Below are 144,179 nucleotides of genomic sequence, written 5' to 3'. Positions count from 1 at the left end.
GCATCTTGACTCACCCAGTGGTCCCTCTGTCCATATGGTCCCTCACCATTCAGGAGTGTGGTGTGATTTTCTCTTCCTAGAATGGAAGTAGAAACTCAAAGTCTTTCTAAGACCGGAACCCAGATAGCACAGTATTACATTGACCTCCTTCTCCTATGTAAAGGAAATGGCCCATCCAAACTTGAGAGGAGAGGAGCAAGCCGATTCTTCTTGAAAGAGGGCATGGAAAAATCACCCTGGAGTGAGAATGGGAAGTGGACTCTGGTGGCTGCTTTTGAAAACAAACAAACAAAAACAAATAAGAAAGCTGAGACCTGGACAGGTTAACCAACTCACTCAGCTGCTAAGTAGAAGAGTTAATATCTGGCCCTGATCAATTCAGATCAGCCATGTATGTGTTTTACCGTTAGTCTGCTACTTTACCACTCACATTTATTTATCTCCACTGCTCTTCTGGTTACATATCTGTGCACATGGTTCTCAAATGACTTTGAAGGCCCAGAAAAAATGTACCCTTCCTTAGTAGTTTAACCAAGTCTTTTCATGGCATTTCTCTTAGGGTCCACAACATTAGGAAAATAAAACAAACAGAAAAAACAATAACAATAACATCAACCCCAGCTAAAATAGAATCTACTGTAGGAATCTAATAATTGGGTTTTGGTGTTCTTTATGTCTTTATCTTGGGCCACACATCATTAAGATCTAGCACATTGTGGTTAATCAGCCAATATGAAAGGAATGGCCTTAGGAATGAACCCACTTTATTTCTGACCAGATCATTGTCAGCTGTGTGGTCATTCTAAGGAAGCTCCCAGGGTCTCAATCATTAGTCATCAAATTTCCTCCAGGCTTCTCTTCCGACCTTGTTCTTTCACCATTACATAGCCAACTAACTTTCATTGCCTAGCTTAGTATCGTAGCTCAATTTACATTTAAAATATGAATTATGACAGTCTTAATTTTCACCCTTGTTGTCTTCTGAAAAATACCTAGCCGTAGGTTTCTTTCTCTGCTATGCTAATGATAGCTTTGACTGTTCCACTGTAATCTGCATTCAAAGAGGAGCCTTTTCCATTTTGCTCAACATTGACTAGCTAACCCAAAGTTCAATGACTGTTATATAACTGGAACTGAATTGACATCTAAACCGGGATCACCTTGGTCCCTAGTGAGGCCATGGCTCCCAGATTAACTGGCAGAAGAATTTAATGAAGTTCTGTGGGGCTGCCTTTGTACCAGGGAGGAGTCTGAGGGCAGACTTTCTCAGAAGGGCTTTCCATAAGCCAACAAACTGAGTAATCCCAAAGGAGACATGCCTAACACAGCCATAATGAACCCTGTGTCAGAGGGGCCAACTGTTTGCCAATTCCCAATACATATGGTGTTCTTTTCTTTGGCTAAACTTCCCTGGAGCTCCTTTGCTTATTTAGCTTTCCTTAATAACCAGCAGATGGCTTCTGTCTGGGCAGTCATCAGCTGGTGCCTAACAGTGGCAGATTCGAGAGGAGGCATGGGACTTGTTAGGGGTACAGAATCCAGATGCTGGCGTGCAGAATGCCAGGTGAAGTTATCAGGCATCACCTAATTGCTGTTGGGGGCAGTGCAGACAGCTGAGTGGGGTATTGTAGGGACTTCTTCCTGGAATGGGGAGACTGTTCAGCTGGGCAGGGAGAAGTAGGGAAGGCAATGGCAGTGGTATTCAGGAGCAATGTTAGAGTAGACACGAATCATCCCCTGAGTCCTCTGTACCTCACCTGATGCATTAGGCATATGTGTTTTCAATCAATGTATAGGAAATAGAAGCTGGGTTGGATCACCAGTTGTTTATATAGTCGTCCATTCAACAACTTGGATGGTGCACCAGACTGGATCTAAGGCACACAGGTCCTTGGGATACAGCAGTAAAAAGACAAGGGTACCTACTGATTTTTTTTAAAGTTCTTGTTTTGTTTTATTTAAGGTTTTATATTAATGTTTTTATCAGATCATAATTATATTCATCTATAAGGCACAATGTGATATCTTGATATATATTTATTTGATTGCATAAAAATGATCAAATGCATAATAAAGTAGAATATCCAAATGACTAGCTCACTTATTTTCAGAGAAAGAGGTTTATGTAGATAGTCAACAAAGCATGGAAGGGAGTTTTCAGCCCCTGGAAGGGGCCCTTCAAGGAGTAGGAGGAATAGGGAAAGAAGATTTGAGAAGATCCAGAATGCTCTCCTCTGGCCTTACTGGCTATTCTTCCTAGAGTAAGAATGCTGGGGATGTAACAGGTCACAGGTTAAAAAAAAATCAACCCATTACAATGGTGTCAGAGTCCAGGCAAATTAGTGTAGGGAGCAACAGACATGTATTCTACAGAAATTTCAAGAGTCTCTTCTCTCTGGGCTAGACAGCATGGTAGACCTGTAGCTCCAGTAATCAATAATACAGATTGCCTTCATTCTGGAAGAACACAAGGACAAAAAGTCAGAAAGGAATCTGTGATGTCTTTAAAGTGGTGGTAATTACTACAAAAGACCATTGACACAGCAGTGTGTGTGTGTGTCTCTCAAGCCTGAATGCATGCTGGGGGCGTGGAGGAGATAGGACGTTAGATAGGTAAATCTGGCTAAGACTAGTCTCTTTGAAGAAGTAACAGTGCAGTGAAAGTCTTGGAAAAAGCGCTACAGATGGAAGGGGGCCCTGCCATGTTTCTACAGAGGAAGGAAACATTTGGTAAGTTTGGAAAACAGCGAGGAGGGCAACCTGAGCAGACTATAGTTCTAAGGCAAAAGTGGGAGGAGTTGAGCCTGGAAGAGTAGTCAGGGTCTTCGGGCAGAGATCTTTAGCAAAGAGATGGAATTCATTTTAGAAGTGGTAGGAAGGTGTCAGAAGGCTTAGGAACAGGAAAATGACTGCAGTCAGTAGTTCTGCTAAGAAGGGACAGTTCTGCCTGTCTTCATGTGGACACATGGCAGGATTGCACATCCCAGCTTGCTTTTAAGTTACACGTGGCTAACAAATTTGAGGAGTGAAGTGTCTTTCTTGAGTGAAAACTTAGTAGTCAGGAAGTGTGCATCAGCCTGGGTAAGTACAATGACCACACTGATGCATGCAATGCTTGTTCCAAGAATAGCACACACACTGTAGTAAGTACTGATATTTGGGGGCTGTTATTGTAGAATAAGGAAGTCTATTCCGACAAATACAAATTTAACTTAATAAGTATATTTTAAATCACTAAGGTTATTATGACATGTAATTATCTATTATCTATCTATCATCATCTAACTATCTATTCACCTCCCTAAATGTCCTCCCACAATTCCATTATGTGAGAAAATGATAAAAAAAAACCCAACCACAAAATATATATGTGTATGCTCTTTGTATTTGCCTTTATTCCTACAGCTTTACTGTAAGTTTGAAAATACCTTCAAATGAAAGTTTAACATTTCAGAAAAAGAAAAAAGCAAACTTTTACAGAACTACCATGTTAGTCTATAATGCAGCCACCCATGAGAGAGTTTATGTTGAATGTCCTGTCTGAATGTGAAATTGCCACCTAAATATGAGACCTCCAGGCCCCTTCATCCACTGTGATGTCCAATCTTAGGTATATGGGTAGAGAATTTAGAGAGTGTAAAGTACTGATTTTCTAAATGATCAAGCTTTCTGGTTATGCTTTTGGCTTTCTATCCACACTAATTTAATAGATGAAGCAATTTTCCAGGCATTTCTTTGCATCGGTGTGACAGTGTACAGGTTTTCTAAAGTCTAATTGATTCTACTTTTAACTACTACACCTGCTGTTTCAAAGTTCAATAGCTTATAGTCATTATCTGAGTGAGAGTAGTTTTAAGCTCTTCTGGAAAAGAAACAAGAAATTATATATGCATCTCTCTGTGTGTGTGTTTGTGTGTGTGTGTGTGTGTGTGTGACAGAGAGAGAGAGAGACAGACAGAGACAGAGACAGAGACAGAGAGAGCATGCATGCTTGCACATGTTAATCCTCAGGCTTGAACTCAGGGCCTTGGTGCTATCCCTGTGCTTTTATTCCCCACAATACTAGCACTCTCCAACTTGAAGCACAGCTCCACTTCTGGCTTAAAAAAAAAGTCTTATGTGAATGTAGCAGTTTAAAGCATGCTGTGAGTTAGCTACGTTTCTCTCAAGGAAGAGCTGGAGTGTCTGGCCCTTCCTCTGAAATCTGAACAAGTGAAGAGTGTGCTACTGAAGTGACCTTTGCCGACATCTGAAACTGGCTTGTAAGAACCATACAGCTTTTTTTGTCTCCTAGAACATGGATCCTTATCCCTGACCTATCATGAATAAATGAATGAATGAACACATGAATGAGTGAATGAATGAATGCGGGCCTACCTTCTTCAGGCCACCAAAAGGAAACATGGAGAAGCCTTAAGAGTCATGGAGAGATCCCTAGCCTTTCCTCATATGCCATTTTGCTTTAAACTATGACTAAAGGTACATGAGAGATCTCATCTTAGAGCCTCCTATACCTGATTGCTTCCAGCAGTTTCGATCCACAAAACCATGAGAGAACATCAAATAGTTGCCTTAAGTTTTTTTTGTTGGTCATGGGGCTTGAACTCTGGGCCTGAGCACTGTCCCTCAGCTCTTCAGCTCAAGGCTAGAGCTCTACACTTTAAATCACTCTTTTTGGTTGATTTGACCCATAGGATTCAGATAACTGATTCCTGAAGCCATTAACAGGGAGGGATGAGGGGGAAGAACAGGATTTTCAGAGAAGACTAGCAGCAAAAAGAACTTTGATTCCCACTACAGAACCTAGAAACAGATGGAAATGGACAATAGGGATTTGAGGAAGGTTAGGATGAGACATGAAGCTGACAAGATTGTATTCTTTTTATTTCCACACTGTAGCCAATCCTTTGCATTCAGGCAGTTAACCCTTTCTTTATTCTGGCAAGAAATTGGATAGGTTTTCTGTGGAGAGTTTATTCAGCCTCAAAGGCTGAGAACCTAACCATTCCAGGCCATAAAGGAGCAGCTCCACACTGAAACCAGGAAGATTTGAGAAGTGAACTGGGATTGTGGGGTACCTACACACAAATATTCCAATCATTTTACAATATTTGAGTCATTTCACAGCCATGATGGAGGAGTAAGGAAAATCTCATGAGACTGGCTATTCATCTGACTTTCTGGGTCTCTCTCTCTTTCTCTCTCTTTTTCTCATACCCCTTCCCCGTAGCATTTGCTTCCAGTCTAAAAAGGCAAACTGAATGAATAAAGACCTACACTGTGGTACATTATCTTAAAATTTTAGAGCTCCAGAGTAGGCAAGTAACCTTAATATGCTCCACAGGGAATGTGCAAAATTTCAAATATAACAATGGCATCGGGCTCTGGAAGCCAGAAAAGCATGAAGCAGTGCCAAGAATACTGTCTTACACATTGCAAGCAGGACATGAAGGAATGGAAAGGAATACAGATATTCGTGCTTCTCATAAGACAACAAGGTCTCTCTACTCTGAATATTTCTCTATTCACCACTCTGATTGCTAAAATAACAACTGATTGTGTGGAGGATGCACAAATTAGAATCCATCATCCAGGGTTTCCTAACCACCAGGGCCTCTTCCATTGTGCCCTACTTAAATGCAGCCACTAGAGGTCAGTGTACTCCATGATCTTCCTATGTCACCCTGAACCTGTACCCACCCCCCCCCCCCATCCTTTTCTAGTGTATCCCATCATCCCATAAACCTTCCACCCAATCAATGCCAGACTCTTTCACTGTGCATGGTGGACTTTATCACCAACAAAACTTTCCCTGCTTTTCATGCCTTTTTTTTAGTTGTGAGAATACCGTACAGAGGAGTTACGATTACATGGGCAAAATAACGAGTACATTTCTTATCAAGCATTGTTGCCTCCTCTTTGTTTCCCCTTCCCATCCCTTCCCATACTCCCCCCAACTCCCCACCCGATCCTCCCCCGCCCCCACCAAAGTTGTAAAGTTCATTTTCGACATAACGACTTGCACATCTCATTGTTGAAATGGGTCCGCCTGTATCCCTATTTAAACAATTTGTTTTTTCCCTTCTCTTCCCCAAATTATACCAACATCAAATACAGTGAAAGCAGGGGTTATACCGTGAGGGAGGGACATACAAAGCAACAAAGAAATCATTTTATAAATATCTTAGAAACAATTGCATGAAAGGAAAACAAAACAAAACACATTTGAATACTTATCTTGGGGTTCATTCCCCTAACATCAGTTTATCTGACCTTTTCTGCTTGTCTCAGACATATACTAGTTATTGCAAATAAGGGAAATCATGGGACCTATGTTTCTTTGGGCCTGGCTTACTTCACTTAATATAATTTTTTCCAAGTCTTTCCATTTCCTAACAAATGGGGCAATGTCATTCTTTCTGATGGAGGCATAGAATTCCATTGTGTACATATACCACATTTTCTTGATCCATTCATCTACTGAGGGGCATCTGGGTTGGTTCCATATCTTAGCTATGGTAAATAATGCTGCAATAAACATAGTTGTGCTGGTAGCTTTAGTGTGGTCTTGTTTGTGATCATTTGGGTAAATGCCCCAAAGTGGGATTGCTGGGTCATGAAAATGGCAATAGTTCTCAAGACTATCTACAAATTCAATGCAATACCTATTAATATTTCAACCTCATTCTTCAAGGAAATAGAAGAGGCAATCCAAAAATTCATATGGAACAATAAAAGACCCCGAATAGCAAAACGACCCTTAACAGAAAGAACAGTGCTGGAGGAATATCAATACCAAATTTCAAACTCTATAATAATCAAAACAGCTTGGTACTGGCACAAGAACAGCCCCAGCGCCTTTCATGTCTTATCTGAAGGATCCTTCCACATTCTCTGAGACCACATTCTCTCTGCCCTATGATAATACATCCCCTGTATTCTCTTGTCCATGGTCTTGAGAACTGTTTTATTTTTTCTCCTTTAATTATCTGTGTATCACTGGAATGTAAGATGCCCTCTGACTCCTCATCACCCCTTACTCTAAATTTTCTCTTATGTCAGAGTGCTTTTGAAACCCTTGGTTACCCTCCCACTAGTATGCCAGTAATTGCTTTCAAGAGGGTTGCCTGCCATTGTTACTCACACTGAGGAACTTGGTGTGTAGCTTACTTTCTTTCTCCCCCTGTCATCTTCCATAATAACTTCAGTGTTAGAAAGCTCACTCCATCTAAATGACTGCACAGACGGTTCCCGGCCGCCTTCCTGTCTCCTCCTCACTTTGGCCACATGCTCCCTCTGTAGCAATAACCCCCAAAGCGCTCTATTTCCCCATCACATTCGCTTATCCTTCCAGTGTTGCAGATGCTTCCTGCAAATTCCTCTTCTCTTCCCCAGATATATGCAGATATAAATATATGTATATAGGTATACATGTACATTTGTATGTATATATATATGTATACATACTGTATACATATACATACATCTATCCATTCTCCTACCCACTTACTGACTTTACAGGCTTACTTCTCACCCAGCTTAGATTCTATGACCTTTATTTCTAAGGATTCTCAGCACTTCTTCCTGCCCATTGAGCTCTGTGCTGAAGGATGCTCCTTTGAAATGTGCTCAGATCCCTCTTGCCTTCACAGGGACATACTTCCAGCAATTAGGCCCCTTCTCCTCTGTATAATTAACTTCTCCTCGATACTGAATATTTTCCCTAAGCGTGTAAACATGTCTTCATGTTATTAAACATGGAAAAGAACACCTTCCAACTGTCTAATTGCTATGCTCCTCATATAGTAAAAACTCTTCAAAGATCTTTCTTTTTTTTGCTTAGCCCTAATCCCAACTTCTCCATTGGAATATAAGTTCCTTAAACTTAAGAATGTCTTACTTTGGGGTATTCCAAAATCAAATCTTGAGATAATGAGTTGCATAGCCACATTTTATTTGGAAACTATAGAGAACCATACGAGGAAGTGAAAGTGCTAAAAATAGAGAAGACAGTCACTAGAGTATGCATTGCGAATTTAGCTAGTACAGTGCTGGCTGGAACTAATTCGGATGGAGAAACTCTGGGAAATGGCAGAAAACTGACACTGCACAATTCCTCCATCTGACAGTATAGAGAGTGCTTGGAGGATTTGCTGGATGATCTTCTCTTCATCACTGGCTGGGCAATGCTACAGGAAGTCTCAGTTCCATGACTCATGCAAATGTAGACCATCAGTGACAAGTGCATACAGAAAGGTCTGAGACGCAATGTCAGACACAGATTCTACTGAAAGACTAGAGCAAAGCTGGAAGTTAATAAGAACTTAAATACTTTTGGAATGTCCATTTCAGCCAAACTATTCGTCAGCAGTGAGTGGTGGTGAACTTAGTATTGCGGTGTTACTAGGATATATTACTAGGGTGAATTCTGATCATTTTGAAAACTTTTGAGTCTGTGTTAAGGAGAAAATTATGAATTCATGGGTGAATTTCCATGTGTTTGGTTTGTCACAGGCTCAATATATTTTGGCAAAGTTGTGATGGTCAAGGATGCTACTGTCTGAGAAAAGCATGGATCATTACTTGGCCTCTTGTTTGGCCCAGGGGCAAGATGGTGGTAGGAAGAACTAATACTGACTAGGTTTGATTCTCAGCCTGGTAATGATGTAAACCAAACCAAGTCTTCCTATGATGTTCACTCAATCTTCCATGACAGCACATTTCCCCATCTACAACTGGGCATTCTTCTATCCTTCATGCAGACATTCATGAAAAGTTTGCTCTATTCTGCCTACCTTTCGAACATTTATTATGTCATTTAATTGTACCTTTATAGCAACCCTATACTATGAATATTTCTCAGTCCCACCATTCCCCACTTAGAAATATAGAAACTGAAGAGCGGGGAGAGCCTGTTGCTGGGCCAGACTTGTTAGATTCTCACAATGGCGTTCTTTCTGCTCTAAACCCTGCTTTTGTCTAGTGTCATAGCCAATGCAATTGTAAAACCCACGAAGAGGTGCTAGGGAGATCTAAGTAGGGTTTACTAAGAAAAATGCCAGCAAGGATGATTAAAACAACAATTGGCTCAAGCCTGTAATTCAAGCTATGCAGGAGGCTGAGATCTGAGGATCCTGGTTTGAAGCCAGCCCAGGCAGGAAAGTCCTTGAGACTCTTATCTCCAATAAACCATCAGTAAATGAGAAGTGGGTGCTATGGCTCAAAAGTCTAGCTTTGAGGGAACAAGTTCACGGACAGCGCCCAGGACCTGAGGTCAAGCCCCATGACTGACAAACAAAACAAAAACAAAACAAAACAAAAAAATGCAACTGGAATTCTGTAGTAGGAGCATCTTTCCAAAGCTGAACAGCAATGGAGGAAGACTAAGATGGCCTTCACATACCAATTGATCTGTCCAAGTTTATGTGTTTGAGAGCAACAAGTAACCAACATACATTTCCATTCATATTACAGAATCAAACATCTCTGAATGATTTTTTTTATTACTTTCTGGGTTGCTATTTATTCACCACAAAGTCACAGCATTCATGCTGCACCTAGGGGTATGGGTTAAAAGGTTCAAGTCTGTAGATTAAAGACATCTTAGTTCTGGGCTTCCCAAGCCTCTCATTCTATAACAAATATCCAAGCTGCTGCTTCTCCTTTTTCTTCCTCCCCTCAAAGTATGACCTTGGCCCCCATCTCTGACGGAGCCCGCCCCTGAGCAAATGCAGTTTATAGTTCAGGTTGAGAACGCCAGATACAAAAGCTTACATGAGCTTTAAGCATGAGCTGAGATAACCAGGAAAGAAAGCTCTTGCTGAAAGATCCACAAAGCCCAGAACAAATCTCCAAGCCATGTAATCACAAGGGGTTTATGCAAACCTCTTAAAGAAAGTTTACACACACACATACATCCAATTTCCTCTTTGGAAAGGGGCCGTTTCTTTCCAATGAGTCAGTGTTTAACAGAGCTTGGCAAAGCAAGTGCTTGTCAGCTGGAAGAAGATGGGGTTTTAAAAGTCAACCCATTCTTGAAAGGAGAAAATAACCCTTAAGCTGCATTAACATGGCCTGCCACCAACAGCAGGGAGGGGGCGTCTGTTATCGCTGTGGTTGGATGGGCTTGCGTTTCCTTCCCAAGCTCAGGCAGCCTCTGCTTGCCTGCACCTGCCTTGTTATCTGCCTCCTGCAGACAGCTCTTGCTTTGTGTGTCCTGAGTGTGGGTCTGGGAGCAAAGCTGGACTTTCTGAGGGTCTAATTTTGAGTGGGAGGAAACGCACACTCAGCAAAGCCACTGTATCCTGTGTCTGAGTTATGGGACAAAGTCATCTGGTGGTCCTCACATGAGAACTGAAAGGCAGGTACTGGTGTGGATGGGGTGCGTTTATGCTATTTTAAACACGAAATGTTGGTATTTTAATTAAAAGTAAAAAAGATGACTTATGAGTTTGTTCTATGAATGTGAAATCTAACCATTCGTGTGTGGAGATCAAGACCAAGGATTGATTTTTTTTTTCAGTGTATATAAAAAGTCAAGGCTGGGAATGTGGCTTACTAGTAGAGTGTCCGGGTTTCTATTTCTTGGTATCATATAAACAAAAATAGAAAGTCAAACTCCTGGACAATCTGCCAGTCTGGTTAAGGGTGTGTGTGTGTGTGTGTTTGTGTGTGTGTGTGTATGCATGTATGCAAGGGAGAGAGAGAGGTTCTCTAGAAGACTCCATGGTTATAGAAACACAAAGCTCCTATTTCAATAATAATTTTCCTATTTTCTCCCGAATGACTAAAATATGAACTAAAAGCGAGGAAGATCACTCCATGCTGAGATCTCCATCTGTACATGAAAATATTAAAAAAAAATGGAGACGAGTCAGAAATAACTTATTTGAAGGCAATATTGTAGCTCTCAATAAAACATTTGTGCTGTCTGACCTCTTTGCTCCTCTTAAAAGCTAAGTTTGCTTTTTTATAAAAGGAAAGATCCCCGAAGCTATCATAGACAAGATGGAACTCTTCAACTGGAATCAGATGAAATGTCTGGAATTATTTTTATAACATAGGAGTTTCTACAATATTCTCTATCTTCTCTTCCTTTTTACTTGTATCCTATCTCCAGTCTCCATTTCTTGCCTCTTACCTGTTGGATGATTCCTACTTTACTCCCTGTCTCCCTTCTTGGCTCCATGGGCCCCACACATAAGTAACAGCAGAAGCCAGCTGTGAGAGTTCCTGGGAGGAGTGGAGGAGGAAGGATCTAGCCTGAACAGGGCAGCTGGTTGCTGGCTCTCCCTCCAGAGGATTTCTCCCAGGAGAGCTATGCACATCCGTCTTCCATTCAGCCCCCTTGGCTGGGGTTCCATGGGCAGTATTCATTCACAGGATGGAGCTTTAGAAGTGGAAGTCAAGTGAAAGGCCTTGCTGGACAATCAAGAGTGAGAATTCTGTTGTCTTAAGGAAGGCGATTCTGTGGTTCTCCAGTTAAGGCCGTTGAGAACATGCTCCTAAACATCTGAAGCCATTGAAAACATTTAATAAGGGAAAACGGTCGCTCTCTAGTGTTGTAAACGAAGGATAAAGCAATCACTATTCGTGTGTATGAGTCCGATGACTCTATTGGTTATAAGTGTAAACGAGAGAGGGCAAGCCCAACCATGCTCATTTTATTGTTACTTTTGGTTCATTTTTGGCTTGTTAAAGGGTGGCCTGTTACCATGGCCTGTTACCCCCTCCCCCCCCCCCCCCCCGCCCCGGTCACCATTGTCTGTGTTGAGTGCAGTAGGGGGTCGGTAACGATTAGATTGGTACTCATTCATATCCTGTTTCTCTAAGGATACAAGTTGAGCACAGGTGGAAGCTAATTTCTCTCCCTGGTCACTAGAGGGCGCGGGAACCCAGGCTAAGGCGCTCTCCCCGGGACAGGGGATGCGGGGCAGCGCGGGAAGGCGGTCCAAGGGGGCGTGTCCAGATGATGGCTGGAGCGCTGGCTCCAGTTGTACTTTGTGCCTGCGTTTCCTTGACCGCAGGGGCTCCTAGGGCTGCAGGAGAAGACCAGACCCCCACCCAGGCATCCCGCGGGCCCCTGCAGGGTGGAGGGAGTCCAGGGCGAGGGAAGGGTTAGGGAATGAGATAGAAACTGTGATGTGGCTCGGGCTGCAGACCTGGGACCTATACCTACTATTTACCAAATGGAGAGATTCCTGTCCAGCCTGCGAAGGATTCTGCAGGCAGGGAAGGCAGCCTGACTTACGCAGGACGAGGTGGGCTGAGGTGGAGGCGGCCTCAGGACTTGGGGGAGTGGGGAACCCCTTCACCCCTCCTAGCCTCAGTCCTGCCCTCTGTAAAATGGGTGTCACTGATACCTACTTCTCAGGATTGTGGGATTGAAGGAAGTACCTGAGAGCTAGCTCGCCTTGGAAGACCAGGCATCTTTCACCCACCAGGTTTCAGGGCTCCAAGTAACTGGAGGAGATGAGCTTCTGTACCCCCGGTTTGACGAGCAAGCCGAGTAGGGCAGCGGCCTAAGAGATTCACCCAAGGTCTCAAGGCCAGGCTGCCATCCTTAGCCGGGGTCCGTGTCTTCAGACACGAAGCTGCCTGCCTGTGTCAACGCGGGGGTCCTCAGCCCCCCCAGCCTCCCCTGGGCCTGGTGAGCTGTTGGCGTGTGTATCAGTCACACACAATGGTGCAGGGGCACATATGCTGTTCTGGCAAGGCACGGCGCCTTTCCCCATGCCGGTGGCAAGGGTGGATGAATAATACAGGGAGAGGGATTCACAGAGGGGCGAGGGGAGGCCAGAGCCGCAATTCCCCTGTTCGCTGTCCCCTCCCCTTTCTCCCCCCCGCCCCCCCCAAATAAAAGCAGGGCAGCAGACGGTGCAGCTGGCTGGGCCGCAGAGTGGAGCTGCCAGCCCCATCATCTTGCCGCTGGATGTGGCTCAGCTTTCCTCCCCTATTCTTTCTCATTTTTTGACACTTGTGATTATTACCAATCCTGGTGGCGCTGACGCACGGAGTGCAATGGTTACCATGGCATGCTTAATAGCGAGAGCAGATGTTTGGCAGGCAACCTCCATGCATTCTAAATACACAAGGCGAAAGTCGGTGGAGGGCGTAATTGATTTGCTGCCTGCTATGGGAAGGCAGCCCGGGGCCCAGCGCGCAGGGCCGCAGCACCCTTGACCGCATCCTCTCCTGAACACAGCGCACGGGCTCCTCGGGAGCTGACCCCATGGAGGCTCGCTGGGCCTCCCCGGCCATCCCGGCCCACCTGCTCGCTCCTCTGCTGCCCCAGGGAACACCTGCACCTCCCAAACAAGCTGTGTATGGTCTGTCTCCCGTCTGGGCCTTGGCCCAAGCTGTTCCCACCGTCCAGAACACCCTGTTGTTCTTTGTCTCCTGGCCCCAGGTCTCAGCTCAGCCTCCGGCCCCAGCAGGGCCCTGTGATGCTGAGTTGGCAGAGGCCCCCTTTCCCTACTCTATTCATGGAACTTCTGGGGCTTATTGTCTTCCCAACAAAATGGGTGTTTCTAGGAGGTGGAACTCTCACATTTGTAAGGGAAAAAATGAACCAACCACCTTTATTTATGAGGAACATTATGATTTTGTGAAATCAGACTTCTTTACCATCAATATCTCCTCCCTCCCTCCCTCCCTCCCTCCCTCCCTCCCTCCCTTCCTTCCTTCCTTCCTTTCCTTCTTCCTTCCTTCCTTCCTTCCTTTCCTTCTTCCTTCCTTTCCTTCTTCCTTCCTTTCCTTCTTCCTTCCTTCCTTTTTTCCTTCCTTCCTTTTTTCCTTCCTTCCTTTTTTCCTTCCTTCCTTCCTTTCTTTCTTTCTTTCTTTCTTTCTTTCTTTCTTTCTTTCTTTCTTTCTTTCTTTCTTTCTTTCTTTCTTTCTTTCTTTCTTTCTTTCTTTCTTTCTTTCTTTCTGTCCCAGGGCTTTTGCTGTCCCTGAGCTTCTTTTGCTCAAGGCTAGCACTTTGCCACTTGAGCCACAGCATCACTTTTGTCCCGCTTTTTCTGAATAGTTTATTGGAGATAAGAGTCTCACGGACCTTCCAGCTCAAGGTGGCTTCACACCTCTATCCTCAGATCTCAGCCTCCTGAGTAGCTAGGATTACAGGTGTGAGCCACCAGCATCTGGCTTCAATAGCACATTTCTTTCAAAACATCTCCCAAATACTAACACCAAGAGGTCTTGTCTTTCCTCCAAATGGCACTATTACTATTTTCTTACTATCTGCATATCTCTCCTAGACTGAAGCTCTGTCTAGAAATGTGATATCCTTCCTTCATTGAGCTCCACCTATTCCAGTCCTGTCAGAGTCAAGCAAGCCTCCTCTCATGCAGTCTGGCTTACCCTCCCTAGCATAAAGGATCATTTCCTGTTCATAATGGCTTCCTTGTCATGGCCACTCACGATGCCCACTCACCTCTCAATATGCTGTCCTTAACTTCTCCGGCATTCTCATCTTTCTGAGATGAAGCCGGGTGCACTAGTTATGAGCCCAGGTTTTGGTCTCAAGACTAGATCTATGTCCGAAGTCTACCCCTGACTGGTGATCACTTTGTCCATTTAAATGACCTTTCTGATTCTCTTTGTAAAGCAGGATGGTCACACACAGCCCATTGTCGTGACTGGGTGGAGTGAATTAAGTGCAGGGACCTTAATTGTCAGCTTGATAGGTTTGAGAAGCACCTAGGAGACTAGTGAAGCACCCTCCTTCACGTCTGTGAAAGTGTTTCCACAGAGGATTAAGGAAAGGGAAAGACTTGTCCTAAATGTGGACTACGCTTTCCTATAGGCTGGGGTCCAGGATAGAATAAAACAGGAAGGAGGAAGCCCTCTTCTACACATTAGCCACATTAGATCAAAAACCCGGAAAGTGTGTCTGAAAGTATAAATTTCTGCGGGAACATTCTAGTCTCTTCCCAAGAATCTCTTGCTCATATGCTGTGGTATGGTTGGTCTACTACACTGCCCTCATGCGTGCAAGAACTTCTTTGTCTCCAGGCATGAGTGACACAGTCTCATAACTCTGTAATCCAGAGAGCTAGATTCTAGATCTCTATTTTTTTTCAGGAATTTGTGACATTAGGGATGCCTGGTCCTTGGCTTCATATCTGAGGAATATCAAACTAGTTTCCATTATTTTCTGTTGGTGCAGCTGTCTTCTCTTTGGTTCATTGGTAAAATGATTTGCATTGATTTTTGAACATTGAACCAGCCTTGCATTCCCAGGTCAGTCTCACTTGCCACTTGGTATTCTCTCTGTTAATGTTCTGCTGAACTTGAGAAGTTCTTTCTTTTTGTTTTTTTTTTTTTTTTTTGGTCGGTTGAGGGGCTTGAACTCTGGGCTTGGGTGCAATCCCTGCGCTCTTCAGCTCAAGGCAAGTGCTCTACTGCTTGAGCTACAGCGCCACTTCCAGTTTTCTGGTGGTTTATTGGAGATAAGAGTCTCATGGACTTTCCTGCCCACGCTGGGTTTGAACCATCATCCTCAGATCTCAGGCTCCTAAGTAGCTAGGATTACAGTTGTTCTTCTACTTAACTGCACCCCTGCATTCTGGCATAGTAGGTTTTCTGAGAGCATGTGTCTCTTTTCTGAAGGAATGGAGATTCTCCATTTTACTTGCCTCAAGGGTTCCATCTGGGTAGAAAGTCTATTTTCCCACCTCTGAGCTTGATACAGGGATTTTTTGAAGGGAATAAGAGATGCAGAATTCAGGGCTTCTCCCTCTTTAACTTCTTTTCATCTTTCCTATTTCTTTTTGCTCTTTCTCCTCTGTCTTTTCCTTTCTTTTTCTTTCTCTATCTCCTTCCTTTCTCCTTCCTTCCTCTGTTTAGCAAGATGAATATATTTAGTCACATAACAGTGTGACATGTAGATGGAAACAATCTGATACCATGCTTTGATTCCTGTTTCTGGACAGGTGGCATGAATACTCTCCTTGATTCAGGAGGTTCCAGAGCACTGCTTCCCAGTGGTAACTGGTAAAGGACAGCTATTCAAATTCTAACTAGAGTCTAGAAAGATGATGGTTCCTTTTGAATGGCAAAAAGTCATGAGTCAGCTGCATAGGAAAATGCCTTCCTGGTGATATTCACTGCACAGAAACAATTCCATCAGTGTAGGGAGTGCATTTAGGAGGCAAGACTGGCAGGGCAGGGAGGACAGAATATTAATGAAGCTGTCAGACTGGGGATAGCGCGGCTTCAGCTGTGGGCAGCAGAGGGAGCTGTTGTCTCCTCTTCTTGGCAGGAAGATAATGGTCAGAGCTTGGGAGAAAAAGTTGGCCTCTTCTTGTCTGTCATAGATTTCTGTGATATTCAAAGGAAAAGTGCATTTGTTCCTCTCTTTAACTTCATTAGGGACAATCAGGACAGTTGATGGTTAGTTTTAATATAGGAGCTCACTCTGCCCAAGATTTGCTATGAACCAGAACACTATTCTCCACACACTTCATGTAGATCAATCATTAAATCTCACAACAGTAGTAGGAGTAAAAGTAGTCATAGGAGGTAGGCGATAAAATTACTAGGCCCATTTTGGAGACAAAGAAACTGAGGACAGTAAGGCTCAAGTGACATCCTCAGAGTCATATAGCTAATTACTGGAAGAGCTGGGATTTGAACCTAAGCTGTATGTTTCTGACAGCTTATACTTGTAGTGTTGATCTCATTTAATCTCACAACCAGTTCTATAAGGTAGGTGCATTTTATTACCATTATTTTATGCATTCACAGAGAGAAAGAGAGAGAGGGAGGAAGGGAGAGATTGTTCTAAACACATTTTATTGTCATCATTTAATATTTGATGGTTCTTTTTTCATATGATAAGCAAATAACACAGAAAGTATGGGAGGGCAGGACTTAGTTCCAAGTCTTCTGCCTTGGACTGCAGTGATGCTTATGACCACATGATTTCCTGCACAAGTCCTTTCTCCCCCATGATAGACTGCGGGGTAGATAGTCAAGAGACATGGAGCCTAGTCTCAACAAGGACAGTTGCTCTGGGCTGCCTTGACCTCGCCTCTTCTTGAGCCTTAGACATGGAAAGGGATTTTAGCTCTCCTCACTTGGAAGCCTCGTGCCCTTGACGTTGAATTCCTCTAGCTGGGGAAGTGTGCTTTTAGAAGGCAAAACTGAAGGACAGAAGAAACATAGAGACGATTTTCACTTCTGAATAGAAGAAGAAGACAAATATCCTCTGGGGTTTTGATGAAGCTATCAGTTCAAATAAACCTGACATCCATTAATAAATCTTGACCGGTTGGTGGAGGACCTTGCTCAACGCAGAGGAAGGAGTCTAGAGCATGTTTTTTCCTCTTGTTTTGGGAGGTTGGCTATTGCCTGTCATAGGGAACTCTCCGCATATTGATCTTTGGTTACTTACCAGATGCCAGTGACACACTGCCCTTGAGTTATATCTACCATGTATACTATTCACTTATTACTGCCACCAGGACAGCCAAGGAGGCCAGTTACTTAGGTTTGATGATGATAAAAGTGATGGCAGTAATAAGTGATCTGGTGCTTACAAACAATCTATGAATTTGATACTGGTAATCACATTTGTATCAAAGAGAGAGCTGATGAACTCCCGGAAGAGCAGTGAGCTCAGGCTTCAATCCCAGGCATACTTCTCCCTATAATTACGTCATCTACTCTCTTCAAGCTGATATAGATAGCAAGACTTGGCAAGTGGGTCCCTACTGGCATGGATCCATTGTCTGTTTACTCCATCCCTGGTGAAGGAAATTAACTATATCACTAAGCACACCAATTAGTTCAGATAGCAATTTTTTTATGGCACGACTTTTTCGGTGAGGAGAGCGTGAGCTGACTTACATTCTGACACAAGCTCCTTATCATGTGGCAGGTGAGCATAGAAATTAAAATGTCAGGTAATATTTGCACAAAGCTTTATTGCTAACAAACGCTGTACCCTCGATGTTCTTTAATGATGCTTATAGCTGTGCCTTTCCAACCCTTGGGAGACTCTTCTATATGTGATCTCACAGAAATGATCACCTTGCAGTTGAGGGAACCAAGCCTCAGAGAGTTAAGTGCTTTGTTCTCACCATTATGATAATAAGTTGGGAATCCAGAATGTGGATCTAAGTTTCCTACTGCATAGTCCACTGCCTTTTCTAAATTAGGCCTCTGTCTGGGGGGCTCTACAGGGGGGTGATTTTCTTCTTCTGTCTTGCTCTATGTAAGTGTAAGGATGACAATAAATGACCCCTATTTCATGGGGAGCATCTTTATCATAGTATGACATGGTTTTAATGAAAGAAATTAAGTCACTGTCATTTGGCCAGTGTACTTCACCATTCAAAAAGCACAGTGTTCTTTTGAATGTCTGGGGTTGTGGAAAGAACCTGCGTTTAGAAGCAGTTGTAGCCCTATTTAGAAATGATGTGACCTGACACAGGTGTTTAAGCCTGTCTGGTTTTCATTTCCCTCACCTGTCAGGTGGACATCATCACACACACCTGTTGGGTTCTTGCAATTATATAATGAGGCTTTCGTGATATGGATATATATCCATATAGAATGTGTGCGTAGCCTACAAGCTGTCAGTTTCAGTGAGAGCTCAGCCACTGTGTCTCTTCCTGTTTCCTCCTATCTATCTAGTACATATTTTTCAGTCTCTACAACTGCTTTCTAACATGGTGACTAGTAACAGTGGAAACCAATCTTTATCCCTAATGCACAATCCATCTGGGAGAAAGCTAGCCCTCCTTAAATCAAGACTAATCAAGGGAGCCTCACGACCCAGCTCCGTCCTGCCATGAGCTCGTAGGAACAGATGGAAAATGGGTTGGGCAGATGGAAAAACTCCATTTTCCGACAGGAATTATTTATTTGTGAAGTTGGAACCACTTGGAATGAATATTTTGAATTAGGAGGATGAAATATTGTAAGATTCACAACAGGGCCATGAAATTAACTAATGCACTGTGGCTACCAGCATCATTGTGAGGCAGGGGGAAGGAATAATCATGGGGCTATTAGAAATGGCCCAAACATATAAATTATTTACTTCCATGTGTCAATGACTCCCTTGAAGCTCTTCCATTGATGATATCCTTTCATGTCCTAAGACATTTCTTTCCCTAAGAAAGATAGTTTTCAGGTGAGTTCCTTTGTCTTTGTGATCAGGTTATTACAGGTCATGGATATTATAAAATACGTAGCCATCATTATGATGCTTAGTATTAGACACTGCATGGTGCATCTATATTTTATGTTCAACCCTCACCATCATCCTCCAAAGTAGGTACTTGAAAGCCTTCTTTCCTGATGAAAAAAAGGAAGTTTAATGAAATGCTTTCACCCAATGGACATAACTAGTGTTTCATAGGGTTAGTTTTTCTTACCTGGGTTCTTGGGTATTCAGCCTATTCCCCCGGATGGCCCTTGACTGATCAGAACATTCAGCTGGCTGCATCAGGTTTCTGTGTCATCTGTGCAGAGTCTTAGCAATATACCCAGGGGCCTTCAGGGTCAATTCTGCCTCCTTTACTTTGCCTCCTTCCCTTTCATCTAGAACATCACGTGCATATGCAACTGTAGCTGACAATTCCCAAGGCATACAGTAGATCATGCTGCAGAAGCTTTGCTCATCTTGTGTGTCACACCTAAAAAATTCGTCCCTGCCCCTTAAATGCTCCACCCACTCTCTTCCAGAGTAGTTCATTTTCCTTTACCAAGATGTGACTGAGTCTTACTCTAGGAAGCCTTCTCTAACGACAGTTGTGAACCGCGTGGCTCTCAGTGATAGCTGAGCTTTCAGCTTCCCATCTCACACAGCACTGAGGTACCACTGTTCTCTACAGCTTCGTGTCAATGGTCTCTAACGTCCTGTAGCTCCACCTGCTACGGGGCAGGTACCCAGCACAGCATGAGCACAAAAAGGTGATTGAGTGAATGGGTAGATGGGTAAGGATGACAAATGCTCCCTTCTTTCTAAAGTATATCTGTATTTTGTCTTTATTATTTGAACAGACTCAGATTAGCAAGCAACCAACCTAGGTGGATAGGAATTATCCACCCCTTTGTCACCAGGATCTCAGAAAAGGGTGGAGGGGAAGCATGGCTGGGTCAGAGTGAGAAAGACTGAATCAGGAGCCTGTTAAGAACCAGGACAAAAATTTATCAACAGATTGCTTCCAGAAGTATCAGAAGAAAGTCCAAGTTAGTCAGTGGTACTTGGGTAAGAGCATTGCTAAGGAAGAATGGATACACATTTTAGAAATCCATCCAGACCATTTTCTGAGGACTGGTTCATAGAAATTACTTGGCAAATCCTAAATTGCACGAGCAGAATACACAGGCTGACCTCCTCTGTCTTGTCCCCTCAAAGAAGAGCCCAAGCAGATATCAGAAAGAAGCTGTCCTCAGGACATTGCACATTTCTCTGTGTTCTCACAGGGTGCGGGGTGATCAGAAGCTTCAGAAATGGGAATATATTCATGTAAGTTCTGATCACTTTGCTCCTTTCTCTAGCCTCACCTCTTCATAAAGTAGAAATAGTTCCTACCTCTAGGGGCTGAAATACACAATTGTTGAAATTACAGAATCTGACCTACAGCATGTGTACCCTATTGAGTCATCTTTCTCTTAGCTTAGATTCATAGAACTTCGGCATGAGGTCAGGGAACCAAATCTTCGAATGTAAGTGTCATGTGGGACCAAAGTTCCTGGAATCCTGCCTGTCTGGTTCATGGAAATGGGAAGATCTACTCCTGCAAGCTAGATCCAAGCTAGGATGCAGTTGGATTGCCAGATCTAGTAAGGAAGAACTATACGGAAGAAAGACAGGACCCATCTCTAACTCTCTGAGCCCTTGTTTACTCACTTGAAAAGGCCATCTCTCTTCTCATGTTACACCCTATTTCTGGACACTCTTAGTGTTGTTCTGAGCACGGAGGCACATTTGGAAATACACCCTAGATGAGACCTAGGCCACTGAAATTGACCTGGTCAGAAGCCACTTCCTCCAGGAGGCATGGCCAATGGTGGGTACCTTCTTATTTCTTCATTCTTTCTTCCACATGCTGAACCTAAGGGCAGGTAATGCAAGGCTGAGTAAGGAGTAAGTGTTGTTAACTAAGGTCAGCTATATTGGGAACAGTGAGATGGCTTGATTGGAAGGGATTTTTTTCCCCAGAGAATTACATAGTGAAAGCAAAAAATAGAGGATGAAAGTCAGGGTTTGGGTTATGGAGAATTTTGTACTGTAAAGAGACATATGATTTAGACTTGGCAGAATACATTAGAATTCAACAGTTAAGAATGAGGGGAAAAAGAAGCTGGGCCCCAGTGGCTCATGGGTATAATTTTAGCTACTCACAAGGCTGAGATCTGAGGATCACAGTCTGAAGCCAGCCTGGGCAGGAACATTTGTGAGATTCTTATCTCCAATTAACCACACTCAAAGAAAAGCCGGAAATGGGACTGTTGTTCAAGTGGTAGAGTGTTAGCCTTGAGCACAGAAACTCTGGGACAGTGCTCAGGCCTAGAGTTCAAGCTCCAGGACTAGCACCAAGAAAACCCCCCAACTCATTATGTCTTTAGAAAACAGTGGGCCATCCATGTGGCTGAAATAAAGATGGAGAAATGTTGGGCATATGAAGTAGGAAGGGCTGGGCAATGAGATGCTGATTTCCAGAACAGGTTAGCTAGGCTGCATTTGGTCATGTTTGGTGGCAATGACAGCACTTTAGTCAGAATGCAGTTTTGTGACACTTGTTTTCAATGATTCAACAATGGTTATTTGTTATCCCCTACAAATCACACCTACCTAGAGATGATTCTGACATACTAGCGGCTCACAATCTAAGACCAAGTATATGCCTTGGAAGTAGTTAATGAATCCATTGGTGTTTTAGGTGGTTTGGAAGATGAAGTGTTGGAACTTTACCTATAATGGTATTTCTCATCATACTTTGCATAGATCTAGTTCTCAGGGATACTAAAATATTACTTGAAAATAAAAAGTATATTGGTAAAAAATACACTGGAGACATTTCTCTCTCTCACTGTGTTCTCATTTTCCCAGGGCACGTATAAGTAAGTGCTTATCGCAGCCATACCATTATTTTTCCATTTGCCATCGTGGGTTGTGCCATGGGACAGCACAAAAGATCTGTTGGAATTCTATCCTTCCAGGGACTCAGGACACAAGTTTAGTTTGCACTAGAATCTTTACAGTGGTGCTCCAGGTCCCATGAAGTCCTTGTGGTGGGCCCTAATTCACTATGTGAGTATTGGGCATAGAGATATGAGAATATCATAGTGAAAATGAGATCAGACAGCCAACTCATGTATCATTAATCTATAGACCAAAGGACACTACAGATTGTCAGCAAAGCGAAGCTAGGGAAGTGGCTTGGAATGGATTTTCCTTCGCAGCCCTTTTGGAAGGAACTACATCTGAGGACACCTTGATTCTGGGCTTCTGCTTTTCAGATGGTGAGACTATATTTCAGTTGTTTACTCAGCTTGCGGCATTTTGTTACAGTATCCTTAGAAAATGACTACATAACACGTTGTCTAAATTTCCCTCTTCTGTACACACTCCCTTTTGCAAACAATCCCTTAAGCAAGGCCTGGCACCGGGGGTTACAGTGCCAATGTTTAAATTCTGTCTGACCTCAGGGAAGGTGGGTGCTTATTTTAGAAGGACAAGAATTAAGAGTCTGTCTGAGAGTACAAGATGCCAAGTAGTGAGATCCATGTCCTTGAAGATATTCAAGCACATGGAGGCTGAAAGAAACTCTACTTCAGGCGAGTTCTGTGAGAATGCTGACAGACAGCTTTGCCTGTTGTAATCTTCCAGGAGCTGGCCCATGGACCAGTACTTTGGAATTCTGGTGAGATAAAACCTGGGAACATGTCTCCCTTGTGTAAGCGTTGGAGACAGTGTGGGAGAGAGAGTGGCATGCGTGTTTTGAGCAAGGGCTTAGTACCAAGTGCCAGTTGCTCTTCACTGGATAAGTCTCACTCGGCCTTTGTCAGAGCTCAATCTGCTTGTGAATTTGTCTGGAATCCATTCCCAGCAGCGCCATCTGTTCCTGATTGTCCTACCATCTGACCATTTACCCTTTGTCAACCACCCCCCTCCTCTGGGCACCCTGACTGCCAGTTGGAGTCCACCCATTGTCCAACCTGGAAAAACTGAGTCTGAGTAGAAAACAGGACACGAGTGAGAGGCGGTCAGACACATGCCAACGGTGGTGGCATTTCAGGCCAAGATGTATCTGGGGAGATCCCAAGCCTTCACACAGAACCTGGAGAGAGAGCACGTAGCCAAGGCAGAGCCATATTGTGCCCCAGGCAGCCTGATGGCTCCACAAATAATATTGACTCCTTTTGTTTGGAAACTTTTGTGGAGGCTTCCCACTTCCCAACACACCACCCTTCAATGCTGGGCCTCCCCCCAATCTACTTTGCCTTTTGCAGGGTCGGTCCGTGGCCAACTGTGCCGGCAGATGAGGGCCCCTCCATGCTAATGAGGGGGGCCATGGCTGGCATTCCTGAGACACCCAGGCTCTCCCTGAACCGCCTTTGTTGCTAAGGAGCCTTGGAACTGCAGCTGAAAGGCTCTTACGAGGGAGGGAGTGAAGACAGGGAGAGAAGAAAGGCAGACATTTGTTTTCTGAGCTTCACAGTTCCCTGGCCAGCTCGAAAAGCAGTCCAATTTCTGATCCCAATTAGAATATCAAACCCCCTTGTTATTGTTTCTCCTAATGATCTTGGGAAATTCCTCTGAAGAGTCAGCAAGCACTTAGCAAATGCTTTGGACTGTGCCCCATTGTGCTTCTGGTTGTATAAACCACACCAAGGCAACCTGAAAATACCCTTTATTCCAGCCCTCAGGGTGGTGTGGAGCTGGGGGACTGGAAGAGGGCAGAGAGTAGCTGGGTTTTCAACATGGGGGCTCTGTCCAACAGCGTTCCCTAGGCACCTACTCTGTGAAGAATCTGGGCTCTGTGATGGAGAGACAAAAATGAAGATGGTGGTCCCCAATTTGGATTTACTGCCAAACTTCCTAGAGAGACAGCGAATTCTGTAGGTTATTTGCTGTAACTGTGTCTGTATGGTGTTGTCTGACAAAGAGTTCCTCACTGGTTCTAATCCTACCACAGTTACTATTAGACCACAAGTAAATAAATAATTACTGTGTGTCTCAGATTCTCATTTGTAGGATGGGCACAGTAACCTTCTAGTTTGTTTGCTAAGAACAAGTGCAAGCAGAAAATAAAGAACAGGAATGAGAACAAGTCTTTATTCTCTATTGGCTCATGACCATTTCCAGGTAAAAGAGAAAAAGATCTATTAAATAGCATAAAGTAAAATACTGTGTAAGAATAAAATACACTAATTTCACCTCATGGACCATGTCTGTGTGCCAGGTGGAGTGGGTTCTTATCTCATTGTGCTTCCTGGGAAGATAGTGAAGTACTGAGGATCACACACCTGAGAGACAGTCTGCCCATTGGTGAGATCCTGCCTTTGACATTCTGGATTCTCACCATCTTTAGAAGGCCAAAGCCCAAGGCTCTTAGAGAGATGTGGTTCCACAGTTGACTCTAAGCAAGCCTCATCACACAGAAACAAACCCAGAAGGTTCTACTGGAGAAGGTGTCTCAAGATAAACAGACACAAGGCTTTACTACTCAGCCTCTATTAGAAGCTCACACTGACACAGCCATAGGGAAAATGCAAAATGCTACTTATCAAAGAGAGAGGGAAAAAGGGGGGGAGACAGAGACAGAGAGACAGAGACAGAGAATAATGTTAATACATAGAAGTGGGGCTTGCAAACACCATGATTATTTAATCAGCAGTGTTGAAAAATATCAAACATACCATGTTAATAATATGCTTTATTATCATAGAAAAGCAAAGTGAGTGAGTTCGTATAATATTAACAAAGAAAAGTAGTATCTCTTCTGGTCATTCTTGAATTGCTGTTGGGCAAACATCATAGTCAGAAACCAAGGCCACGGATCTCAGTCTCGTGGATCTGAGCTCTGATAATGCTGGGGCCGCTACATTCAGGCTGGTTTAAACACATCTGGGTTCAAAGTGAGTTGAGAGTGATGTGTGCCCTCACAGCATGGCATGGCCTGGTATTACAGCTCCTTCAAGTACCGCAGAGCTGGCTCCAAGACCAAATCTTCCCCTTTGCGAAATTTCTGCAAAGCCTGGTTGATTTTCCAAGGGCTGAGGGACAGGTTGTAAATGACATTGTAGTTATGAATTAGGCGTCTGGCTCGTTCCTTCTCCAGAAGCCCTGTGAGTAGATTGGATGAGTGGCGGGTTTGTTAAAGAGAAAGGAGAGAATAAAAAATATGAGCTCAAGTGACTTTGAGGTGGACACTAGGTATTAAGCTTTGAAACTTTAAGCATCTTAAAAATCAAATGCCACCTTCCAAAGTATTTAGAGTCCCAGATGTGCGTCTGAGATTTTGGAAGGAATTTCTGTGTGACTTGGGGAGGGACAGGAGGAGATGAAGTCTAATAACCATCACAGATAAGTTCTAAAGCAATTTAAGTTTGGTCTTACAACCAACCACACTACTCCTTAAAAACTCTCATTTTTAGTAGTTGTACAAAGTGGTGACTCCTCAACAGTGCATCTTGATCCATATCACCCCTTCAATCATTCTCCATCATCTTTTCCAATCTCCCCTTCCTTCAGTTTTCCTGGTTTCATAGGACATGCATTGAACCTGATGGTGACATTCTTCCCCACTTCCCCTCATTTGGCTAATCCTTTCCTTTTCATTCCCTTTCCCCCCATTCTCAAGTACCAGCTTCCTGGGTATTCATTTTGTTGGACTGTGAATTCGTTTTTCTAAGGGGTTACACCCTTTGAATTTTCCCCTGCATACACCAGAATTTAGTTAATAGGCTTGTGTACACTTGCATACAACTCCATATGAGCCACACAACTTTTAAAGCCAAGTCTTGAAAATTTTGGGGTGCATGGTAAAAAAAGTATCTCCACATCTCTAGTTTTTTTTTTTTTAAATCTTATCAAAGTATACAAACATGTTCCTACACATTCAGGGTTGAAACAATGCCTTTGAAGTGCATTTCTGGACAGGCATTCCCTGTGCTGTTTTCTAGCTGGGAGCTCCTAGGGAAATTGCTTCGCTTCTCAAGGATCAAAGTTTGAACCTGTGACATAGAGCTAGGGCTACATACCAGCTCAGGATACAGTCTGATACTCACACACTACACAGGGCAATGCCAGCCAATGCCAATTTCCATTCCATAGGAAGGTTAGGAAGGCATGGCAGTTGTTGAGAGAAGTTTTAAATGTACATCTAAGTATCATCAAAGATCACTAACTCATTCATATGCCTGAATTGTGAGCTTAGATACATGACTTGGGGAGTATAAAGAATTTATAAAGCTGGGCGCTGGTGGCTCACACCTATAATCCTAGCTACTCAGGAGGCTGAGATCTGAGGATCTCAGTTCAAAGCCACCTGGGCAGGATGAGACTCTTATTTCCAATAAACCACTCAGAAAACTGGAAGTGGCGCTGTGGCTCAAGTGGTAGAGTGCTAGCCTTGAGCTGAAGAGCTAAGGGACAGCACCCAGACCCAGAGTTTAAGCCTCATGACTGACAAAAAAAAAAAAAAAAGAATTTATAGAACTGATCTGCTATCTCTGGAACTTGCTGACCCATTGGGAAACTGAGTTATGCCTAATATCAATTAGAAGACAACTACAAAATAATAATAATGACAACACATTATTGGATAAGATTTACTATACTTTACCAAGCATTTTGGCAGTATTAACTCATTTAATCCTCCCAACAATCCATTTCACAAAGGGAGGAACTCAGATCTAGCATCTCCACATTATTTGATTGAGTTTCCTCATACAGCGTTGCCTTGGGAACGAGGGGGAAAGACAGGGATTCAAATATGTTTCATATTGTTTCCTCATATGTTTCTTGAATTGTGAAGACATCTGTTACAATTGTCAATAAAGAGCTTTCAAATATCCTTTCTGGAAATGAAAAATAATCCCCTGTGCTCTTTTTACTCTCTGTTACCTATAGAGAATGCTATTTTAAAGTTATTTCTCCAAAAACCTAGAGGCAATTCTTCATTTTAGAGAAGACCTTTATTAGTCCTCCAGAGCTGGGCAGTGGTAGATAACTTGTCAATCTGGCTTGACACACCATGGAGAGGTGTGCTTTCCTGTGAAGAGAGCGTGAGGCCGATTCTCTTCTAGCACCTGTTCTCCTCTGGGAGTTCTTCTAGACTTAACAGTAAGCTATATGTTCGGGTGAACTTCTGTTTTATTCTGTTCCCATTTATTTATTGGTTGACTTGTCCAAGATACTTGTCCATTTTCCCTGAATCAACTTCATTCTTTACCTTAGACTATACACAGCTTAGAAAGTCTCTTCATTGAGTGTTTGCTCTTAGGTTTTTCTCCCTTTAAACATTTCCCTAGATCCTTCTTCTGGAATTGTAAGTCAATGGCAATGATGTAAGTTTCTGACTACAAGTTTTGGGATTTTTTTTTTTTTTGTGGGTCCAGTCATGGTGCCTGAACTCTGGGCCTGGGCGCTGTCCCTCAGCTCTTCAGCTCAAGGCTAGCACTCTACCACTTGAGCCACAGCGCCACTTCTGGCTTTTTTCTTTTTGCTTATGTGGTGCTGAGGAATTGAATCCAGGGCCTCATGCATGCAAGGCAAGCGCTCTAACACTGAGCCACCTTCCCAGCCCTAAGTTTTGGGATTTTTTTAAAAAGTTTTTTTTGAACCTCACTTTAAATGTTATAAAGAAAGAATGAAATTTTGTGAAAAATCAGTAACATAATTAGCGCTTAGTACAGTGGCCAGCACTTGTAAGTACTCATTAATGCCAAGAATTACAACAAGACAATTATAATAATTAAATTAAGAATACTTTTTAAATATATATGTATACATTGAAATGAAATAATTATTATGCTACATGACATTTAGTTCATATTCTAATTAGAAATACCAAGTAATGTCAAAATTTTCATCTAGAAATTCCAGTGGTATTATTACTTTTTCCTGTCATCTTTGCCATTGGTAGAGGTTCTTAGTGTGAAACGTTCAGTGAAATTTAGATCTGTCCGAATTACTCTGCCAATGGGGGATGGTCCAAAGTGGAAACCTAAAATATCCCTAACAATCTGTCTCGGTGTTAAAAAGTCTGTCCTTTTGCAGCCAGAACCAAAACACAAGAGTTAATAAGAACCACTTTCAAATCCACTTCATGGTTACAGTTTACAGAGAGCTGCCAAATATTTTATCTCATCTGATCCTTTCTCAACTCCAGGAGGCATGTTTTATTAATCCCAGTCCTAATTTATAGATGAAACTCAGAGAATTTAAATGACTAGCTTTCAGGACTCAACAACTAGTGGAGTCTGGGACTTGTCCCCAAATCTTCTATTAAAAAAAAAAAACAAAAAACAAAACCGCATGTTCTTGTATGTCTCTAGAACTGGCTCTAGTGAGTCATCAAATACAGCAAGGATTGAATTATGGCCGCACTTCCTACTTGCTATCCTCTGTAAACAAGGGTCCTAATACCTCCATCAAGTGTTGATGTGAGAACTTGGTGACGAAGTGCATGGAAAGTCCAGGACCATGTAGAGAATATCCTTCCAGGCCTCCTGCCACCTTGAACTTGAAAATACTTTGTATCTAGCCTTTGGTTCATTGGGCCACTTCCAAGTGCACTATTTGCTCAGACATTTATCCCAACCATGCTTCTTTCTTTAGCAAACATGACCAGTTATTCATAGTCATTCTTTATTTCTTCTCCTCAAGGCTATTTTCTTGACAAACCCATTAGAGGGTAAGTGCGGTAGGTTCCCAGAAACAGTGATTTGATGATGGATAGTCTGCCTTCATCTTTTTGGATGGAGAACACCCTGGCCCACATATTTTCTTGCACATAATAAAGCACAGTGATTCATCTGTGAGTAAAGGAAGTGTCATCTGCTCCGCGTCTAGAAGGAGGCCTTCATGGTCTGTGAAATGCTGTGGCTAATAAACCAACCCAATGACCTCAGTTAATCCTCTTTCCTCATTAAAGACAGTTGTAGACGTTCCCAAATCTGGCTGACACATTCCTTGGCTGTTGAGGAGCTAATGGATTTCATAGAAACAGAGAAAAAATAGGCATAAACAGTGAAGAGGCCATGAGAAAGGCATTTCAAATCTGCCGGAATCTGTCTCCAAAGTCAACAGAACTTCATTTTCCCTCAGAACTATTCTGTTCCTATGAGAAAGGTCCCACTCTTTGGGGAGTTTCTGATTTTATGATCCATCATCTATCAATCCCACTTGACATCTTTTTCCTCAGGCAACAATTTTTCTGTCTACGGAGACTGGTTTTTATTTGATCGTGTATTACTTGTAACTTCACCTCTCCACTCCTAACGCTGATAGGCACACCTAAACTCAGCTCTTCATACCTTTTACATCTTCTTTCTTTCAGAATCTTCTCTAAATACTCTAGCTCAGCTGGAACATCTTTTGGTGGATTCCAGGTAGAGGAGAACCCTCCATCTAAGCTCTCATGATTCGTAAGTAGGGTGAATTTGACCCTCCTATGAATCATGATCTAATGTACACTTCGAAGACTGTCAGATTCACCCTGTACCCCATTATGCTTCTGCTCAACCTCTAACCTTTGCAGAACATTGTCTCAGATGTCCTATCCAACTCCGAAGTCTTCCACACTTCATCTTGAAGTACCAGTCTCCATCTTCCCCAGAGCCCTCTCCAGTACCCCTGCTTCATGGAGAGCTTCCTCTTATTTCTTTTCGTCTTAAAATTTTTCAATTGAAATAAAATTATACATATTTACAAGGCATACCCTTGATATGTATACTTGATAGATACCAATATAAATAGCAGAGACGTATTTTTCTCCTTGAATATTTATCTTTTCTTTGTAGGGAAACAAAATTCTTTCTTCTTGCTTTCTTGAAATACATAGTTATATAGAGTCACCCCATTGGGTAACTACACACAAACTTTTCTGCCATGTCTATCTGTCTGTTGTCTTTCTTTCAGAGACACTCACTTGTGTTCATCTATAATAATTTATTCTATGCCATTATTTTCTTTCCATTTTTAACTGTTCTTTCAATCTCTGTATCTTGCATATGATAAGAAGTTTCAATTGGAGACCATGTCATATCCTTTCTCTTGGTCTGTCCTCTAATATAGTGATGGGATTATGAAAATGAATCTTTTACATTCAGTTTGGGGGTTATTTTCTCTTTCTTCAGAAAAATTATTAAAAATCCTGCATATAATATGGCAGTTACATTTTGAGTGGTCTAGAATTAAATTGCTTTGGAAATAATGTAATGAAAAGATCAAACCAAAAGAAAAGGCAAATTAAGATTAAAAAATAAACACATACAAAGTAAATGAAGGCATTGCTATTGCCATAAGGTTTCTTTTAGAGAGTACTAAGGTTTACCTCACCTCCTTCTGTGGCACACTGCAAAACAGTTTCCATCCATGTACTTTTTTTTTTTTTTTGTCGGTTGTGGGGCCTGAACTCTGGGCCTGGGCGCTGTCTCTCAGCTCTTCAGTTCAAGGCTAGTGCTCTACCACTTAAGCCACAGTGCCACTTCCTGATTTTTCTGCTTATGTGGTGCTGAGGAATCGAACCCAGGGCCTCATGCATGCAAGGCAAGCGCTCTACCACTGAGCCACCTTCCCAGTCCCCATCTATATACTTTTGCATTCATTCCCTCTTCTTTACTCCTAGATTTTGAACTAGTTCTAGACACTTTCTTTCTCATGGGCACTTCAACAGCCTCCTTTTCCCTTTCCTCTCTTATTTTCTTTTTCATCCTATGTTTCTTTCTGAATGACAACTTCATCAAACCATGCCTGGGTTTAGAAACTCTGAATTAAGTCATGTTTGCAATTTTCTGCTCTGGCATCGAATCATTTCACCCTGTGGCCCCTTTTATATTACTGTCTTGATCGTTTAGTATTCTTTGAATGGTCCCTATTCTGCCAGAGTAGAGCTCCCTAAAGGGGCTTCCTGCATAGCATTTTGCTTGGCCAGTCTTGCACCTTTGCCAAAAAAGTTTCTCTATATCACTCCTTTGTGCCTAACTGCACTTACTGTTTAATACTCAAGTTAGCATTTACAGAACCTTCTTTGACCCCAAGAAAGGATTCTCCTTCCTTTGAATCTTCACAAAGCATATTCTAATGGCACTTACCATCTTCTAGTGTTGGATTTGTTTAAACATGACCATTCATTTGCCTGTTCCTTACCCAGCTCCAAATATTTGTTGAACAGTAGGTACTGGGCATAAAAAGAGTGATATAGTCTGCTGGTGAAATGGTAGTAAGACTTCTGATTTTAAAATGCAATGTATCAAATATGTTAGTGGATGTTCAAGAATCCTGAGGGGCCAGTCTGATCCTGAAGGCTGTCTGATGACTCCCAGAGGAGTGCTTTGTTCAAACACAAAAGATATTTAGGTATTAATTAACAGGTAGACAAGTTGGGGGTGGGGTAGGAAGCTCAGATAGAAGGGTTAGGTTTAGGAAAGGCGCAGACATAAGGCAAAGCAAAGTATGTGTGAGGAATGGGAAGTGACTCATTCTGACGTGGTGGAGCCATCCGGAGAACAACAACAGTATGAGGAGAAATGCATCAGGTGGGCAGAATTTTGCCTGGCTAAGGACCTTACAGTCATTCTAGGACGAATAGGGGGCCAGGAGATATTTTAATTTGGACAATTATAAGATTGGATTCTGGATTCGATTTGGGCAGTAAATAGAATGAAGGAAGGGTCAGAGACAGGAAGTGACTATCAGGGGGGATGCTTGTCTGATTCATCTCTCTATTTCTTGATGGTGCTAAGCACAGTGCCAAGCACATGGTTTATATATAAATCATATTACCTGTAGGAAAGGAATAAAAGTATGGTGTCCCCATTTTGATTGAAACACAAATAGATAGGCATGCCAGCTTTTGAAATGTATATGTCACCTGTGTTTCTGGGATCACACAGGTAGAGGGCGTTTTCCAGCTTTCTGAACCTGTCTATCCACATCTCACATTCTTCAGGCTTGTTCTTCATGGTTGGGCTCATGGGCGGCTGGGAGGCCGGCCTGATCTTCAAAGAGCTCAGAGGATCTTGTGGGGCTGAAGTCTCAGCAAGAGGGCTTTCTGGCTGCTCTTTCTCTTCTGGAGTTTTCTACCAAAATAGAACAAGTATTTCACTGGCAACAATTCACCATCTAGAGTTTCTCCAGACTCTTGGCCAAAGATGAGGCCACACAACTAGGAAGATTTATTGTAAGGTCTGGCTTTGGAGAGTAAAGATGCATTTTAAATGCTCAGTACCATGGGACCATATCTGCCAAGTTTTTGCTGGATGCAGACTTGGTTAAGATTTTATTTTTAAGAGAAAGGTGACATCATTACTTTGCTTCAGTTTTTCATTTCTGACTCGCCACAAGCAAAGGAACTGAAAATGGCTAAGGCTTTTCCTGATGTTTTCTTCAAAGGATAATAGCAAGAACTACAGGGAGTAGGCTTTCCTGCAACCTTTGCATCCTCTCAGGGGGATAACTTCTCTAAGATCAGAACTAGAGTTGGAAACAATACTGACACCCTCTTAAGCTTGTGGGCCTATGTTAAAGGATGGATAGTGTGCTGGAATATTCATTTAAACAAAGGACATACAGAGGCCCAAAAAGTTACTGTGATGTACTAAGATTGCACAGATATAAGGGCAGATTCAAGACTACATGCAGGGCATAGAGATGATGGTTACTTTACATAGGTATCCTAATCCATGCCTAGTGCAAAATGAAAATAAAATAGAGAAGTTATCCCAGGAGTACCATGTAGAGAGAGTGGGGGTCTGTTGTCTGCTCTGCCTTTGTCTGTTTGTTTTCACCCCAGGAACATCATTGTTCCTCCACTCTGTCCACCTGACAGCAGAACGGCCATGTTCTACTTGCATAGTTTAAAACTGGGCATTTAATGCAACATGAGCAAATAAATACACCGTCCAAGAATTTCAGTTATTTTTATGAAAGAGACACAGAAAGGGAGACCAATAGAGATCATTCTTTGTAAGATGCTGAAACTCTGATGGGTTGTCTACCTGAACACTAGAAATGAGAAGTGAAGAGTGAGAGTCAACAGAAGATGGAATGGAATGTCCTGACAGTGCACAAGGTCCTGGTGTTAGTTCATTGCTGATTTCTGTCTGTATTTAATGTCATATGCTTCTTGATCCTTGGAGGAGATTAGGCTGCTAGGCTTGCCCATTGCAATCTAAATGTCCCTTAGAAAACGATTCCTCACCTGCACTCCCTTATGCTTGGAAATGTTTCAGTCTTTGCAATTCTGTACAATGGTCTCAAATTTCTCACATATAAAAAGATGCTATATTCTGATGAAATTGGGGTGCTGGGGCACAGTGGCTCATCAGGAGGTTTGCCATTCAAGACCAGCCATGGCAGAACATTAGTAAGACTCTCATCTTAACTAATAAGCTAGGCAGTGGTGGTACACTTCTGTGGTCCCACTATATAGGAAGCATAGGTAGGAGGTACAGGTTGGAGGATCACAGTCTGAGGCTGGCCTGAGCAAAGATGCAGGGTCCTATTGGAAAAAATAACTACAGCAATTATTGTTGGAGGAATGGTTTAAGTAGTAGATTGACTTTCTTAATGTGTATAATGCCTGTACTATCAAAGACAGAGAGAAAAAAGAGGAAAAAAAGAGGAGGAAGTGGAGAAGGAGGAGGAAGAGGAGGAAGAAAAAGAGGAGAAAGAGAAGGAGAAAGAAGAATTACAACAAGAAGCCAAAGTTCTGAGTTGGGTCACAAACATGAATAGAGCAGTTGAAGGGAAAGGTGAAGTCTTTTTTTTTCTGAAATAGAAGATTATACATAACTGTACCTATGAGGACAATAAGCAACTGGTAAATTGCTTTAAGACAAATCAATTTATGGAAAAGCCAAAAAATGTTTTCATTTAGAAGAGTATTGATCTTATGCATTTCTGGAGATTTGGGTCACTGTAGAAATCCGATGAGAACTTCAGAAAAGCTGCCCAGATGAACACACATATGTGAACATTTTGAAAGATGATTTTTAGTCAGATCTAAGATGACTTTGAGTCTCAGAAGCTGATTCTAAGCCATGTTATATTTCTTCAGATAGTCCAATGCTGCCTGAGATTTGTAAGGATGTGACTAAGGCTCAAGCAAGTACTTAAGTAATGAACATGGCTCCATGTATCTTACTCTTACCCTATCAGGAGCTGTGAGAATCTCTTGCTTGGCGCAAATGAACATTTATGTTCTTCTTGCTTATTTCTCTATCTTAACTTCTTTGAGTCCTACGTATACACCTTTTCCTTTAGCCATAAACGACCAGATAAAGAAAAAACCCTGATTTTTAAATGGCTTTATCTTCTTATAATGCTGTTCCATCTGTTATAAAAGCACTCCTTGTCATCTAGCCCTTCTCCAAGAAGTATCTCACATTTCTATAAAGTCTTCCCTGAACACCTCAGCTAGGAGAGAGGCAATTACATTGCAGTGTCTTTGCCCATTAGGGTCCTCATCGCTGCATTTGTTGGGGTCTTCTTCCAATAGATATTTGGAGACTGTAGGCATGTGAGTGCTACTGATGAATCTGCTCTCAAGGTGTAGCAGTGGCTTGCACACAGTAGGCTTTCAGTGAATGAAGGAATGAATGGTTTTCTCTGGAACAATAGGAACATTGCTTTTCTCAATCCTCTGCTTTGGTCTTCCCTTTTAAAAAGTGGGACAAGAATGTGAGGAGAATTAGTTATTGCTGAGATGCAATAAAATCCTCAAAGAAGAGGCAAAATAAAAGAGCAAAATATTTTTTTTGATAATCTTATTCACAACAGGCTTAGCATGCAAGGAGAAAAGCATGTGCTGTTGTTTCTTGCATAACAAGAGGCTTGCCAAAATGGATACTGTTTTCTAAAATATTTCAATGTGTGAAGTGCTTGAGAGGCCTCCTGTCATTTTAAGATGAATTATGTTCTAATCTGGGCATTTAAAAACACAACAACAATAGAAAAACTGGGGCTGTTTTTCAATTCTACAATGTTTCCTGGCTCAGTGTTGAGAATATTAAAATGGATTTGAAAACTGCTTGCCAAATATTTCCTCCTCTTCTTCCTCTTCTTCCTCCTCCTCCTCCTCCTCTTCCTCCTCATCTTCTTCCTTCTTCTTCTTCTTCCTTCTTTCTTCTTCTTCTTCTTCTTCTTCTTCTTCTTCTTCTTCTTCTTCTTCTTCTTCTTCTTCTTCTTCTTCTTCTTCTTCTTCTTCTTCTTCTTCTTCTTCTTCTTCTTCTTCTTCTTCTTCGTCTCCTCCTCCTCCTCCTCCTCCTCCTCCTCCTCCTCCTCCTCCTCCTCCTCCTCCTCCTCCTCCTCCTCCTTCTTCTTTCTTCTTCTTCTTTTAAATTAGAGAGACTGTTACATTTTAAAATGTGTTGTCTGGGGAAAAGTCACCCCCTTTTTCTGGAAGTCAGAGTTAAGATGTTAAATAGGTCTCATAGCCTCTCTTTATTTTAAGGTCAGATGATAGATCTGTCACCAGCTTGGGAAGGACACGTGTACACATCCTACAAGGGCAATTTCCTATGGCATGTGGCCATCCCAACACCATGTGATAGTAAGAGGGTTCTGCATGCCATCTAGCATAAGAGTTAATCCACACTTCTAGGAATTCTTCTCTGTCTAGGGAGAGTCTTAAAGAGAGTACTTAGAAAGAAAAAGCTCCCAGGGGAGAGCCCCACCAAAAAACAGAGGAGATCAGGTCAAGGACCTGCGGGACCTTCCTCTAACTCTTTATACCCAGGTACCTACCACATGTTCAGTTTTGCATTCCTCTATCTCGTGGACCCAAGCCTTCCCTGGAGTGGTAGGGGAATCCTTTGCAATCTTCCCTAAACAAGAAAGAAAAGACATGGAAGGGTTTAGTTCAGTCTCTTTGTTTAACACATGTATATAGAAAATAGCAATCATCGGGCCAGAGGCCAAGGTGATGGTGGATAACTGAGAATCAGACACAGCCTGTGCATTCCCCCTCTGCTACTTTCTGTTGAAGAGGTGCTGTATGACAGAGGTGCAACCAGTATCTCCCACTCCCCGCTAGCGTTCTGTCCAGATGCTACTAGCTGTAGCCTGTTGCCTTCAGTAATAAAACAGATTTCCTTGAATTCAGGCATACAACCCCACAAAAACCTACTGCAGTCCTTGAACAGTTGGGTTTGAATGTTAGCTACTTCCTTTATTAGAGACATGGCACTAGGTACATTACTCAACCTATTTGTGCCTCAGTGTCTTCTGTGAAGTGGGGTTAATGATGCCTTCAGGTTCTTCTCAGGATTAAATGGACTAGAAAGTCTAAAGCAAGACCCTGGGGTATGGGAAGTGTTCAATGAATATGCAATAATACTGTTATCTGGTTAAGGGTATTTTCATCAATAAATTCCCATCTCAGACATAAAACCTTTTTTTTTCTTAAGGCAGGCTTTTAGCATTGTAATTATGAGTCATTATGTACTGCTATAGTGTTCTCCACCATCCAGCATTAGAGTGTGTATGGAGGGCATACTTGTGAAATAAATGAATGGTCCTGTGCCCTCCCCTGTCTGACTCAGGTGCCATCCAGGGTAACCCTAATTAGATGTTTAATGAGGGTCATGATAACAACCAGTTAGGGCAATAAGTACCTCCCAGGCAGATCTGACTTGGCAGGTTGAAAATTTGTCAAGATAACCCCATCATTACCTAGTAGCCCTGGCCTCTGCTCATTATTTCACTCAAGATAGGTAGAAATAGCTTTTCTATTTATTGTAGGGGGGAAAGATTTCCAATGGTAGGGGGGGCACTTAGAATGAATCTACGAGTTGTATGTGAAATAGGGGCAGGAGTACTGAACTCTGGTGTCAGACCAGTCAGAACATTAAGCCATGAGTTTTCACTTTACCAGCTATAAAATTTCAGATCATTTCTTTCCATCAGTGAAATTACACCGGCATAAGTATTATATGAACTATTTACTCTAGGGAAGAGATACAAACACATCTGTGATGGTGTTATATGACCATAAGCAAATCTAGTTAACCCAAAGAAGAACTAATATTACCAGATGCCAAACTATCTTTTTCTCGACACTATCCTTTTTAAGTTTTTATTTTCAAAGCACTACCCTTTTAAGAACAGGTTCTAGAACCCAGACTTTGTCCCTATCCCAAGTTCCTTTCTACTATCGATCATTTTCAAAGTTCCATTAGAAGAAAATACATACTAGTCTACTTTGATTTCTTTTAAGCTTCTCTTTCTTCCTAATAGTTAATAGCATATAAAAAGGTAACGGTTTGCATGTGTAAACACTGTTTGGGAGACTTGAGGCAGAGCTTCTTTTTTTTTGTTTGTTTTTTTGAACACAGCAGGAAGGATAAATAATAACCATCTGTCTGGTCTGCCAGTTGAAGACATGTATAGGAGGAAATAAGCCAAGTGGGTTTCTAGAGGTTTCCAGGTGTGGAAAGGGCCAGGTTTTACAGGGCTTCCAGTGGACTCCGATAGTTACATAGCCAGCCCTCCTGTCTGCTCCTTCTAATGACCTGAAATCAGTGGTCTCTGGAGGTGGCTTCATTTGAGAGCCACTCAGGGAGCTTTAAAAATGACTACTGCTCAGCTTCATACCATTCCAATTAAGGAAAAAGAAAATCTCAGGCGAGGAGAACTCAGCTCAGTACTTTTCAAGGAAATCCCTCAGTGATTTTAAAGTGCAGCCAGAGTAGAGGACCATTGCCTGAAATAAAGGTTTTCTGGCACTTCAGCTCCTCTCAATGGAGCTTTTGTGGGAGGAAAATTAATCTCAGTTAAATAAAAACAGCAGACATTTTCCATATATTCTAAAGAAAAACTGACCCTGTGATATAAAAATTATGCCCATTTGACGATGAAGAAGTTCAAGCAGTGAAACTTTCAGTTATCAGTTGTCTTGAGACAACAGGAGTAAGTTTAGGTTTATATTTCAGAGCAAACTTTTCTTTTCTTTTTTTTTTTTGGTCAGTCATGGGACTTGAACTCAGGACCTAGGCACTGTCTCTGAGCTTTTTCACTCAAGACTAATGCTCTACTACTTAGATGCATAGTGCCACTTTTGGTTTTCTGGAGCTTAATTGGAGATGAGTCTTATGGACTTTTCCTGTTGGGCTGGCTTTGAACTGTGATCCTCAGATCTCAATATCCTAAGTAGCTAGGGTGATAGTTATGAGCCACCAGCACCCAGCCCAGGACACATTTCTTAATTGCTTAGTAGTTGCTAGGCTGTGCCACAACCATCAATAAATCAGAGTTTTCTTGTGAACTGGGTATTCTAGTGGCAAGGGCCAACAAAGAAATTCATATCATTAAGTATTATAGACCCAGCTAGAGCCAATTGTGGAGGTTGGAATGACTCCAGCTGCTGACAGAAATGCACTCAAGACCTCCACAGCAGTGATGGTTAGAAGAATGCTGAGCAGCATCAGAGGAACAAGAGAGCCGTGAAAATACTTGGGAACAGAGCACTTAAGAAAAAAAAGTTACAGCTAAGACCGAGGCCTTAGTGCAGGAAGTAGTGTTTAGTATACTCCAGCAATAACTGAGAGGAGAAGGTAGCTGAAGTGAAAGGAAATACCATGGACTGAAGACGAAGTTCCTTGTTTGATTTCCCCCGTGAGCATTCCCTCTTTGGTAATTTCCCTTATTGCTGTCCTCTCCGGTGATAGAATGTTTTCCTCTGTGAGGACCACGCCTTCCCTATCCCAGTGCCCTATGGTTTGAGAGGGTTTGATTTCTAAGTTCAGCTCCCTGCTGGGTCTGATTATTTTAGCCTTTTATTCAATCCCAATCCTCATGTCAAACTCAAGTTGAGCCTCCTAGTTAGAGAGGAGTGACTTGCTACTTATCCAGTGAATTTCCTTCCTCAGTGCGACGTATCAAGAATCTTGTGGGGCTGTGACAACCAAAACTAACCTATCTCTTTGGTTGTTGAAGAAGGAGTTCCTGCAGTTACCATGTTTGTGCTATGGAAAGCCTATAGTTGATGCCAAAACTTGGTAAAGCAGAACAGAGAGCCAGAAAGAATGTACATCCTTCATGGTGACATTTGGATGGCCAGATCAAGCCAGGCTGGTGGTATTTGTTGTGCCAGACTTTTCATCTAAATGATCCAAAAATTTCTCTATTGTCTAATGCCAACTGAGTTGGCTTTTCCATCCCTTCACTGTAAGTAGCTGTATGGTAATTAGCCTGAATTTTTAAAAATTAAATGGAGGCCAACCATTTCCCATTTCCCTTTGTTTTCTATAATGATATGTCTTCAAGAAATGTATGTTTAGGAAAAGAAATCCTTTGAGACCACTCTTCCTTCACTTCCAAATTTCCAAGCATCAGTAGCCATACTGTGCAGCTCAGCCCTTTGCTCCTCCTCTTCCTTGCCCTCACTAATATTCTTCAGATTGAGAAGAATGAAATCAGTAGCCATATTAGTTTAGATGCTAGACTAACATCATGTTTGGAGGGCCTATTTTTGATGTGGCCTTCATGGGATTTCATAGCACTTTTTGGACCTGTGACTTGAAGTGTTTCAACATTTTGGGGCATTCCTCTTAATTGCTTCAAATTGTTTCAGTTCTATTTATTTCCCCTTGCCCTCTGGCAATAGCATGTATGTTGATGTTGTCACCATTTCCTATATGTCTCGTGTGTACATTTTTGGAGCTAATGTATCCTTATTTCTCATCTATGTATTAACATAAATATTTCACACCGAACTATATTCCAGTCCACTAAACCTCTTATCAGTTATGTCCAATCCTCTGTTAAATCTATATTTTGGGCTTTTTAAATTTAACTTTTGTACTTTCTAGTTTGTATGTTCCATTTGATATCTTTTATAAATTTATACCTTTTGTTGAAAATTCTCCAGTTTGTAATTTATTTCTCAAACCTATTAATATTACTTTTATTATTAATTTGTTTCAAAATCCTGACACTGTTTACATCAATTCTGGTAATTTTTTAGTAAAGCTAGACTTCTCATACATACTGTAGAAATTTTGTATGATGTTGTCACATACAGAGAGCTTTTCCCCCCTCTACTGCTTAATAATTTAAGTTGAATTTTAAATAAGGACCTTCAAAAGATACTCTTGAATTTTGTCTGATGTTCTAGTTTTGGTCTTCCAGGAGATTTGATCAGACCCAAATGAATCTACTCTTATCATTAGTGCCAATCACAGATATGAAGTATTTATGTGAAAACAATATATAGTCATTAAAGAACAAGTCTACAGGATTTTTTTTTTTTTGGTTCGTCATGGGGCTTGAACTCTGGGCCTGAGCACTGTACCTGCGCTCTTTAGCTCAAGGCGAATGCTCTACCACTTGAGCCACAGTGCCACTTCTGGTTTTCTAGTGGTTTTTATTGGAGATAAGAGTCTCGCAGACTTTCCTGCCCAGGCTGGCTTTGAACCGTGATCCTCAGATCTCAGCCTCCTGAGTAGCTAGGATTACAGGCGTGAGCCACCGGTGCCCAGCTGTCTGCAGGATTTTTATGATTGCAAATAAGATAAAGTTTCAAACAAAAGAAGTACATATAAACTGAGTGACTTTAATCAAATAATCATAGCATATTTTAAACAAAAGAGACCATAGGAATGAAAAACTCAAAATTCTACACACCCATTTTTGAACATTTCCTGTGGGGATAAAGAATATACAATTAAATATGTTTAAGATCATCTAAGCAGTGATACAGAAATAGGAAGAGATCAAAACATTAACTTCCTCAATGAATAGTAGATTATCATACAACACCACCAGCACTCCAGCTTGTTACCCTGGACAGTGATACACTGGCTAAAACTTAACAATATATTGCTTGTTTTCCTTGTCAGACTTGTCATCCCAAAAGATCAATAAGACTTGTTTCTCTTCCTTCCTTCCTTCCTTCCTTCCTTCCTTCCTTCCTTCCTTCCTTTCTTCCTTCCTTCCTTCCTTCCTTTCTTCCTTCCTTCCTTTTTCTCTCCCTCCCTCCCTCCTTCATTCACTTTGCTTTTCCTCCATTTTAAAATTGAAAAAATAAATCAAATTAAAGTAAAATAAATGATTTAGGATAAAATGGTTATTTAGCTACAAAAGTGACACTTTGACTTACATTTTACAGATTCTTTTTATGCCCTATCATATCCTATATGCTAAATTGTTTTTCTTTAACATTTATATGTTGAAGTTCTAATATTCAGTACCTTGGATTGTGGCTTGGACATAGAGCCTTTAAAGCAATGATGGCTAAAATAAGCTGCCAGGATAGTTTTTTTTTAATCCATTCTGACTGATACCTTTGTTGAGAATGAGAAATCTGAAAACAGAGAATAGATGTGTGTGTGTGTGCGCGTGCGTGCATGTGTGTGTGTGTGTGTGTGTGTGTATGAGCGCACACACACACAGACAGAGGAAAAGTGATGTAAAGACAGCAAATATCTGTCCAGCACTGGGGAAAGATTGCTGTTACAATTGTTTCTGCATTCTTAACAAGAGCCATGTATGAATCGTCAGAGGATAACAGACACCCTCATTGGTCACAGCATTGACCAATGGAGATCTGTATGATACACCTTGCAAACTCAGCTGTGTGGTGCCTTTCTAAAGTAATTTCTTCATTTACTTGGCAGTTTCTTGGAGATCTTAGACCACCTGTATAGTGGCACTAACACCCAGCATGCCTCTGTGTAGTGTGATATCCTCAACCTTAAAGATGTACTGCATCCAACATATTTACTAAGGTCTGGATATTTCCAATAGCAATGGATTGAATTGTGTGCCCTTTCCCAAGTTGTATTCAAGACCCAATTACTGGTACCTGTGAACTGGCCCTTATTTGGAAATAGTATGTACAGATGTAATCAAGTTAAGATGAAGTCATTCTATGTTAGTGTGGACTTTAAATCCAATGACTGATACTTTTTATAAGAGAAAAAGAAGAGCTAGAATAGATGGAGGTACAATAGACAAAGGAAACACAAAAGAAGGCCACGAGATGGCACAGGCAAACCCTAGATTTATACAGTGACAAGCCAAGAGAGACCTGGGGCTACTAAAATATGGAAGAGGGAAGAAGAGTATTCCATGGGGCAAAAATAATGACACTTTGATTTCAAGTGAGAACTATCTTCTTTGTGAGAGAGGAAACTTTTCATTTAAGCTACCAACATCATGTTTATGTTACAGCCACCCTAGGAGATGAACACATTCAATATTCCCTTAATTTTTCAACATTATGATACTCATATATAAGTAATCTTTGTAGTGAATTTACTACTTGAAATACCCAGTTAGGTCCCTACTTTTCTACACAGATATAGACGGATGTATCTACTCTCCAAAACACACACACACACACACACACACACACACACACACACACACACACACACACACACACACTCCCTCAGTACCTTGTATTTTGATTCAAAGTAGTTGATGGATGTAGTAAATAGAAAAACTACAACAGCAGATTAAAATCAATGCATATTTTTTCACCTGTCATATTTAAAACTTGCTAATTGCTAAATATTTTGCCCAATTTACTTTATAATTTCACTTAATAATATGTCTTGGAAAATTTCCTGTTGCAGCTCAATTATGTTATTTTGCAAGTGCATTGTTTTATAAGTTGGTTGAACAGTGATTTAATTAAATGATTCTTGAAGGGTCTTTTAATTGTTTCCACCTTTACAAACAAAAAAATACCCTGATATATAAGTGGGGATCCCTTTATTTAGGATGCTTTGCATCTTTACATTGAGATAGTATCTGAAAAGTCATGAACATTCTGGAATTGATTTCAGTCTGTATCCACTAGAGTTGGCCTAATCAATTGTTATCTGGGCTTGATCAACCATTAGTCATAGTAAATGTGAGATTCAAAAAGTTAGGATAGTGGAAGATTTGCTCTGATGTAGTTGATTATTAAAAATTAAAGAAGAAATTAATTTCACTGATGTTGCTTATAAAAGATTCTTTATTGTACCTATCTACACAATCTAGGACTAGGGGATAAAAGAGAAACATACTTGTCTTTCTTAAATAAAATATGGCAAATATCCATGTAATATTGACATGGTCTATAACAATTATCCTGCCAATGGTTTCATGAAAGATAATCTGGTCATAAAAATAAGCCAACAGAAAATAACAGGATATATTTTATGATAATAATGTTATTAATTATGGATCTGTATAATTATGCAGAGCTTATATGAGTAACTCTCATCCTAAGAATTATCTTTATGAAGCTGTAATCTAGAACTGTAAAATATTTTCAATGTAATGTAGTCACCAAGTCCACATAAATTAAAAGTAATATATATATATATATATATATGATATATAAAGGACGCAATCAACATATACATTCATATATACACATATATGCATATGTTGGAGATGCTTTTGGTGATTATCAGGAGGATAAACTAAGATAGAAATAAAACCAGAGCAACTGAAATTCTGACAATACCAAGTTATTCAGTTACGTATGCTGACTTTATCTTAAAGGGCTACCACTGGGGAATGCCTCAAGATAAAATAAAACTTGGCAAGTTATGTCTTTTACGATCCAACTAGCCTAGAAATATCTTCATGAAGCAATGGTCACTCCAATTTTCTTTCACTGGTGAGCCACTTACACTTTGGGAAAGAATGAGAGGAAACTCAACAAGCAAGCCACTCATGCTAAGCAGCCAAGTAAAGAAAGCTGCTGGGAAATAGAAGGTCTCTCAAGAGGAATACTGGACCTCACCTGCAGGCAAATCAGGCAAATCTGAAGAAGCTTGTCTCAGCAATTCAACAAACTTCTGCCATCTGTGTAAGGAAAAGAGATACAATCTTAGTAATAAATATCATTATCCTGAAAGAAGACACAGAGAAACTTTATGTTAAACCTGCTTAGGAGAGGTACTGAAAGAGCTTTTTGATACCTGTGTCATTCAAGGTTTAATTCAGGAAGCAGAAACTACTTTAGGTACCTACCTTAGAAAATTAGGTACTCTGAAAATTATTGCAAGGAAAATAAGAAAAATATGACTGCAAGAATCAGTGTAGCTGTTCACATTTGTAATCCGAGCACTTGGGAGGCTGAGGCAGGAGGATAATATATTTGAAGAAAGCCTCAGCTACATGGTAAGATATTGTCTTAAAAAACAAATAGAAAAGACTAGAACTAGGATATAGCTCTGGGAGACTGTTTTGCCTAGCAAGTGCAAGGCCTTATGTTCTATCCACAGCAACACATGTACATGCACACACACACACACACACACACACACACACACACACACACACACACACACACACACACACACACACATCTTTGCAAGGCTTGTAGCCTGGAGATTGAGATCTGCTGTCAGTTTGGGGTCTGCCCTCAGTGGTTGTGGTTCAGAGATCAGGGAACTGCAGGGAAACCTGGCTGGTTCCCTATCACACTAAACATGAGGTTTGTAACTATTCAATGTCAGGTAAATTCTGGCCACTGGAAAAACGAGTGCTAGCCAGTTTCTGGAGTTATTACTGCTGAAGGGAAATAAGTACATACATAAACTCTGTGCCATCACCCCTCTGATTCCCTTTTCACCTCTCTCCTGCAATTGCATCTTGGTGTCACAGAGATTTTAGAAATGCTTTATTCAGCTCTCACAAGTATGGGAAGAATTGCAGCACAGAGCAGAGCAGAGAAGGGGACAGATAAAGTGCAAATAGATAATGTATGAAGAATTGTCCAAGAAAAACTATATTAATAATAATAATAATGCCTGCAAGTGACAATCAGGTAGCCACTGAAGTACTTCAGCAAAGCTGATGGTAAAAATCATTTATATTTTTTTAACTAGCATTTATCTTCTGCTTACATGTTTTCCACTGTGTTTTGGGATATCTTGTGTGCTAGTACTATAGTTGAAGTCCCATACTTTGCTCTAGCCAATTGTGTGACCCACTTGATCCAATCTCCATCTGTCATTTTTCCTATTCCTTCTTTTCTCCTTCTTTTCTGTTTCTGTCTCAAGAGATGCCATTAATTTTTGGTTCTGCTCCTTCCTGAAGTTTTAATTTTCCCCCAATAGTCTTAGTTATTTCATAGCCTTTAAAATATTTGCTTTTGTGTAGATTAGAAAAGACAGCTTCTGTTGTTAGCAAACAAACTGCAAGTGACAAGAACTTTGATTTCTGTCTTCCCCATCAGAAGCAAACCAAAACTAGAGAGTAGATTGAGGCTAGACTCTGGTGCTCAGGCTTATAATCCTAGCTACTCAGGAGGCTGAGATCTTAGGATCATGGTTCAAAGCCAGCCCAGGAAAGGAAGTCTGTGAGACTTTGATATCCAATTAACCACCAAAAAAGGCAAGAGTGGAACTGTAGCTCAAGTGGTAGAGCAGAAGCCTTGAGCACAAAAGCTGACCAAGAGTATCAGTCTCTGAGTTCAAGTTCCACTATTATTAGCACACACAAAAATGTTGTGTGTGCATGGTGGCATGCTCCCCTATAAATCACATACTGGCCTGTCTCAAAAGGAATGTTAGATCACCTCCCAAGCCTATTACCTTTCTCTACTTTCTGAATTGTGTGTTCTAGGCTAAGGGAGAGTGTGGGTAATTAGATCTGCTCAGCTTGTGCTTGCCTTTTTGTCTTAGCACATCTTGCTCCTTCTCCCAACAATTCTCCCTGATTTCTCACCATGTGGAAATCCTGCCATGCCAAGTAATGGAGACTAGTGCTGAAGAGCCAGCTCTATCCAGGTTGCTAGATCAGTGTGCTCCATGACTTAAAAGGGTGACTTCACAGCCGTCCCTTCAGAGTACTGAGGTTCTCAACTCCATCCTAAATGTACAAAACCAGCAAGATGGAAGAGGCAGCCAAGCAGCACAGTGCCTTCAGGAGCTGGATCACTCTGCTGGGATTGTGTAATGGCATACATATTTACATCTTTCTAAAATTCATATGTTGACATTCTCACAATGTATTTGGAGGTGGGGCCTCTGGGAAATGAATAGCTCATAGAGGCAGATCTCTTACAAATGGGATTAGTTTCCTTACATAAAACCTGAGAGAGACTCCTACCTCTTCTGCCACAGGAGTTCACAGTGGGGAAAGGCTGTCTGTAAGGACCCTTATCAGTCTCTAGACTGAGAAAAATATGTCTGTTGATTATAAGCTCCCCCAGTCTATGGTGCTTGGCTGAAGAAGGACAAATTGACCAAGACAGGTTGCCATGACTAAATACTTCAGACCTTTGGTTAAAATTTAAGATCAAGAGGTCAAGTCAGCAAAGGGAGGGAGATGCCCAGCTCCTCAAATCCAAATTCTAGTCAATACTAAGCCCAGGTGAAGCTAGCTCTGCATTAGGCAGTTTAAACAAAGTCTCTGTGCCTAGTTACAATTCTGGGAGCTACTGGTGCTTTAGAACTTATAACATCACTATAATATACAGACTAAGAGCTAATTCTCAAGCTCAAAACTCTATGCTTAGCCTTACTGATGAATTCATTTGTAGGTTACATATCGTTCTTAGGCTCTGTATATCACTATCTTCCTTTAAAACACATAATTTTGCCTACTTCATGGGGCAGATAGAAGGATTAAAAGTTAATATTTAGTAAGGCACTTGGAACACTGTTTGGCATATAGTAAGCCCTATACAAATGTTGACAATACGTAATGGCAACAATACCTTTGTATTATTATTATTACTATTATTAAATGGAAAAGCCAGGTTGGATATCTCAGACCCAACCAACATTGAAAAACTCTAATAGCTATTTTCTAATACTTTTCCTATTCCTTTAAAAAGGTAATTGCTGAATCAGACACCTCATGTTTCCTTTATCTCTAAAAGTCCTCTAGTTGTTCCTAGGCTTAGCAAAACCAGTTCTTTTCAACTTGATTGCACCCTCAATAATGGGCCAGATGTGTGTGGTAAGTCCTACTTGGGGCTGTCTCAATTGCTCCACTCTATTTACCAAGCTTGCATGGTGGCTTCATTAATTTTTCCCTCCCCCAACACAATTTGGCTTGGATGCATGTGTTTTAAACCATTTAATTTTGCCAATACAATTTTAGAGTATTAGTTTGCCTCCTGTTCTCTCTGTCTCTCTCTGCTCTCCTTAATTACCATTTATTACAAAGTCACACACAAAAAACATTAAATGTGCATTCTGACTTCATGTTCCTGGCCAAGAACAGGGATAATCATTTCTATCCAACACAACCTGAATTCATTTTACATAAGGGTGGATTCAGAGGAGAGATTTGAAAAAGTAATCAAGTCTTTCTCAAAATCTCCTTACCTTGGCAGTCATACACTAATGTTTCTGCTAATTGGTAGGCAAATGGCAAAAAAGTAAGGAAAGAAAAATTCAAACTTTTAGTTTTTTAAAAAAAAATTTTATTAAAAAAAACAACAATGCTGTGAGAAGGCTCACAATATTTTCTTCTCTAGTCAGCTCTTGCAATAAGAAGGAAATGCAACTCATTTTATTTAGTTAGATGGGGCTAATCCCACATCACCATAATCCCTCCTGATGTTTTATTGATTCTAAAGGACATTTAATCAGGAAGCAGCTCAACACTAGAATCCTGCTAATTAGCAATCAGCCACATTCCAAATGGGCTCCCAATTGAACGGCAGATTAATGGACAATATGTACTAAAATAATGATTTGCGCATTCAGCTTCTGAAACTTGTGTCTAAATTGCATCTTTAATCTCTTAAGGATATAGGTTTGCATACAAAGTCCTTAACTGAGTGAATTTAATTCAAAAGAATAAGCTTTAGCCTATGACTGTTTAAGGATGAAGCAAGTTTATCTCTTTTAAATGCAATTCTTTAGTTCTCATGATGTTGATGTCCTTAAATCTTCAAAGGTCAAGAATAGGTGAATAATATCCAAAGGTCAAAGACAGGTGAATGAAGATATCTGAGTTTCTGTAATTTGTACACAAAATAGTAGAAAATTAAGATTTCCTTGTTGCCTTCCTCCTCTATTGTCTCTGGCTATCATATTCCTGATTCCTGAAATATTAGATCTGGACTTGAATTTTTAATCAGCATCAGTCTCTACTATGAACCAGGTAGCATGTCACCTTTGATGCTTGCTTTTCTTTTTCTTTTTATCCTTTATTGTGAAAATACCATACAGAGGGGTTACAATTACATGAGCAAGATAGTGAGTACATTTCTTATCAAGCATTGATGCCTCCTCCTTTGTTTCCCCATACCATCTTTTCCCCTCATCACCCCCGACTCCAACAACTCCTTACCACCCCTCCCCACCACCACCACCCCACCAAAGTTGTAAAGTTCATTTTTTGAAATAATGTTTTGTACATCTCATTGTTGTAATGGGTCTACCTGTAGCCCTATTTAAACAGTTTGTTTTGTCCCTTCCCCTCCACAAATTATATCAACATCAAATAGAGTGAAAGCAGGGATTAAACCCTAGGGGAGGTACATACAAAGCAACAAAGAAATCATCTTGTAAATATGTTAGAAACAATCACAAGAAAGAAAAACATTTGAATACTCATCTTGGGGTTCATTTCACCTAATATCAGTTTGTCTGACAGTTTATGTTTGTCTCAGACATACACTAGTTATTGCAAATAAGGGAAACCATGGGACCTATGTTTCTTTGGGCCTGCCTTACTTCACTTGATATAATTTTTTCCAAGTCTTTCCATTTCCTAACAAATGGGGCAATGTCATTCTTTCTGATGGAGGCATAGAATTCCATTGTGTATATATACCACATTTTCTTGATCCATTCATCTACTGAGAGGCATCTGGGTTGGTTCCATATCTTAGCTATGAAAATAATCCTGCAATAAACATAGTTGTGCTGGTAGCTTTAGTATTGTCTTGTTTGAGATCATTTGGGTAAATTCCCAAAAGTGGGATTGCTGGGTCATAGGGGAGCTCTATGGGGAGTCTTTTGAGGAACCTCCATACTACTTTCCAAAGTGGTTGAACAAGTTTACACTCCCACCAACAATGCAGTAAGGTTCCCTTCTGTCCACATCCCCTGTAACTTCTGTTGTTATTAGAGTTCTTGATTATAGCCATTCTAACTGGGGTGAGGTGGTATCTCAATGTTGTTTTGATTTGCATTCCTTTTATGGCTAGGGAGGTTGAGCATTTATTCATGTGTCTATTGGCCATCCTTCTTTCCTCTTCAGAGAAGTTTCTCTTTAAGTCTTTAGCCCACTTATTTATTGGGCAGTTGTTTCTTTGAAGATTTGTTGTTGGGGGATTTAGTTTTTTGAGTTCCAGGTATATTTTAGATATGAGACCCTTGTCTGTTGTATGGCTAGTGAAGAAATTCTCCCAATCCGTGGACTTTCTATTAATCTTGCTAGCTATGTCCTTTGCCATGCAGAAGCTCTGCAATTTCATGCAATTTCATTTGTCCAACCTTTCTTTGATTTTTTGTGTTTCTGGGTCTCTATTAAGAAAATTTTGGCCTGTACAAAGGAGACCTAGGGTTTCTCCTATTCCATCTTGTAATGTTTGGAGAGTGTGTGCTTTGACTCTGAGGTCTTTGATCCATTTGGAGTTGATTCTGGTGCAGGGTGATATATAAGGATCTAGCTTTAGTTTTCTACAAGTGATTAACCAATTTTGCCAGCATCATTTACTGAAGAGGCTGTCTTTCTTCCATTCTATTTTTTTTAGCTCTCTTATCAAAGATTAGCTGTCTATAGGTCTGTGGGTTCATTTCTGGGTTTTCAATTCTATTCCATTGGTCCTGAGGTCTGTTCTTGTGCCAGTACCAAGCTGTTTTGATTACTATGGCTTTGTATAGAGTTTGAGCACAGTTATTTCTGTTAAGGATCGTTTTTACTATTCGGGGTCTTTTATCATTCCATATGAATTTTTGGATTGCCTCTTCTATTTCCTTGAAGAATGAAGTTGGAATATTGATAGGTATCACATTGAATTTGTAGATAGCCTTGGGAAGTATTGCCATTTTCACGATGTTGATCCTTCCAATCCAGGAGCATGAGAGGTCTTGCCACTTTCTAAGTTCTGTTTTGATTTCCTTTTTCAGGTTTTTAAAGTTTTCATCATAGAGGTCCTTCACTTCTTTGGTTAAGTTAATTCCTAGGTATTTTATTTTTTGTGGGGCTATTACAAGTGTAGTTGCTTTCCTGATTTCAGCCAGGCTTTTCTCATTGTTGGCATACATAAAGCCATTGATTTTTGAGGGTTAATTTTATTCCCTGCTACTTTGCCAAAGTTAGAATCAGCTTGAGTAATTTGGGAGTGGAGTCCATGGGATTCTTTAAATACAAGATCATGTCATCTGCAAAGAGGGAGAGTTTTACTTCATCTTTCCCTATTTGGGTCCCTTTTATGTTTGCATTTTGTCTTATTGCTGTAGGTAAGCATTCTAATACTAGATTGAAGAGAAGTGGAGAGAGTGGACATCCTTGTCTCATTCCTGAGTTAAGAGGAAATGGCTTTAGTTTTTCACCACTTACTTTAATGCTGGCTGTAGGTTTGTATTAACAGCCTTTATTGTATTGAGGAATGTTCGCTGGATTCCCATTTTTTCCAGAACCTTCATCATAAAGGGGTATTGGATGTTGTCAAATGCTTTTTCTGCATCTATTGAGATAACCATGTGGTTCTTATTCTTGCTCCTGTTGATGTGATGAATTGTATTAATTGATTTGCTTTTCATCCCTGAAATGAATCCTGTTTGATCGTGGTGTATGATTTTTTTGGATGATTTCTTGAAGTCCATTGGCCAAAATTCTGTTGAGAAGTTTTGCATCAATGTTCATCAAAGAAATGGGTCTATAATTCTCTTTCTTTGATGAGTCCCTGCCTGGTTTTGGGATGAGGGTTACGATGGCTTCATAGAATGAGTTTGGTAATGAACTTGCTCTTTCAATTTCATTGAAGAGTTGAAGGAGTATTGGTGTGAGCTCTGCTTTGAAGGCCTTGTAGAATTTAACTGTAAATCCATCTGGTCCTGGGCTTTTCTTAGATGGGAGGTCTCTTATTGCTGTTTCTATTTCAATGCTTGATATGGGCATGTTAAGATTGTTTAATTCATCTTGCTTTAGTTTTGGCAGGTCGAGATTTGCTAGGAAAAGGTCCATTTCTGCCAAGTTCTCAAACTTATTAAAATAAAGGTTTGAGAAGTATTCCCTTATAATGTTCTGAATCTTGATTGTTTCTGTGGTGATGCTTCTATTCTTATCTCTGAGTTTATTTATTTGGGTGTGATCTCTTCTTTTCCTGATAAGATTTGCTAAAAGTCTGTCAATTTTGTTCATTTTTTCATTTGTTGATTCTTTCTATGGTGTTTTTCGATTCTAATTCATTTAATTCTGATTTAATTTTAATTATTTCTTTCTGTCTACTGGTTTGGGGTTTATCTTGCTGCTCTTTTTCAAGGAGGTTCAGATGTCTCATTAAATTGTTGGTTTCAGATCTCTCCAATTTGTTGATGTAGGAACTCAGAGCTATAAACTTGTCTCTGAGTACTGCCTTTGCTGTGTCCCGGAGGAGCTGGTAATTTGTGTGTTCATTTTTGTTGAATATCATGAAAATTTGAATTTCCTTTCTAATCTCTTCCATGACCCACTCATGATTCAACAGTGTGTTGTTCAGCCTCCATGTATTACAGGACTTTCTTTGGTGGCTTTTGGTGTTGAGTTCTAATTTTATTCTCTTGTGGTCTGAGAGAAGGCAAGGTATAATTTCAATGTTTCTGAATTTGGACAAGCTTGCTTTGTGACCTAAAATGTGGTCTATTTTGGAAAATGTTCCATGGGCTGCTGAGAAAAACGTGCATTCTGATGCTGCTGAGTGAAATATTCAGTAGATGACTGTTAAATCTAGTTGATCTATAGAGTTGTTTAGATCTGTGGTTTCTCCGTTGAGTTTTTGCCAAGTGATCTGTCTAGTGGGGAAAGTGGTGTGTTAAAGTCCCCAACAATTAATGTCTTTGGATCTATGTGGGATTTGAGGGAAAGTAGTGTTTCTTGGATAAATATGGGTGCTCCGTTGTTTGGTGAATAGATATTTAGAATTGTAATATCCTCCTGAAGGAGAGATCCCTTAATTAGTATGTAGGGACCTTCTTTATCATGTCTCACTAATTTTAATTTGCAACTCCCGCCTGTATATGGGGGCCAATTGCTTGCTAGATTTTGTTCCAGCATTTCACATTGAAAATGTGTTTGGTTTTATGGGCAAGATGTGACTCCTCAAGGTGAAGGCAGCAGATAGAAGGATCTTGCTTTTTAATCCAACTAGACAGTCTATGTCACCTAATTGGAGAGTTAAGTCCGTTAATGTTGAGAGGACTGAGAGGTATTTGGGAGTTCTGCAATATTTCCATCTTCTTGGGGGCTGTGGCAACTGGGTTCTTTCTATGGTTCTTGGATTCTCAGTTTGGGTACTGTTTCTTGGCCTTTATTGTTGTCTTCTTGGTTTTCTATGTGTAGGACATCTTTGGACATCTTTAAGTATCTTTGTAGGGCTGGTTTGGTGGAGATATGTTTCAGTTTTTCTTTGCTATGGAAGGTTTTTATTTGACCTTTAGTTATGAAGGAGAGTTTAGCTGGGTAAAGTATTCTTGGTTGATAGTTGTTTGTCTTTAGGGCATGGCATACATCATTCCAGGCTCTTCTTGCTTTAATTGTCTCTACTGAGAAATCTGAGGTGATTCTAATTGGTTTCCCGTTATACGTGATTGATCTTTTCTCCTTGACAGCTTTAAGGATCTTTTCCTTGGTCTGAATTGATACTGTGTAGATTATAAAGTGACGGTGGGATGTCTTGTGCTGGTCTGGTCTATTTGGAATTCTAAAAGCTTCTTGTATCTGAATAGGACTATCTTTTTGCATGTTTGGGAAGTTCTCTGCTAGGATCCTGTTAAACAAATTTCCTAGACCATTAACTTCTGTCTCTAGGTGCTCCTCTACACCCATTATCCTCAGATTAGGCCTTCCATCAGAAGACACCATCAGTGTCTTCCAAATGTTGAATAGATCTATCATATTTCTTGGACTTGTCTTGGATAGTTGTATGTTCTTTCTCTATAATATCTAGGCTGTCTTCAATTCCTGAGATTCCATCTTCTGCATGGTCTAACCTTATGTCAAGACCTTCTACTTTATTTTTTATTTCTTTTCCTTCTAATTGGCCAGCTTTGATGGCTTCAAATTCTTTGTTGGAGCTTTGTTTTAGATCTTGTATGAACTTCATTACTTCCTTAATTTGGTGTTCAGTACGTATTCTCAAATCACTTAGTTGATTGGTTATGGTTTCCTTGGACTCCCCTTCCTTCTGTTGGGCTCCATTCAGCATTCCCTTTGTGGTCTCCCTGGATTCTTTCAGCTCTCCGTTTATGGATTCTATGAATGCCTGTATTGATCTTTGTCTATTCTCACCCTGCTCTCAAAATTCCTGTATTACTCTTTGATTAGCTTCCTTTCATTCATGCAATTCCTGTAGTTCTCTTTGACTGTTCTCAGCCTGCTCATGCAAGTCCTTGATTTCTCTTTGAGTGTTCTCAACCTGCTCATGCAATTCCTGTATCAATCTTTGAGTAGCTTCCTTACCCACACGAGATTCCTGTATTGATCTTTGTTTTGCCTCCTTTCTCTCCCTATCAGGCTTGCACTGAGTCCTTTGCAGGTTTTCAATCTTTTCATTCACCATGTTTACTAGAAGTGTTTGTAGAGCTTTCTGGGGACTCTCCTCTGGATTATTCATTAACAGTTCTGTCCCCTGATTATCATGAGTGGGAGTTGAGATACAGGAACTTGCCATTTTTCTTGTGTTTTTCCAGCTCGTTCTGCCTATTTGGTATGAAAGTAACACCAATTTTTTTCTAGAACACTATTTTAAGGCAAGCATCAACCAAAGTCCTGTATTTGCACAGTCAAAAGGCTGCAGATACAATCTAGTTCAACAGATACAATCTACTCAACATCAAACAACTGTGGATTAATGGGCTAAGAACAGCAAGGAAGAATTTGACAAACCAGAAATTATTAGGTTTAGGGAGAAATGTGGGGAAAAATAGTATTAGAGGGATGTGGAGAGGTAAACGGAGAGTGAATTTAATCAAGTCCTAATCTCAGTGAGGGAAATGAATTTGATGGAATGATAGGAGAGAGATTAAAAAAGAGAAGAAAAAAGAAAAAAAATGGAAAAACAAAAATTCTTTAAAAATTATATAGGTATAAAGAGATAATACTGGTATTAAAGAATTTAAGCCTATCATGCGATTGTTTTAACACATTTATAAGATTATTTCTTTGTTGCTTTGTATGTCCTTCCCCCACAGTATAACCCCTGCTTACACTGTATTTGATGTCAGTATAATTTGTAGAGGGGAAGGGGAAAAACAAATCGTTTAAATAGGGATACAGGTGGACACATTGCAACAATGAGATGTACAAGTTGTTATGTCGAAAACAAACTTTCCATCTTTGGTGCAGGGGGGGTAGGGGGAGCGGGGAGGATTGGGTGGGGGGACAGGGGGAGGATGGGAAGGGATGGGAAGGGGAAACAAAGGAGGAGGCTACAATGCTTGATAAGAAATGTACTCATTATCTTGCCTATGTAATTGTAACCCCTCTGTACATTATTTTCACAATAAAAAAAAAATAAAAAAAAGAATTTAAGCCTAAGAGGTTGTGAATTGAGTAATAAATTTCTGGATTAAATGTGTACACAATAGGGGATAAGGTCTAATAATCGACAATGGGTCTATATCCGAGGATGAACAGAACAGCAATTAAGTCACACAAAAAAGAAAGTGGAAAAAATGAAAAGAATGCAGAAAAGAAAAAAAAAAGCACCAAAAGGTCAATAGAGATAAAAAAGCACACACACACACATACACCTAAAATAAAAATTATAAGAGAAAAAAAGATTAATAGAAAACAATTTTTTAAATTAAAAATTATAAAAAGGTACAAAAAAGAGTTCTTTTGGGGAGGGGGAATGGAAAATCCTGTATCTTCCTTGTGTCCATAACCAGTCTCTTGATGGAGTCTCTGGTCTGCTTGTGGTGTTTGGTTTTCCTGTGGCTTGATTGGTTTCTTAAGTCAGTTTGTTTGAGCAGGCAGAAAAATGCTCTGTTTTAACCCGATCTTCCTCCCTGGCTAGTTCAGTGGGAGGGAGATCTGCATTGAGTATCACAAAAGAAGGAGATGGCTGTTTTCTCTAGTTTGGAGATGCTGTGATGAGGCTAGGTTCTGGGTAGGGTTGAGGCCTTTCAGCAAACATTAGCTTTTCCCTGAGGGGCTAGCTTCTGAGGCACTCAAAGAGCCCAGCCTGGAGCCATTCTCAGGGTTTATGTTTATTGAATTTCAATTGATTGTCTAGACTGCTGTAGTTAGGGGCAGCCTCTGGCTCTGCTTATCCAGTGAAGAAAGTCACTCCTCCAGGGGTAGAGTGTTCTCTACCTGGGCTGGGTAACTTTTCCCTGGGTGGAGCTGAGCCTGGAAGGTCAGGTTAGGTTCCTGAGAGCTGCTAAATGACTCTTTTGTTTTCTTCCAAGGCCTGAGTTGGAGCTAGCTTCTCAGCTGGGCCTTTGTTAGTATCAAAGATGGATATCTCTGGTGGGGATGGGCTGGGAGGGGTGGCCTTCCCTTTTCTGCTCCCTGAGAAGGAGTGAGGATGTTAGGGTTCTACTCATGCTGAAGTTTTGGTTCCTGGGTCGTCTCTGGTCTGTGATCTGCAGGATGAAGATCCTGCAGATGCTTGTCAGTTCTTGCTGGTGTTGAGTAGAATCCGCTTGCCCACCGCATCTGGCACCTTTGTCCCAGATTCTCTGTATTGTAGGTGTGGCAGCTATGACCACTTCCGCTGTTGCCGCCTCCCTGCAGCCACAGCTACCAGCAAGTGCTCAGATCTGTCTCTTTGCCTGGATTTTCCCTCTATGGCCAAACTCTATACTGTGATGGCACACTTTGTGGGGGTTGAACTTTGGGCCTGAGCACTGTCCCTCAGCTCTTCAGAGCTCAAGGTGAGCACTCTACCACTTAAGCCACAGCACCACTTCCAGTTTTCTGGTGGTTAATTGGAGATTAGAATCACACAGACTATCCTGCCTGGGCTGCTTTGAACCATGATCTTCAGATCTCAGGCTCCTGAGTAGCTAGGATTACAGCTGTGAGCCACAAGTGCCCAGCTTCATTTATTCCTTTATCCAATAGATGCACTCCATACTCCTTAATCCTGCTTATTGTTTCTATATTTGTCTTGTGACCATGTGATATGCCCTATGTTCTAACATGTATTGTTTCTCTTCCCAACTAGAATACAAACTTCATAGGCAAAGGGCTTTGTTTTATTCATATCTGTATTCACAGGGTCCAGAGTAGTGCTTAGTATATAGTAGGCTCTCAATAAAGGTTTGCAAAGTGAATGAATTAATGAATTCATGGAATATTTTCAGTACATTCATGTGTCAAACACTGGGCTGGATGATGGGTACGTAGAATGAGGAAAGAGTATGGTCTTTGCCAGTACTGTGGTGATCATCATTATGCAGATATCAAGTGAATAAATCACACAAATAAATACATAATTGCAAGCAGTGCTGTTAGGAAATCAAAAAACTAGGTGTTCTGAGCATGTTTGGCACAGGGAAAACCTGATTTTGAGAAGCTGGTTAGGGAATGCCTCCTTAGTCTGACCATGAGCTAGGGATTGAGAAGAACTCATATTTTGGCATCTCTGAGAGTATTTTGAGATTCCATTCTTGCCCTAATTTAGTTCTAGTATGTGCATATTCGTTATAGTAGTATTTATTATGGCAGGCACATTTCTAGACATTTAAAACATAGCAGTGAGGGGCTGGGAAGGTGGCTCAGTGGTAGAGCGCTTGCCTTGCATGCATGAGGCCCTGGGTTCGATTCCTCGGCATCACATAAGCAAAAAGAAAAAATCCGGAAGTGGTGCTATGGCTCAAGTGGTAGAGCGCTAGCCTTGAGCTGAAGAGCTGAGGGACAGCACCCAGGCCCAGAGTTCAGACCCCATGACCGGACCCCCCCAAAAAAACCCAAAAAGATATAGCAGTGAACAAAGCAAAGATCTGGCCTGCTCTGTGTTATTTATTGTCTATTAGGGAGAGACATAGGACAATAAATGTAAGAGAGTAGCAAATTATATAATTTATTTTACAAGTATAGATGTGTATGGAAGAAGACAAAAAGAAAGCATATTAAAAGAGAGAAGAGACTACACAGGAATATAGTAGGCTGCATTGACAGAGATATTTAACTAAACCTTGGGGAAAGTAAGGAAGTTAGCGTGTGGATGTCTGTGGAAAGATCATTCCTGGTAGAGGAAACATGCAAAGGACGAGTGTTGAGGAGGAGGCATGACTGGTGGACTTGATATGAAAAGGTTCATAATGAGACTGAAACAAAATGGGCAAAAGGAAGTCCTAAATAGAGCCAGAAAAATAAGTGGGTAGCAAATTGTATAGAACTCATCATAAGGACTTTTTGTTCTTTCACCCTCACAGTGAAATCAGGTGTTATATTGAAATATTATAAGCAGATGATAATGTAAATTGTTTTGGGTTTTAAATAAATTCCTGGAGTTGCTGACATGAGGATTGGCTAGAGAGAAGAGTAGAGTCAGGGTTAATGGGCTGCTGTAATACTCTGGTAGCTTGGCTAGAGTGTAGTTAATAAGTAAGACTAGAGGTAGTAAGACAAAATTCTGCTATGTCAGCATTTTATTTTACTTCATTTCAAAGTATTTTCCATTTTTTCCCCTGAGAATTCTTTGATCATTCATTATTTAGATGTATGTGTATGCCTAGATTATTTGGACACTTCCAAGATTAAAAAATCTTGATTTTGAATTTTCTGTGATCAGAGCAAATACAATCACCCTTTGGTTACCATTCCAAGAACTTCTAGCACACCAAAATCCATATATACTAAGTCCCTTATATACAATAGTATAGTATTTGCATATAACCTACATATGTCCTCTTTTGTATTACATTGCAAATAATTTCTAAACCATTTTTAATACCTAATGCAATGCAGATGCTATTTAATGGCTGTTCTACTGTAACTGCCCATTATTTAGAAACTAATAATAGGGAAAAACTCTATATGTGTTTAGTACAGATATAATTTTTACATTGAGCATTTTTGATTCATGACTGTTGAATTCTTGGAGCTGGAATCAGTTTATACAGAGAGCTGACTGTGCTTTTATGATTTCAAATCTTCCAAATATACTGAAGTCAATACTCAGAACTGATAGCATAGTTCAAATTACATACATTGTTATTGATTTCTGTCTGCACATTCTATCCATTTCTGACAAGAAATATTGAATTCTTAAATTGTAATTGTGAATATACTCATTTTTATTTCTTTTAAATCATGGGGTTTTGTTTCATTGAATCTATGCTATCATAGGCCTAAACACTCAGAATTGTTAGATTCTCTTTATGAATTGACCTGTCTGATGTGAATGTAACTCTTCTGGCTTTCTTTAGAGAAAGCTTATAAGGTATGGCATGTTTTTCCCCATGTTTTTCCTTTTAGTTTGCCTATGTCTTTATATTTAAAATGGGCTATTATAGATGGAATTCTGTTGTTCTTTTAAAAATAAAGTCTGAAAATCTCTGTCATTTAATTTCTGCCTTCAGTCCATTTATACTTAATGTAATTGTTGATATAGTTAGGGTTAAACCTACCATATTAATACTTATTTTTGCTTTGTTCCATCTATTTTTTTAAGTGAGGGTTTGTTTTGAGGATTGATTGTAGTTATGCTTCCATTTTATCTTCTTTGTTAGCATTTAACACATTATATTCCTAAAACACAATGACACTATTCTACCTATAGTATAAAAATTTCATCATAGTTCTGGGTGCTGGTGGCTCACACCTATAATCCCAGCTACTCAGAAGGCTGAGACCTAGAGGATCATGATTCAAAGCCAGCTGGAGCAGAAAGTAGAGAGACCCTACTTCCAACTAATTAGTAAAAATGGGCTGATGGCATGGCTCAACTGGTAGAGTGTCAGCTAAGCAAACAAACTGAGTGAGCTTGAGAATTTATACAAACCAAGATACAGTCAGAGAAAAAAAGTCAACTTACCTTATTTCCCCTTGATAACCCAAATCTTGGTAGTTAAGCAATGTTTCCAGAAGGTTCAACGTTATAAATAATCCATGCCTCCCACATATAGCTCTGACCTAAATATAAGGAAGGAGGAGAGCTTAATAGGATGAAGTTGATACTTTATTTTCCTTCCATAATTAGAGCTTTTATTACTTCAAAGAACTAATAATGTTCAGCTAGTTGGATATTTACCGAGAGCAAATTTTTATTTGGCTGACACAGAGGTGTAGTTTGTTATTCAGAAGCAATTGGGCTTTCAATTGTTGATCTTATATTTTTTGTCAGCCATGATACAAGTGGTAATGGCCTAGGAATTACCTATATTTTAATATAGGTAAACTACAAAACATTTTTTATAGCATCTACTTCTATTTACAAAACAAGTGTGTTATATTCTCAAGGTTAATGTTATTATCTATACTTTATATATAAGTAAACAAAGGCATAGATTAAATATTTCCTTAATACCCTATAGTTAATAAATAATAGGATTTAGCATAAAAAGCAAATGTTCAATAAATATTTGTTGATCAAATGAATTAGCTGTCATTGCAGTTTCCCAAATACTTAATATAAAAATTCTGGGTGACCCATTGTAACAATGAGATGTACAAGATACTATTTTGAAAACAAACTTTACAACTTGGGGGGTGAGGAGTTGGGGAGGTGGGGAGGGAAGGGATGGTAGGGGAAAAACAAAGGAGGAGGTAACAATGTTCGATAGGAAATGTACTTATTACCTTACTCATGTAACTGTAACCCCTCTGCACAGTATTTTTACAATTCAAAACATATTAAAAAAACTCTAGGTGTAGCTAACAAACCAGTTTAGTTCTCAGGGTGGTGGGTGGGTGATAACTTAGATTCAAATATGATACACTCTTAGGAATGTGATAGCATATGTTGTGTGTTTATAATAACAGAAAAAAGAATTTGGAATTGAACAGACTTTCTTTTGAACATCAGATCTACTGCTTTTGACATATGACGTTACTTAAACCTTCCTGTTTCTAATTACTTCATTTATTAAATGAGACAAACACTTTCTAATTCCCCAGACTTTATGAAGATCACATGGTAGAAATAAGTACTTAGAATAGTACCTGGATTTTACTATGCATTTCAGTATTTTTTTTTAATGAAGAAAAAGGACAATAAGCTGGGTGCTGGTGGCTCATGCCTGTAATCCTAGCTACTTAGGAGGCTGAGATCTGAAGATTGCTGTTCGAAGCCAGCCCAGTCGGGAAAGTCTGTAAGACTCTTGTTTTTATTTTTTGTCAGTCTTAGGGCTTGAACTCTGGGCCTGGGCGCTGTCCCTCAGCTCTTCAGCTCAAGGTAAGCGCTCTACCACTTGAGCTACAATGCCACTTCTGGTTTTCTGGTGGTTTATTGGAGGTAAGTGTTTCACGGAGTTTTCAGCCCAGGCTGGCTTTGAACCATGATCCTCAGATCTCAGCCTCCTGAGTAGCTAGGATTACAGGTGTGAGTCACGGGCTTGTGAGACTCTTATCTCCAATAAACTACCAGAAAACCAGAAGTGGCACTGTAGCTCAAGTGGTAGAGAGCTTGCCTTGAGCTGAAGAGCTGAGGGACAGCGCCCAGGCCCAGAGTTAAAGTGCTATGACCCAAAAAAAAAAAAAAAGAAAAAAAGAGGACAAAAGTAGAAGAAGAGGAAATGGGGAAGGGAGATGACAGAGCAATTAAGTATGACACAGTAAACAAGAAAGATAGGAAGGAGAAAAGGAGGAAGAAAGTACTTTAATTGAGGACCAATGATTGGATCAAAACTTGTCTACTAAATTATGGTTTGGGTATGAAGCATGCCACCAAAAGGTTCATGTGTTAAAGGTTTGGTTGCAACCCAGTCAGGAAGTGATTGGATCATTAAGAGTAATGGAGTAATCCATTTGTGAGTTTATAGTTGAATGAGATATAAGTACGTTAAGCCTAGTGGAAGGAATCATGTCACTGAGGTAGTCTTTGTCCCCGTGCTCTTCCTTGGGTGTTTCTCTGTGCACCCAGCCACCATGGTGTGAGCAGCTCATCAGTTTCCCATGAATCTCCCACCACCTTCATGTTTTTCCCCAGCGCGGGCCTACAGAGATGGAGCCAAACCACCATGGACAGAAACTTCTGAAACGGTGAGCCGAAATAAACCCTTTCTCTCTCGAATTGTTTTTCTCAGGTGTTTTGTCACCAAGACAAAGAGTTGCCTAACACATGAATAGGCCAAACTAAATTATGGCAGAAAGATTAGTATAGTGAGTAGAGGTCTTTTGGTCATGATGTTTTGTCATGGCGGCGGGTCGGGTGGGAGTGTTGTTGATGCTAGCGTGTGTCCCTTATTAAGTTGATTTCTTGGAGAAAATAAAGAGCTCAGTATAAAGTGAGCCACTGGTGCCAACCAAATTAATTTAAACACAAACACAAGTACTACTTTTGGGGTTATCACAGAGCCTGTTACTCTGTCCTAATTAGCCTAGGACCAGGTACCTGGTAAGCAGGAATAGCCTCTACACCCCTAGAGTCCATTGACATTAGTCAACATGGCCAACCCTAAGCTTGTTTCACTAGGAAACCACAAGAAAGGTTCTTGTCCACCCTTTCCTCTCATTCCCTCAGCCTCCTGGCTGACTCACATGCTTCTGCATGCTTCCTCTTAGGAACCATGAGAGTCAAGGTTTGTTGGTCTTAGTACCTACATTTTGAAGTGATGTCAAGGACTGGGGTGTAGCTCAGGGGCAGAGCATTTGCTTAACATGTACAATGCCCTGGGTTTAAGCTCCAGTAAAAAACAAAACATCAAAACAAAACTAAACAAAAAGACAAAAGATTCATCTTCACTTTTTATGGAAGGAGAGACATCAAATCTAGATATAAACCTCATATATGTTATTGATTAGGTGTAGTGGAATTAAATCAGAGTCATTTATAAAAAATCGAACATTGTTTTGGAAAACAAAAAAGATGGAGATAACCAGAAGCATAAGGAGGTGGGAAAATTTTAAGCAGAGGAAAGTCAAGTATGAAGAATGAGAAAAAAGACCAGGGTGCTATTTAGAATGGAATGCATTTTACTTTAAGTATTCTTCTTTTCTAGACCCTTTTATTACTGGGCAGAAATTTTCTGTGACTTGTTGAGCTTCTTTACAACACAGTTGTTTACCCAGGACTGAAATTGTTTCTTGTCTTATCACCATTGCTTACCAGAATCATGGAAATGAAGGACCCACAATTAAATACATGAAGGAATGAGGTAATACATAAACGAGTTGGCATCAATAGACAGTGAAGTATGTTTGGGTTCAGGTTGGCAAAAAAGAGAGGTAGAAAATGGCCACATTATGTCATTGCAATCTACGGACAAGAATTGAATTATCCACAGGCATACAACATATTGGTTTGTTTTATATAAAGAGGTTGTTCTAAAAATAGATCATTTATTTCTAGCAACACTGAGTTTGCTCTAGGCTAAAATAGATAACAAATTAGAAACAGTTATTGGGCTACCTAGAAGCAGACCGATTGATAGGTACTAATCATTGACTAGGAGCCACCAAAACATCTACCCAGAAATCCTAGCAGTTTTGTGTGATTCTATGTCCTGTCTCTGAGAATGGCAGTAGAACAACAATGGCAAAGGTAATACTTGGAAGCCAAAATCAGTCCATCTAATTCAGGGTCCACATTCCATTAGTTACCACAATCTACTTTTCTCTTTCCTTAATGTTATTGTCTTGACTCAAGCCCTCTGTATTTCCTATGGAATTACTGAAATGGCCTTCTAAAAAGTTTTCTCTGCCTTTAGTTTTGTCTACCTCTAACCTGTTCTTCAAATTCTATTAGAATGTTCCTTTTCAAAAACTCAAATAGGACTGTACAATTCACTTGGGTAATATGCTTCAATGATTGCTTTTGCCCTTCAAAATAAAATCTGTACTTTTTAGAAAGATCCTTCATATACTGGCTTGTACTATGCATTTTGAAGTGGACTTGAGCAGAGATCTGTCTGACTTCCTTGAACTGGCCATATTCATCCCCATGCTGGGCTGGTTCACAGGGTCACTTTACCTACAAGCAGCTTTCCCTGCATTCTTCCTGCCTCTATTTACCTGGCTTCTTTTTGTCACCAAACTCACCTGTTTTCTAAGATACTGTATTTGTACCAACTGAATTTGTTTCTATATTATTCACTGTTTTAGCAGGGGCTCACTATGTAGACCAGACTGGATTTGAACTAGAAATCTTCCTACCATTTTACCCTCCTAAGTGCTAGGATTAAAGATATGCACCATCATGTCCAGTTCTGTTGTTGGTTTTGTTCTTTAGTGAATGGCTAAAATTCCTTTGATCTAAATGACAAAACCTGTAAGGTTATCCTTGAAGACAGCGTTTATTTGGAAGCTACAGAGATCTGTGAACTCTTTGAAATTGTTGATGTGAGCACAATTATGTTTATTGCAGCATTATTTACCATAGCTAAGATATGGAACCAACCCAGATGCCCCTCAGTAGATAGATAAAGGATCAAGAAAATGTGGTATATACCCACAATGGAATTCTATGCCTCCATCAGAAAGAATGACATTGCCCCATTTGTTAGGAAATGGAAAGACTTGGAAAAAATTATATTAAGTGAAGTAAGCCAGGCCCAAAGAAACATAGGTCCCATGGTTTCCTTTACTTGCAATATCTAGTATATGTCTGAGACAAGCAGAAAAGGTCAGAAATGTTGATGTTAGGTGAAATGAACCCCAAGATCAGTATTCAAATGTTTTTTCTTTCATGCGATTGTTTCTAACATATTTATTTATTTATTTTTTATTGTGAAAATACTGTACAGAGGGGTTACAATTACATAGGCAAGATAATGAGTACATTTCTTATCAAGCATTGTAGCCTCCTCCTTTGTTTCTCCTTCCCATCCTCCCCGCCCCCCCCACCACTTAATCCTCCTCCTCCCTCCCACCAAAGTTGTAAAGTTCATTTTCGACAAAATGTCTTGTACATCTCATTGTTACAATGGGTCCACCTGAATCCCTAGTTAAACGATTTGTTTTTTCCCTTCCCCTCCACAAATTACACCAACATCAAATACAGTGAAAGCAGGGGTTATACCATGGGGGAGGGACATACAAAGCAACAAAGAAATCATCTTATAAATATGTTAGAAACACCTATGTATTAAAATGTTTTTTCTTTCATGCGATTGTTTCTATAAGATTTATTTATAAGATGATTTCTTTGTTGCTTTGTATGTCCCTCCCCCATGGTATAACCCCTGCTTTCACTGTATTTGATGTTGGTGTAATTTGTGGAGGGGAAGGGAAAAAACAAATTGTTTAACTAGGGATACAGGTGGACCCATTGCAACAATGAGATGTACAAGTCATTATGTCGAAAAACGAACTTTACAACTTTGGTGGGGGGGGGGGGTGGAGATGGTATGGGAAGGGGAAACAAAGGAGGAGGCAACAATGCTTGATAAGAAATGTACTCATTATCTTGCCCATGTCATTGTAACCCTTTTAACCCTTCTATATGGTATTTTCAAAATAAAAAAAAAGAAATTGTTGGTGTATAGATGTGTGTGTGTGTGTGTGTGTGTGTGTGTGTGTGTGTGTGTGTATTTCTGGGGAGAGAGTGCTCAGCTTTTAAGGAATAATCACAAAAATCCATGATTCTCTCTCCTGAGCTCCAAGCGGGGGAGATGTAGTAAGGACTATTGGTTCCCCTCCCCAAACAATGTAGCTTTCCTCATTCTTCTCTTAAGTCCTGTGTCTAGGAGTGAGGATGTTGAGGCATGACTGTTGCTGCTTCCTGTATCCAAAGTTCCTTAGGTCGCAATTTGCCTCACATTCTAGGGAAACAAAATTCTATTTCACATGCCTCTTAGAACTGTTTCATACTGCGAGTAAGTTCCAGATGTCTTAAGAGACACCAGATGCCCCAAGAAAGTCAGAGCAGCTTTAAGGAAAATGTGTCTCATTCCTTGGATCTCTAAACATAAAGGTTAAGTTTTCAAGGACAGCTGTGGAGGAAGAAGCCTGGAGGTCTGAAGGATAGCCAATGCTCAATGTGTCATCACTCAGTGGTGGGAAAAATCCTCCTTCCCTGGGCTATTTGTGAAGTGAGCCTCTCACTGAACTGATTTAAACATATATGTGCAGAAAAGGAAATTGTGTTCATGTAGGGCCTTGTACATGGAGAGGAATACTCTGTACTTTCCCATATTTGTCTTGTTTAACCTTCACAGTAGATATAAGTGGTAGCTATTTGGAATCTAGATTTTTCCTGGTGAAAAATCTGAGGTTCAATGAGATCACATAAATGTATTTTAATTTTCAAGTTGTTCATGTTCTACCCATTTGAAAACTTTCAGGCTTCACCTATGATATTTTATGGTTTCTAATCTAACAACAAATTGCTGCTTCTTGGTTTCTTTCTTTCTTTCTTTTTTTTTTTTATTGGATCGGTCATGGGACCTGAACTCTGGGCCTGGGCACTATCCCTCAGCTCTTCAGCTCAAGGCTAGCACTCTACCACTTGAGCCACAGCACCACTTCCGGCTTTTTTCTTTTTGCTTATGTGGTGCTGAGGAATTGAACCCAGGGCCTCGAACATGCAAGGCAAGTGCTCTACCACTGAGCCACCTTCCCAGCCCTTCTTGGTTTATTTCTGTCAGTCTTCTTATGAGCATAGCAAAGGCCACTTATGATGTGATCAATCTCCTGCAGTATTCTGTCTCAACTACAACATGCTTGGGTATGTAATACACAAACATACATACATACATGTTCATATATTCCAAAAGCCTGTCAGAATATATGAACACTAACATATAGGTGAAAGATGCTTTGTGTTAGAATAAGAACCTGTGTATAGTACATTGTAGCCTGGATTTCTAATAGATAATACCATTTGAAAAAATTCCTGACTCTTTCGATGCTAATCCCTGTACATCTAAAATGAAAGGTACGTTCCAATGTTTCTGGTGGAAGCTATTTTTTCCCCTTTTACTTTCCAACTCTGTCTAATTCTCTAGCATTCTAACTCTATAGATTAGACTCAGGGGAAATGTTCTGACTACTTCTTGCTAATGGAATTCGAATCCTGGCTCTTATTTTCCGGAAATATTCTGTACTTTGACACTGCCACTTGTTTCCTGTAGCCCTTAGGTGATTTAACTGACCTTACTAAGCTTAAGTTCTATTTCATTTATTAAGTCAGTATAACAATACTTACCAAGATTTCACTATGATTTGTAAGAAATTAACTTTGTTTACATGAGTATGTAAACAAAGCACTTAGCATATGGTAAGAACTCAATGGAGTCATAGTTAGAAAGTGTTATCAACCCAGTTCTAATAATAATGGTGATTGTAATTTCACCTGTATATAAAGCAGCCTCATGGTTGGGTTTTATTTGGCTGCAGAATCTATAAATTAATATGGCTGTGGATCTTTGTCTACAAACCATATCCACACTGTTAATTAATGCTTCAAAACAGCATGCTATCCTCTATCAGCAATAAATTACATCAGTCTCTAAAATATGGTATTCCTAAGGAAGGAGACACCACATGCTGATCTTGCTGGAAGCTGGGAAAGGATTGAGAAATGAGTTTGGCCTTAAAATACTTGTTATTCATTGTGAAATATTCTTTGGATACTATCAACATTTTCTTTTTCTTTTTCTTTTTTTGACCAGTCCTGGAGCTTGAACTCAGGACCTGGACGCTGTCCCTGAGCTTCTTTGCTCAAGGCTAGCACTCTACCACCTGAGCCACAGAGCCTCTTCCAGCTTTTTCTTTTTATGTGGTACTGAGGACTAGAACCCAGGGCTTCATGCATGCTAGGCGAGCACTCTACCACTGAGCCACCTTCCCAGCCCCAACATTTTCTAGTATTAACATCAGAAAGTAGCCCAATGTAAGTAATTCCTGGGCCAATTCTGCACATTTCATAATCCCTTATCTGTCTTATTTTTCTCTCTTAAGTACAGAAAATAAGCGATAATGGAATGGAATCCACCAGCAGAATACAGATGAGACGTGTATCTTACTATTATAGACTCTAAGTTCTGAAGTAGCCTTTGGAAGCTGAAAAAAAATCTGAACTCTAATGTTGTTACCTTGGGTAGAGGGAGGCAGCCAGAGAATGAGTGATCTTCTTTTCGAAAACTCAGGTTGAGGTTTGTGATGTTAGGTCTGCCATTGGCTACCTTTAATGCCATCTTCAAAATCCCCAGCAAACTCTTGTTTATTTCAGACTGCAAGCTGGAGCCTTGAGGTAAGGTGCTGATGGGAGGGACACAGGGAAAGACAGATGATTACAAGATGCTCCCCTCTGAACAAAGGTACTCTGAGCTCCCATGCTGTATCTCAACTCTGCTGTCTATTGGGGATTCCCAAGATTCTACCTCCTGACACCTTCTAAGTCTCAGTGACCTGCACATGTGACTGTATGTGGAGATTTCACATGTCTTCCACTAAAGTGAGCTCTTCAGTCTCTTCTCAGGAGGTGCCAGCACATAGACTAGACTTCTTATCCATCTCCCTAGCTCTTCTTTCCCAGTTGAGATAACAACAACAAAGCGGTGATTAGACCAGCTTACCTACTTAATATTACTATTCCCAAACACAAGTAATTAGCAGCAGCAAATCAGATGTTCAAAGTATTCATTGTCAAAAGCCAAGACAATCCTAACAAAGATCTGCCAGCTCCCCCAATCTAAGGAACTTACCCCAATCTAAGGAACTAGGGGACATCTTGTATTGTCTTTGACTCTACTCTTTATATCTGGAAAACCCAGAAATATTTTGAGACTAGGTACAGCCTGGTATGCAAATAATAATATAATATGCTCTGTTATTTACATAAAGCCATCATTCTGAGCACATCAGAGAAAGTGAAGTATTATACAGACCAGTGTATTTATAGAAATGAAGCCAGGCTCTTTGTTAATTAATGTGCCAGTCAGGAAAATGCACTCCCTCTGCTTTGTCAGAAGAGCCGTGAGTGAGGTTGCTCAGATGTGCTCTTGCAACAGGCTTTCCATGTAACTTGCCAGCTGCGGTAAATGGATTCCACATATGCATGTCCACTCAGCACTCAGTGTACCAAGCCAGGGACAAAGCTGATGACTTCCTATCCCCATGAACTCACAAGAAAAGAGAGAAGAAAAAAATTCTCATTCAAATCTAGAATACAGGTATCTGATTGACAGAGTTTGAGACATGTGTCCTTGCAACAAAGAGAGACTAGCAACATGCAACCTTCCCTTCTACAAGAGTGAGACAGTCTCACTAGCTGGGAAACTTCTTGAACAAGGAGAGGATATTGAAGCCTCTAGCCAAACATAATGTGTGAGCATAGTATCTATTCAGGTATCTCCAAAATCAAGTCATATAAACTCTTTAAACAAGGGAAGATGGCAATTATAGTTAACAAATATTTATTGAGCATCTCATATTAAAATGTAAGTATATAATATGTATATATATATCAGTATACATTATATATATATATGTATACTAATATTTCCAGGGCTTGTTGATCCTGCTAGAACAGTTTCTATACTTGGCTGGAATATCTATATGGAAATATCATTTCCTTTGTATTATGAGCCTTTGAAGAAGAGACTTGGCCTTGCCAACCTTGGAATTTATTGTGCCCAGAAGAGTGAGCCTTACAATCAGTTGCTGTTCAAATGAAGGATCGGTGTCAAAGAGGAAACCTGTAGAAAGGAATCAGCTCTAACACCTGGCTCAGAGCATCTGTCCAAGAAAGTCTAATCTTTGTCCTAGAATAAAGCAATTAATTCCAGTGCTATGGCTCTTAATCATTATATCATATCATTCATGATTAAGAAGTTTTCTGGAAGAATAGTTTAAAAATCATAAAGAGATGTGTATAGTATTTACTATGTACTGCTCTTTCTGGGTATTTATTAACTCAGTCATTCCTACAAATCAATGAAGTAAATCTTTCATATTTCCACTCCCCAGCTGGAGAATAGAATCAATGACAGGATAAGTATATGACAAGGACACACAGACATTGAGAGGCAGAGACAGAAGTCGAGTTCAGTTTTCTGGCAATGATACTATTGCTTCACACCACTGCATTTGTCACTGTTCTCAGAGAATGTGGAGAGTATCATAGTTTATTGTGATTCATCTCTAATGATATTTCTCACATCCTATTTTTATTTACATCCATTTAGTTCCCTTAAGATTATATAAAGGGATTTAAAAATTCCTGTACCTCAAACATTTTGCTCATAACTATAATCCAGGATCTGTACTTACTGACTGAATCTATTTCAGGAATCATACTTTATAGATGAGCCTTGCATCTACATACAATCATTTCTCATCTCATAATGAGGTTTTTCATTTTCACACAGTCACCTCATAAAGACACACATGTTTGGTGTTAAGAAACACATGCACATATGCAACTGCTACAAATAACTCTCTGTGTTGTCCTGCATATGAGAGAGATTCTGTAAGAGAGACAGAGAGAGAGAGAGTGAGACAGAGAGACAAGGAGAGAGGAAAAATGAGCCATGTGTACAAGCCAACTGTTGGTGAAGACAAAGTGATTCTCCATTGGCTAAGATGTTAGAATGGATGCCTACAAGATCCTGCTAGCCCTAGAAGTCTAGTGCAATAGAATAAATCTTGTGTCCCTCCAAATTTCAAATGTTGCAACTTCATTCTCCATACAATGGTTGATAGGAGGTAAGATCTTTGCAAGCTAATTAGGTCTTGAGGATAGGCCCTCATGAATGAAATTACTGAGTGCCCTTATAAGGAAAGGCCAGAGAGCACTCATCAATTTACACCATGTGAGGATACATAAAACACTCATTAGATCCTCACTAAGTACTCAAAAATAATTAAAACCTACTGGGACTTTGTCCTTGGACTTTCAGCCTTCAGAACTATGATAGATAAACATCTGTTCTTGATAAGCCAGCCAGTCTCAAGTAATTTATTACAGCAGCCTGAACTAAGTAATGTAGGAGTACTATGCCTATTCAAAGGGAGAATACCTTTGGGCATGATTACTATGACTCTGAGTCTTCTTCAGGTTGCTGTCCACAAATGTTTCATTTTTCTGTGTGTCATCTGAAATTACATCATTTAAAAACCATAGTAGTCTTTCATAATTTACCTGAAAATTAAATATAAAATAGAAACGTCATCATTTAATTTACTTTGAAGAGAAAGAAATCTAAGGAAATAAAATTTATTTGGAATTTTTTTACTACTAGAAATTTTAAAAGTCAATCAAAAATATAGGATTATAACTATTGGGACATTTTTTTTTACCATGACTTTTTATTTTTATCCCTTCTGGGCATAAAGCTGTACTTCCTGGTTGTCTGGGGCTTGGGTAAGGCCATGTGACCAGTTCTGGCCAATCAGTTGTGAGCAAAAGGGACAGGTGCCACTTTTGAGTTGAGGCTCAAACTGTTGGCTGGAGATTTTTATAGCACTCTTTTTCCTCTCTGCCACCAGGTCCAAAAGTATCCCCCAGTGGCTGTTTCATAAGCCAATATAATAACTTCACCAAAAAGGGTCTGTGGCTGATTTAATGGAAACCCTACTGAAAACTGAGTTATTTCTGATCACAACAGAATGTGTCCTCTTGTTAGTCTCCCTCTCCCTTCTCTCCTTCTTTCTCTGTGTCCCTTCCTTCTCCTACCTCTTACATGTTCATTATATATGCTTATATTTAGATACATTTTGCAGAAGTTCTGGTGGGTGGAAAAATTCAGGGTAATGAAGGTATGAAAGTGAAATAAGGGTGCTAACATCTCTGATATACACAAGGCCTCATGCCAGAGGGTCAAATGGAACTAAGCATTCACATAGGTTGCAATTTTACTGCTAAGAACTCCTCATAAGTAGGCAACACATTTCATTTATTCTATTATGGCAGGTTGGAAAAGAAAATTTATTTAAGTACCTACTAAATGCCAGACATAGGATCAATAGTTTGCATTTACCATGTCACTAAACCCTGAGCTGATATGAGATTGGTGTCAAGCTAGGGTTCTAGATAAGATCATTTAGATATTAGGAACATTAAAAGCAAAGTGAGCACCATGTCTATGAGCTAATGATTATGGAATTAGAGAGTCCAGGCCTTCCTTTGGGAGAATTTTTCTCTCTGTAGCCATGCTATTAATACACTCTGGCTAATGATTTGCTCACTGGTATTACTTTTACCTATGTTAGGGTATCTTCCTGTGGCTCTGAGAACTTAGATCATACTATATTCAGCTTGGTGCCAAAGATGTGCATTATGGCTTTGTTTTAAAGAAATTATGTCTCAAGCCCAAGTTTGCCATTAATTTGCTGGGTGACCTTGACAGCTACCAGGTCTCACTTTCTTAATCTGTAAAATGGTAGTGATAAATCATGTTTCAAAGATACTTCTCATGTCTAAGAAACTGGTACATCCTAGTGGAGATCTTAGTTAAGCCCTCTACTCTTCCCATGGACTCACACACTAATTCAGCTCCTGAGTGAATTTAAGTAGACACATCATGTTAAATCTGCTTTCATCTTTACAATGTTAAGGGAAGACAAAGTTGGGATAGGAAAGTCCTTTAAAAAGAAATTTACTAGAATGTCAGTGAGTGGCACATACTTGAAGGTAGAGATTGGGAGGGTGGTGGTTTGAAGCTATTGTGGTGGAAAAAAAAAAAACTTAGCAAGACCTTATCTCAACAAAAAAGCTGGACACAGTGTTGCATGCCTGACCATGTGGAAGGTATAAAAAAGAAGATCATGGTCCAGCTGGCCTAGGTTAAAATTGTGAAACTCCAGCTGAAAAATAACTAAAGCAAAAGAGGACAGAAGGTATGGTTCAAATGGTAGCAAGTATAAGGTCATGAGGTTAGGTCCAACAACCTGTAGTATCACCAGAAACAGAATGTATATAAAGGAAGTTAAACAGAGCTAAAAGCCTTAAGTGTATTTTCTGTTCCATTCTATTCTGACTAGAAATATCTATGTATGAGTAGGAGTCAAGGTCATGTTCAAGAAAGAAACTTTAATTCCAGTAACATGGTGCGTAAGAAAAGAAAAGACAAAAGGAGTCCAAACTTATAATAGCAAGATGGCCATACCATTTCAGGAGAACCTCTCTTCGAGAATCGCTGGAAAAGGAGCTTGACTGTAGGTAATGGCAGAGGAACTTGGTGCTTTATAAGGAGGTAGCTCAGCTGAGACTGGAGGAGAAATCCTGAGGAGATGGGGTCCAAGGTCTTCAGTTCTTTCCAAAGGCCATGTAACACGCTGGAGTTCAAGGAGTTTGACTTGAGCTCTCTTCTGATCAGGGAAAGGAGAAAAGCATCTTCTCTTTGCATTCCATTTGGCCTCTGGCCAATTTCCTAACAAAACCATGTGGAAAAAATGAACAGGGCTTTGAGACAAAATAATGAAAGGCCCAAGCAAGGAAACAGAAGCCACTGAGGCTGAAATTGGGGCAAGGTGGTAGCACTTGGAGGTGAACATCAACCTGGGTGATTGATTTCAAGTTCAATTTGCCTCAGATATGTTCCATAAAGAAAGGAAGGAAATCTTTTCAGAGTACACACACACACACACACACACACTCACACACACACACTCACACACACACTAACATCCCCTATCTATTGATCTTACAGAATAACATCTTTGATTATACAAGAATTCAGAGGATCAAATCTTAGAGACTCGTTAGATTGGGGAGTTTAGTACTTGACAATGTAGATAAAGGATGAAATCCAGATTCTGAATTTAGTGGGAGTGCTATGACCTTTCCGGAAAACTTTGGAAAGAAGACATGGAAGCCCACTGCCAGTGGCTCGTGTCTATAATGCTAGCTGAAGAAGAGGTTGAGGACTGACAATGGAAGGAGGAAGCTAGTGCAATCACAAAAATCTATGAGGCTCTTACTTCCAATTAACCAGCAGAATGTTAAGACTGAAGGCCTGAGTCTAGTTAGTCATGAGCAAATGAGCCAAGGAAGAACAAGAGGCCCAGTAGTGGCGCCAAATGCAAACAGAGGAGTAGAAAATTACGGTTGAGATCCAAAGAGATTTCCCAGGAAGCCTCCTGGAAATCTCTCTAAACATAACAATATGTTTCACCCTTAGACTATCTCATCCTCTGCTCTGTATCAAAATATAGCATTCAACAAAGGATGCTCATTCATTCACAAAGAGAATAAATAATTCAATATACACACCTCAGCTTGACCAGAACTGCTGCTCCTTGCCATCACTTCCAAAGATGAATCTGTACGCTTTCTCCTGGGGAGGCCATGAATATAGGACAAGGCCTGGTCTCCAGTTGGTACAGAGTAGCAATGGGCATTTGTATGCCTGGGACTCTTAAAGAAACAGACAAATGGAAGCAAGGAACAGAAGAAAGGATGGGACAAAAAAGAGTTAAGCGGGGGAGGGGTTATATGAGAGCCAGCCAATGTCTCTTGACAAATCCCAGTTCTAAAGGAACTTTATCTCATGCCCATGTAGTCTTTGAGACATTGGGTCCCCAAAGAAGAAAACTTGCCTCACAGTTTTCAGCATTATGCCGTTAACATGTGCTTGACAAGTATGTTAACAGGTACTTGTCTCATCTGCACAAGAAAGCTGTCTATAACAGACAAAAAAATAGGTAGAACATAAGGTGTTTGTTGGTAAATGTGGGATGAGTTTTTCATGCATTCTAGCACATTAAATAGCTTGATAATAGGCTCAGATAATAATGAAGACGACTATGAGAACACAAAGCCTGTGAAAAGTTTGATATGATTCCTCACGACTTACTGATACTTGCAAAGGTAGGACTATAAAGGTTTGTAACTCATCAAGAATACATCTATATATGATTTCTCCTATACCAAAAATGCTAAGTCCCAAAATATTGATTATGTCCCATAATAAGAACATAGACATCACAGTTTTCAAAAATATTGAAAATATTTTTTGGAAGAATATCATGAAAAAAATATGGGGGCATGCAGTGAATTCATGCTATTTCCAAGTCATTTACAGTAAATAATTACATTCTGTTTTATTTAAATGTCAATTAATCCTGAGTTTTATGGGCCCAGTGTCTCCCAGTCCCTTGTCTCCTGGTTTCATGTCTTCACCTAGTCTCCTTCAATCTTTATCCTATAATTAGGTTAGTCTATGTGAGCAGTAGCATGCTGCAGAAGTGATATCATGTGATAGAAAAGGTATCATGGCTTGGATTTAGGTGTGCATGTTGTCTCTCTCTCTCTCTCTCTCTCTCTCTCTCTCTCTCTCTCTCTCCCTTCTCTCTCTCTCTCTTTCTCTCTCTTTTTTTCTCTCTCTCTCTTTCTCTCTCTTTTTCTCTCTCTCTCTCAATCTTTTGAAGCATTTATGCTTTGGGAAGCCAGCTACCAGGTCATGAGCAGTTGTAGCAAGAGGGGTAAAATCTGAGACCTTAAGCCATTGTCAGCAAGAAACAGAAACCTCCCTCTGTCTTTGGAAACATATTTGAATTTGAAAATAACTTCTCTTAGCTCTGGTCAAGGCTTTCTCCCTTCCTGGGAGAATATCTGGAGTAAATTTCATGGAGATCTCAAGCTAGAATCCTGTGTCTCAGTGGTGCCTGGATTCTAATCCCTCAACAGAGCAACCTAGCATGTTTACTGATTTAAGCGGTAAGTTTGGGACAATTTCTTATGCAGTAGTAGATCATGAAACCAGATTTATTTATTTTATTTTGTTTTTTTTTATTTTCATGAATCAGTCCCTTAACATTTAAGTATTTTTTCCCCTTGAGAAGTTTTTATTGGAGATAAGAGTCTCAGAGCCTTTCCTTCCCAGGCTGAATTCAAATGGTGTTCCTCAGATCTCAGCCTCCTGAATAGCTAGGATTACAAATGTGAGCCACCGGTGCCTGCCAAAACTTTCTTTTTTATTTTTTTAAATTTTATTTCTTGTAAAGATACTGTACAGAGAGATTACAGTTATATCAGTAAGGTATGAATACATTTCTTGTGGAGCAGTGTTACCCCTTCCTTTGTTTTTCTCCTATTTTCCCTCCCCTCCCCCACCTCTTCTACTCCTCCCTGTCCCTCCAAAGTTGTAAAGTTCATTTCCAACATAGTGTCTTGTGAGTGTTATTGTTGCAATGGGTCATCCTGTGTCCTTGTTTTTAGCATTTTGTTATTCCCCTTTCCTTCCCCAAATTAGTATAGACGAGATGCAAGTTATCAAAATCAAATACAGTAACAACAGGGATATACCATAGGAGGAAGAACATGCAAAAGAAACAAAAAAATTCACATAGACATTAAACCAACAACAACAAAGAAAAACCTCTTGTGTCCATACCTTAGGGTTCATTTCACTCAGCATCATCTTATATGCTCATATGTACATCGCTTTTGAGCTTTTCTGCTCATCTGATAAAATTATCCTATACATATACTAATTATTGCAAATACGGGAAACCATGAGACCTACATTTCTTTGGGTCTGGCTTACTTAACTTAATATGATTTTTTCCAAGTCTTTCCATTTCCTAACAAATGGGGCAGTGTCATTATTTCTGAAGGAAGCATAGAATTCATATATATATATATATATCTCACATTTTCTTGATCCATTCATCTACTGGGGGACATCTAGATTGATTCCATATCTTAGTTATGGTAAATAATGCTGCGATAAACATAGTTGTGCTGGTAGCTTTAGTGTGGCCTTGTTTGTGATCATTGGGGTAAATGCCCAAAAGTGGGATTGCTGGGTCATAGGGAGCTCTATGTGGAGTCTTTGAGGAACCTCCATACTATTTTCCAAAGTGGTTGAACAAGTTTACACTCCCACCAACAATGCAGTAGGGTTTCCTTTTGGCCATCTCCCCTCCAGCATCTGTTATTAGATTTCTTAATTATAGCCAATCTAACTGGGATGAGGTGGATTCTCAATGTTGTTTTGATTTGCACTTCTTTCATGGCCAGAGAAGTTGAGCATTTCTTTGTGTGTCTATTGACCGTTGTTCTTACTTCCTCTTCAGAGAAGTCTCTCTTTAACTCATTAGCCCACTTATTAATTGGGTGGTTGTTTCTTTGAGAATTTGTTGTTGGGGGATTTAATTTTTTGAGTTAAGTATATTTTAGATATGGGACCCTTGTCCGTTGTATGGCTAGTGAAGATCTTCTCCTCCATGGGCTTTCTATTGATCTTGCTAGCTATGTCCTTTGCCATGCAGAAGCTCTGCAGTTTCATGCAATCCTATTTGTCCAACGATTCTTTGATTTGCTGTGTTTGTGGGTCTTTATTAAGAAAATTTTGGCCTGTGCCAATGATCCCTAGAGTTTCTCCTATTCCTTCCTGTAATATTTTCAGGGTGTCTGCTTTTACTTTGAGGTCTTTGATCCATTTGGAGTTGATTCTGGTACAGGATGATATCTAAGGATTTAGCTTTAGTTTTCTACAGGTGATTAACCAATTTTGCCAGCACCATTTACTGAAGAGGTTGTCTTTCTTCCATTCTATCTTTTTGGCACCCTTATTGAAGATTAGGTGGCTATAGGTCTGTGGATTCATTTCTGGGTCTTCAGTTCTATTGCATTGTTCCTCAGGTCTATTCTTGTGCCAGTACCAAGCAGTTTTGATTACTATGGCTTTGTAGTAGAGTTTGAAGTTTAGTATTAATATTCCTCTGGCATTGTTCTTTCTGTTAAGGATTGTTTTTGCTATTCTGTGTCTTTTATTGTTCCATATGACTTTTTGGATTGCTTCTTCTATTTCCTTGATGAATGATGTAGGGATATTGAGTATTGCATTGACTTTGTAGAAAGTGTTTTTTAATATGTAAAATATTTATGTACTTCTCAAGCTAAATCTACAAAACAAGATTTGTTCAGAAAAGTATGGTTTCTATTCTTGATCCATTCATTGTGTTCTATCTGGCCAAAATAGATAACCATTCCCTCCCTCAAATTCTTAATTCCTTTATTTTGTAAAATAAAGACATAGATGAATGAGGGGTAGATAGGCAGTAATAATAATCTATATGCTTTTGTCTACTTTCCTTATAGTATATATATCAATAATATAGTTTGCTATGTTACTCCTATATGGTGATACTCATATATATATATATATATATATATATATTCTTTATAGGGCTTGGAAGGTGGCTCAGTGGTAGAGCACTTGCCTTGCCTGCATGAGGCCCTGGGTTCGATTCCTCAGCACCACATAAGAAAAAAGAAAAAAGCCGGAAGTGGTGCTGTGGCTCAAGTGGTAGAGTGCTAGCCCTGAGCTGAAGAGCTGAGGGACAGTGCCCAGGCCCAGAGTTCAGGCCCCACAACCAGACCCCCCCCCAAAAAAATTCTTTATTTCTATTTACAGTTACATAGTACTCTAGATATATATACTTTTGTGTATTCCTTAATCCCCAGTTCCTTACTGATGAATATTTAGATTAATAGTTTTTATTGCAATGGGTACTTTTGCAGTGAGTCTTTTCTGCATGACTTCTTGAATACTTTTCCAGTGTGTCTTTAAGCTCCATTTCTAAAAGTGAGATTTTCATGTCAACAATCAAATATATATAAAGTGCTGCTAATTATTTTCAAATTTCCTTCCCAAGTGGTTATTTCATTCTAAATGAATTCCATAAGTAGAGAATCTGTTTTGCCTTAGCTTTCCTGAAAACTATGTTATAAATTTACTGGATTTTTTCCAGTGAGAAATTGTATCTTAAAATGAACTAATTAATATTACTCTTATTGCACGCAAGACTCTATCTTCTGATATGTTTAGGAAACATTTAACTTTATGTCTGTTCACATTTGCTCATTTTTCTAACAGTTTTAATATTTAGATGTTTCTCTACATTAAGGATCTATTTGTATATGATATCATATATGGTTTACCAGATGTTTTGTTGCTTATAGTGGTTCTGGCAATATATCAATAATACAATTACCTCTTTTTCTATGCATTTGAGTCATAGTTCAGAAAGTTTTCCTTTATCCTAATTAATAGAGGAAGTCATCCAGATGTACTGGTACTACTTGTACAGTTTCCTCTTTTCACACCCATGTGGGATATGTTTAAATATGTATTACATATATGTGTTGTATGTGGAACAGTCCTAATTTAAGGTTTCTATATGGCTATTGAACATTTCCAGTACCACCAGTTAAAAAGTCTACTTTTTTTACCAGGCACCAGTGGCTTACATCCATCTACAATTCCAGCTACTCAGGAGATTGAGATCGGTGGATTGCAATTCGAAGATAACATGAACAGGAAAGTCCATGAGAGACTCCTATTTCCAATAAACTACTTAAAAAGCTGGAAGTGGCACTGTGGCTCAAGTAGTAGAGCGCTAGCCTTAAGCCAAAGAAGCTCAGGGACAGTTCTCAGGGCCTGAGTTCAAGCCCCAGGACCAGTGTGTGTGTGCACATGCACACACACATACACACACACACACACACACACACACACACACACACACAAATACTTTTTTTATCATTTGTGATGTAACACTTATTTTATCATATACAAACTAAAATATATCATTAGATTTATTTCTGGATTTTTCTTTCAATTTCACTTGTATTGTATCTGTTTATATGACAAAACAATCCTATTTTAAATATAGAGATTTTATATGGTAACATCTGGTGAGGGTATCTTACTCATTATCCATACCATTGCTTTTCTTTTCAAGGTTTCCTGACTCTTTTGTTTTTCCAAATTAATTTGATAACCAATATGGCTATTGCCAAAGTCAAACAAAAATCTAAAAATTCTGTTGGAATCTCATCAAATTTATAAACTCCTTCAGGGAGGATTTATATCTTGATCATGTCAACTCTTGTTTGTTGAAGAACATAAAATGCTTTTCATTTTATCATAAATGAGTAGACTTTTTATTATTTGTATTGTTGGCACTTGATTTAGTTAGTCAATATATTTTCTTATTTTTTATTGTAAATGGTGTCTCCTTGTGCATTTTATCTTCTAACTAGTTTTTGTTCATGTATATGAAAGCCATTGATGTGTGTTATTGTTAGTATAATTTTATAGTTAGTCAAATTTTATTGTTTTATTAGTATTCCCTTGTTTTGAGATCATAGGATGTGTAATCTTATCTGAAGGTGATGAAACAGGTTTCTCTTCTCCTTCTTAAGGAGGATGTGTGTAATTTATTTCTTATGTTGGCTAATATCACCAGCCTAGTACTAAAAACCAGTGGAATTAGTGGATAATCTTGACTTCTAGATTGTAATGGGAAACTCACTGATGTTTCCTCATTCAATTATATGTTGGCTTCAGGGGTAGTACATGGCTAGAAGTATTTTGCAAACAAACTCATTTGTTCGTAGTCTAAGGAGGCTTACAGACTTGTCACAGAAGCCAAGAAAATAATCTATTTTAATAGACAACTCAACTACAGACATATGCCTGGACTGGGTTAGAAGTACAGTAGGAAAGACACCTCAGTCTGAAGAATCAGACAGTGGAGTTGATATCTAATTTGAGAGTTCAACAGGAATAATAGTTAATCAAATAAAGATGGAGGGAAAAGAATTCCACTCAAAGGAATTAGCATAAACAAAGGATGGGAGGAAAATAGGAGCAGAGCTTTATTCCTTGAAAAGGAAGATTGGACAGAAATATAACAGATAGAGTAGGACCAAGAGGCAATGAGGATTTATCAATTAATTGGGTTAAGAGTTTTAAGCAGAGAAGGCACCACCTGATAAGTGGTTTTGAAGTTCTTCCTTAAAGATGTGATATTTATATCCTAGGCCCATTAGTATTGAGCTTTCCCATGAGATTTGCTTTACCCCACAGGATAATAGTGGCATGACTCAAGCAGTAACTTAAAACCTGCGTATGCCCTTGAATTTGTTGGGTTGAAGTATTTGGAGAACCCATCTGCCTCAAGGTAAGGTAAACAAAGCAGACTTGAACAGTTTGGAGCCAAATGCAAATGAGATACGGATGTGTGCCTTAGTTCACATCCTTAAGACATTTGTGTGTGTGTGTATATGTGTGTGCGTGCATGCGCGTGTGCGTGCGCGCACACACACACACACACACACACACACACACACACATGATTATTGTTATAAACCACCGAATCCTATGTGTGTTGTTACACAGAAGTAGTTATTATCATAGCTGGATAATACAAAAGAGATTTCAAGGCAGTGAGTTAGCGTTTTGTTCTGACCAGGATAAAATGGACAAAATGAGAGAAAGAAGACATTTTCAGATGCCTGAAGGAGCAATTAGTTAGACATCAGAGTAAAGGAGAGAGCAGGAAAACTTGCTCGAGTTTGTTGCTGGTACAACTGGAAGAATGGTAGGACCATTTTGTGAGACATAGGCCCCAGGAGGCAGGGTAAGGTAGTGAGCTCAATATTATGCTGTGAACATGTTAAGTCTGAGCGACGAATGCAAGCTAAGTAGGAAGGCTGTCCACACCGGTCTACTCAGCTATTCAGTGAGGATTACATCATGCGTTTCTACTCACCTCCCAGGAATAGTGTGGAGAATGAAGAAGAAAGACTTGGCAAAAGAATTTGACAAGTACACCTAATTATCAACTCCAATGATTTAGCTTTATTTTCATGGTACCAGATTCAAAAGGTACTCTCTAATTTTAGTTTTGAAATTGTGCTACTGAATTTATTGCTACTCATAGTCACCCGTTTTTCCATTATTTTTTGCTCTGAGAAACAATATGTATTTTCATAGACTTACCTATAAGGAACAAAATTTTGAAGAAAAAGATCCCAGGGTTGTAAGACAGAAGAACCAAGTTCTCTTCTTGCAAGAACTCAGAGACGTCATTTAACTGGATTTGTTCAGTTCTAAGAAATCTTATTGTCCTTGTATACATAAAATGATGGGCTCTCATAAATTTTATCTTTACTTATCTCTTATCAGAGATCCTCTCTGGACTTAATCTGTTATTTTGCTCTTGCCCTTCCTCACTCATGTTAGCTCTGTCTTTATCAGCAACTCCTTTTTTGGAGCAAATTCAGTGGGTCCAGACTGCCTGTTATGTGCCAAGCAGGAAAGCTTATTTTCATCTATGTGCAAGTGATAAAGATCTAGAAGGAGTTCTGATTGGTTTGCTTCTATAACTGCGGCAGGATTCCATTTACCACTTAGTCAAGGTGGTAATGAGGGTCTCTGTACCAGGCAACTGTGGCTGCCATCTGGCAGGCCAGCATTGCACGCCTGCCTGGCAGACAGAACCAATTAGTCAGTCCCCACACCTCCCACGAGGCCTTCCTGTGTTTGGTAGCTGGGAGTCAGCCCTGCAGAGCCTCCTGCAAATCCCTGAGTTCTAAAGGAGGAGGGGCAAACCATTTCTCTCTGGTAATACAGAGATAGCAAAGACTCTTGAACAAGGAGACCCAAGAATTGCTCACCCAGTAAATATGGCACCCATCCTTATTGTTGAAGGCAGAGTCTAGGGCAGGAATAAGGCAGCCAGGTGCATTAGTAGGAGTGTCAAGGAACAGATTTTCATTTTTAAGAGGAAAACTAGAATTAGTTTAAATGCTCGTAAAAGCTGTTTAATGAACCGTGTTATATCCAAACAAAGGAACAGATGCAGGTTGGTGATTTAGGACCTAGAACTTAGGCTTCCCTGGTGCTTTGCCTCTTTGCAGCCTTATGATCTGGGTCAGCTTCATAACCTCTTTGTTTCTTGTTATCTTTATCCATGAACTAAAGATAATAAAAGTCTTTATTTCATTGGGTTCTTGGGAATAGTAAGTTAGTTAATACATGTGAAGAGCTTAGAATAGTGCCTGGCTCATAGTGAATGCAATCTAAGTGTTATCTGAGAATGATTCTCATAGAGTCATTAAAGATGCATAGAATGAAGGTTTTCATGCCAGTGAGAGAATTCTTGACATGGAGTGATTTGGACAGGAAAAGAGAATATGCACATAATGATTCTCATTCTGTATCTATCCAAGAAGGAAAGAAAAGGAAAGAAGACTGCTGGTATCCTTTGCCTAAATTTTAGCATCTCATTTTTTTCTATTTTTTGGATTTTCAAACTGTCTAGGTGCCTGTACACTATTTTATAATTAGAAAGAAAAATTTAAAAAATATGTTGAGAAGATTAGGAAGAAATCTTGCACAGAAATAACAGTGTCACCTACCTCGCAAGGCTAATTCCAAAGACAAAATAATAAACTATACCTGGAGGCAATTAGCCAATAGAAAAATGTACTGCTCCCCACCTCCAGTACTGGGACTTGAACTTAGGGCCTTGGCATTGTTCCTTAGCTTTCTTGCTCAAGGCTAGAGCCAAAGCTCCACTTCTGGTTTTTTAGTGGTTAATTGAAGATGAGATTCTCATGGGCTTCTCTGCTCAAGCTAGTTTTGAATTTTGATCCTCAGATCTCAGTATTATGCTGATGCATAAGCCATCAGCATCCAGCTCAAAGTATTTTTTAAATAGTAATATTCCTATGAAGGTCATCCTTGGGGTACAATAAAAAACAATAAGAAATATATTAATGCCAGAGTCAAAATTAGGACAAAAGATGGATGTCTTTAGAAGTCCACAATAGATTATTTCATCTGTTTGGATTCATTGTCTTCTGCTCTAATCAGGCACTGAATTCAAGGACTCCTCATTAGAAATACAAAAGAATACATTAAATAGAGTCAAGAGTACTTGAAATCTAGCCTAAGCTGTGCCATTAATTAGTGGAAAAGCCACTTTATAAATGAACATCAGTGTTCAACTACACCTTGTAGAATATAGTCTGAAGTCCAATGATGGGTTATAAATGATTTCAAATTGGTAACACTTTGCATGGTTCTTATGGGTAGATCACAATCTACACACATCCATTTTCTCATATCACTAAAGACTGGCTAACATCTCAACGACATAAAAAGGACTATTAAAATGATGAACTAAAAATAGTATGTTGGAGTTTGCCACAGACTCTAATCAGCATTCTGCTAAAATAACTGGCTGTCACTTACTGCTTGGCAGCATTGCCATATTCCTACTCTATGTATCCATTGAACTGCCATTTCAGCAATTTTTTTGGAAATGGTACGTTGTTATCAATGAATCATTAGTTTTGTTTTGATTTAGATCCAGTTTTCAATTGCTGTTATATTCACGTTTTAATTACAAATTACTAATCATTTAAATTCATCATTATCAAGTCAATTTGTTATGGATTGTTTGGTTGATTCTTAACAGAATGTAGTGATATATATTTCCATCAAGACAGTTTGGAGCCTATAATTTTTTGATATGTAGACATGGTTGCTTTGGATTTTGAAAATTAATGATTTCTTTCTGCAATGCAAATGTAAACAGACCCTGCTCTAGCAGGCTGGAACTTTGCATGGATAGTGACAATTGCTATATTCATTGCTGAGTAGCACTGAGTTAGCTACAGGCGGTGTAGATTGAAAAACTCTGTGGTCAACAAAGATGTAACATGTAAAATGACTTTGAAATTCATTTTCAGATAGGAAAAATGTGTATTTAATTTCTATTTCATGTAAAATGTATTAAATTCCACTTGCTCCAATGGAGTTTGCCACACGTTTGGATAAACTTGTGTTTACTCTATTTTTGTAATAAATTACCAAGAAAAGTTTAAGTATTATTTCTTACTCACTTGGCCATCTGCAGATCTATCAGCATGTGTTCCTGTTAGGAGTTTCTGGTTGTTGTCTTTCACATCACATGGGTTATCCCTGGTTTGCTGATCAGAGCTGCCAGTGTGAGCCTCAGCATTGTTGCTCATCTGCTTCGCATTACCAGCCATGGGGTTTGGGTTCTGGGGAGCTATTTGGGTTTCCTCCTTCAGGATTTCCTCCTGCTTGCTGTGAAGAAACAAGTATGGCACTTTGTTACATGCAGGAAAGATTCCTCTTGCACTAGCTTGGCATAAGAAACAGAAGGTGTTAACCTAGCAGTGTGAACAGTGGTAACTGAGCATTGTGAAATGTAAAAGTGAATGTTGCTTATTTGTTTAAGGATCATTTGCTATAGAGAACTCATGCCATTACCATTTTAAGCTTTATCTTTTCTCTGACTCCTTCCTCATACTTATAAAGATTATCTGTCCACTCCACAACTCTTTGTGTAAGTAGCAAATAGCGTGAAACTTGAACCCTAAATGATCGTACATTTCTTTCTTTATTTTTATTTTTTATTCCAATTTGATTGTAAAGGTGATATACAGAAGAATTACAGTTAGTTACACAAGTCAGGTAATGAGAACATTTTGTTGAAGCCTGTCACCCCCTCCCTCATTTTCTCCCAATACCCATCCCCCTGAAATTCTAACAGATATTTTCAGCTTTTTCCATTAAAATAAAAGAGAAGAAGAAGAAAGTCAGAAGCACTTTCCAGATCCAGCTCTGTACTTTCTCTTCTCAGCTGCCAAAGCTGGAACCTTCTTAGGCTCTTAGTGGCTCCCCATTTAAGATTAAGTATTAAGTAGAGAATAGAAAGGGGGGGAACAAGAATGATTTGAAAAATATAGCTAATTAAATTAACTGAACATCAGCCTTGTTGAATAATGAAAGACTAATGAATTAAAATAAAATGGTATCAGTTCATACATCAAAAATACTGAAAGCAACAAATCCAAATGTTTTCTATGAGACATAATTTTTTTTATTGTGAAAATGCTGTACAGAGGGGTTACAATTACATGGGCAAGGTAATGAGTACATTTCTTATCAAGCATTGTTGCCTCCTCCTTTGTTTCCCCTTCCCATCCCTTCCTATCTCCCCCCTTCCCCCCACCCCCCGCCTCCCCGCCCCCGGCCAAAGTTGTGAAGTTCGTTTTCCTACATAATGACTTGTACATCTCATTGTTGCAATGGGTCCACCTGTATCCCTATTTAAATGATTTGTTTTTTCCCTTCCCCTCCACAAATTATACCAACATCATATACAATGAAAGTAGGGGTTATACCATGGGGGAGGGACATATAAAGCAACAAAGAAATCAACTTATAAATATGTTAGAAACAATCACAAGAAAGAAAAAAACATTTAAATACTCATCTTGGGGTTCATTTCACCTAACATCAACTTATCTGACCTTTTCTGCTTGTTTCAGACATATACTGGTTATTGCAAATAAAGGAAACCATGGGACCTATGTTTCTTTGGGCCTGGCTTACTTCACTTAATATAATTTTTTCCAAGTCTTTCCATTTCCTAACAAATGGGCAATGTCATTCTTTCTGATGGAGGCATAGAATTCCATTGTGTATATATACCACATTTTCTTGATCCATTCATCTACTGAGGGGCATCTGGGTTGGTTCCATATCTTAGCTATGGTAAATAATGCTGCAATAAACATAGTTGTGCTGGTAGCTTTAGTATGGTCTTGTTTGAGATCATTTGGGTAAATGCCCAGAAGTGGGACTGCTGGGTCATAGGGGAGCTCTATGTGGAGTCTTTTGAGGAAGCTCCAAAAGAGACATAATTTGTAGAATGGGTTTCAACCTTATAAAACATCTTAGGCATATGAAACTTTTTGGTCAAATAGATACACTTTTATGGATATGAACTAAAGAAGAAGAAGACATTTAAAAACACTCAATGTTTAATAATGGGTGGATATGTTGAACATTTCTTTCATCTACATATTACAGAATGTGTGGAACTGTTCAAATAGTTGTGAATGATTTTAATATAAAGTTAATGTCAATTATAAAAATAAGTGAAAATATGATTAATTCAACTATGTAAAGTATAACTATATATGTATATATATGATGTGTGGTCTATTAAGTCTAGAAAATTACACTAGATATAAGCAGTATTATCAGGTTGTAGGAAATGATGTGTCATTTTATATTACATCTCATAGTATTAGTATTCTAAATTTTCCATATGAGATTATATTTGGAAATCAGAAAGAATTAATTTGAAAGTTGCTAGCAACTTTCTATAAATTCTTGATGCTATTACTGACACAGTAGACAAGATTATTTTAAATGTGATATGTTATTTGATTACACATCTTGTTGATCTGAATAAGGCCAAACTATACACAATGCTTAGGACACATGTGTCTTTTTGTTGTTGTTCTTGCTGGTGGTGGTAGTGGTGGTTGTGGGATTTTGACTTAGGGTCTGAGTGCTGTCCTTGAGCCTCTTTATGTACAAAGCTAGCACTTTACCAAATGAGCCACAGCGCCACTTCCAGTTTTTTTGAGTGGTTAGTTGGAGGTAAAAGTCTCATGGAGACTTTTCTGCCCAGGCTGTCTTTGAACTGTGATCCTCAGATCTTAGCCTCCTGAGTAGCTAGGATTACAGGTGTGAGCCACCAGCTCCATATGTATCTTTTTAATTGCCATTGTTCTTGTGGTGGTAACATTAATAGGTAAAGGAAAGGTGGGGACAGGAAAAGGTAGACAGAAAATATAAAGAACGTAAGCTTCAGTAGGTGATAAGCATAGGGTAGCAATGGTTATGGAATGTGAGCTTTCTTATAAAGATTTGTTACTATTGGGTTTAAAGATAGTAGGGACTTCCACACACTGGAATGCAGTGGCAAAGTGCCATTTAGTTGAAGAAAAGGAGAGGATTAATTGTTATTTATTATTTTATTATTGTAGTGATGAAATACAATTGGCTGACAAAAGAGCCTTAAGAAGGATAGACATAGGAAGGCAATTTGAAAGGCAGTAGACAGATGAATTTGTAGGCAAACTAACATGTTTGGTGACAAGGAGTTGATCAAATTGTGCATAGCTTACATCTTTTTCTTGTGATAATTTGATAAAGTTACCTATTAGGTCTCATGGGGGAAGTGGTAGATAGAACAATTGAATTAGGGGCAGATTGAAATAGTTGGTAAGAGTGTAGAGAAGAGCTGGCTGGAAAAATAAGACAAGTGTTTGGTTAAGTTGGTGATCCCAACTCAGATGTTTGTGACCTCAGTTTGGACGGGTAAATACTCTCCATCAGGAACACTGAGTGCTCCTCACAGGACAGCAGAGACGGCGGGTGATGCTCAGACCTTGTGCTCTGCGAGACAAGGGCAGGGTGAACATCAGAGGGAGAGTATGTATTTGAGAATAGTTCTGACCATATGGAAGATATGTTGGTTTCCTGACCTCAACAAATGTAAATCTGGCTTAAAAAAATAACACAAAGTTAGAAACTTAATAACTGGTTAAGAACTTGGTTCTAGAAGTCAGGATATTGATGGGTCTCTCAGTCTGGGCATATTTGGTGACTCAAAATTCAATTTTGTACACTTTTTTTGTGAATCTAGATGTATCTCTGCAGTAATAAAATGGTATAGAATTTACATAAGCAACATACAACCTAACTCACATGGAAGTAAATGCCAAGTGAATTTTACAAAGAATTTGAACAATTTGGATGAAGTTCACAAGAAAGAGAAATAACTATGGATGGTGTGACAACGGAAAGATTAGATCAGGAGACTAGTAAATACGTTGGTGTCTGTGATTGTGTTTCCAAACAAGATTAGTCTTGAGGGCTCTGACCTTGAGAATGGTTTAATCTATTGACTAATCTGTGATGACATTATTGAGAGGTGGAGAAAGGTATTGAGGTATTGAGAGGTGGGCCCAGTTGACTAGAATAGAATATGGGAACACCCTGGGGACTATAACGTGTCCCACCTCCTTCCTGCATTTCCTTTTCTCTGCTTCCTGGCTGCTGTGTTGTGAGCTACTGTGCTGCAACACACCCCTTTTGACATAATGGATGGACACATGTGAAACTGTAAGCCAGAATAAGCACTTGCTCTCTTTATATTGTTCTCTGGAAATTTGGTTACAGCAAGTGAAAGTAACTAAAACAGTTTATAATGATGACAAAAATGATTGTGTTACAGAGCATTTAACGGCATAAATTCAATTATGGCCATCTATCTCTCTATATATCTTATTTATTCCTCAGATCAACTTTGTAAGTAGATGCTCATATTCTTCTTTTAGGATAAAAAAAATTAGGAAAGTTTATATGACTTATATTCCTTCATATATATGTCTAGGAGTGGTATAGCAACATCAAATACTAGTTCTACCTTTAATTTTCTAAGAAACATCCATATTGATTTCCATAGTGGCTGAATTTACATTCTCATCAACAGTGTATAAGGGGGGGTCCCTTGATCCCCACAGTATCCCCCGCATTTGGTGTTGTTTGTTTTTTAATGATTGCTATTCTGATTGGAGTGAGATGGAATGTTACCAATGTGTTGATTTATATTTCCTTTATGGCTAAGAATGTTAAATATTTCCTCGTCTATTTATCACTGTCCCTGAGTTTTTTTGCTCAAGGATAGCACTCTACCACTTGAGCTACACTTCCACTTACAGCTTTTTGGTGGTTATAGAAAAGAGTGTCATGGACTTTCCTACCTAGGCTGGCTTTGAACCATGGTCTCAGATCTATGCCTCCTGAGTAGCTAGGATTAAAGACATGAGCCACGAGTGTCCAGCCATTTGCACTTCTTAATAATGAATGACAGGGATGTGAAAACAGGATTTGTTTGAGGGTGAATATTAGCAGGAGCAGAAAGGGTGAAATGAGTTGGTAAAGGTATAGCGAATATGGTTGAAATATTCCATACATGTGTATGAAAATACAGCAATAAAACTTTTTGAAATTATTTCAAAGAGGTGGACGAGGGAATGAAAGAAAACAATGGAGTAAAATTGGTTAGGTCACAATATGGTCATATTATTGTGATAAAAAAATGGAGAATAAAGCAAGAAATACTTTGTGACTTAATTTTGTATAGCTTTCATGAATGGATCTAAGATTTCAAACTGTTGGCCACAGTGTCAGGAGAGAGTTCTTGGAAATGTGGGATTAGGAATGAGCAGAATGAGCTGGCAACCAAAGCAGGAAGTGTAAAACTTGAAGGCAAAAGTGGTCATGGGCAGAATGAACCCTCCTGGGCAGTTTTAGAATTGTTTGAGAAATTTTAACATGAATCTGCCTGACTTTTTAAGCAGCCACAGTAAATGTAAAAACCAAAAATAACCTGTTAAGTCTGTTTCAAGTAAAAGCTGTCTTAAAAAAATAACTAGCATGTCAAAAATTAACATGAAAATGCCTTTCCAGCTGAGAAGCAGCATGTGTCTGTGGTTAGCACAAATAATTTGTCAATACACATTTGTTGTTATGTTGTTCACAAACTCACAGTTCTCCCTTCCAGGCTTGTGTGCTAGCTAGCTACCTACCTTATTGAAAATAGAAGTTTGTCATTTCAAAAAACAACAAAAAAAGACAGACAGACAGACAGACACACACACATCATCATCATCATCATCACCATCATCATCATCTCTTGGAAAGCTCGCTTTTTCATGTATACTTCTGACCTCTCCTCTGCTGTTCTTGGGGATGCCATGAAGCAGTTAGGGAGGATGACTTTGTGGCGGAATACTAAACAAACAAGGAGAAACTGTCCAATTGTTTCTCATTGCATACTGGGCTCTTGCTTGTAGTGCCGCTCTCCAGTCTCAGGGTTACAAAGAAGCACCATAAGGCCATGTAGTAGCATCCTCTGCCCAAGGCGTTGTAGGGATCCCCCTTGGCCTCACTCCCCATGTTTCTCCACCTCACCAGATCTCACATTTGATTTGGATTACACCCCTGCCGAGAACATAAAATCTCAAATGGAGGACCCAGGAGGCTCTGTGAAAGGTCACCAGATGCCATCCTAAAGGTCTGCCAGCTTTGGCAGTGACTCAATGCCACCAGTTTCCAACTGTGAACCAACTAACAGGCCTTAAACTCTCTGGAATGGATGCCTAAAGAGTGTGCAATAACAGTAAAGCATGCTCTTATTTCAAAGTTATAAGATATCATGGACACAAGCAGACATTTCTATTTTTTAACAATAAAAAATAAGAAACAAGAATAAAATACAGCACTCGAAAACAGCTGAAACACCCACCAACTGCTACAAGGGAGATGAACTGAGAAGCCTTTGCTAAAATACTTATCAAATGTTATTGTGGCAAAGTGTGAGAGATTTTTTTTCTTCATGTCTAGGACCTATGCACTGTATTTTTATCACAGTAGAAATTTGGTCTTCAGAAACATCTCAGAAGTGTGTTAATTCAATCCCCAAACTTGCACCTGAATCTCCTTAGTATTGTACTTCGATGAGGTGACACATTTGGAAAGCTTTGATGTATCAATCAACACACATTTTCATGTTATCCTAGTAACCAGGAAAGTAGGTATTATCATTGTCAGTATGCAGATGAAAAGAAAAGGGTAATGGAAGGTTAAGTCAGTTGCCTGGGGCCATCTTGCTAGTAAAGTGGACCTCTAGAACTTGCATCCAGAGATGTGCAAGCTTGGGCAGCAAAAGCTTTGCTCCTTAATTTCACACCAACAATTTACTGGATGCCATTAAGCAATGGTGTTTTATTCCTTCTTTGAAAATATTAATCAGTCTTAATGAAAAAGTGGCATAGAACAGCATCTAGACCAAGTTCCAACCTAGTCTTTGCTGTAGAACATTGGAGTGGTCATTAAGGTTTTAAGGTTTCTTTCCTTCCTCCTTCCTCCCTCCCCCCTCCCTCCCTCTCTCTCTCCCTTCCTCTTTCTTTCTGTTTCTTTTTTCTTCCTTCCTTCCTCCCTCCCTCCCTCCCTTTCCTTCTCCCTCTCCCTCTCGCTCTCCCTCTCTGTCTGTCTCATTTTTTTGTAAGTCATGGGGCTTGAACTCAGGGCCTGGTTGCTGTCCCTGAACTTTTCCATTCAAAGATAGTATTCTACCACTTTGAATCTCAGGGCCACTTCCGGTTTTCTGGTGGTTAATTGGAGATAAGAATCTCACAGACTTTCCTGCCTGGCTGGCTTCAGATCTCAGCATCTTGAATAGCTAGGATTACAGGCTTGAGTCACAAATGCCTGGCTCATTAAGTGCTTCCTTGTACTTTTCAGAGACAAGGAATTCATTACACTTATTTCTTTCTTCCTAACACGGAGCCAAAATCTATCATTAATGAAAATAATCAGAGTTTATTTTTCATGGTATTGCACTACTGTCTTTTACAGAATAAAATTGGTTTCTCAAATTGGGATGATTTGGTTGCAAAATTGGCAATCAATTCAATCAGCAATTATTCTTTGGTATGAGTTACTTTTAGCTTACAGAACTAACATCTCAATATATCTGTTCTCCTGTAATTTTTCTCTTTATATGTGATTATACAACAACAGATAGGTGTATAGCATTCTTATATCTGTGCATTATTACCTTGATTGAGATTTCAATGTTCATCCAATCTACTCATTTTATTCAGACTGTGTATTGTCTTCAAGAATATCTTAATTAGGGGCTAGGAAGATGGCTCGGTGGTAGAATGCTTGCCTTGCATGCATGAGGCCCTGAGTTCCATTCCTCAGCACCACATAAGCAGAAAAAGCCAGAAGTGGTACTGTGGCTCAAGTGGTAGAGCACCAGCCTTGAGTTGAAGAGCTGAGGGACAGCACCCAGGCCCAGAGTTCAGGCCCCATGACCCACACACACACACACACACACACACACACACACACATATCTTAGTTACTTTGGAAGGCAGAGATTTAAAGACAAAACTACATAGAGCATGATAATTGAAAGAAAGTCATATGAAAAGAAATATTGAACCATAAGGGAGGTTCAGACCAGAGATACAAATGACTCAATTAAATAATTGACATATGAAATAATAGCTGAAAAAGAAAATATAAAGACTAAAAAAAACCCAGATAGGATGATGGGCTTGCTGTTTGAAAAAGTGGCAATGGTTTCTAACTTCCAAATTTCAGACTGTCTGTTCACAATCACATATGACAGTGGATGATAAACCAGCTACCTGTATATCCTGGAGCCTATTAAGCTAGAATTTCTGAAACAAGCATAGAAAATCTATATTTTAGTAAACATTTATATGAGTTCTATGTACAGAAAAGCTTGAGAAACAATGGCATGGAAAATGAACAAGAACATTTTTCTAAAACGTTTCTAGATTTCCTGATAATTTTAAGCAGTATATAGTGATTAAAGCCATTGAGTCCGAATGACTTGATTGTGAATCCCTATTTCAAGCAAAATTAACTTGTAGGATGGACTGGCAAAACTGCAATTCAAGAGAACAGCTTTTAGTCTCTCTAACTAGATTGAAAGAGACAGAAAGACACAGCAAGATGGAGAGAATGCAATCTGACCACCTTGTTACTTACTAATCACAGTAAATTAAATTCTAGAAATCAGCCTCTTGAAAAATCAAATAAAATTAGTTATTGCTAAAATCAGGTTATGCTGAAGCTGTGGTTCAGTGATAGAGTCCCTCCCTAGCAAGCAAGAGGCTCTGAGTTCCAACCCCAATACCACTACAAGAAAAAAAAAATATTATCAGGTCTTATAAATCCTATTCATTAATTTTATAAAAACCCCTCAAATGCTGTTGTGTCCTGTTGTCCCCAGGTAGGTTATTCTGCAGACCATTATAGATTGCTCAGCATCCAAATCTTTGAGCCCACCTAATGGGTTGAAATTTAATGCCTTTTGCATTTGAGGCCTCCTCGTTTGTCTTTACAAGACTAACAAAATGACCTTGCAAATACAAGCCCTGTTCAACAATTATCTTGGTACTTTAGGGTACTGTTTCTGACCTGGGTTTTCTATCTAGACTGAAAGGATGTGTAGCAAAATTCTCTTTCTGTACCATTTCCTGGATTCATGCACATACTTTTGAGGAAAGGGAGTTGTGATTACTGCTCTTTATTTTCTTTAATTGGGATGAACTAAATCAAAGCATGACTCCAAGTGGTAAACTGATGATCTGGCAAGTGCAAAGTCTTGAGTTCAAACCCCACAGAACTGTCAAAGGGAAAAAGGGGTGTCAATTCTAGTACTTCCTTTCTTTGTGAACTACCAAAAGTCTACAAAGGAGAGCTAACTGTACCCTTCTGTGTCAAATTGCATTTAGTGAATTTTAGGGACATATTAGTTCTTTCCTCAGATGTAGCCATGATGGATCTGAAAGGGGTGAAACACAAGCTGTTTGTTGAGAAGTCCATGCTCAGAGGAACCTGAGATGCAAGGAGGAGTGAATATTTGCAAGTGAAAACTTTACAACTGATGACATTATTAATCCACTCCTATAATTCCAGCCCCCCTAATCCTCCTCCCCTTCCAAATTACTCTATGTGGTGGATTACAAACTCGATGAAAAGAAGCAGTGATACTCCATTAATATTTATAAATAATGCAATACTTATATTTTTTGTTTATTTGGAAAATCAGCTCAAGTAATGAGAATGGGGAATTATAAAGATGAAAAATACCAGGAAAACAGTGTACAAAGAACTTATCAACACTGTTTTACTTCTGCTGTTACATCTTAATGAGTTAATTTTTCCATGGGAGTCATTTTTAAAAGATAAATTTCTGTGTTAAAAAGAACCAATTTCAATATTGTCTATGAAACAGTGGTATTTTTCATCCAGGAAACTTACGTTGTTGGCTTCTCGACGATATATCGGAAATATTTACTTCCAATGATTTTCACTATGATCTCAGGCATTGCATCTGATCTGTGGGGAGTCTTCCAAGACATGATGTTTCTAAAAAGTTCCTTCAAATCTATAAGGGTGGACAAGAAACCATTACTGTTGATTTTTTTTCAACAGGTAATCACAATATCCTTGCCAACAACAACAAGTATATTGCCAAGACTTCTGGCTATCACTATGAAAAGGTTAAGCTACTCTGGTATAATAACTAAGTTAAAGGATCTTGAAAAATAGGACATGCAGAAAGGTTACAGCAGAAGATGTGAGTCATACCCTGTCCTTCCTTCAGGGATGAGAAGGTGAATTCCCTACTCAAATACTTTAGATGTTTCATCACAATTTACTATTATTTGTCCAGTAGAGTATATAATTAACTGATTCTAGTTGCTTTGGGGGAGATTTCATTTCCTTAAAAGAACTTCTATCCCAGGTAAAACCCAGGTTAAATAAATGTATGTGCTTGACTTCTCTTTGACACTTTAATTTAGAGGCACAACCAGGAGCTTATGAGGGTGGAGGTGAAATTTTGCCATCTCTACACCCGTTTTATCTTATTTAACACCCCTTATAAAAGTGAGCAGTACGCTTGTTGTTATCATCTCACAGTTGAGGGTGCAGGGATATGTCTATATGTAACTTAATGTTCCCTGGGTAGCACAACCAAAGTAGAACCACGCACTCAACTTGCCTATAGTAAGGACATCAGATGGGATGGGATTCTCATGGGGTGAGAGATGAAGCCAAGGTTTTGTAGAACACTGGAAAAGGTCCCACTCAGATCCATTTTCCCGTTGTGAAATCAGGGTGATTCCAGTTCTGCTCTTGGGCAAACGGGGAAATGTGTGTGTGTTGGGGGGCGGGCAATGAGATGAGAGGTATGCAGAATCACTGCATACAGGAAAGGGACTTGTTCCCCCACTGCTGTGGCAACAATCCAGGGAATCTGAAGTTGCGGTGGTGCAAAAGATCAGAACTGAATATTTCCAGAGGTGCGATGTCAAAGAAAGTCCAAGTTCAGACAACCTGGCCATTCTAAGATACTCTAGAGTCCCATAGAAACCATTGCGTTCTAAAACTTGGGTTACAGACTGGGAAATCAAGGCGCAGGGCGGGTATGTTATTTGGACAATGTCACGTACAGTAAGGGGCAGAGGGTTTTTCCAGTGTTCTGGCCTGACAGGTAGAGCAGGGTTCTTCACAAGACTCGAGTTTCACTTAGTGGACAGCGCAAAACCTGCGAGGGACCTCACCCCCACCCCCACCCCTCCCACCAACCAGCTGACCTGCAGCATCCTCCCATGCTGTCTAGAAACTTCAGGACCAGAATTCATGATTGACAAGCTCCCTGTCTGACCATGCCAGCTTCGGCGTGGTGTCAACCGACCCTCTCCCCAGGAGAGAACAGAAGGACAGCCTTACCGCGAAGGGGGCCTTTTCCCACTCCGGAAAACACTGGGCACTGGGCGCAGTCTGCGCTTCTCCAAGAGCAAAACTACACAGAGACCAGGGAGACGGGGTGGGGGTGGAGCCTGGGAATCGGGCCAATCACAGCACCTGGCTCACAAGAGGCGGCTGCTGGCGCCCTGGTTGCTAGGGACACAGAAGCCGTTGCTGGGCGGGGTCCAGGGTTCCCTCCGCCCATTGGAGGCTGACAGTTCTCTGCAGAGGTTTCCAGGGTTGTTGAGTATGACAGGTGAGTTGTGTTCTCAATTCTGTGCCTTCATGCGTCCTTAAAGACCTGGAGAGGCATACATGTCCCTCTCTTTCCCTTAAATTCCCTTCAGGTGGCTTTATGAAATTTACACTTAATTAGGACTCTTAAACTTCAGGTGCGAACCCTTGTTTCCATTCTGTGTGGTTGGGTAACTCTCGTCTTTCCCCTGAGATTTGGTTTCTCTTGTTGGTCAAATGAGATAAAATAAGAACGTGGACCTAAAGGTGAGATAGTGACATTCAGTAAAAAATAAAATGGTAATAATAACCGTGAGTTATTTATATCTTGTCCCCTTTAAAGGACATCTCCCCCCCCCCAAAAAAAAAACAAATCAAAACTTGGGATGCTAAGAAGTTACTAGGATCCTACAAAGACACAGGATCCAATGACAGGGTCAAGATTTCAGTGTAGATTTACACATTTCAGAATTCTTGGTACTTTTTTTTTTTATTATGTTACAAGTAATTCAGTATACATGCGAGTGATGACACTATAAATTCATTTAAAAATTGTGTTATTGTTTTTGTTAGTGCCAGTATCTTTCTTTACCTGCCTCCTATGCCCTAGCAGCATTTTGCTTATTATTTACTGCACCCTCTATTGACACATGCAAGTAGCTCTCTACAGGGCCTCAATCTCTAAAAAGCCAGAGATATGAGATGAAAGCACATTCTATGATACCAGAGGGTCTCCCTCTCTAGCTTGTGGCCCAGCCTTCACATTGCGGCCAGATCCTCTTCTGCTCACACCTCAGAGATCTGGACCCTTCTGAAGGATGTTTGCATTTTCCAGTCTGGACTCAAGCGAGATCTCTGACCTGGTCTTCCACTCTTTCTCCTAGGCTTACTATGTTTCATCTGAACTGTTGTTCTCACCACCGGAATCGGCCTTTCATTTCACTGTCTCTGCATCTTCGTTATCTGTTCCCTCTGTTTCCATTGCCAGTACTATTTCCTCACTGGGTCAGCCTGCTTATCCATTCTTCAAGTTCCCTTTCATATGATCAAGAGTATGCAGTTGGGGTGCAGACACCTGGAGTTCAAATCCTAGCTCATCCTATTTCAATATAGTCTTGGGCAAGTCACTTAGCATATACTTGCATCTTAGTTTCCTCCTCTGTATAAGGAAGATGGAGTTACACAAGTGAGGCACTCAGAACAATGCCTAACACCTAACAAACAACATAAATATTTGCTGTAATTATCCTTTAGGAAGTAGACTAGAACTCAGAAGCTAAAAGTGCTGTGTTCATCCTGTGTACAATTTATGTTTCTCTCTTAGGAAATATGCCATTCTTTGCCTGACAGTATGGCTGCTTGCTTCCTTTGATTATATGCTTTTCTGGATTAGGAAGGGCAAATTAGCATTTGCAGAGAGCATTTGTTCTTAGTTAAATTAAGGACTTTGAGACTGGGAAATTACCCTGGATTATTTACGTGAACCCTATATACAATCCCAAATGCCTTTATAGGGAAAAGCAGAAAGGTTTTGTGACCACAACAGCAAGAGGGTACAGTATTTTCAGCAAGGGGTAAGGATGCAGGGAAAGAAAGTAGTCTCTAGAAGGCTAGAAAGGCTAGGAGACTCTCTTCTAGAATCTTCAGAGGATTCAGCCTTGTTGATCTCTTGAATATAACCCAGTAAGACCAGTTGTGGACATCTAGCCTCCAAAACATAAGAGTTTATGTTATCAAAACCATCAAGTGTATTAATGCAATACTGTTCAGAGACTCATGTTCTTTCTCATTTCTCTCTAGTTTCTTCTCACTTCTTCCTTCCTCTTATCTTTCTCCTCATCCTCCTTCTTTTCTCTATGTTTCTCAAATGTTCATACCAGATCTCTACAAGTTTAATAAATTGAAGAAAATATAACAAAAATCAAACCTTGAGATTTCTTCCTGAGAAAGACTCCAGTGAATATTGTACTTACTTATTGGGCTACTTCAATACGTTTTCCTATTCTGCCCCTCTGTGAATAGATCCTTTCAGAATCTTTTCCTAGCTCAAGGAGTATTTGGGGTGCTGTCAGTAAAAGTTCCCTTACATGCTTCCTTTTTTCTATTAAAAAGTGCCATTTCTATCTCACTTCTTCAAAGAAAGCATTACATTCTTGGAAGAGAACTAACCAATGACCAATTGGCAGATGCTGGAGCAAAAAGAGGGCTCTTCCCTGTTGGAGTTACAAAAGCATGGGTTAGGAGACTGTTCTTTGAGCCAGCTGCTGGTGACTCACACCTGTAATTCTAACTATTTTGGAGGCTAAGAGTAGAAGAATCATAGTTTGAGGCCAGTCCGGGAAGGAAGTGTATAAGATCCTTTCGCAAAGATAACCAACAAAAATCTAGGCTGCAGGTGTGGCCTGAGTAGTAGAGCACCAGCCTAGGAAGTGCAAATTCAAGTACCACAAAAAATAAAATAATAAGAAAAAAACATGCCATTCTCTGGTGGTTTATGCCTGTAATCCTAGATACTCATGGGACTGAGATCTGTGGATCACTGTTGAAACCAGCCTGAGCATGAAAGTCCATAATACTCTTATCTCCAATAAACTACTCCCCCCCCCACACACAAATAATCCAGAAGTGGAGCTCTGGCTTACATGGTAGAGAACTAGCCTTGAACAAAAGACTGTCTCTGAATGTCTTCAAGCCATAGCACAGGAACAATAAATAGATAGGTAGATAGGTAGGTAGGTAGATAAATAGATAGATAGAGATAGATAGATAGATAGAGATAGATAGATAGATAGATAGATAGATCTTTTTTAGTTTTGTCTTGATGTAAGGAATTTTACTAATGTCAACCTGAAACTGACATTGGAGAGATGCATTGAGTCTTTTTATCAGCTTGATTATATTGATAAAATTTGATGTGTTTTTCAGATTCAAGAGAACCTCTGCTTTTTCATTTCCTAACAAAATGTCCTTGAACATGTACCTTGATTCTTTCATCTGTAATATGGATACAAACAATAATTACCCTAGATGATTTTTTTCAGGATTAGAGATTATGCACTTTGAGATGCCTTAGAAGTAATAAGCTTACAATAAACTATATTCTCATTAAAACAATAGTGTGTAACATTCAGCAATTATCTATTATTTGCCAGAGATTGTACTACGTGTTCCTAGCAACTTGATGAAATAAATACTATTAAGATCCCTTATTTTAGAGAGGCCTGATCTCGGGAACATGATTTACTCTAGGGAATATAGCTAGGAAAACAACTGCATACAACTGTAAAACCCAGTTGTATTTGATTCCAGAAGTGGTCTTTATAATCCCTACTCCACAGTACTTCGGTGGACATGGTTTTACCATTGTTGGTATAATAATGACTATTTTTAGGCCCAAAGTCCCTTAATGAATGCAGAATTTATAACTCTTCCTGAAGGAGGAGTGGCCTTTTCTTATCTGGATTTTCATTTCACACTGTGCTTTATGAAATGACATAACCAAGAAACATCTCTCCAGTGGTTTATATTAAACAAGGCAAAACAAAAAGCTATGCAATAAATGTCTCCATAAGATTAAATACTGTGGTTAAAACTGCCTTCCTTGGATTCAACAGCTTTGGATTATGAGTCACCAGAGAAAGATTCCACACAAACATCTCCATCCAATAGAGTGAGTTTTCTTTTCCTTCTCTCAAAAGATGAATAGCTGCAATAAGGAAACCAAAGAATGCCCCCTCCTAAAACGTCATGACTTTATATTTGCCATCAAGCAGACGAAGGAAGAAGGCAAAAATATTTTCTCCAATGTTTTAGTCTTGCCCATGTAGGTCAAGCTAGAATGAGTTTATAAACAGGAAGCAGTAAAGAACTGCACTTTGAACAGTTTAATCATAGATCTATAAAAATGAGACATTTTTCAGTGAAGTCTCTGTCTAAATAGAGACCAATGCTGACATTAAACTGAGCTGAATTACAAAAAACAAACTGAAATATACAAGGTTTTATTTTCTTCTGCAAGAGACATACAGAACCTCAGCTAATGATGTTTGTGACTAATGGGGGACATTAGGAGAAAAGACAAGCAAGGGCAGGCTAGTTTGAGAATAGAATGCCAATGTGGTTAAGTTCCTTTCCTCCTTAAAATGTTCTCATGGCTCTGATATATAAGTGTGGCCCACTGATTAGATGAACTGATCACTCCACAGCAGAGTTTTCTAGGGCTCCTGCTATGAAGTTCAATAGAATGGGTATATTCGGTAACAGAAACTTATTCTTTTAGAGTTTTAAGATCTGGGATCTGAGAGAAATCTTACCTCCAACAGTTAGCAGGGTTGGTTCCTTCTGAGGGTGATGAGAGAGAATAGTCATGCCTTTTATCTAGCTTCAGGTTGTTAGCTGGTCATCTTTGCTGTTACTTAGCTTGGATACATTTCATGTTCACATGGTGTTCTTCCTTTGTGTAAAGAAACAAGTGATATTGGATTAGGCTCACACCAATTTCAGGCATGACTTCATCTACAATCCCTTGATCCATAAGGTCACTCGGTGAGACACTGAGTGTTAGGATTTTAACATAAACTTAAGAGATACACAATTCAGTGTTTTTTGTTTGGTTTGGCACTAGGAATAGAACCCAGAGCATCAAGACCAAGTGTCCTGTCACTTGAGCCACGATCCCATATCTTTTGTTTGTATCCTGTTTTTGAGATAGAATCTCCCTAACTTTGTCCAGGATAGCCTTGAACATTTAACTCTTGGCCTCCTCCATGGATAGAACAAGTGTGGCCATTACAGTTGGGCACAAATTCATTACTTAATGTCAGAAAGCTCGCTTGCATTTAATATGGTGTAACTTCATGCACGCGACTTTGCCTTTCTATGAATTTATTTCTTCCCCTTAATACTAATATATACCTTTCTATGAATTTATTTCTTCCCCTTAATACTAATATATACCTTAATGGTAAGAAAAAAATGGGTTAATGGTTGCTTAGAAGTATATTTGTTACATATAAGACTTGGTTGCTATTGCTATTACCCTGTTAGTGATCATTACTGTGGCCCTTTCGGTATGGCCCATGAGTACTTCTCCAAGGTCGCCTCACTCATTCATGTCCTATCTACAAAACTGCACCTGCAGTCACCTGAGTCATCCACAGAGGTACCTGCAGTTGCCTACAGCACTCCTCTTACTTTCAATGGGATTTTATCCCTACAGAATTTTGCATATTTTATACCATTTTGCTTGAAAAACAACAAGGCTTCCTCACAGCTCCCTTTCTGACTTTTAAGATAAATTAATACCTGAGAGCTAACATCTATCTATCTGTCTGTCTCTCTATCTGTCTCAATCTCCAATCAGTCGAATTTCTTCAGTGAACCAGTAATTCTAATGAACCAACTGTAAATATTGCCTTAATATATATTTTTCTTTCTCTATTGCTTTCGTTGACCATAATTACTCTATTATATTCACCACATGACCTGTTGTAAGCACAGTGCTGGAACGTAGTATATGATCACAAGTGTGTATTAAATAAAGGAAATGAAATAATCATGTTGGATGGGTTTTAATAGAATAATAATGATTTTGATGAGTAAATGTAACAAACTAATGTTTTATTTAATGATATGTAAATTTATTTATTTATGTATTTTTACTAATATTGTTGAAATTTATTGTTTATTCCAGTTTACTAGACATAAAGACTCAGTTAAAGGAAGCATATTAACAACTGGTTACCTTGAAATTAATTTGTGGTTAGCATTACTACAAAGGAAACAACACAAAATGTTACATGATTAGTTGATTGTTCATTGGTATGACACAAATACATAGCACACTAAATGGAGGGTTTCTTTAATGCTTGCTTTGTGCTAGTCAGTGGGTAACGCACTTGTGATACCTTAGTTAATTTCAGGGATGATCTTATAAGAGATGTATTATTTTTCTTGTTTTGCTGATGAGGAATTGGTTCTCAGAATGCTACATCAGCCAGGGCCCTTAGATAAGAACAAAGATTTCACTAGAGTTTCCACTAGCAAAAAGGGAGCTTCTTATGTAAGACAGCGGCCAACATAAACTCAGGCCTCTAGAAGAGTGAGGCCCAATAAAGGAAGGAATATGTCTTTTTTCTGACTCCTTTCTGCATCAGCTTCATTTGTTATCTGTCTATCCGTCTGTCTGTCTGTCTGTCTGTCTGTCTGTCTGTCTGTCTGTCTGTCTCTCTTTGTGTGTGTGTGTGTGTGTGTGTGTTTTAGTCCCAGGGCTTGAATTCAGGGCTGGGGCACTGTTCCTGAGGTTTCAAGACTTTCCTACCCTAGCTGGCTTCACTCTGTAATTCTCAGATCTCAGCCTCCTGAATATCTAGGCTTACATGTGTGAGCCACAGGTGCCTGGCTCTTTTTTTTTTTTTTTTATTGTGACCTGGCTCATTTTTTTATATCTAATAAATATTGGTTTTTCAAATGCCAGACAAAGAGAGAAAGTCAACTATTATAATTTATGCATTTGCATCATTTTTATTGAGGGACCAACAAAACCTAGAATTTATTAGTTTCATTTGTTAGGGAAGGAATTATGGTGGCCCAATTTGGGTCATGGGACAATCCTAACCACTTAATTGTTACATTAGTGGGAGAGACAGACAGACAGAGAGAGACAGAGAGATAGAGAGAGACAGAGAGACAGAGAGAGATAGAGTCAGGGTGAGAGAGAGAGACAGAGTCAGGGTGAGAGACAGAGAGACAGAGAATGAATCATAGAATAATTGTTGCTCAGAGCTCTTAGAAAGTTGAAATGTATAGAAACCTGAGAGGTTAATCTGGTAGGATGTTGGATAATTTGTCCAAGGTCTTATAGAAAATAAGTGGTAGAGCAATGTTTCAATTTCACATTTGTTGAATTTAAAGTATTATATTTCCTCCTGGGTACCTATGTCATTAAGCAGCATAAACAAGGCCTGGAAATGTAACAAAAAGAATTGCAAAGAATGACTGCAAAGCAGAAGTTGTAAAGCTCATAAAGATTGTCCACCTCTATCTTTAGCTTACTCTGCCTGCATTGTTAGAAACATTACTTTCAGTTCTTAACCTCTATAAATAGAATTGCAGTGCTATAAGCTGGACACATCCCTACTCTCCCACTTCCAGTTGAAATTCTGACCTTCCAGAGTGAGGGGAGATTAAGTCAGGGGGCCTTGGTCCTCCTGAAGGAAAGTTTTCAGACCTTCCTCACCTTCTGCCATGTGAAAACACAAGAATCAGAGCACAACCGTGCACCAGAAAGCAGGCCCTCAGACAGCGAGTCTGCTGGCTCTTGATCTTGAGCTTCCCAATATGTAGGATGGGGAGAAATACTTTTTCATTGTTCATAAACCACTGTGAATATGGTGTTTTTTGTTACAGCAACACAAATGGACTGACACATACAATCTCAAGGTTGAAAGTAGCTTTACAAATGATATGTTCTAATCATTGTTTTACAAGATGGAACATGAATATTCTTTGTCAAATTCTGCCCCATGAATCTGAAGGCTTCAAAGAAGCTGTAAGGTAGAAGAGTTAAAATATGGGCTATCAGTACAGAAAATTTGGATTCAAATCTTGACTCAGTCACTTCAAACCTCCATGTTCTTAGGCAATGAATGAATATTTCTGTGTTTGTCTCTTAATCAGTTCAGGGAGAATAATAACACTTCATTTATCATTCTTTTTGAGAAAGCATTTCTTTTATACTTAGTAAGTACAATTCACTCTTCTATTTGATATTCACCAGCACATTTACCATATTAACAGGGAGATAATTTTGTTTTCAGGGAAGGAAGCTGAGAGATAGAAGTATGTCATCCACAATTTCAGTTGTGGATGGGGTGGGGCTGAGGTTTAAATACATGATGTTGCCATGTGGTACCATATGTAAAGCACATAGTACAGAACTGGGAACATCCTATATCCCTAAGACATTGAGGGCCTTCTTTCCATCAGTCTCTTCCATCAGTCTCAGGAGTCTTACTACCATCCCAAGTGCTGTCAACTCACTGATTCCTGGATGCCTCTGGGGCAAAAAGGGTGCTTGTTCTATTCTGATTCTGCATCAATGCAGTGAATTCAAGACTCTTCAGTGTTTTAAATCCTCATCCATTAGTAAATATAACCCTTGGGAGATAATGAGAAAGTAATCGAGAGACGGAATGTTTCTTGATCTCACCTTCTACGGGCTCAGATAGATTCTTATGATAAAACTTAACTATATTTGTATCACTAGTAGATCAATATACATCGAGTATTTATTGAGCACAATTTTAAGGCATTACAGTGAATTACTAAAGATACAATGATCAACAAGATTTAAGTGGATCTCTGAGAGTAAGAGGAAAAATAAAGCACCTTCATGAATAAACATACAAGATATAAAGTAAAAAGGGGTAACAAGAAATAAATAGGAAAATTTACAGATGAAAAATTGCTTCTGAAACATGAGATTAAGAAAGATTTTTATTGACTTTGCATATAAATTGGTCTTTAGTAGATAATAAATGATATGTTCAAAGAGAAGGGATTATACTAAGTAGAGGAAAATATATACTTTGAATAAGAAAATCAAGAAATTGTGAGATGTGGTCAAGAAATTGTAGTTTCACCTGGAGAATGTTAGAAAGCAAAACTTGGAAGGAAAGTTTGGGCCAGATTATAGGTAATTTTATGTGTCAGTTTAAAATCATGTTATTTTAGATTAGAACAGAGATATGTATATTTTAAGTATGAAAGAAATCACCTACCCACAGTGGATCAAGAAAGTGTGATATATCTCACATTTACAATATATGTAATATATGTAGTATATATATAATATCTAATACATATATAAGATATATATCTCATCTACATGATACATATATACACACACACACACACACACACACACACACACACACACACACACACACACACACACACAATGGAATTCTACCCATTCATCAGAAAGAATGATAGTGTACAATTTGTAAGGAATGGGAAGACTTGGAAAAAAATAATATTAAGTAAAGTAAGCCAGACATAGACTGCATGTTTTCCCCATTTGTGGTAACTAGAATATGCCTATAAATCTGTAAGTAAATACACTGTATAGTAAAAGAAATACACTGGGAAGTGATAAATTATACAGATCTCTAGGCATTTATTTAGAGTGAGAGACCAAAGGAGGATATACTGAGGAGAGGATCACAAACATGCAATAGCTATGTGCATATAACGTAATATATATCAAAATGAACTCCTGAAAGGAAAACAAGATTTTTTCTTTGTTTCTGCTTTTGTTCTCTTTTCCTTTTTTTGCTTGTTCATTTATCTGTTTTTGGATGATAATGGGGAGCACAGAAACGGTCAGACAAAGGGTGAACGAATGCAGCAGTGATACTCACTAGATACCATATTGAAAATGAACATATAACTTGTGGGTGGGAAAACCTGGGAGACAGTGAGGGAATGGGTGACACTGTTCAAAAAGAAATGCATTCTATCTGACTTACATTAACCGTACCCCTCTGTACATCACCTTTACAACAACAATAAAAAATGCCAAAAAGGGAAGGCGAAGTTATGCTATGCTGCTGACACACAATACTTTAATCTCAGTGGCTGAAGAAAAATAGTTTAATTTTTATTCATACAATGTTCTGCTAGGGATTCTGCTGGGCAATTATCTTCCATGTGTTGACTCAACAATCTGGTCTGTGTTGACCCTAACATCTTCTCTCACATTTCTATGATGTCTGTAGCAGGAGAAGAGGGTGCTTGGGTGTTATCCACCTGGAAGGAAATGCTTTGCTTTAGAAGCAAACACATCCTCTTTCAGTTATAGCCCATTGACCAAATTGAGTGAATGAACCCTCTGTAACAAGGGGCTAGGTTTCCATGTGGTTGGAAAGAGTGAAGTGGATAATGATGAGCTCCCGTGATGTCTACCACACCCACACTCACAGAAAATTCACTGTGATTCAGAGCAAGTTTGTATTTACAAACAAAATATAGATTTCTAATATGCCACAAACAGGAATTTTCCCATCTGTTGCATTTACCACTTTCAAAAGAAGGAAATGTTGTTTACCATGTATCCACCCACGGCACATAATGAGAGAAAGATGCCTACTTATTTTTGTCATCTGCTGGTTATTATCTGTAGAATAGTGTAGATGGGTGTGCATTGCGCGTGGCATAGGCTTTGCCAACACACAGCTGACACCTTATTTGGCTTCAGCTGCAAGCTGTAGTCATAACCATGATCAACTAATCCCTTGTCAAAACAGGACAAGAAAGAAATGCATAGTTACAGGGTGAAGCCTGTGTTCACCATGTACATATATATCTGACTGTTCACACAAAATTTCCTGTGTTTGATATGGAGCTATCTGATCTCAAAATACCTTGTTTTTCCACAGCATGTAATGGAATGCTAGCATGTTTTGATCACAAGTGTCTGAGCTCTGGAAGTCAAGAAAAGATGTGTGAGCTAGGATTTTAAGTCTATGGATTAACTGCCCCATTGCTTTGTGCCTCAGTTTCTTCATTTAATAAATGACATTGATAACAATGGAGCCATTGCAAAATGCATTAGCATTTTACAGATGACTCTCACTTTCTCTTTTTTCCATCTATCTATCTATCTATCTATCTATCTATCTATCTATCTATCTATCTGTCTGTCTGTCTATCTATCTATCTATAATCTATCAATGATCTTATTTATCTGATCTTTGTCAATTATCAACATGAATAAAAATATAGCTGATTCAGTTCACTATAGGAATACTATACTTTAGCTATAACCTGGGGTTTATTTGGATCTGGTGAATTGAGCTGGTAGGTGAGGCTTCAGGGAAAAGATTCATAAGAAAGGCTTTCTCTTTTCATGAGTAGAGAAGGACTGATCCTGAGTAGGATGAAAATTATAGTATATTTTTGAAATGTAGGTTTCTTGGCATGTACCCTAGTCTATGTGTATCTAGAAGATGTTCGGTAAGATGTTGTAGGGAGAGTCTGACACATAGGGACATACACCATACATGTTTGGTGTATAGGCAAACAAATGTTACTCAACAGAACAAGTGAGAGTAATTCCTTTGACTCTGACCTGAGGACCCTGTAGCCTTGGCACTGTGAAGATCATAAAGAACACAGCTCTATGCTATTCTCACTGGTGTTTGATGTTTTGAGCACTTTGGGCTACCCTGTCCTTAGCTGGGGACCAACATCTTCCTGGAGAGCTCTCTCATCAGAGACTATGGCAGGACAGTGCTTGTCTCTTGAGAGACTTCCTGATATTCTCAAGGGAGGAAAAGAAAAATCCATGAAGGACAGCACTGCTATGCTGTTGAGAATGCATGAAATAATCATTCGGATGCTGTGAAATTCATAAGAAAAAAATTTTAATATTAGATCCATCATTTCCAACCCAGGGCCTGTTAGAAAGAGCTCAGAAAAAACTGTGATTAAGAAAAAAAATAAGGAACTAAAGATGAATAATTATCTCAGTGGTCAAATTAAGGTGTTGTGTTTCAGTGGAGGCATTGCTGATATTCTGGATGGGATATTGTTCATTGTGCCAGGCTGCCTAGGCATTGTGAGACATTTAGCCACCCTGGAAACTAGATGTCAAAAGTGCTTCATTGATTGTTGCAATCAAAACACAAACCCTGTCTCAAATGCCTATTGTGGAGATGGTGCTGTCTCTCAGAGATCATCATTAATTTAACAGAATCAACATTACTGTGCTGCTGAGACCCAGTGTGGGTCTCTCTGGAGACCCATCAAAGCCTCTGTAGAATGGAGCCTTTCTTCCTCTTGGTCTGTTCACCATAGCATCACAGGGGTTTGTTTGCTGTTCCTTTGCATAGCATTCTTTTGATCTCTCAGAAAGGAACTCCACAACCCAACAAGTTTCTCAGGACAGTGAGTCCCTGCCAACATCATTTCAATGTTATCCCAAGAGATTAATCCTGGTTCCTTGATACGTCTAATATTTTGGTTTCAGCTTTCAACAGACTGGAAACTTCTCCCCATTGGATTCCAACTGGTAGAGATTTGGGAACCAGGAGTTGATTTGGAAGTCCCAATGTCATCTGTATTTATGGCCCAGCAGATATTAAAGATTAGGAATCTTACAAAAATAGATTTGGGACCTTTCCTACCACCCTCACACTGAGATCCGGCAGGTCTTGTCTGGGGAGATGGTTAAATCTGCAAAACAGACGCTGAGATGTGTATTCAGCCAGGGGCTTGTTGGCTCATAGACAGAAACATCAGCAGAACACAATGTGCAAAGAAGCTGTTTCCTTTAATGTTGAGCCATTCTCTTCCTGGTTTAAACATGGCCTAGTGTTTGCCAAGTTTCATAATTAGCATTGATTGCCCTCCCCAGTGGGAGATAGGTAAGGGGTAAAAATGGGTATATTGTCTTCTCACCATCGTCTGAGGAATCAGTATGAATTCAAGACTAAAAGGATTACCCATTGAAAACTTCATGTTTGACTTTATTATACCATCACACTCGGTTATTTTTCTGTTTTGTCATAACAAAACGAAATCATAGCGTAATGGAGAACTACCATGTCTATGCCAACCAGCTAACAGGTAATAGAACCTAGATTTGAGCCTAACTTTGTCTGCTTGTGAAGGAAGGAAGTCAGGTCTGGCTGGCTCCATATGGGCTGCATGGTGGATGGTCAAGTCTGTCATTTTGTCTTCATCCTGGGGGAAGGAAATGCTCCCGCCTCCCAAGTGATGGGTGTGCCCAGATTCCTGGTGGCAGGGGCGGGCACTTGGCTGATAGGTTACTGAACCTGTCAGTCCAGTGCCTGGGACTAGGACGTTCCTCTGGACCTGCCCCCTGCTCTGACCCTATTTAGGCTTGGGCCAGCGTAGGCGACATTCATGTCACTGATGTCTCGGCGATCATGTCCTGTCTCCTGTCTCCTAGCTTGTCTCCGGTTATCGTGTGTTCCAATTCAGCTCTCCTTTGGAGCTGAATTGGCTTGTTGGTATTGTTTTTGTTCTTTCTTTCCTCTCTGGCCTGTTTCCTAACCATGTTATGTGTATTTGGGGACTGCTGGCCATTCTAACAACCGGGCTGCCAGCAGCCTGCTAGCTGTGTAATAAAGACTCCAATATTCCATCTTCCAAAATGTGGCTTCTGGGATAATTTCACCTTACAACAATTGAAAATCAGTGTTCGTCTGTGTGTGTATCAGATGCATGTGGATTTACATCTATGCATATGTAAATAACACTGTAAGTATATGTGTCAACTTCATAGAGACAGTTATACAGATGATGCCCTTAATTATCAGTCACCTGCAGGGGAAGTCTCTAGATTGGAGAATCACAGCTTCATGTCATCACATCTTCAGTAAACTAATTTTTTTTTGGGGGGGGGGGTGTCCGGTCGTGGGGCCAGAACTCTGGACCTAGGCGCTGTCCCTCAGCTATTCAGCTCAAGGCTAGCGCTCTACCACTTGAGCCACAGCGCCACTTCTGGCTTTTTTTTCCTGCTTATGTGGTGCTGAGGAATCGAACCCAGGGCTTCATGCATGCAAGGCAAGCACTTTACCGCTGAGCCACCTACCCAGCCCTCAGTAAACTAATTATGGCTTCAAAGAACATGCGTGGTATATTATTTGACTTCTTTTTTCAAAAAAGAAACTTAAAAATTTACTTTTAACTTCCAAAAACATAAAAAAAATGCACATATTAGGTGGCTAATGTGATATTTCTTTTGATATATAACATATGTTATATAGTTCTTAAATTAGGTTTAACATATCTACTCAACCATTTATCACTGCTTTCTGGTGAAAACTTTTTTTTGTAAGTTGAGGGGAGTGGGGTTTTTACTCAGGGTTTGAGCATAGTCCCTGAGCTCTCTGGCTCAAGGATAGTACTTTACCACTTTGAGCCACAGTGCCACTTCTGGTTTTCTGGTGGTTAATTGCAGATAAGTCTCTCATGGACTTTCTTGCCTGGGCTGGCTTTGAATCCTGGTCTTCAGAATCTCAGTCTTCTGTGAGTAGCTTGGATTACAGGCATGAGCCAACGGGTGCACAGCTTGGTAAAAAACCTTAAAACAATTCCTTCTTAGCATTGTGGAATGCACAGTACATTAAAATCCATAATCACCACTCCACTGGTTTTGTAAGCTTGAAAATAATGAAAAATTAATCTGCTTGACTTTACTTTTTAGAAACAAATTTGGAAAGAGTAAACAAGCTGGTGCCAGTGGCTCATGTCTGTAAGCCTACCTACTCAGGAGGCTGAGATCTGAGAATCATGATTTGAGGCCAGCCAAGACAGGAGAGTCCATGAGACTCTTATCTCTAATTAACCAGTAAAAGGCTGAAGATGGAGCTGTGACTCAAGTGCCAGAGTGCTATAAAACTATGGGATAGGACCCAGGCCCTGAGATCAAACCACAGGACTGGCACAAAACAAAAGAAGAAATAAAAAGAAGGAAGGAAAGAAAGAGAGAGAGAGAGAGAGAAAGGAAGGAAGGAAGGAACGAAGGAAGGAAGGAAGAAAGAAAGGAAGAAAGAAAGAAAGAAAGAAAGGAAGGAAGGGGAGAAAGAAAAAGCAAACAGAATCAAACCAGTCTTTAAAACTGGGAAAATATATACCATGTATATGTAATGGAATAGAGCTATTGTATAATACAAAACCTTAAGAATGAACAAGGTCTACATGTATGGATCTGGAAATATCTAAAAAGTATTTCTATAGATGTACAAATCACGTTGTAGGTTTGTCTCTTTATGTTAAGGTTTGTCTAGAAAAAGTCTTGAAGAAAATATATCAAACTATGACCTGTGGTTCTATCTAGACAGTGAGAATAGTATGCACTGAAAGTAGGGTTGACATTGGAGTGGGGTATGAAATTGGGGCTGAGGTGCAAAACTTATGCATCTACCTCTTGTGAGAGTAAGTGCTTCCATAGCCAGGCCTCAGTTTTGGATTACACTATGTATTTGACTATATTGTCCAGCCTTTTTATTATGTTTTTCTGTAGTGGATTCAAAGGTCTAAGTCTTGCATTAAGTTATTTTTGAGGGAGGATTCTGAGAATTGTAATTACAAAAGCACACAGCACGAAATTGCATTGTTTTTATTCCACTGACCTTGCAACACAAGTCTCTTTCCTTTTCCAGCTTCTGGCTATCTGTGTTCAGGATCAATTCCATATCAATGTTTGAACACACACACTTTTAAAATTACCTTTAAGCAGTTGTACAAAGAGTTGCCATTTAACATGAAGATTTTTGATCACCTTGGAGTAGAGTTTTGTTTTGGGTGAGAGATAGAGCTATAGTTTCAGTCTCTTAAAAATACCAGTAATAATCCTAACCAAGGGGTTGAAGCACCTCTACAACAAAAATATAAAACTTTAAAGAAATAAAGTTATTCATAAGTGAAAGATGCAAATCAATGATCTGGAAAGGTATCTTTCTTCCTGATTAATGTATTCTACCTCCTCCATCCAAATATCTCCCCTGCTACTCACACACACACACATACATACAAAATGTTCCTGCCAGAGTTTATAAGGAGCTCATATAGTTTATAGCTTATAGTATCAGCGGGCCATTCTGTGTTTGAAGAATTCATTCTGTTTCTCTATTCTGTAAAGGAGATTTTTCTTTTGAGATAAGATTTCCCTGTGTACCTCAGTCTGACCTCAAATTCTAGCTCCTCCTGCCTCAACCTCCTAAAGATATAAAAAGCTTATTGAAACATTGTAGAATTCTTTTTAGACATGACAATTGATTACGATCTATTCCCTACATGGTATTTCTGATTTTTAACACCATGACCTATGTTAGGGGATAAATTACATCCTCTGAAAATTTATATGTTGAAGGTATATCCACTCAGTAGATACAAATATGCCTCTCTATAAATGAATAAACAAATGCAAGAATAAATGAATAAATAACTATCTCCTGCTATTTGAAACACAGCCACAAAATGCAGATTCCAATTCAAACCACTGGGTGGCAGTAAAACAGAAATGTCTGAAAAGAAAGCAGAAATCCCTTCAGAATTATAATAAGTTTTATAGACCAAGACAACTGTAGTTGTAAAACATTATGGTGTATCAATTGGCATATTTGCTGATCAAATCTTTACAAGGTTTGAATAGGCTCATAAATACTCGTTCTCTAGTTGGTCCTATTCATGCTTCATGCTTCTGTTTAAAACATTTTGGAGGGAAGGAAATCCAGCAAATGGTTGAAATATCCAAGCAATATGCCACTGCCAATTTGTTTTCCTCTGATTGAGGGAAAATATATATGTCTCGATTAGAAACACGACCCAAACAAGCAGAATCTGCTGCATTTGAAGCCGAGCTCATTTCCCATGCAAAGCATAGCCCAGACTGGAGTTAACCAACAGCTAAATCATTTTGCTACTTGCTTTTTATAAGTGAGTTCCAATTCCTTTGCTATTTCCACTGAGTCCTGTGATGCAGGAATTTACTTTCACAAATAGTTATTGGCTGATTATAAATTGAATAACAAAATGAATTGTAAGACAGGAAGTGACGTCAAACATAACTTCTTCTAAAGTGGTCTTAAACAGTTTAAAAGAGTTCTGAGCTGGTTTATGATTGTCAGTATTTAATACAAAGTGGTTGACGCGATTAAAGTCGTATGCCTTGGGAGCAGCCTAGCCAGATTATAAAGCTGTATGTTCCATCAGCCATTGACTAAACCCAGTAATCAATTACTTTAATTGACTCATCCAAAAGGGTTTGCTGTCCAAAGCATATGGAGCAGCTAATCCCTCTCTGTCTGTCTTTCTGTCGTGGTCATCATCATTGCAGTGTCTTTTTTTTTGGAAAAATCACCCTTTATGACTGCTTGTCATGACTGCTCAAGTTATAATATCAGATAAGAATCTTAAGTCTTTCCAATCACATTCATCCTCTACAGAGCTGCTGTCTTCCCGTCCTTGGTGAGTCTAGTGCTTCTGCTTTGATCTCTCTGTTCTGCTAAGTCTTGGTTGGGGAGGCCCAATTTTGTGTTTTGTCCCACATATGGTCCCCCAGCTACTGACTGTCCAGGAATAGTTGTAGTTCTCGGATAAAATTGGTACCATTATGTTCATGACAGAGAATCTATCATCAGCTATGTTAGCAGTTGTTAAGGACAGAGAATCTATCAGCTATGTTAGCAGTTGTAAGCATGGTAGTGCTTGGCACATGGGAGGCCCTAAATTTCTTCGTGAAGGAATCTAGTGGTCTTGCCCCTTGCCTTTACACAACGGTACTCTTTGGGAAGAAATATTTAATTCAGAGATCCAAAAATATATAGGGTCCAAACTGTTTAACACTTATCATATGCTACTTTGAATGTATATTTATAAACAGTTAAATAAATGGAGGCTTTTGTTTTAATAAATAGTACCATAAGCTGAGTCTCCCTGGTTCATGCTTATAAGGCTCACTATTCAGGAAGCTGAGATCTGAGAATCTAGGTTCAAAACCAGTCTGGGCAGACAAATGTGAGGGACTCTTATCTCTAATTGATCAGCAAAAGCCAGAAGTGGAGCTCTAACTTGAATGGTACAGCACCAACCTTGAGCAATAAATCTAAGCAAGAGACAGAGGTCCTAAGTTCAAGCCCTAGTACCAGCACACACACACACACACAAAATCACCAGATTTATTTATTTATTTACCATGAAACATCTCATTTGCTTTTTGTTTGTTTTTTGTTTTTTAATTTTTTATTGTGAAAATACTGTACAGAGGGGTTACAATTACATGGGCAAGGTAATAAGTACATTTCTTATCAAGCATTGTTGCCTCCTCCTTTGTTTTCCCTTCCCATCCTTTCCCATTCACAACTCCCCCTCCTCCCGGCAAAGTTGTAAAGTTCATTTTCAACATAACGACTTGTACATCTCATTCTTGCAATGGGTCCATCTGTATCCCTATTTAAACGGTTTGTTTTTGCCCTTCCCCTCCACAAATTATACCAACATCAAATACAATGAAAGCAGGGTTATACCAGGGGAGGGACATACAAAGCAACAAAGAAATCATCTTATAAATATGTCAGAAACAATCACAAGAAAGAAAAAAAAACATTTGAATACTTATCTTGGGGTTCATTTCACCTAACATCAACTTATCTGACCTTTTCTGCTTGTCTAAGACATATACTAGTATTTGCAAATAAGGGAAACCATGGGACCTATGTTTCTTTGGGCCTGGCTTACTTCACTTAACATAAATTTTTTAAAATTTTTTATTGTGAAAATACCTCCCAAAGGGTTTACAATTACATGGGCAAGGTAATGAGTACATTGCTTATCAAGCATTGAAGGGGAAACAAAGGAGGAGGCAACAATATTTATTTATTATTGTTGGTCATGGGTCTTGAATTCAAGGCCTGAGTGCTGTTCTTGTGCTCTTTTTGGAGCACAGAGCTACTTCTGGTTTTCTGGAAGTGGAAATTAGAGTCTTACAGCCTGGGTTGGTTTTGAACCGGGATCCTCAGATATCAGCTTCTTAAATAGCCAGGATTATAGGGATGAGCCACCGGTGCCCAACTTAACCACACTTTTATGTAACAATAATAATAATAATATAAACTGCATATAGATATGGTATATGCTTACTTTATCTCTGTATCTACCATATATACATATATGTATAATATATATATCTTAAGCAATTATATATTCATATTTGTATATATATACTTAATTACTTTTCATAATCTAATAATAATTATTGATATCCTATTGCATGCTATATACTGCATTAGATCTTTATACATATTGATGTTATTTAATTTTCAAGTGCACACAGTTCATGTTATGTAATTAAAACTCTGAAAATAAAATAGCCACAATCTGAATGTAAAAAGCTTGGATTCATACCCAGACCTGCTTTTCTCAGTTCATAGTACTGTTACTCTCTAGAGTAAATGGAATTCAGAGAAGGAGGTATGACTTTCTTAAGTGAGAATGGTAAAGCTGAGTGGTAGCATCTGGGACTTCTATCCTCTGCCTAAATGAGAGGGCTGCTTTCTGCATCACACATTCTACTGAAAGAATTCGTTTTCAGGCAGCTGCAGTGGTGCAGCTGACTTCAAAATTTATCGAAGGCCTAGACTTTCTATTCTGTTTTCATTGAGCAATGCATTCATTTGGCATCTGCCCATGACACATGTGAGCAGATGCTTACTGGTGGTATTCGCTAGTTCACCAACCCCTTGGTCGCTCCAACTTGAGTGGCTGCAGAAAATCAGCATGGGGAAATGTGGATTTTTGTAATCCATGTTTTGGTATCTTCCAGCTTTCCAGTCTTGTTCTTTTCTGCCAAAGCCCTCTTTCTGTGCATTTGTCAAGGTCAGGTGCCATTTTCCACGTGGAGACAACTTAAGTCAGAAAAAGAAGTAAACACTAGACTTTACTGAAAAAAATATATATTAAAGCAAGGTTAAAATGGGAATTTTTGCTGGCTTTTTAACAAGAAGAACATTAAACAATGATAAAAACAACAACTAATCTTTCCTGAGTGGTAAGGATATTTATGAGTAAAATGATGTAATCCACGAGAAGCACTGAAAAGTGTTAGTATTATTACATAGCAGAAGATAATTTTTTTATTTCCTCATTGTTCCTAAGTACATATAAAAGTGTGCCTTTATTCTCAGGACCAAATGCTGTTATTGATAAATCAAAGATTAAATTCCTGGGGTGTAAAGGGTGTTTGTAGCTTCCATATTCTGGTACTTACAATAATCTCTCCATTGGTTATGGCCAAGGGCAAGTTACAATCTCTCTGAGCCTCTGTTCTCAAGCCTTTCAGATAAGGATTGTAATTAATATACTTAATAATGACTACTATCTAGTGTATAATTCTAAGCTCAATTACAAAACATCCTGGGCTTGTTAGCTCATTTGATTTTTACAACAGCCCTGTGAAATGCTTTATCTTACCAATGAGGACAATGAAGTACAAAGCTGAGAAACATTCAGCCCAAATTATAGAGCTAGAATATATCACGGTTTGTATAGAAATCCACAAGTCTTTGCTTTGAAGTGGGGCACACTGTGTTAGACTTCAACTTTCCATCATGCGTTTCTCTATCCCTCTGCCTTGAAGAATCTAGGCCACAGTATTCCAAAAGGACCAACTCTTCTCAGATATCTGAGTCAGGAAGTACCATTTTGAAAGGTAATTCAAATTAAAAATTTGACTCTTACCACTGAAGAGTTCTGATTAGTATTAATACATAACCAAGTATCTTGATATATTTTATCTCAAATTCTGACAGCAGCATGAACCCAGCATTCTTATAAATGACTCTTCTGTAGACAAAATTCAACTAGAAATTTCACATCTAGTGAATGGTTGACATTCGTACATAGTTTATGTGACTCCCCAGTTTGCTTTCCTACCATGTGAATTACAGAATGTAGAGCCAGAAATAAAAGTGCCTGCTAGAAAAGGACAAAAGCTCTGTACATATGACCATATAAGATAATGCTAAACGAAATGAATCCAAGATAGGGATACAAGAGATTTTTATCTCTCTTGCTGTTGTGTTTAATGTACTTATAATGTACTATGTGTTTTTTGTTTTGTTTCTTTTGTATGTTCTTCCCCCATGGTATAACCCCTGTTTTCACTGTAGTTGATTCCAGTGGCCTGCATCTTGTATATACATTTTTTCTTATTTGGGGAGGGGAAGGGAAATAACAAAATGCTGAAATAAGGATACAGGATGACCCATTGTTAACAATGAGATGTACAAGACACTGTGTTGAAAACAAACTTTACAACTTTGGGGGGTTGAGGGAGGAGTTGGGGAGGTGGGGAGGGAAGGGATGGTAGGGAAAAAACAAAGGAGGAGGTAACAATGCTTGCTAGGAAATGAACTCATTACCTTGCTTATGTAACTGTAATCCCTCTTTACAGTATCTTTACAATAAAAAATATAAAAAATAAAGTAAAATATAAAACTTCAAAAAAAGTACCTGCTAATAAGCTTTTGACTTTCCTATAAAACATCATGATGAAACTTCATCATGTTGAAACTTTCTTTTATTTTTTCCATACCATCTCAAAAAAGAATCCTTGTCAGATATTTTTCTAGTTACAAGGCACATATATATGTATACCAAACTTGTTTTGGTATCTTGACCTACATACAAATTTTTTTTACATTTTCATGTATTTTTAACAAGAATATTTAAATCATCATTGTACGTACACCTTGGGTTATCATTATAACAGATAATATACATTATAACAGATAGTATACTTCGATCATATTGCTAGCTGAATTGTTTGTTGATTGTTCATTAGATTATGATGAGCATGAAGGTATATGACATGTTGACTCAAGAGTCACGAGTATAATAGTGGTAATCTGGCATGAAATTCCAGTTCTTAGTCTCATATCTGGTGTCTACTAGGTGTTAATAAAATGTCTGATGAATAAATGCATATATAAGTGGAACTCATAAATTATAAAACAAACCAGAGTAATTACAATATCATTCATTCATTTGTGTTTTAGAGTTTATTGAAAATATGATGTTTGGCTCTTTATTTAGTCTCAGACCCTGAGCTTTATGGGCTTGGCATGTTCTTCAATGTTTCTTCCATTTCTCTCTCTTTTTCATGATTCAGATACTCATACCAACTTATAACTGTGGGTCTGTCTTACACTGTAGAAAAGTGTAGTGTCAGCTCTCTACCATCTGGTAGATACCAGCTCTGCTGTCTGTAATTCTGTGACCTTGAGGCCATCCCCTAGCATCTGTGAATATCACTGTCCTCTGTAATGTGGCAACACAACAACCTACCTCACAAATATGTGAAGATTAACTGAGATGAAGCTATGAAATCACCCAGCAAGTAAACAACAGAAATGTTTCAATAAGAATTGTTACAAGATCAAATGTAGGCATATTTTAGAACATAAAGCAAATCTTCACAAGTATTAAAAAACAGAAATAATCTCCTGTATTTTACTCGAATCAAATAAAGCTAGAATTTAACAGCAAAACATCAGAATTATTATTTTTTTGTCAGTCATGGGGCTTGAACTCTGGGCCTCAGCGCTGTCCCTCAGCTCTTCAGTTCAAGGGTAGCTCTCTAACACTTGAGCTACAGTGCCACTTCTGGTTTTCTGGTGGTTTATTGGAGATAAGAGTTTCACGGACTTTCCTCCCCGGGCTAGCTTTGAACCATGATCCTCAGATCTCAGCCTACAGGTGTAAACCACTGGCACCTAGCTAGAATTATTTTTAAATCATAGAAAATATTGAAATAAATGGAGACTGAGCAACATACTGCTGAATTGAGTGGGTCATTGAAGAAATACTGGGGGAAATGACAAGTTTCCTAGAAATGAGTGAAAGCAAAACACAACTTATCAGAACTTTTAGGGCAAGGCAAAGGCAGAAGAAGAAAGCTAATAGTTATGAGCACCTGTATTAATAAATTAGAAACATATCAAATAAATAAACATAAATAAATAAATCAAATCAAATCAAATAAATAAATAAATAATGATCTACTTCGAGCCCTTAGAAAAACAAGAACCACTAAATTATTAGGTAAAAAGAATAAGGATAAGAAAAATATTGATGAAATTAAGAATACAAATCAAATACAAAGAATCAGTGAAACAAGATTTCTCTTTGTAAAGCTAAACAAGTTTGACAAAATATTAGCTGTGCTGATCAAAAGAATGGGAAAGACCCATATTAACAAAATTAGAGATGAGAGAGGGGATACAACAGTCAATAGCATATAATTCAGAGGACTCATAAGGGAGTAATTTCAAATTTTATGTTCCTATAAACTGGAAAATCAAGAAGAAATGGATAAATTTCTAGACTCATATGGCTTGCCTCTCTTGACCTAAGAGGTATCAGCCACTTAAACAGACCTATACTGAGGGGTGGAATTGAAGCAGTAATAGCTTTCCAATGAAGAAGAATCTAGGACTAGATGGATGTACGGCTTAATTGTACTAGATGAACTAATGCCAATGTTACTCAAACTATTTCATAAAATAGGAGAGAAATGAACTCTACCACATTTAGTCTGTGAAGCCAGCATTATCGTGATACTCAAACTAGATAAAGATGTATCAGAACAAGGAAATTTATAGACTGATTCCACATATGCTAAAATTCTTAATACAATACTTGCAAACCAAACATAATAGCACATCGAAAACATCACATACAATGATCAAGGTGGGTTAATTTCAGGGATGTAAGGATGATTCAATATAAAAAGCATTGTGGTCATTTGTTTTACTGTCTAATAGATAGGCAATGTTGATAAAAAGTTCTAGGCGTAGTGAGAAACATTCTGAGCACTTCTACATTCTGAGCCCTTGCTTTCACTTGCAGTATTGTATATTTATTAATCAGTTCCTTTCTTTTCTTACTGATATTTTTGTCAACAAATATGTCAGTCGAGAGAGGTATATGGATGTTTACAACGGTGATTGTAGGTTTCTCTTTTTACTTATGTCAATTTATATTTTGTATATTGTAAAGCTATGTCTCAAGTTCTAGCTTGATCTAACTAAAGCTATCTTGGCTGTAACTCTATTTAGTCTGCCAGATCCTTTGTTTGGGATTTCTAGTTTGGCCTAGCTATGATTGTATTTGCATAAATCTTGCTTTAGTCTGTGTCTCCAATCGACAATTTTCAGTTATTAACTTTCAAATATTGGGTACTTTCCATTTCTACTTTGTATCATTCCAATTATATATGCTATCATATAAAATAGAATGTTTAGGCTATTGTATTAGTATCATATTACATATTACATTATTTACATTACACATAGGGCTATGATGTATAAAATATAAATTTCCATACGTCAAAGGGGGAATATTATGTATAACATGTATAATGATCATATCATTAATATAATTATCATATAATTAATATTATACCTTTTAATCCTCTCATATTTATATCATAATATCTTCAAAATTTTCATCCTTTTTGTTTTTTTCATTTAGTTTTAATCCTTTTTCTCCCTCTCTCCCTTTCTCTTTCTCTCCTCTTTTCTCTTTCTTCTCTCTACATGGGTCTTGAACTCAGAGCCTGGGTGCTGTGGGTGCTGTCCCTGAGCTATTTTTTTCAAGACAAGTGATCACTTTGGCCCACCATAGCACCACTTCCTGTTTTCTGGTGGATAATTGGAGATAAGAGTCTTACAGACTTTCTTGCCTGGGCTGGCTTTGAACTGAGACCAATCCTCAGATCTCAGCCTCCTCACTAGCTAGGATTACAGGTATGAACCACCAGTGCTTGGCTGAATCACTTCTCTTGACCTAATTCATAGTTATTCTGTAATCTGGAGGATTCTATCTCTTAGTTGCAGCAGTTTATTTGATTCTTATAGGTTCTAATTCTCTGATTGCATTTGTTATCTTTCTATCTCCTTGCTTAAAGTATATTAACTAGCTGGCGCCTGTGGCTCATGCCTGTAATCCTAGCTACTCAGGAATCTGAGATCTGAAGATTGCAGTTCAAAGCCAGCCCTGGCAGGAGAGTCCGTGAAACTCTTTTCTCCAATAAACCACCAGAAAACTGGAAGTGGCACTGTAGCTCAAGTGGTAGAGCACTAGCTTTGATCTGAAGAGCTGAGGGACAGTGTTCAGGCCCAGAGTTCAAGCTTCACAACCAACAACAACAAAAAAAGTATATTAACTATAGTTATTTTAAAGTTCATGCCTGGTAATTCCCCAAACTAAGTAATCTCTGGTTCTTTTCCTCTTAATCTTGCTATATCTGGTATGTTTAGCTAAGTGTCAGATAGTCTTTGGAAACTTATGAAATGTCTAAGGTATATCATTTTCCTCCAGAATGAGTTCATCTTATCTTCAAAACAGTAGAGATCCCTTTAATACAGTCTAGGACTGAAATGATTTGATGTGAGTTACACCTTTGATATAGTTCCATTTGTTTCTGGCTCATCTCACATCTAAAATTCTCCAGGGGCTTTGCTTATTTGATTTTTATATTACATCAGATAAGATTCCCTTGACTACTGCAAGTAAAAGGAAAAAACACAATAGATTAAACATAGTAATTCTATTATGAATGAGAGACAGACAGACAGAACCCAGACCAACAGAGACAGAGACAGAAGGAAACAGAGAGACAAAGAACCAAAGAACAAAAAGAGAAAAAAGACAAAAAGAAAAAGACAAAAAGAAAGACAAAGACAGAGAGAGAGAGAGAGGGAGAGATCTTGGCTAATTTACTGTCTTTCTGTTATTATGTTATTGATCTAACTCAATTTTGTGAAATTCTTTATTCTCTCTGTCTCTCTCTCTCTGTCTCTGTCTGTCTCTTTCTGTCTGTCTGTCTCTCTCTGTATATGTGTGTGTGTACGTGTGTTTGGTCTTGGGTTTTGAACTCAGGGCCTGGTACCGTCAAGTTAGGGCTCTACCACTTGAGCCACAGCTCCAGTTCTGGCTTTCTGGTAGTTAATTAGAGAGAGTCTCACACAGTTTCCTGCCCAGGCTGGCTTTAAACCATGACTCTCAGGTCTCAGTCACCTGAGTAACTAAGATTATAGGTGTGAGCCAAGAACACCTGGCTTTAACTCTGTTCTGATGATCTTTATAGATGGGTCAGTTTCCAGATACTACATGTAACTGGTGCTATCTTTAAGCAAGAAAATAAAAATTTGTTTTTATGAGGCTCCATACATAACTGAATTATTAATTTCTCTCAGGCCACCTTACCCCACACGAAGTCTTTCACTCATACATCTCTTTGTCCCAAACAATCAAATACTTATCCCTAAACCATATTTTTCCAGGAGAAAATGGAATGGCTGTGTTTGGATTAAACTGATCAATGGTTATCTGCTTCAAATAGAAAAGAATCTTCTCTAAACACATAGCCAGGGTGACAACCAACGTCTAAGCAGCAGTGGAACTTGATTAACAGCAAACAATGAGAGAATAATGTTATGTATCTCACAGTGAGACAGTGCATTACAGAGCAATTCTGTAGGAGACATATTGAATGCATCAAGTTTCAATACAAGCATTTTGGGATTCAGCGAGTTTCAATGCCCAGCACAAGATCATGAATTTATGGCAGGGACTATTCAAACAAATACTCTCAGATCCCAAATTCTGGGTTCTTACGCTCTACAGTGCTCTAACTTGGATGTAATTTCTTCTTTTACATTTTTTTCTTTTCCAATAACTCTACATTATGTTGTATAGACAAAGACATTGAGATGGACAACAGAGTTTCCTTTCCTGACATGAGAGAAGCATCATGAATGATCAATTATAATGAAGATGATGTCCACAGAGGGTTAATCACTGACAGATGTAGGCCTACCTAAAACTTTAATTCATGTATCTGTGTTGCCATTCCTCAATGGGTAATGGACATCAGCCTAAGCATAATAAGGTGTTGCTATGCAAGCTAAAAACACAAGGGGCCAATTAGATTTTTCACTTCCATTAGCAAATATGATTTGTGTCCACCACCCACTGCCATTCATAATTCTCAATTTCACTCTACTTAAAATGTTCTCCCTTTGCTTCAGCTGAATGATTTCCCCAAGAATCTGTCTCTTTGAGAAGTGCCCTTAAGTGATTGATTAGCTGCCCTGACGGCATTTGCTAAGTTGGGAACACATTAGCCATTTCCATTTCCCCCTTCCAGAGTGGAAGTGGGGAGCCCAGGGCCCTACCGTGAGAAGAAGGAGAAACGGATGGGTCTACGACAAAGCAGCTGGAACTACCACAATGGCAGCCCTGGAGAGCAGCTCACGCCATGGGGTCACCAGAGCAGCATTTTATGTTCCTTTGCAGAATAAACTGAATATTTTTATAAGAAACAAATCTTCCCTCTATGATCCTGTTCCCATTAGTAGGTCAAGGCAAGAGCAAACCAGAGAGGCTTAATTTACTTAGAAGACATTCAGCATAAATACTCTATTCCCTTGTGTGATGTTCTTGTGCTGTTAGCCTTAATACGTGCAAACAAAGATGACTTATTCAAAGTTTTGATATTCCGGAAGACCATTCTTCTTATAACATGGCGTTCCTTTTAGGCTGGGTGTCAAGAAGATCTAGGAAATCTGCATCAACACAGCACATATTTTCACCCCCCTAAACCACTATACAATCTGTAATCACTAACCTCACAAGTTTGAGACTTTACCTTAACATTTGTAGGAAGCAGATGGTTTCCATACACTGCCAACCTGTTGTTACCAAAGCATTTTCTAAGAATTGTTTTCTAACCACAGCCACAAGCATAATTAACCTTTCTGTGGATTGAATAAACAAAGAAACAATCACGGATCTGCAGGAAAACCAAATATGCTTTTCGAGACTTTGCCTCAGAGAAAGCTCGGGGCATACATAAAACCATACACAGTCTGATGAATGAGCCATTTTATATGAATCCTGGTGGCAGCCAGGCTGTCCCTACCACCATTCTGTATTGTACCCCCTCTTTATAGTCACACGTTTTCATTCACCCTCTCCTGTCTTCAGTCATCGGTCTGAGTTTGGAGGTAATTTTCTGAAGAGAGCAGTAAACAGGCAAGAATTTTTTAAGTTGTAAAACCCAGTCTCATGTTTGAGGCCTTAGGACTAGTGCTCACCTGCTGTGCTTCCCCCCCACAGGCTTCCATGGCCTTCCTGTTCCTTTGACTATCTTCTTAGCATTATTTTCTCATTTAGCTTGTTCCTTGTTTCGCTGTTTGTTTTCCTTTCTACTGTTCCTTCTGATTTCGGAAAAGAAACCTTTTCTTTTGAAGCAATTGAAGATTCCAGGGAATTCACCCCCACACCCACCCCCACACACCCACACCCATCCCCCCTCCCCCCCCAGATATATATGCACATATTTAGAAAAGACCTACCTGGACTTTCCAATTTTTTAGTTTTTTCCAAAACCTAAATTTCACATATTGTGCCATCCAAAGCCAGAAATGGACTTGGGCATGATCCATACAGCTTACTGAAGTCTTGTCGTGTGTGTGTGTGTGTGTGTGTGTGTGTGTGTGTGTGTGTGTGTGTGTGTGTATTTATGTGTGTGTATGTGTTATTACTCATAAGTTGTAAAGGGGAAGAATTTTCCATCTTCTCCTTGATTTCAGAATGGTACATACTTAGGTCAGTAAATCAGTATATTATCTATTAAAGATGTGTGTGGGATATTGTCAAATAATTCATATAACCTTGTTCTGTTGATATTCACTAAAGTGAATATCTTTTAAAGAGATTATATTATTCATATTATCTAAGAGGAACTCATGAAAGCTTCAAAGAAATTAAGGGATAGTCCCCAGATTATTTAAGTAATGACCTGACACTGAGTCTAGTTTGCTCTTCAGTTTCTGTATAGACCATGACTCCTATTTTCAGGTTCCATGCTTTATTCAATCCATAGCATGATATACAGGAAGCCTTCATACATTTATCATGCCTTCTTTTAAGCAAGTATAGACAAAACAAAAAATCAAAAGACATATCAAAAACAAAAATACTTCCCAAGGCTATCTACAAATTCAATGTGATACCTATCAATATTGCAACCTCTTCTTCAAGGAAATAGAAGAGGCACTCCAAAAATTCATATGGAGCAATAAAAGACCCCAAATAGCAAAAAACAATCCTTAACAGAAAGAACAGTGCTGGAGGAATATCAATACCAAATTTCAAACTCTACTACAAAGCCATAGTAATCAAAATAGCTTGGTATTGGCATAAGAACAGACCTCAGGACCAATGGAATAGAATTGAAAACCCAGAAATGAACCCACAGACCCATAGCCATCTAATCTCTGATAAGGGAGCTAAAAAAAAATAGAATGGAAGTAAATGGTGCTGGCAAAACTGGTTAACTACTTGTAGAAAACTAAAGCTAGATCCTTATATATCACCCTGCACCAGAATCAACTCCAACTGGATCAAAGACCTTGGAGTCAAAGCAGACACTCTGAAAACCTTACAGGATGGAATAGGAGAAACCCTAGGTCTCCTTGGCGCAGGCTGAAATTTTCTTAATAGAGACCCAGAAACCACAACAAATCAAAGAAAGGTTGGACAAATGGGACGGCATGAAATTGCAGAGCTTCTGCATGGCAAAGGACATAGGTAGCAAGATCAATAGAAAGCCCATGGATTGGGAGAAGATCTTCACTAGCCATACAACGGACAGGGTCTCATATCTAAAATATACCTGGAACTCAAAAAATTAAATCCTCCAACAACAAATCCTCAAAGAAACAACTGCCCAATAAATAAGTGGGCTAAAGACTTAAAGAGAAACTTCTCTGAAGAGGAAAGAAGGATGGCCAATAGACACATGAAGAAATGCTCAACCTCTCTAGCCATAAAAGAAATCTAAATCAAAACAACATTGAGATACCACCTCACCCCAGTTAGAATGGCTATAATCAAGAACTCTAATAACAACAGGTGCTGGAGGAGATGTGGACAGAGGGAACCTTACTGCATTGTTAGTGGGAGTGAAAACTTGTTCAACCACTTTGGAAAGTAGTATGGAGGTTCCTCAAAAGACTCCACATAGAGCTCCCCTATGACCCAGCAATCCCACTTTTGGGCATTTATCCAGATGATCACAAACAAGACCATACTAAAGTTCCCAGCACAACTATGTTTATTGCAACATTATTTACCATAGCTAAGATACAGAACCAACCCAGATGCCCCTCAGTAGATGAATGGATCAAGAAAATGTGGTATATATACACAATGGAATTCTATGCCCCCATCAGAAAGAATGATATTGCCCCATTTGTTAGGAAATGGAAAGACTTGGAAAACATTATATTAAGTGAAGTAAGCCAGGCCCAAAGAAACATAGGTCCCTTGGTTTCCCTTATTTGCAATAACTAGTATATGTCTGAGTCAAGCAGAAAAGGTCAGATAAGTTTATGCTAGGGGAATGAACCCCAAGATAAGTATTCAAATGTTTTTTTTTCTTTCATGCAATTGTTTCTAACACATTTATAAGATTATTTCTTTGTTGATTTGTATGTCCCTCCCCCACAGTATAACCCCTGCTTTCACTGTACTTGATGTTGGTATAATTTGTAGAGGGGAAGGGAAAAAAAATCATTGAAATAGGGATACAGCTGGACCCATTGCAACAATGAGATGTACAAGACATTATGTTGAAAAACGAACTTTACATCTTTGCCTGGGGGGTGGGGGAAGGGAATGAAGGGAGGGGAGATGGGAAGGGGAAACAAAGGAGGAGGCAACAATGCTTGATAAGAAATGTACTCATTATCCTGCCCATGTAATTATAATCCCTCTGTACAGTATTTTCACAATAAAAAAAGAAAAATTCTAAATGCTTGCCCAGACATTACACAATTCAGTAGATGTGGAAAAAACTCTGAGGTCCACATTTAAAAATATGTACATGTGTATTTAGCTACATTTACTATTTAGCAGAAATCAAAATTAATTTTTCTCCAACTTTTTATTAGCATACATTTGTTGTACAAGGGCCTGGTTTCATTGTGATGCTTTCATCCATGCATATAATGTATCCCAAACAGATTTCACCCCTCCCTCACGCTCCCTCCTCTACACACTTCTAAAACAATTTCAACAGGTTTCATTTTTCTATTTTCATATGTGTAAATAAACTACTTTGACCTGATAGTCATTCTCATTCAATCTATTCTTTCACCCTTCTCCTTCCTACTAATACCCTGCCACAAACCTATTTTACTTTCTTGTCATTTGTTTTAGTGTGTATTTAATTGTATCAAGGGTTTTTTATCTTGGTATTTCAGATGTTGATATATTATTTTTAATCAGAATGACCCTTTTTATTGCTCTCTCTTTAGCTGAAGTTGGATGGTGTTTGGGAACCAAGCATCTATATTACAGCACTGAACTCTTAGCAGCATCTTGAATATGTATTGTCCCTGCTCTACAGCATTTCCTCAGAACCATATACCTGTGGAAACCAAAGGTCAACTGTAGAGCTGAGCTTTGAAGCTACTTCCTGCCTTCTAGTCTGTCCACTTTCTACATAATGTGCCCTGGTCAAAGTCTCAGTAGAGTCTAACCTTCTAGCCATCCAAGCCAAGGCAAAAGACATGAGTTAATCCATTCTTGGTATTCTGAACCTGAACAGGAGTGGTCTACTTGCTGGTGAACACCACTGGTAGATCTTCATGGTACCTGGAGCACAAGAATCCCACAGCTGAACTCTGCTCCAAGGTCTATCTCAAATAAGATACTATAAAATGTCTTCTGTTTTAAACTACTATGTTTTGGCTAGCTTTTCTTTTCCTTTCTTTTTTTTTTACAGGAAGGGATAGCTTTTCAAAAACAACATATCTGAAAAAAATACTTAGAGCTCTGTGCCACAATAAAGAATATCAAGAGTGGAAATGAGAGGAACAACTAAAAGAACTAATTTAATCTCATACTGCATATTACTAAGTGCTATCTAGATAAGGTTGTTATGACTTGTAGAAGGCTGAATGGGTTAATTCTTTATCAAATGTTTTAATTAGCTCCATGTCTTCTTCATAGGCTCCTACGTGCAGCTACATTGGAACATTAAAATAACCAGAATGAGGGTTTGATGGAAAGCTAGCCAAATCAATTTTGCTGGACAATGAATTACTGTTGGGAAAAGAAATCAGGTCATGCTGTAAGAATGACTACGGAGAAAATGGGACAAAAAGCTTTTAACCAATTGGATGACTAAGGCTCAGGGCATATTCTACTTTCAGCTAATTCCTTTAGAGCTCTTTTGGCTGTGCTGGGTGGCTTAAATGGTGTCACTATTTAAAGCCTTGCTTTCTGTTTCTTTGTGCCTCTGGTGGCTGCTACATAGACTTCCATTTTGTCTGCTCTTCTCTTCCCTAAACTTGACATCCTATGAAGTTCTTCCTCCTTCTGATTCCAGTTCACATATCACTTTTTCTGCCTTACCAAACCTTCAAGCTAGTTGAGCTTGCTCTTTAATAGATGGCCTGGTTCCCTGTGTGTTTATTTCACTAAATCATGACAGAGACATACACATTTAATGGTCTATGTCCTCATACTACATTCATTGGGATGTTAAAAAAAAAACCCACAACATTGGGCTGGGAACGTGGCTCAGTGATAGAGTGCTTGCCTTGCATGCACAAGGCCCTGGGTTCGATTCCTAGCACCACATAGCAGAAAAAGCCAGAAGTAGCACTGTGGCTCAGGACAGTGCCCAGGCCCAGAGTTCAGACCCCACAACCGAAGGAAACAAAACAAAACAAAAAACCCATAGCATTTTCAGCAATGAATTTGGTCCTTCTACGAAGTGGCTCCCTCACAAATTTAGCAAGAAAGCTCCATTTTAATCTGCCTAATCAACATCAGCTGCTAACAGTGTAAAGTCTTACACATTATGTTCAAATGCCCAGTGATTGCAAATGCCTCCTCTAGTCCACACTAGGGAGAGCGTCTTGCTGATTGGCTGATTGCACATGCCTCCTCTAGTCCACACTAGGGAGAGCGTCTTGCTGATTGGCTGATTGCAAATGCCTCCTCTAGTCCACGGGATAGCATCTTGGTGATTGGCGGAACAAGTTTGAGTGACTTACGATTTCCAAGAAAAGGTGGTCTGTGCTGGTTGGTCTCTGTGTTTTATGTAGTGTATTGGTTGGTCTCTGTGTTTTATGTAGTATATATTGTATACTCAGAAGTTATGCTGTATTGACAAACTTATTTTAAGCTTTAATTTTTAAACCAGAAGGATGGCTGCTATATGACCCTTTGCTTTGGAGTCTCTATTCTGTCTCTTATTAACAGAATTCTTAGACCAGATACTTCACGACCCTAAGCGTCACCTTCTTGATCTTCATAAGAGAGATCTCCATTAATAGCTATGGCTGGTTTTAAGTAATTAGCACAGGGCTGAACACACAGTTCCTCGTCCTGTTGTTGTTGTTTTTAAATCATTTTCTAGTTGTTAATTTTCTTCTTTGCAGGAAGTTACATCATTGCATTTCATGGACTTGGATTCTTAATCTTCAGTTTTTCCTTTTTCAACCAAAATTTATCAATCTTGGGTGCTGTTATAGCTAAGGACCCACACAAGGGTTACAACCAAGAATCTGGTATTTTCAGATTTCCTGGCTATATTTCCATCGAGGCAGCATAGAAAATTAAGCCAGCATGTTACAATAGTCTTCCAGACTGGAGATTTGCAACAGAGCAATGGGTATAGAGGTTTATTATGCAGCTCTAACTAAAATTAGCTTATGCAGGGTACATAAAGGATTCTCCTTGATCTACCCAATTCAGTTTCCAGATATGTCTGGTTCTGATTCCAGACATGTCATATTTACTAGTTGTAATATGAGTATCCAATAGCATTCTCTAATGTGTTTATCAATTTCCCTAGAGGCAGGTAGTTTGTTTTGTTTATTCATTGTTGTTTAGGAAAACAACATTCAGACTTTTATTTTCAAATCTGGCATACCCAAAAGGCCTGTGATTCCTCTAATTCCTGTAGTCAAAGAAGAGAGAAATATTTAGATAAAATTAATATCATAAGCACAAAGTTAATGTCATTACAAGGGGCAACATTTTTTAAGGATTAGATTGTTTGGTGTCATGGCCATTTCTATGAACTTTCTCAGAGTATGGAGAAGATCATGGATTATAAATGTCATCATACAATGATGAGGGCTAGAGAGTTTCCGGGAAGATTGTTATGCAGTTAAGCACCCTGGTAATCCTTGGAGTTTGTCTTCATGTATATGGATTTCAAATTATATCATACAATATGAACTATTAAGGACAGTGATAGCTATTGCTAAAGCTTGGATATGGTTTGTTGACAAGGGTCCACATTTGGAAGGTTGATACCCAGAATGGTGGGATTGGGAGGTTGTAGAATCAGTAAGAGATAGAGCCCTTCCCAGCCTCATTCTGGCTTCCTGATACTAGACAAGATCACTCCTATCTGCATGTACTCTTGCCTCCACTTTTGTGACTTTTACTAGCATGTATATCATCCTTTTTGAGCTTTCAACTTCGGAATTGTGAAATACATGAACCTTTTTACTTTATACAGCTAACCCACATCAGAGATTTCACCATAGAAACAGCTATAGAAAAACCTAATTCAGCTATGGCTACAATTACAGCTTTTGTTCTTTCTGTTTATAATGTATCCATAATCAAATCCACAAACATAAAGCCTGGTTAACTTTCATATTTTAAGATTCACTTTTTTCTCTTCTTCTAAAAAGCCTTGCTTGAGCCATCTAAGAATTAGTCACTCCATCTGCATGTTTCTATCTTTTATAGAACAGACCACAACTAGGTATGAGCATAGAATATTTGTTTCATATAACATTTGTTTATTTTTCTTCCCTTCTGGTCTATGAGAGGTTTCTGTATTAGAGCAATACCCAGCTCTCCTATGACAGATATTAGCTGACAGTGAGTTTGATATAAAGAAGGTACTTGATACAAAGTTTGATGTTATCAAAATTTTTGCTTGTGAATCTTATAGGAAAATATACAGAAGCAGTGATTTTATGATTTAGGAGAAGGGAAGGAGAAGTCATCCAGTACTCACTCAATATTACATTCATAGTACAAGTTAAATATTTTACTTGTTTCTCATAGTGTTCTTTAGCCAAGTAAGTACTATTGTCTTCATGTGAAGAAGCTGGGACTGAAACTCGGAAAGTTGCATAGATGTTTCTAGGCTGCACAAAGAAATTACTGCATTCAAAAATGAATTTTAAGCTTGTGGATTCTAAACTCTGTTATCTTTTTTTTAAACTGAACTTTCTTGTCTCTCAGTGAGACTGAGGCCATAGTTTGTTTCTGTTCCCATGAACATAGTTCCTGGAGGTCTGACTTTTTGCACTTGTCATCCTCTGTAGCTACCACTGAAATACCAGTTCTCCACCTGATGACTTCTAGATGATTTCAAGCATAAAGAAGTAAGAGTTTGTAGATTATACTGCATCAATTAGTAGGCAGAGGGATTGTGCTTAAATGATATATTCACATTGGATAAATATAAATCGCACATATTGAATGAGGTACGTAGTCTGGTATATTTTTATATAAGTACACACCTGTAAATATCATCACCATCAAGTTAGCCAAGTATCTCCTTTCAAAAGTTTCCTCATGTCCATGACTAGAACCTCCAAGAGAGAGCTGAGTAGAAGTAGTGAGGAGAGATACCTTCCTCTAAGGGGAAAGTATTTGATCTTTTACCTTTATGTGTGATGTTAGCTTGGGGCTTTTCAAGGTAGCTTTCACCTGGTTGAAAATATTCTTTCTCTACATAATGTGATGGTTAACTAGAATCAGGCTTAAATGTTGGATATCTCAGCTAAATCATTTTTAGATAGTCACATTTCTTATGTTTAGATATTACAATGTTGCATTATTTTCAAATGCCTCATTAACTTTTGGTTTTTGTGATCGGATGTTATATAAAAGCTTGAATATATCTTATTAAAATTCTAGTATGTTCTTTGATCTTATATATCCAAGTAATGAATAAGATTGTATAATTATGTGGTATCTTAGGATAATCAACCTGTAATTGTTAGATATATAGCCCAATGTTCTTACCATTATAGCACACAAATAAGTTATGGGAATTTTAGCATTTATTTTTCATGAAATTTGTTTTCTAGTTATTCAATGTAGATTGAATAGGTCCTGAAAGATTTTTTTAAAACAATCTAGAAGAAGAATCTTTTCTCCTGGTCCAAATTCCCTCACTTTATTGCTTTCTAGGCATGCCTATTTTTCTTCCTTCAGCCTTAGCAACCATTAACTTGTTCTTTCTCCCTTTGATAGAAATAAAGTTTTCATCACTTTATTATCAAATGTCTTGTCATTTTCTGAATATCTAGTGCATTGATTCACACAACAAATAATCTTCAAGGAAGTGAGTTCTGTTACCCAGTAACATACATGTATGATTTGTTGATATTGTATCTTTCATGAATAGCTTGGGAGTGCATTTGTCACCAACTGTCTGAAAGAAAAAGAAGATGAGATCTGTAAAGTGGTGTATTTGTCAAAATAAAATGGATCTAGCTACATAAGTGGGGAAGGGGAAAGCAACTATTCATTTTGGTGCAGTTCTCTAGTCACAATTTTTCAGTGATATGTAGAAAAGACAAAGAGAAGCTATAGCCCCTTTGGCCCAACAGGTGACAATACCTTTCACTGACAGTATTAAGAGTGAAGGCTCCAAGTCCAAGTCCGTGCTGTTGTTATGATTAGACAGCATCATTTTATGGTAGTTTATATTGTGACAATGGAATGGTTAAACAGTTAGAGGACATAAAATCCTATTTGATAAATTCCCATTTTTCTCCACAACACCGATTTTGAACTCAAGCCTCCATGGTCCAAATACTCAGAACAGGCTTGTTCTACCAGAACAGAAGAGCAGGAGAGGACCTAGAAGATGGGAAGAGGATGGAAATAACCAATATCATTTGTAGAGGCATTTCACACTTAAGGTTTTCACTTCAATGTTGGGGAAGTTAAATAGGACATGATTATCAAGTTTTTGTGGTAGATGTACACTTAGCTATACATTGTACTTTACTATGCTTGTCATAAACCAAACATTAATCAAGTTTAACTTTGGCTGTCTCAGTAGGGTCCTGAGTAAAAGAAGATAGATGAACGTGTGTTTTGAAGATAGATGAATGTTAGAATAAACACCCTAAATCACTGAGCAAGTAATGTCTGAAGTACAGGTAGGAAGCCTTTGGGTACCCAGTGTTGGGTGTGATTGGTGAGTTTTGGAGCAGGCTAGGAGATGACATTGAGACTGAAGAGCATCTTGGAATGTGAAGTTCCCTCCCATTCCAGACAGCAAGGAGCAAATTGGTAGGCAAAAACAACCCAACTTCCAACAAAAACTGTCAGGCACTCATTCACAGCAAATGTCAGACTTCAGACACCAACTGCTAATGTGTTAGAAAACGCTGATTAGGGAATACTGAAGCTGTCTATAAACTTTATATTACCATTATTTAAGAAAGTCAGAAGTGAACGAATTGATTCTAATTCCATTAACATTTTGTGTTTTTCTTATAGGTTTCTAGTCTGTGAAAGTGAGCATTTACAAAATCTAGATGAGTGTTGTATTTGTAACAAATGTATTATCAATGAAGAAACCAAGTATTCAATTAATATAAGCATCAACTTTAAATCATAGGGACTCCACCAATTCTGGAATTGATGTGTATGATGTACATAAAAATGGCATCTCCAAACTGAGTAAGCTACATGGGGGTAGGATTTTATTTCTGTTTTGTTAATTGATGTATGCCAAACCTCTAGGGTATTAGGTATGAAAAGTAGAGTCTCAATAAATACTGGTTGATTTGAAATAGACCAGAAAATAGAGTAAGAATATAAATATGCAAACAAGACTATTTGTTATGGTTGGGCAAGCAATTTGGCTCTGATATTCCAAGGAACTAAAATGAAAATGAAATTATACTTTGTTAAAAAGCTCATATTGTCAAAGAGGAGATTAAGCTTATTTAGGGCTCTATTTTGTAAGAAATTCCTTGTAGTATTGTAAGAAGCAGTACAATAGTAGTACAATGCTATTTTTCATAGCATTTACAGTGAAAATTGAAGTATAAAGGTTCACTTTATCATGACAAAGATAATCATAGAGTAGATTTAGATACTCTTCTTTTAATTGTAAGATGTTAAGAAGCAGATTGTGATGTGTATATAATTATAAAAGTAGGAAAAAGGGGCTGGGAAGGTGGCTCAGTGGTAGAGCTCTTGCCTTGCATGCATGAGGTCCTGGGTTCGATTCCTCAGCACCACATAAGCAGAAAGAAAAAAGCCGGAAGTGGTGCTATGGCTCAAGTGGTAGAGCGCTAGCCTTGAGCTGAAGAGCTGAGGGACAGCGCCCAGGCCCAGAGTTCAGGCCCCACAACCGCCCCCCCCCCAAAAAAAATAGTAGGAAAAACTCTACTGTGGCCAAAACAAAAATTGACTTCTCAAAACCAGAAATTGTAAGTTGGGTTCTGGTGGTTCATGCCTATAATCTTAGCTACTCAGGAGAATGAGATTTGAGGATTGCAACGCAAAAGTAGCCCAGACAGGAAAATCCCTAAGATTCTTATCTCCAATTAACCACACTCCCTCCCTCGCCCCCTGCACCTCTAGACCAAACTAAACCTACCAATCAAACAACAACAAAGAAAAAAATGAAAGTGGAACTGTGGCTCAAATGGTAGAATGCTATCTGGGAGCACGAAAGCTTAGAGACAGTTCCCAGGCCAAGTTCAAGCACCAGGACCAGCACCAAAACCAGAAAAAAAAAAAAAAACCAAAACCTGTTTTTGAGACCAGAACCTTTTTCCTATATGGTTTTCTGTTTCCTTATAGTTTTTAGGCATTGTCTTAATCATGTATGCATTCAGAATCCCTTTCTAGCCACCTTTTACTACTGTGACCAACACAGAATGGGAGTAAATTCAATATCACTTTGCTCTTCAGGAGTGCAAAATATGGAGAAGGGGCAAAACAAGTCAATTGACTATCAGGACATGTTGCTAGGTGTGAGCTGCCCATAGTAAATGTTGGAGTATGTGTAGGAAAGACAGAGAAGTACTAAATTAACCTTAAGCAATGGTAGGCTTTCCAGAAGGTACCACAGAGTTGGCTTTTAAAGGTACCTTTGTACTAACTTAGTAAACAAAGGGGAGAGTCACTCTTTCTGGCTGGGTTGTGTGCCGAAGAGAAAACCATATTCCTGGAGATTGAAAGTGGAAGAAGGCAAAATGCTAAGGAATGAAGGGCTTAGAGGGAAAAGAGAGGAAGTTTGATCCTGAAAACAAAGAGCAGTGTTGACCATTGGCAAAACGATCCTAGTGATCACAAGGAAACCTTAAATTAATGACCGCTGGTTTTAGTCTTGGTTGAATAGTAGCTTTCATGTTCTCCCTTTCCTTTTTGGGAGTAGTTACTAACAATTATTAACAATTCTTTTCATACCACATACACAAGGAATTCTACTTCATTTGTGACAGGGCTTTGGTAGTTCTCAGGACTTTCCTCATTAATTAGAGAAAGGAAACAAACTCAGGGAGAATAATTTGACTAAGGATACATACTACAGACTAGCAGACCCAGCCTTCATTTCTGAAACACTGTAATACAACAAAAAGGACAAAATTAAGTCTGGAGATTGGGGTGCAAATTTCAAACCTGAAATGATTTCATAACCTTAAAGTCATGTAAACTTTGTGAGCTACAGTCTCCTCATTAGGACATATAGTTAATGATTGCTTTAAAATAGAAACTTGAGGTTGCAAGATAATGAAGCGGCTTGAGTTTACAAAGTGCTTTAAGGTGGGGCTGAAGACAGCATTTGCTTCTGAAATTGAAACCCTCAGCTTTCTGGTTTGGGGTTGTTTGTTTTCCAGAAGCCCTTACAAAGGGATGGAGTCATGACTGTGGATCTCTGTCTCTTCTTACATACCCAAGCTCCAGTGTTATCCACATGCATCCCCTCTTTGAGTTGGGGGCTCACATGATCTGAAAGGTAGTGGATCTGAGTGGTAGTTCTGTAGGTTACTGGAGTTAGAACAAACGGCAGGAACATGTGCTTCTTGTTGAAACCCTGGGAATGCACATTTCAAAGCTTAATATAACCAAGATCTGCCAGCACATCTGTGGATCAAGGCCTGAAATCATCCAGAACCTGAATGCTGTTCATTAATGATGGAAGTACAGACAGAAAATTCTGGGTGGTGGAAGTAGGGGGCCTGGAAGGAGGCTCTTACTTCAATGATGATACGAAGGCAGGGGCTGGTTTTCTAAATCCATTTTTCTTAAAATCACCCCACCCAAATGAAGTCATTATAAAGCTAACCAAGGATAACAGCTCTATCAATCAAATTTTTTTTGCCTTCACAGTTGAATGAAAAAAAATTATTCCCGTCTTCCACAGCCAAAATGGAGAAGGCAGCTTCATTTCCCAGGAAGGGGAAAAGTCTTTATTCCTGCCCTCTTTTTCTCCATATCTTTTGAATAACTCACCCCATTTTAATGTCATGCTTTATTTTTCATATTACTAGCATTGGAACTTGTGAAGGAGAGAGACCGAGGCTGAGGTGATATGATGATAAGATATCAGACTTTTTCTTTGAAGAATAAATCATATTTTAGGACGACATACCAATGCACCATAGGGATTCCAGGCAGGAGGCTAACGTGTTCTATTCCTTTCTATGGTTAAGGAAGCTCACGTTTAGAAGAGAAAGAGCTCTCTGGGCTTTATAGGGAAGGATCAGAGAAGGAAGCAGAGGACCTCATTATGTAGCAGCAGGAGTGACTCCAGGCTCAGGTTAAGAGCAATCCCTTTTGAAAATTTGAAATATCATCCTAATAGCTGTAATGAATTCGTTCTTTAGTCTAGTTCCAGGAAGAAATAACGTTATTGTAGGAGAGAGCTACCTCAGAGAGGATATTTACCAAGATAGGTTGATTATGGCAAATGAATTATGTGTGGCTGATTGCATTTCACAAAGCCTTGTACACAATAATGTACTCTTGAGACTAAGTCAGACTTTGTCAGATCTGCACAACAGGGATGTGCAGATTTTCCTAGCTCACATTACTCTTTGTATTTAATGAGTGCTAAAGTGTAGGTAAATTGATCTTTCTAAACAAATATGATCATTTCAGGACATTAAGGAAACAATGGAAATATTCAATCGAAGGCCCTCACATTATACCTGAAGAAGAATTGGAAGTTAAATATTGTGTACGAGTTGCTGAAAATCATGAGGGTGGTTATAATGGTCAGTAACAGCCTAAGAGCTCAGCTCTTCCAAATGGCAGCAGTCTCTTGTTTACATTGTGTCCTTAAGGAATTTACATTGTGTCCTTAAGGAATAAGCATATGAGGTTGGAGGGGTAGAGAAATCTAGTATGGGTAGAGTTCATGGATACTTAAAGACTAGTGATTAACAACTGTTAAATTTATTATCACATTTCATCTATAATAATTCTATAAAGGCATATATTTTCCATATATATAAATTCTATAAAGGCATGTATACTTTCTGTACAAGTGTAGATTGAAGCTCAGAGAAGTTAATATGGGTAGGGTAGCAAAGCTAGTAAAATAGAACTGGAATTAATTACAATGTCAATTACATTCCCATGTGTCATAAGTCATTAGTTAACACTTAGACAGTATAAATTAATGAAATCATATTTACTAATATGTTGGAATTGGAAGATAAGTTAACAAACTTGCATCTTTGATTCAAGATTTGATGCAAAAAAAGATTTGATGCAAGATTATTCCATTATAAGAATGCATGACATTCACAAGTTTCTGGCTAGAATATCTTCTGGTTATAAACAACTCACTTCCAAGAAAGTTAACTGTTCAGAAACTTGCTATCCAGTATTTGAATCAGTAGTCGCTGTGGTTGCAAAGGATTTGAAATGTGACTAGTTCATCTGAGATTGTGTGTGAAGGTAAAATATACATCAAATATTGACAATATGGGAAGAAATATAGACAAATTAACATACATTTTTTGAGTAATCATAATTACAAAAAAGTCTTAGAGACTTCCTGCCTAGTAATCATGGTCACTCAAAAACATGTGTTTAAAAATACTGCCTAAATTTAAGTTATTTAAAAGCATTTCTCATACTTAACGTAATAGCATATCTATACAATTCATATCCCCTTAACCTTTTCATTCTGTATGTCATAATTCAAACATTTATCAATTCAAAAGTTTATTACATATCTGAAAAATATTAAGTACTATATCTTTCTGAGAGTAAAATGATGACACAAATATCATTAGTATCCTCACAGAGTTCATATTGTTTAGGCAATGATTTGAGAATAATTCATATTTGAGTAACTGGAAGAGGAAAGATTAGTAATCATGTACATAGAATTATAAAAAGAGCACAGGCCCTAAAATATGCTTACTCAATGCTAAAATAACATGTCTATGTAGAAGGCCACATTCCTATTTTGAGAATCACTTCCTAAATGAAACATAGGGAGAATGTTTCCTCTGTAAAAAGCATTAGAAAACTTTGTTTGGAGCATATAAATGGCTCCTTTAAGATCTGACTTATGGCTGAGTTATGATGGGTGACATACAGCAATCCTCAGCAGCAAGGCAAGGTGTGTTCATCAGACAAACTGTGGTGGAGATGGGACCTTCCATTGTGTAACTGTTATTCCTAGAATTGATATGAACCAGTCTATTCTATTTGAAAAAACATCTTTGTAGCTGTCGGATTGGAAACAGGTCTAGGAAAAGCTGGGAGGTAAATTTTGGGAAGAGGACTCCACCATGTCAATATTGAACAGTAAACTAACACCAAGTGCATGCTAGCACCTTTCCTTGTTTGTCAGGTAGCCTTCTCAGCAGTGCTCTGAAGGAAGGCTTATTATTTCTTATTGTTCGTAATGCAGTCTAAGACATATGAACGTTTAATCCTTTATTGAAGTTCATAATTTATCTATAATACTTAGAGGAGTAGAATTCCCACTATGTGTACACAACTCTCATGCATGCTTTTTTTTGCATTTTGTCATGCTGTTCTCTTCATATTTTTATAACTATGACTGACAGATTCCTTGAAATTCAAAATCGATTCAAAAACAGATTGAAGTTAGAGAAGCCTTCGTTTGCAAGGGACCCACTGGAGGTCATGAGAAAAACTTTAGCAATAGGATCATTTATTTCTGTAAACCTTGCAACAGCAAGATAAAGTCGTCTTTAAAATATGAAAACTTCTTTTAAAACTGTAAAGTCCTTTATCCCTTACTATCTTGGATGAATTCATGTTTAGAAAACAGTACCACACACATGCCTCACATTGTTTTATGTGCTTAAGATACAATAATGAACAATGCAGAACAGAGAGAGCTCTATCTTCATGGAGATAATAACTCGGACACAATGTGTAATGACAAGGTCTTTGTAGGAAAGGTATGTCACACTTAAAACTGGATTGAAGCAGTGTGGTAGACCACATTGTAAGTAAGTCACAAAGTCCAATAGTACAGCATTGTCTGCTTAGTAGCAAAGAAACACTAGCTTGATGGGCAAGGAGAGTGGATGGATACCAACACCTAGAGACAGAGAACAGAAGAATAAATACTCTCTCTTTGCTCTTGTTCTGCTGATACTCCTTATTGACCGAAGCCAATTGGAAGTTAAAGAGAGGTTAATATATTGTCATAGTTCCTTCAGGCTAGCTTCCTATTGGAAGGATGGAAGGTGGATCTGAAGGAGAAACAAACAATATTTACCACCTCAGTGTGCTACATTCAGCCATTAGAAGTCCAGTAAGGATGTGGTCTAGGGTAAAGAGTTGCATAGGACAGAATGCCATTTCAAGAATTGGTATTGTTACTGCAAAACAACAATAGCAGTCCCAACACCGAAAACACTCTACTATAGACATGATCTCAGAGTTTTTTGTGGCACCTAGCAGCACAGAAGTTCTCACCATCACTGAAGTTCTCTTTTTTATTATTCCAAAGGGCTCTGGAAGCTGGCTTTTTGTCAACCTTGAAGCACTTTTATCCTATGAAGAATTAAATTGCCTGAGGGATCCCTTCTTACCTTTCTATATTTTATATGAGAATGTTAAAATTCATTGGGTAACCATATACATGAAGAATTCACATTCAATCAGCAATAGTTAGGATAATAAAAACTTGAGAAGCACTAATTACTGGCTTAAAATGTATATGTGTCGGCAAAATTCCTTAGGAGCTCCTCTATTCTCTCACAACTGGACAACTGTTAAAGGTCCATTGGACCTGAGAGGCAGAGGATGAAAGACAGAAGGTATTGAAATAGTTCTCATTTCTTCCTTAAATGTTCTTAAATGAAAAGGCTATTCCCAAAGAGCAACTGCAGGGAATGACCCATTTATGGGAATTAAGTGATTTGTCCGCCTGAGAGACATGTTTCCAATCTCTCAGTCCACTGAGACTGGATATTCAACTGAGTTCTCTCTTGTGCACCTGAAGGTCCCCAAAGCAAACTTCAAAAAAGCCTCAATTTCAACAAAATTAACCATTACTTTCTTGACATTCAGGTATTCACTGTACTTAATACCTGTAAAGTCCTGTCTCATTTTGAGGAAATGAGGTGCTTAAAAGTTGAGAAATTCTAGGCCTCAAAATTATTCTTCAAATTAAAGGATTTGTAAGCCATAAGTGGTGCTTACAAATTCCTCATTTAGCCCATTTGTTTGACAAATGAAGAAACTGTGATGAGAAATGCAAAGCGTTCCAAGTGCTCAGGGCTCATGGTTGTAATCCTAGCTTCGTAGGAGGCTGAGATCTGAGGATCACAATTCAAATCAAAGCTAGCCCAGGAAGGAAAGTTTGTGAGAGACTGATCTCCAATTAACCACCAGAAAACGGAAGGTGGAATTGTGGCTCAAAGTGGTAGAGCACTAGGACAACATCGGAGTTCTATTGCATCTTTAAAGGTTATTCCATGAGTCAGCAACAGACCTCTGATTCGTACCCTTTGTGTCCCTCTCCAGCATTCTGCTCTTTGTACTTCCATTATACCAGGCCACAGAGAAGGAGAGCAGTGGACTCTGGGTCCTCACTGGAAGCTATCCATTTCCTAGGAGAAAAAATATTAACCAGTAACATTGTTAAGGAATTTTTGTGTAACCATGCTAAACAAAATTAAAAGCAGTTATTACAGGTAATTTTTCTTGGCATCCCAGAATTTTAGTTTCATGGAAAAAAAGCAATAATTACTTTTGAGACACATGTAACTTGGGAAATTTATTATATTTTGAAGATATATTGATAAATTTAATGCACAGATCATACTTTGTAACACTAGTTTAAATGAGAAATCAATGTATAGAACATAGGTTTCACAAATACTGGACAACTTCAAGAGCCATTTGATGAATTTAAACCACTGATGCCCTCTTCCTTTGCCTGAGCAGACAAGGCAAACATGAACAAATCTGTGTTTAGAGTCCCAGTTTTCTCCAGACTCCACATACATTTAATTTTATATAAAATAATAAAATTCAGGTATGTCCCATCTTAACTTCTTTTTATTTAAATGGTACTATTGTGGTGAGGTGAATTCATTGTGCATTGATTTTCATGCTATGGGAGAAAAAAATTGCTTTTAGGTTAGAATTATTAAAAAGTATATTGGGACTTCTAATCCTTGATTTGTAAAATAATCACAGATATCTGAACATATTCTCATGTTAATCAGAAAAAAAGACCCAGCTGAGTCAATTTAAACTCAAACAACAACATAAAAAGTTCTACATTGATGTGAAGGGTAAACCAAAGGAGGAGGCTGCAATGCTTGGTAAGAAATGTACGCATTATCCTGCCCATGTAATTGTAACCCCTCTGTACAGTATGTTCACAAATAAAATAAAATTAAATTTAAAAAAAGTTCTACATTGTTTAATTAACCATAAGTTAATAGATAGATTGGATTAAGAAATACCTACATAAAGCATCTTTTCTGTGTGTGTCTGTGAGGTTATTTCTGGGAGAGCTTGGCATGAGATTCAATGGACAGAGAGGGGAAGATCTCTTTGCCATTGGCTGTCACCATCCAATTTTATGGGGGCAATCCCAAGAGAACAAAAAGACTGAAGAAATGTGAAAATGTTGTGACTAGAAGGAAGAGAGACTAGACTAGAGAGAAGAGAGCATGAGAGAGGTTAAAAGGAACATCTGGATACATGTTAGGGATGTACATTATCTTCTCGATAGTTTGGGACCAGAATAGAACCAAAGCGTCTGATGGCCTTGTTGAGATTTAGGGACTCAACACCAGTAGTCATAGACTTCCATATATCTTGGTCTAGATGTACTTGAGAAATATACAGAATCACAACAGTGTCGATGTATCTTTAACTCCTGTTAAATATTGAAGAATTTTGCTAGCATGTATTCCGAGGTGGAGCTGGTAGGCCTGAATCCAAGGGCCTGCAGAGGATTCACAGTGAGTCTGGGATTATTTATAGTTATAACACTTATAATAATTTTATATTTATATTATCTCCTCCCATTTTTGCAAGGTAGAAGGAGGAATAATTTTTCAACAAACAATACTTGACTTCGAGGTGAGTATGCCTGTAATCCCAGCACTGGGGAATATGAGGCATGTCTCCGTTCCCCTCAACCCCTAAAATGACATATCTGACTTCAACTGAAGTTTGCCATTGTTTCCTGACTTTCACATAGTGCTCAGATTTCTTGCTTATTGAAAAAGATTATTAATCTCAGTGCAGAATAGATTAAATGATCACAAAAAGTAAAGTATCTATAATCATGGCTTAGGGTTTTTGAGTCCCACATCCAATATCCAATTCATATGTGACTCAGTTTCTTCATCTGTAAAATGGATATAAGGATATAACTTTTTTCCTGTGAGAAAGATGCATGTAGAGTACTTTGTCTATATCCTGGCCTGTTGTATATAAGAAATAGAAGTGGACCATTATTCTTAGTAGTACAAATGTTCAGCCTGAAGTAAACATTTTAATTTGTAGTTATTTTTCATCTTTAAAACTCTGTCAGGGTTCTTGTGTTAAAAAGTAAGCCCTGGAAAACAAGCTCAGAAGGTGTTTTTTTTGCTTTTTTCATAGACAGTCAGATGGGAAAATCACCTGGATCAGGTGCAGGTATTGTGCACTTTAAGGAAGAAAAATAAGTGGGAGAGGAATAATTGGTACAAGTTGGAAAGGTTAGAAAATTCATATATGCCTAGAGAATTAAGATGCTGTAAATATGACCAGCTCTCCTCCAAAATCTCTTAAAAACATTTGTATCTCTTTGTTGGCCCTTAGAAAAAGAGTGTGCATTTGTCTATTTTTTCATTCACTAACCAAATACTTATTGAGCACTCAATGAGTGTAGAGCATCATACTGGATAACAGAAATGAACAAGAGGGATGGAATCTTTTGACCTAGGGTCACATCCCAGGAAGGAGAGGCAGGCAAACCAGTCACTAATTTGTCAGATGGTGTGTCATGAGCGCTAACAAGAAAAGTAAGTCCACAGAGAGCACTGAGAGACAGGAGAAAAGTGAATTTCTCCTCCACCCATTTCCACAATTTAAAACAAGACTGTTAATGTCTAGCTCACAAAGGAGGGGCAGTGGAGGCTAAGACCTGTGTGGCACAAGGGAGTGAGCCAGATGATATCTAAAAAGACTTCCTAGGAACAGAGGGCCTTGTCTGAATGGCTCTGGAGGACCTGGTTCTCCTAAACTAGCTAGTAGAACCAGAACTGGTACTCATCACAATAGCATGAAACAACCTTTCTCAGTTCACTAAAATAGGTATTCAAAATACATCTTAGTTGATTCCTGCAGATTAATAGGGTCCAGGAAAGCATCAGGTCTGTTAATTCTCAAAATCTCATTTAGCCAAATAACCCCATTCATGAGTATTTATTGAGTTCTTACTATGTGTAGGCAGAGTCATGAGCACTGAAAACAGCTCAGTGGGTAAAGTATGTAGGGTCTCCTATCATTAAGGGGCTAACATTGTAGTAGATAGGTGAGACAGTTAAACACACTTAACAAACTCCATTACAAGTTGTGCTGAAGGTGATTAATAAAAAAAAAGGAGCCTGCCTGACATAGAGACTGACAGGGTGATTGAAAAAAAACTGAGAAGATGAACTTGAAACCAGTTTATCCCTATGAGGGCAGAGCTGGCAACCTACAGTAAGGCTTGGAGCCTTGAGGAACTCATTCAGGGGAAAATACATGGTTCTTAACAACATTCTCAAGACCTCACAGGTAAATTAGAGCAGAATCTTCAAGCAGCACTATTTAAAAAGTCCAAATGTGGAAACAACTCAAAGATATATCAGCTAATAAATATACAAAATGTAGTCTAGCCATACAAAGGAATACCATCATACAAAAAAGTAAAATACTGATTTGTGCCACAACATGGACAAATCTTGAAAGCATGATAAATGAAAGAAAGAAGCCAGTCATGAAAGACCACATTTTGTGTCATTCTATTTATATGTAATTGCTAGAAGCAGCAAATCAATTAAGACAGAAGTGAGATTAGTGGCTGACAGAGGCTTATGAAAAGGGGGAAATGGGATATAATCTTTCCATTTGGGATAAAGGAAGCCTTCTGGGTTAGAATGTGGTCATAGTTGTACAACATTGGGAATGTGCCTATTGCCCTTGGACTGTGTCATGAAAAATATCAAAATGATAACTCTTAATATTACACATTTTTACTTGAACAAAAATATTTGATAGTCTCAAAGTCAGGCTTGTCTGTTATAATTGATTAGTTCTACAGTTCATCTGGGACTTTTTAAGCTTCCAGTAATACTAGCAAGAAGAATTCACAACAGTTAGCTACCTACCTTTTTGACCCCTCCCAAACCACTTCCTACTTCTTACTCTTTTGAAAACACATAAATGGCCTGGTTC

The 144,179-nt window shown here is 38.9% G+C and overlaps 1 protein-coding gene across 1 annotated transcript; it reads right to left on the bottom strand.

Moving 5' to 3' along the window:
• Positions 1–25,148: 25,148 nt before the first annotated feature.
• CUNH1orf87 (chromosome unknown C1orf87 homolog) lies at positions 25,149–93,976 on the bottom strand. Its single transcript, XM_042674660.1, has 11 exons — positions 93,876–93,976; positions 84,018–84,225; positions 73,581–73,724; positions 72,475–72,738; positions 70,387–70,508; positions 67,459–67,624; positions 59,301–59,398; positions 43,938–43,999; positions 35,939–36,018; positions 32,064–32,271; positions 25,149–25,309 (listed from the first exon to the last, which is right to left on the bottom strand). The coding sequence occupies exons 1-11, from the start codon at positions 93,974–93,976 to the stop codon at positions 25,149–25,151; spliced, it is 1,614 nt and encodes a 537-aa protein (XP_042530594.1).
• Positions 93,977–144,179: the final 50,203 nt, after the last annotated feature.

The sequence above is a fragment of the Dipodomys spectabilis genome, unplaced genomic scaffold (assembly GCF_019054845.1).
Source record: "Dipodomys spectabilis isolate Male_0828 unplaced genomic scaffold, ASM1905484v1 ptg000002l, whole genome shotgun sequence".
NCBI classification, from domain to species: domain Eukaryota; kingdom Metazoa; phylum Chordata; class Mammalia; order Rodentia; family Heteromyidae; genus Dipodomys; species Dipodomys spectabilis.
Note: the sequence above shows the minus strand (reverse complement) of the source record. Positions and strands in the feature narration are given on the sequence as shown.

Bases quoted from the DNA above. Each gene is read 5' to 3' on its own strand.
- CUNH1orf87 (XM_042674660.1), bottom strand. From the start codon at position 93,976: ATGTCTTGGAAGACTCCCCACAGATCAGATGCAATGCCTGAGATCATA. The intron at 67,625-70,386 runs GTATTCTCCCTT...CCCTCCCATCAG, and splicing joins CATAGTAATCATGCCCAAAG to CACCTTACCTCAAGGCTCCA. The intron at 36,019-43,937 runs GTGAGGTCCAGT...TTTCTTGTTTAG, and splicing joins TTTGCCTGATTTGCCTGCAG to GGAAGATTGCAAAGGATTCC.